Here is a 144,179-nt window from a genome sequence, read left to right on the forward strand (position 1 = left end):
GTTCATTTGTTCCTTTTTCTTACAGGACAACTTTCTAGTTCAAGGGACAACTTTTTTGTGTTATGAATTCTTCTGACAGTCTAGTGAAAACTATTGACCCCTTCTCTCATATTTAAATAAAATAAAATACATAGCATTATAAAGGGAAACTATTATATTGCAATAAGGCTAGCAAAATACTTTCTTAAAAACTCACAGAAATAAGCTATTTGGAAAAATAGGCAAAGAAGTACTAAGCAATTTGTTGTAAGATACAAATAAGGTACTGATACCTAAACCAGAAAAAGCAAAAACTTAGAAAGAAAACTGTAGACCAATTTCCCTGATGACTATTGATGCAAAAAAAAAAAAACAAGCAAGGAAATTTCAGTAATATATCATAAAAATCAGGAAAACATTATAATTGATTATATCAATAACAAAACCAAGAAATATGATTATCTCAATAGATGTTGAAAAATTTTGATTATATAACACTTATTCCTATCAAAACTCTAGGAAGCATAGGAATGGAGCTTTCCTTAAAATGCATATCTAACTGAAATCATCAGTGTGCATTATCTACAATGGAGATAAGCTAGAACAACAGGAGTGAAGCAGGGATACCCATTATCACCACTATTACATAATATTTTAGTTTTTTTTTTTGTTTTGTTTTGCAAGGCAAATGGGGTTAAGTGGCTTGCCCAAGGCCACACAGCTAGGTAAGTATTAAGTGTCTGAGACTGGATTTGAACCCAGGTACTCCTGACTCCAAGGCCCTTGCTTTATCCACTGCGCCACCTAGCCGCCCCTATTATATAATATTTTGCTAGAAATGATAGCTATAGCAATGAGTAAACAAAACTATCTTTACAGATGATATGATGGCAAACTTGAGAATTCTCAAGAATCAACTAAAAAAACTAGTTATTCCAACAAAATTTCAGGATAGAAAATAAACTCATACAAAAAAGTGAAAACCCCCTACTTTAATTTTTATTAATTTCGTATCACATGCCTCAAAGCAAAGAGTCTAGTAGAAGCCTAGTTTTGGGAGTCAGACAACCAGAATTTGAATAGGGGCTCTATTGACCAGCTGTGTGAAGTAAGGCAAATCATGGCTATCATACTAGAGGCAGTATGGTGCCAGTCAATAAAGGACAAAAAAAGTCTGTCCTCATGAAACACATTGTAATATGTTTATGTGTATGATATGCATATATTTCAAATCCAGCATCAGACAGTGTGACCCTGGGCAAGTCACTTACTACTATATGCCTCAGTTCTTAATATGTGAAATGAGCTGGAGAAATATATGGCAAACCACTCTAGTATCTTTGATCTTTGGCAGGAAAATCTCATACTGGGCAAGGCAGACACACAGTGTGTCAGGTATCTCACCTGGGTAAATACCTTAATCCTCTAGATTTAGCTTTTCTTTTTATAAAATTAAGGGTCTGGATTAAATAACCTATAGGGCACCTTCCAGTTCTAAATAAATTATTGGGTTATATTCATAACTCTATTCAGAACATTCTCCAATGATCTTAGGATCTTGCCAATTTAATTGTTTTCTTTTTAATTTGAAGATGGCATATTAATGTAAATGGTACATTACAAAAAAAAGTAGGACTTAAAAATTCTAACTGCATCATTTACTTACAAATGAAAAGGTTTTCTTGCTTTTTAATTTTACAAAAAACATTTGGACATTTCAAACTGATATAAATCAATATTTTACTTTCTCCAATATGAAATTCAAACTTTAAATATGAAACTTAAAATTTGTTTTGCATGAGGTTCCTGATTTTTCACCATTAACAAAAAAAGTGGTTACATCAATGTTTCATTCTATATGGTGCCCACTCTGAAGTGATAGTCTTTGTTGTGTATTGGCTGGAAGCTAGGTCATATGACTGTCTCAGACATTTACTTTAATAGGACAGTCTTCCTGTCAACATCCCCAGAGTTTAGGAGAGAAAGAAAAAGCACTAACAAAAACATCCAATTTAAGTATCCTTTACTATATAGAAGTCACACTGGAACTGATTTCACCTCTAAGATAAATAATCTTTCTAAGATTGAATCATAAGATTTCAAACCAAGATTTAGAAGATTACCTACTTATTACCTACTTCGAGATTGACAGGTGAAGAAATTCAAGATCAAAAAGAACAGATGCTTTTTGAAATTCATAGTGAATTTATTGGGCAGTCTAACCTAGAATATAACCCAGATCTCTTAAATCCCAGCTGTAAGCCAACTGAGCATTTCTTAGTTGTGTTACATATCTAAACCCAGTGATATAGTGGCAAAAACAAAATAGTCCCTATATTAAAGATTATTAACATGGGAGATATGTTCACAAATTTGGACATGTAAAATAGATAAAAAGGGCCTGGGTGGAAAAGTGGGGAGAGTAACAGCTAAAAGTTTTATGTGATGCTAGAGATGAGATTAGGAGGAAACTAGAGGTTCTAAGAGACAGAATTGAGCAGAGTGCATTTCAAACATTTTAGTCAGCCAGTGCAAAGATACTGTACTGAAAATTTTTCTTGTTTTCAAGCCAAAAATGACACAAAAGATTTGACTTTGGCAGAAACAAATTCTCGTTTTCACTTAATTGATAGATGTGTAACACACATATATGACATAAAATGTTATAGAAACTTGCTTTATATAGCATACACACACATATATGCACATTATGGCCCCTATGTTAATTGTTCAGATTAAAATACTTCCAAATACTATGCTAAATTAAAAACTTTGTAATCATAGAAACTATGGGGATGTCCATCAATTGAGAAATAGCCAAATAGCTTTTGGTATATGAATGTGATGGGAGTACCGTTGTACTATAAGAAACAAAGGATTTCAACAAGATATAGAAAGAACTTAGTTGAATTGATTTAATGCAGCAGAATCAGAAAAATTTTTATCATATGTGTACAGAATTTGTGTAAAGCCATTAAGTGAATGTTTTAATTACTCATATTTAGTATAAACAGTTTTTCTCAGTCAGGTGAGGGAGGTAAGGAAGTTTGTTTTTTTTAAATAAACATAGGGGGTGCTAAACATGTGAAATGTTGCTTGTTTTTCAGATGAGTTTTCTTTATTGTTTTACTTTACCGTTAAAAAGAAATTCACACTGTTGGATTAATCTGAAAATGTAATGTACAAACAAAACACATCAATAAAACTTTTAAAACATATCACTTAGTAGCTTAGACTCAATAGAGTTGGAGGTCCAGGAACTCGGGATAGGAAAAAAATTCCCTTAACTAAAATTTAGGATTTTCTTCAATTATAAATTAAAAACATTCACTTCTCCAGACTGCCAAGGAGTCTGGGACACATCCAAGCCCTCATCTCACATTAGTCTGAGGCTCCCAAAGTGGTGGTCCTCAGGTTACAGGTTATACAGGATCACTGACTATACTGATACTAGCATTGAAACCTCCTGTCTAGGGCTCTTTCCATATTATTTCTCTCTTACTGAATAGATTTTGTGTTGCTGCTTTTGAGTTGGCTATATCATGACATCAAATTTAGTGTGATTGAAACATCTGATGTTAGTGAACTGGCATGGACAACATTCAGTATATAATAGTTTATAATAATAATTTATAATAATTTATAGTAATTAATAGTAAATGTAAGTTTCCTGTTTTTGAGGAATTTTAGTGGACAAGATGCCACAGGGTTTAGAGAAGTTATACCCCTGGCCTCAGATTTTTAACTCCCCCCCTCAAAAAACACCCTGAAACATCACCAAAAAATAACAGTGTTAAGTTGTAGAGTGCATGTTATAAATACTGTTAAGTATTCAAAAGGATTTATTTACACTAGGTGAAGAGGAGACAGGGCGTTTGCTGATTCACAAAAATGTGGATTTAAAAATGGAGAAGAAACTAGGGTGGGAATTAAGGCAAAACTGATATGGCAATATAACAATCGTGCAACGTGAAGTCTTAGCATCATCTATCTATAAAATGAGTATCTAGTCTAGATGTTCCAAAACAGAGATCAACCAATTATGGCCCAAGGGACAAATCTTAGCCTAATAAGCCAGCTCAGAATGTTGCTTCCCCCCAATACTTTTAAATACAATAAAAGTATTTTAAAATGTGAATGCCATTCTAAACTCACAGGTAATGCCAGATTACCAAACCTTGATCTAAAATGCCTCCTAGCTTTAAGAATGGAATCCAAGGAGATTGTCTTGTCCAAAACATGGGATATACAGGAATAGTGGAAAATAACATTTGGATAGGTAGGGTGGAGAGCCTCAAAATTCAGGACAGTTAAGATTTAAAGACCTGGTCAATAAGGAACTGTGGTGGAAGATTTGGGAGGTTAATGCGATGAAAGCAGTGTTTATGGAAACTTAATTTAGCAATGGTTTGTACAATGGTTCTAGAGGATCCTGGAGTCAGAGACAGTGGCTTTGGGCCTTCTAAATCCACTTGATGCTTAGGCCAAATTACCCTCCAGCCCTTGGTTCAAGCTGCTTTCTTGGTGCCAATAAGACCCTCACTAATTCTTAGCTACCCCTGAAAATGCTCCACACAAGTGTTCAATACCCTCTGAGCCCTTTTCTTACCTTGACTTATCATCCTTATCTTAGCCATTCAGATCTCATGTGATTTTGCTTGCAATACACTTCTGTATTAGAGTGTATGCTCTATCTTTAAAGATTCAAACCCACAATATTGGGAAAATAATACTAGTGTCTTGACAAGAAAGTTGATGAGCAATTGATGGATGGCTGGGGGAGGCTTTAGGCACATACACTTTCAGCAGACTACAAGTGGAAATCACAAATACACAAGATGTATAAACATGTATTGCATGTACAAAAGCTGTAGTTTGGGTTTTTGTTCTTTTATAATGTGCACAGAAATAGGAGGATTTCACTACATATACTATGCAAAGGGAGAAAAATACTTGGCTATAGGATTGAAAGCCAACGAAGGACAAAATAGTTCACTCTCACTGGAACAAAATAACCTATTTAATGAACAGAAGCAATCTTCTGCCATAATAATCAATTCTCAGTCTCTTTTTCACAAGTCAATTATTTACAAGATGCTAAAACCAATTAACTAGGTAAATTCCTAGCAGATTTAAAATACTATAATTACTTTAAGCTTTGGATAATCTTCATTTCAAAAATTACTCAAACTTTTCCAGTCATTTTTCATATTTTCAAAATTAAATCTAATAAGGACTATTATATAAGTGCTTCATTAAGACAAATGCTAAAGATGGCTAGGTGACATGGTGGATTGATCACCAGCCCTGGAGTCAGGAGTGCCCGAGTTCAAATCTAGTCTCAGACACTTAATAATTACCTAGCTACACTGTGCAACCTTGGGCAAGTCACTTAACCCCATTGCCTTGCAAAAAAAAAAAAAACCTTGGAAAAAAAGACAAATACTAAGTATTTTAACATTGCGAAACCTTAGTAAAATGAGTTTTATCCTTGGTGTATTGTCCCAAGAAACTATCCAATAGATTACTTTACCAAGTCTACCTTCATTATATACAACTTTTATCACCTAAAAATTGAATCACATACAAAAACTACACCTACCTTATTTTTGCATCCACTCTGTCACAAAGTCTGTGTCAGAAAATAGACTCCAGTATTCAGGTAACTTAATGGATAGCTGCCATATCTACCTCATTTTCACATTCACTCTGCCACAAATCTGTATCAGAAAACAGACTCCAGTATTCAGGAAATTTTGCACAAGTTGTTTGAATGGCCACATAGGTAGCAGTGTACAAGTGTAAAATTACAGGATATAAGTGGGATGGCAGACCAACTCTCTTAAGTAAAGATAACTAACTACAAGATTAATAAGATTCTCCCTTCCCCTTCTTCCCACCCACACATTATTGTAAATAGAATTCAAAAATTGTGAGGGAGATTAGTAGCCAAATCCCCCATTAACTTCCATGTGCAGTATTTTTTAAAAACAAAACTTCAAAAGTGGACACACCCACACACACATATACACACTTCTACAGTAGCAGGGTATTTACAGAATATAGTACTGCACCTGTGAACTCCCAGTTCCACAATTATTTAGTCCATAATCTTCCATCATTTCAAAAAAACTCTAAGGACAGAGAGGAATGCTAAACAGTAATAGCAGGAAAATGAAACATACTTGGTGGACACTGACAAATATTTCTTCACATACTCAGAAAAGGACTTGAGATATCCAAACCTCAACAAAGCAGGACAATAAGACCTAGGTCATGCTTGCAAATTGTCTTGGACTTCAAATTCTTTTTTTTTTTAGGGTTTTTTTTTTGCAAGGCAATGGGGTAAAGTGGCTTGCCCAAGGCCACACAGCTAGGTAATTATTAAGTGTCTGAGACCGGATTTGAACCCAGGTACTCCTGACTCCAGGGCTGGTGCTTTATCCACTGAGCTACCTAGCCGCCCCTACTTCAAATTCTCTAAAAAGTTTTTGGAATGTTTGGGGAAACCATTGAAACAATGCTCAAAACTTTTGTCATTTTCTATTTACAGAAATTTCTGGCTGATGGGTTCCTTTTTTATTTTGATAGAGACAAAGGGGTAAAGTAATAAAGTATCAATATTACTGAGGTCTCCAAAACCAGGTTAACCATCTTCAACTATTGCTCATGGGAAAGGAAAAGCCATCTTTACAATCAATACAATGTTTTTGCAGTCTTGTTAGCATGTATATTATTCAAGGTGCTCAGTAAACTAGTGCTATGTTACAACTAAAATTGTGAACAAAATTTGTTTTATTTGGAAGGCAAATATTGCCACTTTTCATAAGATTCCTAAATGCCAGGACCTAGAGTATAAGGCATATAATATTTATTGACCTTAACACAACAGTATGAAAAACAAAATGAAAGCACTCAAAAAATGTGGTACAAAGAATACTGGCTCTGAAGGATTTAGGTACAAATTCACATATATGTTTTCTTAGGCAAATCAATTATTACAAGGCCTCTGAAATCCTTCCAAATCCAAATAAAGGATCCTATTATCCTTGGATTCCTGCTGCCATCTGCTGGCTTCCATACAGAACTACAAATATAAAGGTATAATTCACTGATAAGAATAATGTTCAAATAACTCTATATTTAATGTCCCTGAAAAATTGTCCAAGACGTTTTCATTGGAAACCCTCTCCTTCCAATTTTCCATTTGCAAGCTGATAAAAGTTTTTCCAATAAAATTCCCATATGGAATTAGTTAACAATTTTGGGTGGCTAAAAAAAGCAGTAGGGTTAAGTGTTTAAGAAAGGTGCTCGTTATAGCCTAGGCATGTATTTTATCAACACTGGATTAGCAAGAAACTACCTACCATTTTCAATGAATTATCTCCCAATGACATGGAGCGCAACTTTTTTGGGTCACAGATTTTTTGACTGACCTCTGGGTCAGAACTATTTTTGGTTCCCTTTAATACCTTTTTAAACTATTCCTTTGAAACTATATCAAGACCAGTTAACACCATTACTAGAAAACTAAGAGCACATTTAGCATTTTTATCAGATGGGGAGAAGGAAACCTGCTCAATTTTAGCATGAAAAGAATAGACTCCTTTGCAGGTTTCATCTTTCCTTAGCCCCCACTCACAAAGCAGTATTTCACCTCTCTTTCTATGGCACTCTTCTTTGAACCATACAAGCTAAAATAGGTGACACATTTAAGAGCTAAATATCAAAAGGCTAGGGATAGATTAAGTATACTTAATAAAGGCCTACTGATATAATAACTGGTAGTGAGTTTCCATCTATTAAATTTATTTGCATTTAAGGATATCTATATAGGTCCTTCAAATTTTGATCCTGCATATAAATATTTGAACTAACATTTGTGCTAGTTTAGTAAACATACTTCCCATTTCCCAACAAAACATATCAGTTTTTATATCAAAAAACCTCCAGGATTAATGTTATTTTTGTGCAGGAAAAAAAATCCCACAATCAACTGGATCTAACCCAAGCACCTCTATATATAAGATGTGATACTGCTTCATATCAAATTAAAGTTTGTCTGATAAAAATATCGGGTTATTCCCTCAGGATAAAATGTTAAACATAGCATCCATGCTCTCTCCTTGGTCCTATCTTTATGTCATTCTCTGCGTGATAAACATTTTCTTTGTTGAGTTTATCCTCAAAGATCAATATCATAAATCACTTTAGAATACAATTTAGTTTACTAATATCAGGACACAATTTATATAGCCAGAATAGCTATTTTTTGGGACCTTTATGACTGCCAACTAAATATACGAAGTAAGAAGTTAGGTCACTCGGTTGTCCAGGTAAAGAAAATAGAATGCAGGAATCTTTTCCTTTTCTACATTCCCATCACCCAACTAGACAATACAAGTCTGTTTCTGAATCCAAGAGGTAGATTTTAATGTATTTAGGCTGTGGTCAACATTTGACTATATGTATGAGGGGACATGTTACACTTAAGAAAGTAGGAAAACTGGTAAAGATTTCACTTCATCTATGTGTACTAGTTGCTAACAGTAGTGGAAAGAACAAGAACTTGAGTTTAAGAAAAAGCAAGGTCATTTCGAGGAGATAAAGAGGAAAACAGAAGTTTTAATACTAGTAAATTTCACCTCTCAATCCTCCTTCAGGTAGGTTTACAGTGAAAGGGAAAAGGGACAATATAAAGAGCAATCTAGGAAATAGGAGGGGAGGAGCTTTTAAGGGAAAGGTCCAGGATTAAAATTGCTATTGAGGGAGAGAAATGAATCCTTGTAAACACACACACACACACACACACACACACACACACAAACAATTAAGTCTTCAAAATGTTTGTATGTACAGGAAGAGAATGTCTTATAGTCGATGCTGACTTACTAGAACCAACAACATTAACTGCTATGTTTGTAATAGATATAAAAATAAAATTAAATACTGCCTTAATGTTTTTAATAGTTTTAGGCAACAAAGGAAACTGTGAATGAATTAAGCCCAATACATTGGTAAATGAAGTAACCTAAAATTTCTCAATTATGGGAGAGCTATTCTATTTATTTTTTAAATGTTATAAACTTTTAAAAAATCAAATCCCAGTAACTGCCAGGAAAATACTGAAAACATCCATATAGTATACAACATGAACCTTCTTCCCATTCCAGAATTTCACCATGTAACACCATGTAAATTAATAATAACCTTTTAATAAAACTATTTAAATATTGAGCATTGTTATAGTGAGAAAGATATTAGACTTCTTACCTAACCAAACTCCTTTAGTAATTTCACTTGCCTTCTATTAAGTTGTTTTAAATGGAGACTTAATTATCTAAGGAAACCATTTTACTTCATATAGAAAGGATAACTTGTACTCACTCAATGACAGCAAAATATACTCTGAACAAACATCAAATCCCTTCCCTCAAAGAAACCCCAGCAGCTCTCACAGCCCAGAGTATTTAAGACAACACAAAGTCACATTTCCCAGATGCAACATTCAGAAATCTCCAAGGAATTGAGAACTTCCACATTCTTACTGGCATTTATAACTACACAAAACAACACCCCAGGAATGAATGGAAATGTAGTTGGGGAAAACTTCCATATTATAATTAATTCTGGAAAGGAAACGGAACAACTGTTGAGCTAAAATAAAGTTAAGAATTTAAATCCTGAAATGGGTCAAGATCTAAATTATATTGCCAATTTCTTTCAGAAAATAGCTATTTTGAATCTTTATTAAAGTCCTGTAACAAAAGGTTAATGAAAATAGCAGTAAGGCAGTCTTCTTGCTCATTGATGATATGCCAATTTTATACATACATACATATATATATATATATATATATACACACACACACACACACACACACACACACACACACACACACACACACACTGCCCTTGATAAGATTTATTAGCACCATTATGTGGGGGGGGAAAGTATTTGTACCAACCCCCATCTAATGTCACCAATATGTAGCTAAAGCATAAGTATTTGAAAAGCCTGATTATGATTAGTGTTCTGAAAAATGGGAAAAGATTGAGACAGCCATTTTTTTGCATTATAAATTGGAAATCTACTTATCAGCTAAATAGAAAAGTAGCAATCTTTTACACAAGCAGAATCAGGAGTTGCTACTGGAAACCTGGTTTTTTTTTTTTAAATCAACAAATACAAAACACATTTAGAAAAGTTACTGAGACTTATTAAACATCTCAAGGACATGGAACATTATAAAGTAAGCTTCCATATGCCCCCCCAAAAGTCAAATAATTATTGTCTGAGGTTATCACTATAGTTGTGAACTTTTTCTAAACGATGAAAATTTTTGTAAGGTGCACTAAATATTTTTTTGAACAAGTAGGAAGAATATCCAAGGAATATGTAGCAATTTGTTGGGTGCTGTGGGGAATAAGCTTGATTTTCTCAGCAATGATAAAATCTACATTAGTTATCATGTTTAAACAATCACAAAGAAAAGATTTCTACTATACACATGCTACAAAGTTATTCATATATTCTACTGATTTGCAACTATCATTTTTTCTTAGTTTCCTGGAAAAGTATAATTTTAAATGAACTTCTTTCTTTTCAAAGAAAGAGTTAAAGTATAAATTGCTATGCAGAAGCACAAAACCTTTTATTGCAATCTTCTATAAGAAGCAATTTGAATTTTAAAAGATAATCTAACAGCAGATAGGATTCCCACTGAGATACACCTTAATCCTTTCTTTGTTTTCTATTAATATTTGAATTCTAGATATTAATGAGTTGTATTAAAAAGCATCCAAAGTATCAGAATTACTACCTGGGAAATTTTTGCAGTAAAAATGTGAGACAATCTTATTTACATCAACAATAGTCCATTAACTACTGCTTCTGAGGTTGTACTGCTTAAAATAACTATCCAATATAACATCTTATCAGTTATTTTTTGGTTGTGGAATAAAGGAACGCTAGATAAATTGGTAAAGTTTCAGATTATTTCAACCAATACTGCATTGTGGTTCATTTATGATGGGCAAAAAAAAGACCCTACAATAGAATGCTAAGGATATTCGGGTACTTATGGTTGATCAGTGGAAACAGAAGACAGTTACAGCAATTTCATCAGACATTTTTACAAAGTAAATGTCTTGATGAGTATGTGCTTTAAACTTATAGTCATTCTTTATATTTATTTTATTTATTGGGGCAATGCAGAAAGTCACAAATGAGGAAAGGACACTAAGGTTTTAATGAGGGGAACAAAGGGGTTGTTTTCACCAGTATAGATTCACATTACAGTACACCAATATTGACAGCATTCTTTTGTCTATTTTTGGTACATAAGATGGAATCTTTCTACATAACCTTGTAAGGCTTCAGAAACTAAAAGGTAAAAAAAAAACTATTAGTTTACAATTTATTTAAAAATTCTGAAAGACACTGCAAGTTCTAAACTTTAGTAGTGCTAACCCATACATAGCCAATGAGTTAAGAACCCAGTAAAAGAGCCTCCTTCCAAGGAAGCTTGGCGACAGTGGAGTTGTGCAATATGGATGTTACTACAAGAAAAGAAATTACACATGGCACATTCTCATTCATATTTTGTAATGTAAAAAGTTACAAACATACCTAATCAAATAAATAATAAAAAAATGAATTTGAATGTGTTTGTTAAGTATCCTAAAACCACTACATAGAATAATGGCAACTTTCACTCACAGATTATTTACATGGTAATACCCAGTGTGGGTACACTGCTACAAAACTCAAAACAAAAGGAGTAAACTTGAAATGTTTTCCATAATAAAGATCTAGCAGCATGACTATCTAATGCTGTTTTATCCCAAATGCTTCTGAAAAGTTTATTTTAATCCGTGTCTTCATCCAGTTCATAATTGTCTTTATCATAAATATCTTTTACTAAAAGAACCCGTACAAGCATATTTTCCAATGTGTTTCGGTCCAGTGAAGTAGAAGTATACCAGACAGGACTATCTGTTGAACTTGAACACTCTGGTTGCAAATAAAAAACATCCGTTCTTTGATTAAGATTCTGTGGACTATAAAAAAAAGGAGAGGGATCATTTTCATGTAATAAACATATTAATTTTCCCTATTTTCTTTTCCTATTTGAAAAACTTAACCAAGATATATTAATCTCATAATGTTGCAAAAGCTCTTTAAGTTCAGTGATAAAGGAATTATTGCTCTAATACCATTTTACAAAATGCAAGAGATAAGCATATAGTTACAAATTCAGAAAGTTCAAATCATGAAACAATAGAAATATTTTAAAATGGGAAGTTTTTTTTTTTTAGGTTTTTTTGCAAGGCAAACGGGTTTAAGTGGCTTGCCCAAGGCCACAGGGCTAGGTAATTATTAAGTGTCTGAGAGCGGATTTGAACCCAGGTACTCCTGACTCCAGGGCCGGTGCTTCAACCACTACGCCACCTAGCAGCCCCAAAATGGGAAGTCTTGTACAGATAAACAACTACTGGAAGACAACTGCTCTTTTTGCAATGCTTGCCAGGGCCTCTCCTGCCATTATATCACCACAAAACTATCAATTATTATGGTTTGACTACATGTTTCAACTATACATTTAGGGAATGGACTAATCTAATCGCCATCTATAATATCATTCCTATAAAAAATAGAATCAGGGGCGGCTAAGGTGGCGTAGTGGATAAAGCACCGGCCCTGGAGTCAGGAGTACCTGGGTTCAAATCCGGTCTCAGACACTTAATAATTACCTAGCCGTGTGGCCTTGGGCAAGCCACTTAACCCCGGTTGCCTTGCAAAAACCTGAAAAAAAAAATAAAAAATTAAAAAATTAAAAATAGAATCTTAATTTCAAAATAGTTATAAAGTGAACCCTAGAATAGAATCCGATTATAAAATAGGGATTGCCCACATTAGAAAAAGATAGGAAACAGCCTACAGGTTCTAAACCAAAAAGAAATGAAAGATAGTATTTCTTTAGCCTGATACTGGAGAAAACCCTGAACAATGAAAAAAAATATATAACTAAGCCACTATATTCATCACTTGATGTTCTAAGTGATATTGCTTAAAAACTTATTATTTGGGGCAGCTAGATGGTACAATGAATAGAGCACCTGCCCTGGAGTCAGAAGGACCTGAGTTCAAATCTGACCTCAGACACTTGATACTTATTGTGTGACCTTCAGCAAGTCACTTAACACCACTACCTCTCAAAAACCAAATATAAACAAAACAAAAAAAACACCCCACCTTATTATTGCTTAATTCCCCCTTTTGTCTTTTTAAAAGAACTCTGTAAAGATTGTATTACAGAAGTTCAAGTGAAGAAGAGAATGACAGGCATTACTAAACACTCTAATAATTTGGAGAACCATCTTAAAATTTTACTTGGCGTTCTAAATTATCACTTGAATATGTCTACTAAATGGTCTAGAAAAATGACTGAATTAGGAAACTGAAGAGGAAAGACTCAAAGGAAGAAAAACTATTTAAAAAATCCAAATCCCACTCTTCAAGAGATGGTTCAGTTGACTTCATATACCCTAATAAACATTATTACGCACTTACTATTTACCTTTTTGATAGGTAGCATTCAAACATTTTCACAGGACATCTAGAAGGATTAGCTGTGTTTTCAACTTGTTCAAATACTGGCTCATCATCTTCATGTTTTCTTTTTCCAGTAGTAATTTTATCTTCAGAAGACAATAAGAAAATAAAACTTCCTAAGCTCATTAATAAAGATAAATATCTATTTTTTCACTTTAAATTACAATAAAGATCAGAAACAGCCAAAAAAGGCAATTGGAAGCTATGGAAACCCATGAGTTTAAAAACAAGAACCACCATATAGCTAATTATGCTATCATACTACAAATGTTATTTTTGAAGTGGGCTATGAATTATTTTAAGTTTTATTAAGCATCACCCTTGGTTACTTGGCATATTATCAATGGGGTGCCTCAATTAAACAAAGTAGGGATAACCCGGTCATGAACAGTCCCAAAATGAAAATTGGCTACTCTTACCTTCACTATCAGCTCCACACAAGGAAGACACTTGGTATCGAAGACATGCTTTGTTTTCCATTGTTACAGAATTTTTTTTCCACTGCCTAAATACGGTGCCAAAGGAAAGTCTTAAGTGTTGCTCCACTGTTTTCAGGCCAAAATATTTAGTGTTAAAGTAGAACAATGTGTTCAGAAGAGCTACTGGAGAGTGGGATCCTAGCTGCTTAATCCTCCAGAGATAATCTTCTTCAACACGAGAAAAAATTGACCCTTAAAAAAGAATAAGTAATTAAAGGCAATAGACAATAGAGGCCGAAACTATATGAAATGATATAGGTATGATCTTAGAAATATTAATGTACCTTCCATCCCCCTCCCTGAACCTCATACCATGCTTCTAAGATGTTATTAATCATATAGAATACCAAAAGATTACAGGAATTTTCATCAAACTGACCCAAAAAACTTCCTGTCTGAAATTTCAGGTTAAATTAAAATTGCACAAAGAGTTAAAAGATGGCCTGTTTTTATACTCTGACCATAATTCTCTATTCCCCATCCTGTTTCATTAAAATAGATTGAAAGCAAAAAAAAAAAATTTTTTTTTCCATCAGTTGGAAAATGGATGAATGAAACTGTGGTATATGAATAATGGTGAAGTGATATTGAACCATAAAATGATGAATACAAATCGAAAGATAAAACTTAGGAAGATGTATGAAAACCAATATTGAGAAAAGCAGAAATAAGAGGAAAGATACTAGAAGGCAATGAACAATCTCAATCCTTATCCCGAGGACTGATGTGAAATAACTCCCCTCTCAGCAAAGGCCAAGTATAACAGGTGAAGTTAAGGCATAAAGTAACAGCCTTGGTGGATGTCTTAGTTTGCTAATCTTACTGTTTTTACAACAGAGGAATCTATAGGGGGTAAAAAGAGTAATGGAGAAATGTTATAGCATCATTTAAAAAAAATTAAACTTTTTTTATTAAAAATAAAAGAAAGCAGAATCAAAATATGACTATTCTTTGATTGATAAAGATATTCATATCCAATTTAGGAAAGGAAAAACAGAATAATCATTTAAAAATATGAAAAATATTTTGTTGTATGATTAAAATTAAATTATGGATTTTCTCAGAGCAGAAAAATTATTAATACTTTTAACTAACATGTCTATTTCGTTATACTATCCTTAAGTTACATACAATTTAATACTTTATACCTATTTATTTTAAATAAGCACACAATATATTAGGGAAAATATTCATAGCAAAAAGAATATTACCATCTGGAAGTATACTTGGTTGCCAACTTCTAAGAATTTTACTTAATTCTTGTTCAAATGTCTGGTAACCTGGATCAATAAATATGTTGTCTTTTCGATTACTACCACACAAGTACTACAAATTTTAAAGAAATAAGAAAAAAAGAATTAATTCTATTGGTATCAGAGTAACTACTTAGGAGCATTAAGAAATTATTATCAGGGTTTTACTTCCATTACAAAACAAGCAAAAAAAAAAATCCGTTTAACTACCTAACTGAAAAATTGAAGAGAGGTAATATAAAAATCAAATGAGTATTTGTGATGTGCATAATACAGTACCTGGACTACAGTAGGTGTTTTAAATATATACTTGTTCCTCCACTTTCCCCCCACCCCATATAAAAATGAAAAATATTGGCTTTGGGTAATTTTGGCAAAAAATGACCAGTATAATGACTCTAATCATGAATGAAGCACTATTTAAAAAGTTAAACAATCACTAAAGATAGCAAAATCATCTTCCTACTAGCAAGATAACAGTTTTAAATATCACAGATTATTAGAAATGAATCAGAAAAAGTATAAAAGGAAATACGTGGCAATGATTAAAGGTGTGAAAAACACATCCAGGATGATAATGGTCCTGCTAATTCATCTATAGACCTCTCTGTTCTGCCTTCATAACCCTAACTCAACACATACTTTACATCTCTGTGGCATAAAGTTTACATTTTGTTGAGAAACTTTCACCAAATTCAATGAAGAGTAAAATCTATGAAAAGTTCATCTCATAAGCCTAGATTAATTTTTGTCTTTAGTTACCTTATTTGAGTATGGCATAGATCTAAATGAATAATGGATTAGACTCCCACTTGGAAATAAGCTTTATATCCTTGGTTATATAAATCCAAATTATATACCTTACCCCACACCTCTCCATCTTTGCTATGACTTTAAAAATGCTTTCTTAGTTTAGTTCACAAAACTAAACCAATAAAATTCATAAAGCTCAACATCATAGCTAGTTTTCAGTATTCTTTCTTCACATTCTGTGGAACTACCAAATTACTAACCTCTTGGATGCCAAGGCAAAGATAATAGATACTATCAGGTGCATAATTCTCTCCATTTGGCCTTCGGATTTCATTGACAAAATGGGCCAACCCATAATTAAGTTCAGCTGTAGTGTGAGATAGCAGATCCTCTTTTAACTTTACTGACTTAGCTAGAAAAAAATGAGAATGTGGTGCGGTCACTTAATAGGGTCTAAAAATCTAGAAGAAAAAGGAAAGAGTATGGGAGAAAGGGGACAGGAGAGGGGAGGTATCATGGAATAGGATAATCAGATATAACATTTTCTTTTTTTACTTTTTGCAAGGGATATAGGCTTGGGCTGGTGCTCTGTCTGCTGCACCACTCGGCTGCCTCATAGCACACTTTTGAAGAGGGACAAAATATAATAAATGGTAGCAGGGAGGAATGGATAGAGGAAATTACAATCAGCCACAGAAACTATGGAAAAATATGGGAATTAACTTCTCTGATGGACTTACGATAAAGAATGTGATCCACCCCAGAGGCAGAGCTAATGGTATCAGGACACAGACTGAAGTACATTTTTTTCTCCTTTTTTCACTTTCTCTGGAGATTTTTATTTTTGTGGGGGGAGGGGGGTTATGTTTACTCTTACAACAAGACTATTATTTATATACATATATATGTATATATGTATATATAAATGTAAATTAGAAACTAAAAAAACAGATGTGGTGTGGTTAAATCTCATTCATGATTATTTTATTTAAGACTATTTCAAGTCACACTCACATTATGATTCAACCTAATTTATTTGGCTTTCTTTTTGAGTTTCTTCTTCCCCTTTCAACCTCACATATGAAAATAGCTATCAAAAGCTCAGTTAAAAAAATAAAAATTCCACAGAAACAGAATCAAAATACTTACTGGCTTTTAGCTCATCTGATACCAGGAGATCTTCATCGAGTTGCCTAGTTTTGACCCAGTGTTTCCATGCATTCACACCATATGAATATTTGAAGGGAAAACTGCACTCTGAATTATCAGAACTGTCATCATGGGACTGGTATCCTGATACAGCTTTTCTCTTTGCTCCCTGTTATTGAGACATCATTCATTGTAAAATCTTTAAAAAAAATATCTCAATCTAAATTCTTTTGCATATTATGTAACTCTTAAAAACAATTTTCAAATTGTTAAATACAATTTAAGTTTCACATTAAATTTGGCCAAATTTGGCCTGAAAGAAGAGATATAAAACATGCTCCCCCCCACCTACCCACAAAAGTGGGTGGGGTGACTAGGGAATGCTACATATAAAGTAAGAGTAAATATTTTTGTAACTTTGGAACTGTTTCCCCCTTCTTTCTATCCTTTCTTACATGACACTGTCTCCTGAGAAGGTAAAGAGAGACACTGAGAAATGTACATGAAAAAAATAAAACAAATTATATATATATATGTATACATATATGTATGTATGTGTGTGTATGTATGAAAACAAATTGCATACTTTGAATTTAGAAACATTCTGAGGCTAAGAAAACTTGAAAAATAAAGTATCATGAACAAGTCACTTAAGGAATGATAATTCTAAAACTAATTTATTTTGAGAAAATATAACACTAGCTTAAGTATGTTTGCCTTCCATGGGAAGTTAAAGTAGGATGGGAATTATTTTTTAAAAGGCATCCTTAAGCAGACCCATAACAAAAACCTACTGTTCATCAATAATGCCATGTATGTAATTGGGATGCCTCTAAACAATTACTGATATTTTGGAAACTTTTGAAATTAGTATTCAATGGCCTATAATGGAAATAAAATACCACAGAAAATCTAAATCGAGAAAATTGGTGATGAAACTTTATAATGAAATTACTGAATTGGCTAACTAAAGTTTGCTTACCCTGATGGAAAAATTATGTTTCAATATATTAGCTTAATATATCTGTACACCTCTAGTTCTAAATAGCCATTTATATTCAAAAACTACCTTGTCCAAAGAATTGATTTTATATTTTTGAGCAACTGTTTAATTTCAGCATATTATGAAAATAAGTAAAATGGTAAATGACATTATTTTTAAAAATTTTAGATGAAATTATTTAGAAATTTAGATGAAAATTTAGATGAAATAACAAGAAATGTTTAAATTTTCAATTTATGAAGATTCAATTAGTTGTACTTTTAAAAAAATTATCAGTTCATATAATTAATCAGGGTTCTTTATAAGTTTTAATTTTGAATTTGCTGTATTAAAATGTTATACATCATTTAAAAAAATCCCCAGTGAAAATTATCCTGTTGGTTTAAATAGTGCATTAATGGGGGGCAGCTAGGTGGCACAGTGGATAGAGACCAGCCTTGGAGTTAGGAGTACCTGGGTTCAAATCCGACCTCAGATACATAATAATTACCTAGCTGTGTGGCCTTGGGCAAGCCACTTAACCCCATTGCCTTGCAAAAACTAAAAAGTGCATTAATGGAAGTAATGCTAGTTGGCAGAATTTGATTGCAAGAAATCAATAAAATAAAGGAAAAAATCATAGATGAACCAGATAGAAAGCATCCTTGTAATTACAAAATAACCTCTTAAGAGATTTTATAAAATTTCAGAGAAAAAAAATCTAACACTTATTTACTTATTCTCAATGGCCAAAGAAGATAATCAATGGCCAAATAAGATAATAAAGTAGAAGACTGGAATTATATACCTTCTTTTTAGACCGAGGTCGGGGCTGCTCCTCATATTCTTCCCCAAAGACAGGTGGTAACAGAAATTCATTTTCCATATCAAGCTCCTCAGCAGCTAAAAAGTAAATTAAAGTATTTTCATATAAAAGCATAAAGTGTTTTAAGTTCCACAACTAAAAGACTGAGACAGAAGGACTGCAAATCCAAGGAACCCTGGCAGGACGATAGGAAAAAATATATCTTCATTTTGAACTTCCCAGAAGAGAACAATCATTCTCCAAAATAAGAAGTATGATCTGAGCTTTTATAAAACTAGAATTAGAGACAACTTCAGGATGAAATTCACAGAAAATTGTTTAAAATGAATAATAAAGTTAAGAAAAATGTCATAAGCTCTGAAAGACAAGTCACTTCTAGCAGAGATTAAAAGAACTGTTGATCAAAATAAGCTTTATTATTATTTTTATTATCATTGTTATATTAAGTATTATAAATGTCCTACAATTAAAAGGAACTTCTAACAAATAAATTCACACATATGAATATATTGGTTATTTTTTATTTTAACTGGATAGTAACCTTGAATTGGCTACTTCTGTCAATGGTAAGACAAATTTCTTAGGTTGGATACTAAACTAATCTTTTATTCCTTTGTTAGAAATACAGTGTAGTGTATTAATTTTCCAAAAAGTTCCCCAAGACACTCCCTACTACTTCACAACCATTGTTCTGTGATTCCAGATTACAACCTACAACTATGATCCCTAGATAGTCATTAACCAACTACTACTAGTTCCAAATCAATCTCCAAAAGGTCATTCCATAGGTAATAATTAAGAGAATGAGGCAACAAAGTCAGTGATGCTACAGTTAAAAAGGAATAAAAATAATAAAAACCAAGTAAATAAAAACATAGTCCATAATGAAAGTGTATAATGATATTTCAGTACCTCTAGGAAAATCAATTTCAATGTCGAGGTCTGGTTCATATGGAACATCAGGCATGTTTGCTTGTGTTTCTGTGTCAGAATTCTTCATGGCATCTGTATCTACTATTACATCTGTTTCAATAATTACACCTGAAATAAGTTTAGAAATATTACATGTGAAAAAAGACTGACACAAAAACACGTAACATATTCAAAATTATGAAATCCCATCTCCATTCAATTTTATAAAACAAAAACCAAGAGAAGGAACATAACAAAACACACTAAACATCAAAAGAAAAAGAACAAATCTACCAAACTCTCACAGAAAATTCCAAAAAGGGTAAAAAATTTTTCTAAAAATACAACATTTACCTTTTTATAAGCAATAATCATAACAATAGTGAAATTTAAATAAAAGTCTTTAACTTCAATCTACCTATTTCTCACAACAATCCATGATGAAGTACTAACAAAGGCTTAATATGCAAAATATTCTGGCAATGTTTTGATTAAAACATGTAATTTCATATTCCAATAAAGCACAAACACCCTCACTGAACAACATAGTCAATTATCCTATGCCCATTATTAACACTTATTTCTAAACAAACTAAAATCACTAAATCTAAAGGCTCCCAATCAAATTTTTATGGGTTATCTCTTGTCTATCACCACTGGCATATAAACCAGCCCAATGTACTAGGCTGCCTTCAATATAGCTTTCACACTTATTTTCTTTAAAGTCTATCACTTTTACATGAAACAAGAGCTTAGTTCAATCTTCTTTCTATGCAAACTCAATGACCTCAAGCTTCTACTCAATATTTTATTGTGAACATGCTAATGTTAGAATGTGAAGAATTATGGGAAATAATACTATTTGAGGCAACCATAATCCCACTGTAAATCATCATAACAACGAACATTTCTGTCCCCTCTGACCTATTCTCTATCCAGTTAATTCATGTGTACATGATGACCATGGAAAATATATGTCCTACTACTAGCAGGAGTTCTTAATCATCTATGTATAGAATGTCTAGAATGTTATCTAAATTTATTTCTTCCATTCCCAGCTATCAGGCCACAGACCCTTGGAAAGTACTCTGTACAAGATATAAATAATACAAAAAGAAAATGCATGTATTGTTCAACATCAAATAGATCATTCTTTTAATATTGAAGGTGGCAGAAAAAACACCTTTAAGCTACAAATCAAACAGTTTGGGGATAACTGAATGTTCTTTGTGGAAACTAATTTAGTACACTAAAAGTCTGATTTCAGTTAGTATATCCTATTTAAAATATTCAACATTCATGAAGTCAGCACACACTACGTATGCCATTCATGATAGCTGCCCATTCCATGATGAAGAGCATCTCCTAATTTAGCTAAAATGCAATGCTTAGCTGGCACTCTAAACCTCTCTAGATAACAGGATTTCAAGAAACTTCAATAAGGAATTGGTGAAGGATTTAAGAAGGGAAAAGTCAAATCATGTGTGCTACCTTGACTATTATTCTCTTATGTTGGCAATCTGCTGACAAAAAAAAGCCATTATTCTCTAACGGCAATTACTGAATTATTGGTGCCTCTGCTCTCCTTCTATCATTAATGACCCTGATATAAAATCCTAGAGAACAAATTCTGACAAAAAGATAAATGCTAAATCTTGTAATACAATTTCATTACTATGGACATTATTTCGAAGAGGTAAGACATCACTAACAGTAGGGGAACGTTGGTAAATATGTGTTAAAGAAAAATTAAAATTTGTGAGAGTAATAGGATGTAAATTATGAGGATTATCTGAGTATTTAATTTGGGTAAGGACAACTAGGTAGAAAAATGAATAGAATGACAAGTCTGAAATTAGGAAGACTCATTTGACTTCAGGATACCTACTAGTTTGTGGCAAGTCACTTAAATCTGTTTGCCTCAGTTTTCTCATCTGTAAAATGATCTAGAGAAGGAAAATGGCAAATGACTCTAGTATCTTTGCCAAAAAAAAAAACCCCAAAATCCACTAAATGGAATTAAAGAGTCAAACACAACTAAAACCATCAAGATAGAGTAAACTGGCCTATTTAACACACACACACATACACACTCACTTCTTACTATTATACTCACTGTTAATGTCTGTTGTTTCTGTTTTTTCTACTTCTTCAGTCATGACATCTGCTGTCATGGTAAGCAGCTCACTATCAAGGGGATCGGAAGATACTTTATTCTTTAACTCTTCAGGTGCTACAGAGATTTTTTCATTACTTTCCGGTGGAGTAGGCAAAAATATAGGAACTGGCACCTAATAAACCAAAGTATCTATTGTTATTATAAACTAAAAACTATTAGATATATATTTTACAGTGAAAATGATTTTGATATCTGTATTTGATTTACTTTTATTATGCTACAATGTGTGCAACTTTGAAAAGAACATCTATTTCCTAATTTCTTGTATTTTCCAGGTAAATATAGAAATGAATTTCAACCATCTAGAGAAAATTAGAGAAAAGAAGGTTTTTGGAGGCGGAATTAAAACAGCAGAACACTGAAAAAACATAAGTTAAAATATAAAGTTAAATTAGAAAGAAAGAAGTTCAGAATTAAAACAAAGCAGATTAATAACCTAGTATTTGACAAATCCTAAATAATAAAACCTAGGGGAAGTGAATTGAATTTAAAGACTGTTGAGGAAACCATGATAAATAGAGAAAACAGCACAATGAAGGTAAATTCGTATCTTCTAACACTTACAAAAGAAATCCCAAACATAACAATATTAAAACATGAAAATATTGGGTAAAAAGGGAATGATGATGTGGTTTGAAATTATGAAGAGGATTGATTAAATAAACAGTATCATCAACAATAAAGCAAAAAGGATCTAAAGATACTAAGATGTTTTCCTATACTTCTGTTATTCATCACACTGGATTAAAAAATTTTTTTTGTACAGGTGTCTTCCTTTTTAAACTTACCATTTCCTGCTCACCCCACCCCACCCCCACACCCTACCCTGGCCAAAGTCTTCCCATATAATAAAAATAATTTTTTAAAAAATGAGACAAAACCAAATAATATGCAAAGGCAATTCTCAGACAAAAGAAATTAAAGCTATCTACAATCTTTTTTTTCTTTTTTCTTTTTTAGGTTTTTGCTAGGCAATGGGGTTCAGTGGCTTGCCCAAGGCCACACAGCTAGGCAATTATTAAGTGTCTGAGGCCAGATTTGAACTTAGGTACTCCTGACTCCAGGGCTGGTGAGCTATCTACAATAAAATGCAAAACTGCTCTAAGTCATTACTGATTAGAGAATTGCAAATTAAAGTTACCTCTGAGGTATTACCTCACACCTCTCAGATTGACCAATATGACCAGAAAGGATAATGACCAATGTTGTAGGGGATGTGGGAAATCTGAGACATTAATACATTTGTTGGTAGAGCTGTAAACTCATACAACCTTTCCGGAGAGCAGTTTGGAATTATGCCTAAAAGGGCAATAAAAATCTGCATACCTGTTGATCCAGCAATACCACTACTGGGTCTAATACCCTGAAGAGATCATGAAAAGGGGTAAAAAAATATTCATAGCAGCTCTCTTTGTCATAGCAAAGAATTGGAAATGGAGTGAATGTCCACCAATTAGGGAATGGCTGAACAAATTGTGGTACACGTATGTTATGGAATACTATATTGTTCTATTAGAAACCAGGAGGGATGGAAATTCAGAGAAGCCTGGAAAGATTTGCATGAAATGATGCTGAGATGAACAAAACCAGAAGAACAATATACACACTAACAGCAACACAGGGTGGTGATGATCAACCATGATGGACTTGCTCATTCCATCAAAGACAATTTTAGGGTATCTACAACAGAGAATACCATCTGCATCCAGAGAAAGAACTGTGGAGTTTAAACAAAGACAAAAGATTATTATCTTAAATTTTTAAAAGTTGTCTTATGTAATATATAATTTTGTTATCTAATGTTTTCTTTTTGGATCTGATTCTCCTCTCACAACAGATTCAATCTCAATGTATGCTTATCACGGATGCAAATGTAAAGCCTGTATCAGATTGCCTTCTGTTTAGGTAAAGGTGGGAGGGAGAAAAATTCTAAAACTCAAAACCTTGCAAAAAAAAAAAAAAACACAAAAAACCCCAAATGATTAAGTGGCTAGGTGGTGCAGTGGATAGAGAACTGGCTTTGGAGTCAAGAGGACCTGGGTTCAAATCCAGCCTCAGACACTTAATAATAATGACCCAGCTGTGTGACCTTGAGCAAGCCACTGAACCCCATTTGCCTTGCAAAACCTTAAAAATTAATAGAAACTAGTATTGCATGTAATTGGAAAACAAAATATTTATAAAATAAAGAGGTTTAAAAAATTAGCAAAACTGATCAAAACACTGAAAAAATACACAATGTAACATGCTATGGATGTCCCATGTCTGCAAAGAGCACCTTTCAAGTCATTTATAATTTTGTGACATTCATTTCTATTGTTTTTAATACTTGCTTTTTTTCCATTTGCAATGTTGTAGTAATCAGAAAACTGTTTTCCTGGCTTTGATTATTTCATCTACGTTAGTTCATTAAGATCATTCCATGCTTCTCAGCATTCATTGTAATTCTGATTTCCTTCAGCACAAAAGTGCATTATATTAAAGTACCAATTAGTCACTCTCCACTATCAATAACTACTTTGTTTCTAATCCTTTTCTATCATAAAAAGTACTGATAAAAAATAATTCTCAAAGGCTTCTTTGGGTAAGTCTAGTAGTTATGGGGAAACAGACAGTTTAGTTTCATAATTTGCATATTTCCAAATTGCTTTCCAAAATTGCTATTCTGATTCACAGTTTGATCAGCAATACCATCGTGGTTCTCTTCTTCCCACAAGCCCTCTAATAATAAAATATTCCAACCATTTTCTGTCATCTTTAATAATCATTTGCAAGGTGTGAAAGCTTCATTCTGCAATACTGCTATTCAGGAACTAAGACTTGTGTAGTAGCCTTTACCTAAGTAGTTAATGTAGCATCAGTTTTGTTAACTTCCTTGAACTCAATACAAGTGATAAGGACAATGAGATACAAGTACTAAGTAGAAATATGTAGAAGCCGATGAGTCAATATATGTAATAAACATATAATCATAATCAAATTTAAAAATTGCTGCAAAATTTTAATAAAAATGTGACTCAAGTAAGATGTGAAGTGGCACCATATACCCAGATCATTTTTATACTTATATATTATAGTATATACTTTGCATTTGATGTCACTATATTATTGCATTGTATTATATTATTAATCTACATATGTTATATATATGCATATACATTAATTACTATTATTATTCTAAGAGATGGCTCTCTGGGAGGTAAAGGGATACAGTGACCAAGACAGAAAATGATAAAAGGTTGCCCCCCAAAAATCTCCAAACAGAAGTGTTTATTACCAATCTGGAGAACAATCTGGAACTATGCCCCAAGGGTTATAAAATTGTGCATAACATTTGATCTAAAAATTTCACTTCAGTCTGTATCCCAAAGAGATCTTAAAAAGACATAAAATATGCAAATTTTACAAAAGTCATAGTGCTCTTTTTGGTATGGCTAAGAATCAGAAATTGAGGGAATGCCCATCAATTATAGATTGCTAGAACAAGTTGTGGTATGTGAATGGAGTAAGATTTTATTATTCTTTACGAAATGATGAACAGGCAGATTTCAGAAAAACCTGGAAAGACTTTCAAGAACTGATGCTTAGTGGATTGAGCAGAACACACTAACAGCAACCTTTGTGTGATGATGAACTCTGAGAGACTTAGCTCTTATCAACAATACAGTGATTATAGACAATTAAAAGACTTATGATGCAAAATGTCATCCATATCTAGATAAAGAACTAAATGCAGATCAAAGTATACTATTTTCACTTTTTTTTTGTTTTTTCTTTCTCATGACTTTTTTTTTAGTTTTTTCAAGGCAATGGGGTTAAGTGGTTTGCCCAAGGCCACACAGCTAGGTAATTATTAAAATTATTAAGTGTTTGAGGCTGGATTTGAACTCAGGTACTCCTAACTCGAGGGCCAGTGCTCTATCTGCTGCGCCACCTAGCCTCCCCTTTCTCATGACTTTTCTATTTCTTTTCGATTCTTGTTTCACAGTGAGATTAATACAGAAATAAACATAACATGATTGTGCATATATAATACCTATAATAGAGGAGAGGGGAAGGAAGGGCAAGAGGGAGAAAATTTTACAAAATTGAATGTTGAAAACTATACATGTAATTGGTAAAATTTCAAAAATTTAAAAAATACAGATGTTATATGCCTCAAAGTTATGAATGAAAAATAAAAGGAAAGTATAATTTAAGAAAAAAATTCTAACCTAAGTCTTTCTAGAAGCAAAATCAAAGAACTATTATTTATGATTTATGCAATTCTCTAACAGTTGAATAATCAAAAAAAAATTCTAAACCATTCTAAAGGGAAGAGAAATTATTAATATTTTAACAAATTTAGGAATGAGTCACCAGAATGGCAAAAGGAATTTAGGAAAACATGTATGCCAAATTTTAAAAATGGAACAACCCCTGCCTATTTCAGTAGCTACACTGTGCTCAATCAAATCAGTATCTTATTTACAAAAGTCTGATCAACCTCAAAGATTTAACTTACTGGAACAGGAACAGTTGTAGGAACAGGAATGTTCTGACTATACATATGCATAGGAACTGGGATATAAACAGGTACAGGTATGGGAACCGGAACATATTCTGTCTTCCAACTGTCTTCTAAAAAGTCAAGATAAACAACTTTAGGCAATGTTATTAAATACTACTAAATATTAACTGGTAAGGGTCAAATGAAGTCAGAGTATGCTCACTTCAAATATAAGTAAACACCGATTAGAAACTCTACCATGCGAAAAAGGCCTATACAAGAATTACGAATTGGATCCTCTTGGAGTTTTCATATACCCTTCCTGAGATATATAAAAAAAAAATTGGCAATCATAACAATTTCCCCTCCCCTAAACAAATGGACATATTAAAAAACTTTTTTGAAGTATCAAGAATTCTCATCAAACTATTTGGTTGAATGAAAATAATACAATACATTGATCAATAGGTTAAAAGTGAATGAACCTAAGGTTTTTATAGTGAACATTTGCTTGCAAATATTACTGCTTATATTAATAAAGGAAATTTATTTCCAAGTTTACTTATTTCTTTTTTTTTTTTAGGTTTTTGCAAGGCAAATGGGGTTAAGTGGCTTGCCCAAGGCCACACAGCTAGGTAATTATTAAGTGTCTGAGACTGGATTTGAACCCAGGTACTCCTGACTCCAGGGCCAGTGCTTTATCCACTACGAAGCCTAGCCACCCCTTTATTTCATTTTAAGGAATGAAAAAACAGAAATAAATTTTAATAGACTTAAAAAATCAAAATGACTTGTCTACAATCATATGAATTTTATTTTAAAAATAAAAAGCAATGCAAGTGTACATTTGTAACAAGAAAAGTCAATTACAAGAATTTATTCAATTTCCATACTTTAACTTAAGCATAATAGCATTTCCGAACAACTGGCCTACAAATTCAACTAGTAGCTTCAGGGATGGATCTGTTACATTGAATGAAGTAAACCAATACTGAAACGTACATTAAGACACATATTCAAAAAACTTACCTGTCTGACAAGATTTTGTTTGCATGTGAGGTTTACAATATGTGGCCTTTGTCATTGTCAAAGGTTTACAAAGAACTGCTTTGTTCTTCATCTCTTTGTTAGGTGTTGGGGAAGGAGGTGGTGCTGAACTCTTAAGAAAGAAACAAACAAGAGTTGATATACTGGTTACTCACTTTGCAAATCCAAAAATTAGGACTCAACATATTTTAAAATAATGATTCCATAGATACCAATGTGCTTCTTTTGCCTAGCATGGAACACAATCAAATTTTACATTAGGACAACAGAGATCATATACTATGTAAAACTAAAGAATTTTATGAGTATGTGATGTGGTTCAATAAGTTCTCTACTGGAAATTCAATAGTGGATATAACAACTAAAAATGCAAGCCCTAAAATTGTAGGTCACAGGCAGTATCTTTGAAATAAATGATTATTTTGTCAAAACATGTGAAGATAGAATACTGGTTTTTAATAAAATGTGTCAGAATTGAACAAAAATTTTCTATCTTGGAAGAACAATGTAAATAGAACATTCTAACTCCCTCTACTAAATAACTACAAAGTATTTATAATGTTAGTAATTATAATAAGGCAAAGTTTTATCTACTTCAATGCTATGGAGTAGTTTCAATAGAGTATAGGAAAATATGATCAGTGGGATCAAGTTAAAAGATTAGAAACATTTTACAACCAACAAAATCACAAAAATATGGTTGAAAAATCCACAGTCTCTTACAAAACTACCCTTTTTCTCCTGTCTTCCATAAAAGTAATGGTCCTAAATTCTCATATAGCATGTATCTTTTGATCCATGAAATGCAATGAAGTTGAAGGTTTATTTCCTCTTTAACAATGTATATAAAATTCAAAAACTAACAGAAATGGTCTTTTCATTAAAACCTTTCTTAAAATAAACTTTCAAGGACAGTAATTTAGTATAGATAAAAATGTAGTTGATTTTACATCATACCCTGTTTTAGCAGAGTAAAATATAATCTTGATATTTAGTAATATCCTATGAAGAAAAGATAATTTGGCGATTTGCTGTTTGAATATGGCTGTTTTTTTTTGTAAAGGATTTGAATTGATTCTTTCCCCTTTAGGGAGCAGGGCAAAGAGGAAATAAGAATACAGTAGAAAAATCAAACATAGGGGTAAGGATGAGGCAAGGAGGGTGTTGAATCATATCCTTTTTAAAAAGTCAAATAGGACAAATTTGAAAGCAACAGATTTTGCATACACATGCACACGAGTAAGCCATACGTAAGAGACCAGAAGTTTCATGTATAAATCTTTTTTTACTTTTTCTTATACACATGCAATTTCTCATTGCATTGCTGTTAGGTTCAGAATGAAAAAATAATTTTAAATAAATTCAAGAGTAACAAAAATTTAATAAACTTACTGTCACTTTTGTCCGAGGAGTCTGGCAACCCTGGTCTAAAAACAAACAGAATGAAAATAAGACTATTTCATTTCAATTCATAAATACTTTAAACTAACTTTACATAAATAAGAACTGTGAGGAAGATAGTATGAAAACTGGCTCCGAGAATACAAATCTCAATCTTTCTGAAACTATTAAGGTCCAAAGTTGAACAAAAATCAGAGAAGTAAAGTGATTTTGTCTATCATGAGACCATTTATCAATCAACAAAAACAAACGTATCAAGGAACTGTTAATGGGATAGAAAAGAACGAAGGAAAGGAAGAAAGAAAATACAAATACTGCATTCAAGCAGTTTACATTCTTATAAAAAAAATTAAGAGTCAAAAGGGAATCTGAAGTCATCGTTCTCCTAATCCATCCACCATGGCCTAAGCATTACTTCTACTAAATTTTGGTGGATTTTAAAATTCATTTGAAGATCAATTTCCAAAATTCTGGTACACTTAAACTATAATTATCAATTAGTCAAAGTTTGTCATTTATTTATTATTATTATTTTTTTTAGTTATAAAGTTTTACAATGAAAATGTACTAGAGCTAATTTGGCATAATGTCTCCGCAAATAGATAATAAAAAGGGTTTATATAACTATATATAATGGGAATTATTGTAATTATATAATAGGAAAAAGTTTGTCTCAGCAAAAATGAATTTTCTTTTAAGCAATTATGAGTCTTCCATATGCAAGAGAGTGCCAGCTGGGTGCCTCTGGATGTATTTTAAACAGAAACATAACAAGTACCAAAAAAACTATTTCTAAGAAACTATTTACTCCTTTCACCAAATGAGATTGCAAATAGTTTTTTACCTCATTTTTTTCTCAGATAGTAATTTCCCTATATGCCTTGAAATTCTGGAAAAGGGAGTGATAAAAGACAATGAAGCAACTAGCCAAGTGGTAAAATGGTTTGTTTTCAAGCTCTGGAGTCAGGAAAATTTGAGTTCAAAACCAGTTACAGACATTTATTAGTTGTGTGACCCCCTGGGCAAGTCACTTAAGTCTGTTTATCTCCGGCTATCTCCCAGAGCTGTGAGGATCAAAAGAGACATTTGTAAAATGCTTTGTACAACTAACCTACACTACACAAATGCTAGTTATTGACTGCTTATTTAAAATAATACTAACATTTATAAGAAAGGCTATGAACATGGCTTTGGAGGTCTTTGTTATTTTCTGCATATCTAATTCTTCAGAACCTATAAACCTAGGGAGAACTTGAACACAGACAAATTCAGAAATATCAACAAGACTGCTAAAATTTTAGCAAAACAGCATTGTCATTTCAAGCTGTGGGAAAGTAATGTAAAGTCAATAACATGCACAAATAGGATTAAGTGTTAACATATTCTGCACTATTTTTATGAATGGCTGCTATTCTTTACTTGATTTCAGGTAATGAAGATTTTTTTAAATGTAAAGAATACTGAACCTCACCTCAAAGTCCATTCCAAGCAGAAAGGGCAATAGTTTGAAGATAATATTTGAACCTCAGATCCTGATTCTAAGCTACATTTAATTTGATCCTCAAAAATCTCCAAGAAATGAAATACTATATGGTTTCAAAATAGAGAAACTGAAAACATTGAAGAAATTTTCCAAATTGTTACATACCATAATGTAAATTTTCAGGTCCTTTTTGGGTTGCCATATTAGGTTCATTTTGCTGACAGTAAAAACGAAGTAAGCAGTGCTGATCACAAAAATGCTTCATTTCCCCACGCCACTGCACACGTTCTATAAGAGTTCCTTGGGATTTACAACAGTCACACCTTGCAGCCTTAATATAAAAGGAAAGTTTCAAATATTTTAAATAAAAGATCTTCAAAAGAAAAATCTAATAGTACACTTTGGCAAATTAAAAAGACTTAAGTCAACTTTTTTCATCAACATTTTTTAATTAAAAGCCAAATGAGATTTTTAGAAATAAAAATCTCTAATAATGAAAAAAAATGCCATGAATTATACTGTGTAAACATGCAGCTTTATTAATGGTCTAAAAAAATTTTTCTTCCTTAGCAAAAAATGACTGGTTAACCAAACTTTCAATAGTCTCTTATTACTTACCAAGAGTGAGAAAGACAAAAATCACAAACTACCAAACATGTGTTTTATTAACCCAAATTAATATGTAAATATCAAGTTTTGTGGAGATACAATTTTAGGTCCACTTGGATGTACTTAAGTTGCAGGTTAATGCAAAATTGCCAAATCACATATAAACAGACCAATCAAAAACATTAAAAACCATAACAATAAAAATGAAATTTGATCGAATATTTTCTTTCCAAACCTCAACAGATGTTGAGTAAAAATTTCACTGCAAAAAAAGTTTTGACTTGAAGTACATCATTACAAGCAACAGTAAGACAACTACTGAATTACATAAGAATAATATCAACTAATGTCTTAGGGTGAAAAATTTTAAATTATCAAATTATTTTTAAAAAGGTCAGTCTATATCCCTCAAGTCAAGATGTGGCTAAGTACCATTCTAAATATTTCCAGAAAGAAAAAAGTCAATTCATGATTAAAAAAAAAAGGAAATTATCACGCTTTAAAATATATGTGCATATATGTGTGTGTATGTGTATATATACACATACACACACATATACATACAGTAGTAGTTTATTAATGTGAAACTATTCAGGGATTTATTTTTTGTCTATAGCCTAGTCATGCCTGTTTTTGCCACCCTTTATCTATTTTCATTATACCCTAAACATCTACAAGAGGCCAGGCATGTGAGAGATAAAGGTTGAATTTAAAATTCAGTTCCTGTTAAATGTTTCTAAAGTAATTTCTTGAAACTGTAAAATGTTAAACAATTTTTTAAAAAATCTACCTAAATAAAGGAAAGGCTGAATAACTGCAAGACAACTGTGCTCATGTATAGGCTGTTTAATATCTTAAAGTAATTCTGGTCATGATTATCCCTGATGACCCCAAATAATGAAAAGAACTGGTATATGATTTCTATTTACTTAATTTAATTTATGGCTAAGGAGATCTTAGAAAAGCTACAACTTCAAAATTCCTGTTCAAGAATGATGACTGTTATGTTCTTAAAGTCTTAGACATACCCAAAGTTTAGAACACAGGATCTTTTTTTTCTCCAGGACAGGTTTTTCCCCTGCTAAATAAAGGTTGAATAAATGATTCTCAGTATCAATTATGTATACCAGTAATGGCAATACTGAATGACACTTCTTGTCGGCAAATTTCTGAGACCAGAATTATACTGCTATGTAGGAGTATACTCATGCTTAACAAGCCAAAGAATAACAGTAATATTTAGTTAAGACATAATATTTAGCTACAGGTAATATCTTAATACTGACCACAGATTAGAAAAGAACTATGATCTTACTAGAAATTAAACTGCCAAAAGATTCATTTCAACTATCACATGTTACAACACTCAACAAATAACACTTAAATACAGAAAAATGGTAACTTCACATCTAATCTACAAATTATAGAACATGATAAAATTAAAGATGTAGAAAATTCCTATGTTATTAACAACCTGATTATCTCCATGAATAAGGTCTCTTAAATTCCAGGGGCTCATTTTCACACAGTTAATGTTATCTACAAGCTTCACTCATTCAACACATTGCAATCCTACTAGTACTAATCAGACTGTATAACACTACATGGCTCTAAGTATATTTTTAGAGAAAGAATTTAAATTTTCAAATCAGAGGTCTAGGAAACTAAAAAAAAATGTGAGGATCTGACTAGAACTAATGATGACATGACCAATGAAAAAACAATAATTCATTTTATAATTGCTGATTTTCATAATGTACACTGAGAATTTAGTACACAATTAAAAAATATATAAACCCCCAAAATTACACCCAATTGCAGACAAGCATTTTTAGAGCACTCCAAAGAGTATTATATCGTAACCCATTCTTTCCAAATACTCCGCCCCCCAAACATTAATAGGTGTTTTTTTTAAAGGGAGTAGTTGTTTTTTTCAATATTAGAAGCACACAATAAAAAAGTCAAAGTTCAGAACTTAGTTCAATTGTATTCCAGAGTTTTCTTAAGTAGCAAACCCCTTCTTAAAAATTTAGTGTCTCATAACCCTAAAACCTTTGTTTAGGTTACTTGATAACATTTCATGAAATAAACAAAAATCACCTTTTCAAGGTACTTATAGATTAGGAATCTCTGGAATTTCATTTAACAGTTTGAAAATCACTAATCTAGACTTAAATCCAACCAAAATCCAACTGAATGATCTCTTGGGCAATACTGTCATTTAAAAATTTTAACTATTTGCCCAGTCCTCTTTATTTCTGCCCCCACACTCCCAATTTTGATGACTTTCACTATTCTCACAGAATGAGAATTCATTGTTTTCAGTAGTAAAGAAATATGTTTGTCCTCAGTTCTTGGGTAAACCCTTGTCTGCCTAGGGATTAAGCATGAACAGAATTGAAAAGATAGAATTTCATTTGAAAAGGAATTTTTAAAGATCATCTTCTCATCCACAGCAGGATCCTTTCATGTACTTCTCTGGATTGCTGTTGATTCAGCCTCTGCTTGAACATGCTCCATGACCGGAAATACCCTACTCCAGGAGGTTGTCAACTTCCGAGTTGGATAACACTAACTAAATTCAGGTCAATTTCTTCCATATTTCTAACTTGGTTGCGATTCTGATTTCTGTAGCAATAATCAAACTCTGATTTAAAAATTGCTGAGGAGATTGAGGGGAGGGGAGGATTTTTTATTGTTACAAATTAGGAAGGTTTTATTATTTTCTAATTTTCTTGACTTAAAAGCAACAAAAAGATATTTGGTAGCCAAAATGAGTGTACCAGACAAATAAATAATTTTGCACACTGCCAAGTAATGAGAAATAGAATATTTGTGATTGAGTGGCTGTTTATTAGTAAAATGACTTTCAAAATAAATATATAAAATCATATATGTAACAGACTCTTAAGAGATGATCAAATAGATGCCCCAAAACACTTGCCATTTCAGATTTTCTAATAAAACAGCTTAAATATATTTTTAAGATTTTTTTTGCAAGGCAATGGGGTTAAAGTTAAATATTTTTAATGCGGTCAAACGTCATACATGCTTTTAAAAATTATGAGAAAGCTCCAGAAAAAGAGCAGATTTCTTTAAAAACTACAAAAATAATCCAAACCAGAAAAAAAGACTTAGGAACATCCAGCAGAAACAGCAGGATTTTTTTAAAAGTTTTTTTTTTTTTTTTAGGTTTTTGCAAGGCAATGGGGTTAAGTGGCTTGCTCAAGGCCACACAGCTAGGTAATTATTAAGTGTCTGAGACCGGATTTGAACCCAGGTACTCCTGACTCCAGGGCTGGTGCTTTATCTACTGTGCCACCTAGCCCTTTATCTACTGTGCCACCTAGACGCCTCTTAAAAGAGATTTTTAACCTGTTTATATACCACCTTGATTCAAATGCTAGATGTAGAAGAGGTATAGGAAGAAAGGGGGTAAGTAAATAGAAAAAAATTCTAGATAAAGGCAAAAGGATCATCCATAATTAAATGCGTCCCTAAGACACCAAGAAATGTTTATTTCAGGAAACGACTGGAGGGCACTGCCTGTCCAGGTGTACAAATGAGGGAAAGGTTATCAAATTTGTCTCAAAACTGATCGACTGAATGCCAATACATTTGATTCCACTCACATGTACTTTTCACAAGAAGACAAGGTATCTCAATGTAAACTCCTACTATATATTGAAATAAACCACAGAAACTAGGGGACAAAAATTATGAAACCTGATGATTTAAAAGTACAGTATATAACCAAGGAATTCAGAAATCAGGAATGTAAACATTTCAAAAAACTACCCGAGACTCTTTATCATTTGTGTCACACAATTTAAGATAAGCTATACCTTATCTATCCTTAAAATTTGGGGTGACTAGTTTTGTTTATGGTTGATGTATCCAGGATTAATTTGTATGACTAAGGCCAAATTCCCAAATTGAGTTAAGATAAAACAATGGCTATAGCTAAAGAGAGTTCAGGAAGAAATTTTTGTGGAAAGCTTAAATAAAAGAATTAGAATAAAATAATAATAAAATTTACCAATTTAAAAAACAATCCTTTAAAGAAATTGAATAAAGGAGATTAAATTAAATGTATTGTCTCACTCAAAAATAATGGCTCAGCAAAAAACAAAAACCCCACTTTCTACTCTATTGGCAACCTCATCTGAGAGTAACTAAGAAAAATCATCTCAAGCTCTTTTAGATCATCCAGCACATAACTGAAAGTGTTAAGATGATAATATCTTTGGTTTACTGTGTTGGTCCTTGTCAGGTGATTTAGTATTCTTAGTACTTCACCCTTATACTTCAGAGAGCAATAAATACAAATGTTTTTGTCTGAAATAAGAGTATCAGTACCTTGAAGGAAAAATACTTTCAAATATACAAAAATAATCTGGGTTTAAAATAAGACAAAGAATACAAAACAAAAATGTGTTTAATGGATAGAATACTGGCATTAAACATGACTAGATAATTAACTGGCTATTTCACTGATTTTTTTAATATTTTGAAATAATTTGTTTTATTGAATTTCCAACATTGGACATTGAATGGAAAAGAACATTAAATACATTATCCTTTAAAACAAGTGGTAAAATGAACAATTTACAACTTGTAGATTTAGTCTGCATATTTAATGACAGGTCACTTGCTTCTCATGAAAAAAATTAACAGATTTCTCTATTAGGTTATTATATATGAAAATTAATACAAAGTAAGACCCTCAAAGAAAGCAACAAGCCAGGGACAGGCACATTCATAAAGTTGTGAACGCATTACAAAATTCTACAAGATAATCTTTATCATCTTAAAATATAAAAGGCTACAGTTCACAACATGCCAAGAAGGGACCAAATTGCAAAATAATTGTAAATTATCACAGGGTAACAATTTCTGTCTCTAGTATTAAAATGTAAGATAAAAAAATTAAATTCATAGTAGAATCAATTTTCATAGTTATGATTTTTCCAGTACTAAGCTGAGCTAAAGTTAATTTGTCCCCAGCCAACCAAAGAAAAATATAATATTAATGCAAAAATAATTTTTAAAAATATTTTTAAGGTAAACTAAACTCTTTCAAGTGTTTGCCTGGTCAATAAAAAGAAACCCTCAAAAGGGTCAAATGGTCAAAATTTGATTACAATGCAAGGTACTTAAAAAAACCCAAGCCCTTGATATATCAGAGAAGACATGCATCAACCTGTTTCTTAGAAGATATTTTATTTCCCCCATGACTTTTCAATTTAGATTTGAATTTCAATTTAGACAATACCAAACAAAAAAAGCAGTAATTTAAAAATAACTTAAAAAAAAAAACGAAATCTTTAACCCCAATTTTGCACACCTGACAATTCAGAAATTTCATTTTGTTTAATGTTCTAGAATGGCATATATAAAATTCTAATTGTTAATTTTCACCTAGAAAAATTAAAAAGTAACTATATATTTAATTGCAGATCTTCTGGAGTCATTCCAAGATATCCTTCAAGACGTCAAGAGTTAGTTCCATTTCAATGGTCAATCAATTTCATAAATGAAATGCATAATATTCGTCAAGATTTCAAACTCTTATTGTTTATTTCCTCAGGAGTAGCTCACAATTTTGTAAAGGTGGTGATGAATTCTGTCTTCTTAAAGCTTTAGAAATGTATCCATAATGTAGCTTTAGTTATTGAGATGGTTTTCCATGTTGCTGGCACAGGAACTAGAGTAAATATTTTCTCCAGGGTAATATTTGACTACCTCAGTCCAATTTTACACTTTCTCCCACCTACAAGATAACCAATGCCATGCAAAATGGACCAAAATTATTAAATTTTCCTAAGTATAAAAAACCATATTAATTGAATTAAAGCTTCAAAAGAAATGCCTTTAGTCTCTTGTTTTTCCATTGAGAGTCCTTTCACCTCGAAAACACTGAAAAAAAAAAAACAAAGTCTCCAAAATTCACAATTAAATTTAGGAGCAGAGGTGACAAAAAAAACATACATCTAACATACAAATCATATGTTCAAAGCAATAATTCCTTGCAGATATTTTTGAGTATTTGTAAATGTTCATCAAAAAGAGATTATTAAAACATTATAAAAATAACATGATTTATGAAACTAAATTGGTGAAGTTATCTATTCTATACAAGTATTTCCTAAGAAAAATGCTTCTTCAAGTTACAAATAACAACTGAAATGACAAAAACATATTTTTACTGACTGCATTGGAAAAAACTATTCTAAACTCAATCTATGGACATTTAAAAGAACTACGAATTTTAACATTTGTAAAAAAGATACTCAAAATGTAGTTCTTTGCTAGTAACCAGTTAAAAGTAGTTTCAGAAGCCACCTAAAATTCTGAGTTACTTGCCTTATAGTACCAATCCTGAAATTTTTTACAGCATTCTTCACTGCAGAAATCTCTCACCACACCATCAAGCTCTTTAGTCGCTCCCTTTTTACATAGCTGGGAACAATAGTTGCAAGTAACACATCTCAATCCTAATCGTCTTGCAAAATCTTGTTTATAAAGTAGCTTGCAGCCTAAAAGAGATACCAATATTTTATACCGAAATGAATAACCATTACATGCCATTTTCTTCAAGAGAAAAAAAACCAAGATGGGTCAAATACAGTATGCCCACAAAAACACAAGTTAATATATTAATTACAATTGAAACAATTTGTGTAAACTGTTGCATTTAAGAAACTTACAATCTAATGTGACATTTGCTATCTGATTAATGACTGCTACACTATCTCCCTTTGAAATTTTGTTTGGACCATTCCACCAGAAAGACTGTTACCACAACAATGTGAAATGATCTCTCTCCACCCAAATAGCCAAAATAATGGGAGCTCCTAAGCCAGGGTACGTGAACTCTGAATTATACCTTGAACAAAATTATACCTTGAACAAAAGTATACAATGAAATTAGGACAGCTACAAATATTAAAAGATGGAAAGGACAAAAAACTATTTTCATTTTAGAGGACAAGAAACGCCTGACCCAAATCTATCAAACTGTAATCCGTGTAGAAGACAAAAATCATTTTTTTCAATTGACCTGCTTAAAAAAAAAAAAGCTTGGCAGAGCAGCTAGGTGGCACAGTGGATAGAACACTGGCCCTGGAGTCAGGAGTACCCGAGTTCAAATCTGGCCTCAGACACTTAATAATTACCTAGTTGTGTGGCCTTGGGCGAGCCACTTAACCCCAATGCCTTGCAAAAACTAAAAAAATAAAAACCTAAAAAAAATGCTTGGCACAAACATTAACATGAAAATTAATAAAAGCACCTACCTTCACTACAAAATGGCCTTTTAACTCCAGAGAAATTTACTGTTTCATGCAGGGTCTTCTCCTCTTGGCAGTATTCACAATATGTAACAATGCAATGCAACTTTTTATAGTCATCTGAACATGTCTTGCTGCAGAACTGATATACTTTGTTCTAAACATAATAAAACAAGAGTAAATTTAAGGTAAACAGTATAGCAACAATAAGAGTTAATTTAGCTAAAAGTAGGAGTTCAGAAACCTTTTGAAAATATTTCAATTTAACACTGGATTATATGTGTTTCTGTATGGGTGTATATGCAACATACAGACACACATATTCATATACAGAGAAAGAAAAGAGAGAAGATAAATTCTAGGCACCTAAATTATCTCTCTTCACTGGTAAATCAGGAATTGTCCTCTAAATATGCTCACTCCAAGTTATCTTTGAATTACAACATAAAAAAATAAGCTAGAAACTTGGCTTTACTAATAACAATATGGAGTGGGAACAAAATGAGTAGCCACAATCCTGAAAAGTCAGTACTCTAAGTATTTAAACAATCATTTGCTGTTTCAAAATGGATTCGTAATTGTGAATCCCCAAGAGAAATATCTTAACAACAAACAGTCACAAAGGAGAGAAAATTAGAGAAAAGGAAAAAGGAAATGGAAAAGGAGAGAAGGCTGAAGAAATAGAGGCAATAGGATTAAAAGCAATATTTAACAAATTAGTTACTAATGCCTTAAAAGAAAATTTAAAAAAAAGAACCCAAACAAACCCTGGTATGACAAAGTTAGTAGAAGTTACAAATAAGAATAAATACTAATAGTAATAAGGAAGAAAAAAGTAGACATTTCTGGGGAATGTTCTTGAAACAAAAATTAATATTTCTTTCCCACAAAGTACTCAGTATAAAAAAAATAAGGCCAAGTAAACCAATGTTACTTGAAATGTGTACTTTATTTTTTTTTGTTCTTTTTTTTAGGTTTTTGCAAGGCAAATGGGGTTAAGTGGCTCGCCCAAGGCCACACAGCTAGGTAATTATTAAGTGTCTGAGACCGTATTTGAACCCAGTTACTCCTGATTCCAAGACCTGTGCTTTATCCACTACACCACCTAGCCGCCCCTATATACTTTGTTTTAAAAAGTCACATCTAGGTATTTCCTGGGAACTCCGACCCCCCCCACCCCCCAAAAAACAAAGGATGGCTTTAACCAAAATTTAGAGGTACAGAACCCACATAAAGACTAAGTAATACATTTTCCCAGTCCGAGATTCCCACGGGAAAGATGTGCTTCACCAGGATGGGGGTTGGAAAAAAAGCCGCTGGGCAACCCAGCCCAGAAATCACCAGCAACATCCTGAAGGGGCAGTGAGTGAATTCTGCTGCACCTGGGTGAGTGTGGTGAGAGAAGCCACCAGCCAAAGAAACTGCGGGAGAAAGCAGTCTGCACCCTCAGAGATGATGATGATAAGGGAAGTCTGCAGAGATTTCTTTGCTCTACCTGGGGTAGGACTCTGCTGTTTGCCTACACTCTGATATTGTAGTTTGGGCTTCCATACTAGATAATCAAGCTGGATCTCTCCTTATAGCCTCAGGGCAGATGGTAGTGCTATGGTCTTCTACATATCAAAGCACAAGCTAAAGATCCTAAGACCTTGGAGGACCCAGTGGGGTGTCCCCAAAAAAAACCAACCCCAAAGCCTAGGAAGTGCTGTAAATTAGTCTTGGGTTGAGGAAATGAGTAAACAACAGAAAAAAGGAGAATCTGACCATAGAGAATTACTTTAGTCCTATGGAAGATCAAAGCACATACTCAGATGAGGACAAAATTGAAGCTTCAGTATCCAAAACCTCCAAGAGAAACAGAGAATGGGCTCAGACTACGGATGAGCTCAAAAAAAAGACTTTGAAAAGGAGGACAAATTGGGAGGAGAAATGAGAGCCATGCAGAAAAATCATGAAAATCCAATCAAAGGCTTGGGTAAAGATATACAGAAAATATTGAAGAAAATAATATGTTAAAAACCAGTTTAGGCCTAATGGAAAAAGTAGAACAAAAGGCAAATGAGGAGAAGATGCCTTAAAAAGCACAACTGGCCAGCTGGAAAAGGAGATGAAGAAAATAACTCCTTTGAATGTAAAATGGAACTAAAGAAAGCTAATGACTTTACAAGAAAGCAGGAAGAAATAAAACTCTGCCAAAAAAAGCCAAAAAGTAAAAGAAAATGTGAAATATCTCACTGGAAAAAAAAACAAGCAACTTGAAAACGGATCCAGAAGAAATAATTTAAAAATTATCTGGCTATCTAAAAGCCATGACCAGGAGAAGAGCCTAGACTTCATTTTTCAAGAAATAATACAGCAAAATTGCCCTGAGATTCTAGAAGCTGAGGGTAAAATAGAAATCAAGAGAATTCACAGGTCACCCCCTGAAAGAGATGGCAAAAGAAAAACTTCCAGGAATATTATAGCCAAATTGCACAACTCCCAAATCAAAGAGAAAATTCTAAAAGCTGCCAGAAACAAACAATTCAACTACCAAGGTTCCATAGTCGGATTACACAGGATCTGGCAGCATCTACATTAAGGGCTCATAGGGATTAGAATATGATATTCTAGAAAGCAAAAGATCTTGGTTTACAACAGAGAATCAACGACTCAGCAAAACTGAACATCCTCTTTCAAGGGAAAAGATGGCCTTTCAATGAAACAGGGAACTTTCAAACTTTCCTATTGAGATGACCAGAGCTGAACAGAAAGTTTGATCTCCAAGTACAAAACCATAGAGGGAGTGAAGAGAGGGACTAACTATGAGGATGTTGAGCTGTTTGTATTCCTGCGCAGGGAGAAGACATTGATAACTCATATGAACTTTCTCATTTATAAAAGCTGTTAGAAGCAGTATATATAGAGAGGACATAGTAAGGAATGGAATACAATGGTATGATGTGGTAAAGGGAAGGAGTCAGTGGGTGATGGGGGAAGTACTGGGAAGAAGGAAAAGGAGAAGAAGAAGCAGCTGAGAGATTTCACATAAAAGTCAAGAAAAAGCTTTTTCAAAGGAGTGGAGAGGGGGGAAGGCAAGGGGGGATGAGTGAGCCTTCATTCTCATGAGAAATAGCTCAGAGAGGAAATGGCATACACACTTAATAGGGTGAGGAAATCTATGTTGCCCTGAAGAAGGATGGGAGGGAAAGGGGGGAATAGATGATGGAAGAGAAGGAAGATCGAGGGAGAGGGTACTCAGATTCAGCACGCTTTTGGACGGGGCCAAGATGAAAGGAGAGAGAGAATAGAATAAATGAGAGTGGGGGGAAATAGAGTGGAAGTACAGCTAGTAATCACAACTGAGGGAAAAATAGTGAAGCTACGTCTCTGGTGGACTTATGATAAAGAAAGCAACTCACCCCAGAGACAGTCATTGAAATCTGAACACAGACTGAAGTACAATATTCTCTCTCTCTTTCTTTCTTTCTCTCTCCCTCCCTCCCTCCCTCCCTCTATATATATTCTTGAGGTTTCTCATCTTCTTGGGGGGGGTTATGTTTATTCTTATGTTTATTTTTATAACATTCAATTTATATCAATGTATGGCATGGAAACAATGTAGAGACTAGACAGCCTTCTGTGGGGGGAGGGAAGGGAGGAGGGGGAAAAATTGTAGAATTCAGAGCCTTGCAAAAAATGATGGGTACTATTGTATACAATTGGAAAACAAATAAAATGGTTTTTTTTTAAAAAAAAAAAGAAAAGTCACATCCACTCCACTGATAAAACTGATCAACAATAGAGAACAAATACAGTAAACAAATTATCATTCAGTTAACATGTACTATATTATTGCACTGAAGCACTATATAAATATTAACTATTCATTATAATTACTACTATGTTTAGAGTATTGGACTAAGATCAGATAAAATTAATTGTGAGTTTGGATGTGTAGATTATATATGTATATATTTAATTAATTGAATCTAATATCCAAGTAATTTTGACAAAGAAAGAGTTCACATACCTACAAAATTACTCATTCTAAATCAACACTATCCAAAATGCAGTCTGTGGACCCCAATTTTATGTGGCCCCCTGTGGGTTTTCTAAATGCTTTAGTAAACTAAGTGAAGGTAATGCACAGCTCTCACTAAAATGACAAATCAAAATATGTCTATTGTCACAATAAAACCTTTTAAAAGTAAAATTGAATGGCCCCTGTTCTAACTCATAAGGCTAACTCTAAAATGATGATGATGAGGACAATAACAACAACTTGCCTCCCATTCCAGTATTTCAGGTTTTGAACAGAAGGAATTTTTGCAGTAACTGCATTTCAATTGAATATCACTTGGAGCTGCAAATTGACCATTTGGGGATGACTGCATACTAAGAGCCTGAAACACAAATGTGATAAAAAATAATTTTAAATTTTAATTAAGTTAATGATTTGAAATAATGTGAAAATTATAAAACAAAAAAGAACATGAAATTTATTTTTAAAACCTCTGATATATTGAAAATATAAAAAGTTTTTTATTTAAAATTGGAAACCTTAGTAATTCAGAATCCAAAGGTCATTTAAGAATAAACTCCTAAAATTCTCTCATGATAAACATTCAGAAACTAAAATAAATAACAGTTACATAAATTTTTCGAAGTACCTGTACCAGGAACAGCAGTGCTAGAATTAGATGAGGCCTAGACTCTTTTCGCCAATAAATCCATCTACCTCCCTTCCAATCAGGAAATGCTTCTTTACAAGACTATTTTAACTTTAAAAACTCTAAATGAATGAGTCAAAAATGTAAAGAATTTCTTTTATGATTAATTATTCTTAGTCCTGAACTTTAATTTTAACTATATTATCAAGTTATTAAAAGCAACAAATGCTGTCCCAGAATGGACCTGCAACTGGGTTGCCAATTAGATTGGGAAGCCACATACTATACAATAAGGCCAAATCATGCAACAGCAACTTCAGAACTCTATAGCGCACTAAAATGACTGCCATTGGCAGACAAAATTAGTTCTTTTTCATAAAATATAGCTTATCAACTCATTTATATATAATTTTTATGCAAGTATTTGTTATATTTCATCTCTTGACTGTCAGAGGTTTGAAAAAACATAATACAATTGTATTCTGTATTTTTTGGCTGTGATTTTATGCATTACATTAAACCAAATTTCTAAGGTTGACATGAATAAAACTGGTTTATGAAAGTAAAAATTTTATTTATTTAATCTAAGGAAATAACATATCCACATGGATAAAGATTGCACAAAACAAATGTCAAACCTGAAATTTAGCCACACAACTGGAATTGCAAAAGTTGTACAGTTTTCCATCAGGCATTGTGGCTTGGTACTGAGGTAAAGAATTTCGCTTACAAAAGTGACAAATGATTCCCAAACCTGAGGGAGAAAAGGCCACATATGATTTCCTTGAAGACTAAGTAATAAATAAAGTAACTAGTTTTAATGACCTATAAAAACTCATCTACTTAGCTCTCAATAGTTTCCAAGGGCACTCCTCACAACAGCACTATAAAGAAGGCATTACAAGAAGTATTATTATCTTCATTTCAAAAATGGAAAAAAAAAAAACCAACTTAAGTCTCAAACAGGTCAAGGGACCCTTTAAATTTCTCAAGATGAGAATCTGAATTCAGTTCTCATTATTCCCATTCTTCCCTATCTAAGATGCCACACTGAGCTAGCTTCATTAATGTTAAAGGCAATCCAGTCTGGAAATTATTAGTTTACAAGAATACAGTAACTTATATAGCACACTCTAGAATCACAGAATAATTGATTATGGGGTTGGAAGTATCCTTAAGAGAAATCATCTATTCCAAATCCCTCATTTTTTATGGATGAGGAAAAGGAAAAGCTATGCTTTTCCCAGTCATGAAACTATTAAGACAGGATCTGAATGCAACCTTCTTCTATCCTCAATTCTTAATACAGTATCATGCTGTCAATTAATTTTGTAAGGCTAGATTCCTGTATGTTATCTAAAAGAGCAAAAAGTAAGATATAAATAGTTCAAAAGTCTCTCTTATATTTTTAGCCATAAGTTTAAAGAGGAAATAATTTTTTAAACAATATTTACTAAGCTAGAATTGGTTAGAACTATGAAGATTTTAACTCAAAATTTTATAATTTTATTGATATGGATATGGTTACTCTGAATCCTCTAAAATTTAAACAGAGTCTGCTATAATTTGGCAGGTAATTTTTATTTTGGTTTCTGCTACGCAATGGGTTAAAGTTACTTGCCCAGGCAACACAGCTAGTAAGTATCAAGTGTCTGAAGCCAGATTTTAAACTTAATTCTTTCTTTCTTCAGGGTGAGTACTCTATCCATTGTGTCACACTACCCTGCAAGATAATTCTTGAGAATTACTATAACTGAATATTTCATCATCCTGCACTAAACATGACGAAGAATATTTTTTATTATAAATAATATGGGGCCTCAAAGACAAGAGTGAAAGCTCTGACGGGTTCTATAGAATGCTGGTTGGGCTCTGAATACTGACCCTCAAATATCAGTCCAAGGAGATTTCAATAGGAACATTTAAAGATAGGAATTGTTTTAGTGGGGGTATTGAATTAGTATTTTCTCATTAACTAATAATGTAACTACCTTGAAAAATATCAAAAACTAAAGATAAGAAGTCCAAGGGAAAGGAAAAATACACAGATATAGTTATTTGGAAATTTTAAAAACCTTTAAACTTACTTGTTGATTTTGCATATTTTGTCTTGTGCGTGTTCATACAAGCAGTTGAACAGTATGGCTCCATATACCCATTTGGACCTATGCACTGAGTCATATCAAAAAACCGACACTGAGTTCTACAACCAGTACAAGTTGTCAATTTACCATATTTCTAAAAAAAAAAAAAAAAAGAGTGTATTACTTAAAGAAGTTATCAATTCAACTAGAAGGTAAGCAAAGATGATTTGATATTTAGATGAATAAATCAAAAAACATTAAAATTACTAAATCTGATCAAAACAATCTACATAATTATGAAGACATTTGGGAATGAGAAGTTTCTTCAAAATTATGGGTATAGATTAATAAAATGTCAACAGCTTACAGTTATTTAAATAAAGATACTAACTTTCAAAAAATACTTAAATCTAAAAAGAGTTTGCTTCTCTACCAAAAAAAACTATTACATGCAATCTGGGTTATAGATTGGAATTGAACCATTCAACTTTGTGCTCATTTAGAGAAAAGGGATTCACATTTCTGTGTCTAAAGGACACAAGGAAGTGAAACTAAAAAAAAAAAAAAAACAGAAAAACTTTGTTAGGGGTTTGAATTCAACATATACAAACAGGTAAATGTATAACTGCAATCAAGGTCAATTCTCAAATGCTGAAAATCAATTAACAGAAACATGCAAATTAAAACAATTCTTAAAGTTGTCTCTTACACCCTTCAGAGTGCTAAGACAGGAATTGTGGGAAAATAGGCACATTAATGAAAATAAGACCAAAACCAATTATATAATCCATTTTTTCATTGTAGAGTGGAAGCTAGGTGGTACTTCTGTGGGAAAATGGGCAGAGCACTGCACCAAGAGTTAGGAAGATATGAGTTCCATTTTGGCTTCCATTTGAGAGTGACCTGAAATTACTTAACAATAATTCTGTTTGACTCAGTTTCTCCATCTATAAAATAGGAGTAAAAATACTAACTATTTTTCAGGGTTTTGTGAGGATCAAATAAGTCAACTGTAAAAGCAGTGCCTGGCTCTATATAAAAGCTGGCTATTGGGGTTGCTAGGTGGCGTAGTGGATAAAACACCGGCCTTGGAGTCAGGAGTACCTGGGTTCAAATCCGGTCTCAGACACTTAATAATTACCTAGCTGTGTGGCTTTGGGCAAGTCATTTAACCCCATTTGCCTTGCCAAATCCTGAAAAAAAAAAGCTGGCTATTAATACTAAAACAAAGAATAATAGATTATGATTCTGGAGAGAACTTTAGAATACCTATCTATTGATGTAGCTATGATTTGTTCCAGTCATTCTGGAAAGCAACTTCCGAGCAATATTACAACTAAATATTAAGAAAATGATCACTGATTAGGGAATAATATATAATAATATAATAAAATATTACTGCATCATAGGAAAAAGTGAAGTTTTTAAATGTCACATAACATTTGCTTGTCTATTAGCCACTCAGGGTTTTGTTAGACGTTTGTATAGCAAAAGGTAAACTACAAGAAAAATTGTTTAGATCAGTCAATGATTCAGGAGTGGGTAGTGTTCTCCCCACCCAGGACAAATGAATGGTTTTTCTACAAATCTACTTGAAACAGAGCTTCCAAAAAAAGTGATATTGGAAAATGGGAAATATATTTCTTTTGATAAAGCAGTGTTTAGGGAAATAGTGTCATAAATAATATTTCATTTATTTTCTTAGTAAATAAAGAATGTTTCATATGAAACAGAAATTGGACAAGGAGAAAGAAAGCAAGGCCACGTAGAAACAGTGAGTCAGATACATAGACTCTTAACAAGCATGCCCTAGGATGAAGAAGTAATAATACTTATTTCTTGCATATCTATAAACTTATCAAGCAAAGTATAACTATTAAAATTAATCTTTAGCACAGAGTAATTTTAATCAAGCATTGCCAAAGATTTGGAGGAATGTGACACAATTGGAAAAACAATGAAGGTCATACTAAGTACATAGTAGTTTAGTAAGTGAAATTCAAAATTTTATCAAGAACTTTAAAAAAGATAGGGTGAAACCAGTTTTTTAAGCTCAAGACAACTTGGAGAATCAGTATAAAATTTCTGTCTTACTGGCTAAGAGTGAAGTGTAAGTAAACAAAGGCCTGTCCTAGCAATGTGAAGAATGTGAATGTGAAGGCTGAAAAACTGGTCATAAGGAAATGATAGGGTATCCTTGGCACTCAGAGCAGGACTTTGTACTACAGATCACAAGGAGCTCTAGCACAACTAGAGCATGAAGTCACAGGAAAGGAGAGCAAAAAGGAGGCCTTGTGGTCACTCACAGACTAGAGTACAGGCCAAGAAAGAAGTGACCACAATTCCCTTAGAGCATATTACCTTGGAAGAATTGAAAATTTGTTTAACACCCCCTCTACCCCCCAAAACTAACTCTGGAAACAGCAGTATGAAAAACCTGAAGCTTGCGACAATGTTCAACTTTTAAACCTTAAGTCAAGAAATAGCCTGGAAATGAGCAAAGAACAAAGGAAAAAGTAGCACAAGGGAAGAACAAAAACAAAGTCAGAAGACGATAAAGTGAGAAGAACTACATCCAAAGCCTCAAAGAAACGTGAATTGGACTCAGACCCAAAAAGAATTTCTAGAAGAACCCAAAAAGGATTTTAAAAATCAATTAAGAAAAGACAAGAGAAAAAACTAGAAAAAGAAATGAGAATGGACTTCCAGCCAAGATGGCGGAGAAGACAAGCACAGTTCTGAAGTCTCCTGATCTCTTCTCCATCTATCACATGAAACAAACCTCTTAAAAGAAATCCTACCCACAAAACCCAGAAAGAAAAGCCAGGAGAAAGAACATCTACCTCAGGATTTGTCACCTGCAGCAGCTTTGGCCGAATTCGGGCGGGTGAGTCTGGGCTCAGAGTGAGGATCAGCCCCAGATCAGCCAGATTAACAGCTGAATTGGAACCGGGAGTCTGAGGGCCAGAGAGCTGGACCTGCTGGATCAGCAGTGGGGCTGGACGAAGGGGGCTTGGGTCCGCGGGGAAGCAGTGGCGCTGGTGTTGGTGCTGTCCCCCCTGGAGCTCAGGGACCGGGCTGGGGGAAGAGTTCTGGTGCAAGAGAGCTGCAGACGCCATCCCTAGGCTCCTCGGGTCTGAGAAACTCTTGAGCCCAAGCCTCCATTGCACAGAGGCCTCCTCCCAAAGGCAAACTACTTCTGCCTCAGGCCCAGGTGTGTGAGCAGAAGAACCAGCCCAGCTGAGGAATGACCTCAGGCCAGGGGAAAGCCCACCACTGATTGAAGGCAAGAGAATTCAATAGCTCCAACTCCTCCCTTCCAGCAAAGGCAGAAGGCCTCCCAACCAAGGTCACAGACACTCCAGAGAGGGCAACCAGTAAAGCCTTTAATGATCCCAAGCCCAGGTGAACCAGCCCTCCCAACTCAAGGTCTTAGCATAACGAAGAAGGGTCAGCGGAAAGGTGGATCCATAGAAAAATTCCTGGAAGGGAAAGACCCCAACTCAGAGAGACCTGGAACCTCTGAGGAGAATACAATCTGGTCTCCAGCCCAGAAAGACTTCCTTGAAGAAATAAGGAGCTTAAAAATTTGAGAGAGACAATTAACACCTTAGAAAGTACAACTGGACAAACATGAAAGGAGAAAAAATCTCTCAGATCATCAATTGGACAATTACAAAATGAGAATAATTCTCAAAGATCCTCAAAGGAGCAAATGCAAAAAGAAATTAATTCTCTCAAAACCTCAATTGGTCAAATGGAAAACTCTTTCAAAAGTAGAATTGACCAATTGGAAAAGGAGTTGCAAAAGGTTAATGAAGAAAATGCCTCCCCCCCCAAAATAATGGAGTCTACAGAAACTAGTGACTCCACGAAGACAGCAAGTCAATTAAATAAAATAAAAAAAATAGAAAAAAATAGAAGCAAATGGAAAATACCTCATCAACAAAACCACTGACCTTGAGAACAGATCGAGGAGGGGCAACCTAAAAATTACAGGACTTCCTGAAAACATCGAAGAGAAAAAAAGCCTGGACTTAATATTACAGGATCTAGTGATGGAAAACTGGAATCGGAGGGCAAAGTAATTACTGAAAGAGTACATCGATCCCCACCAGAAAAAGATCCTAAAATGAAAACACCAAGGAATGTTGTGGCCAAACTGCAGAACTATCAGATAAAAGAGAAAATCCTGCAAGCAGCCAGAAAGAAACAATTTAAATATCAAGGAGCCACAGTAAGGATCACGCAGGATCTGGCTGCATCAACTTTAAGGGATCAAAGGGCCTGGAAGGAGATATTGCGAAGAACACAGGAGTTTGGAATGCAGCCAAGAATCTACTTTCCTGCAAAGCTGAGCCTTCTCTTCCAGGCAAAAAGATGGACATTTAACGAAATGGAAGAATTCCAAAATTTTGGATAAAAAGACCAGAGCTAAATGGAAAATTTGGAAGTCAAACAGGAGGTTCAAGAGACACATGAAAAGGTAAAAAAAAAGGGGGGGCATAAAAGAAAAAAAATGCCCCCAGAATGGGGGTAAAAGAAAAAGATTCTCATAAACCTTGAGAAATGTAACTCTAACAGAGAGAATACACCTAAGCCAGAAATGATGGACATTCATGACCTATCCACGAGACTGCTATCTAATGGGATGTAACTGGCTTTAACCCCACTTGGGAGAAAAACTCTAATAACTCTAAGGAATTTTGACTCTATTCGATAGAATATACAGAACTAGAAGGGACAGACACTCAGAATTTTCTATGACTTAGAATGATCTAAAAAAAAAACACTATCGCCCTAAAAAGGGGGACAGGAAAGAGATGGGAGGAGGGAGGGGATTGAATGGGGGTAAATCTCATTACACTAAGAGGTACAAAAAACCTATGGTAATAGTGGGGAAGAAGGGAGCAGAGGAGAAACACCTGAATCTTCTCATCAGACTTGGCTTAAAGTCAACCTACACATACTCAGTTAACTTATAAAACATCTAACCTTTCAAGTATTAAAAGGAGAAAAGAAAGGGGAGTGGGGGAAAAGGGAAAAAGGGAAAGGGGTTAAGAAAGGGGAGGGTGTGATATAGGAGGGCAAACACAGTGAAGGGGGTGGTTTTCAGAAACAAAAGACTGGGGAATATGGATAAAAGGGGGGAGGGGGAAAAGGGGAAAAATACAGAGGGAAGATAGCACAGAGGGCAATAAAAAATTAGTAATCATAACCTTGAGAGTGAATGGGATGAACTCTCCCTTAAAACGTAAGCAAATAGCAGAGTGGATTAAAAACCAGAATCCTACAATATGCTGCTTACAAGAAACTCATTTGAAGCAGAGAAATACATAGAGTAAAGGTAAAAGGTTGGAGCAAAATATATTTTGCTTCAGCTGAAGTAAAAAAAGCAGGGGTAGCAATCCTTATCTCAGACAAAGCAGCAGCAAAAATAGATAGTGTTAAAAGAGATAAGGAAGGAAACTTTATCCTCCTAAAAGGTACCATAGACAATAAAGTCATTTCAATATTGAATATATATGCACCCAGTGGGACAGCACCCAAATTCTTAGAAGCTGAAAGAATTACAGGAAGACATAGACAGCAAAACTCTACTAGTGGGAGACCTCAACCTCCCGCTATCAGATCTAGATAAATCGAATCATAAAAACAAGAAAGAAATTAGGGAGGTAAATAGACTGTTAGAAAAATTAGATATGGTAGACTTATGGAGGAAACTGAACGGGGATAGAAAGGAATATACCTTTTTCTCTGCAGTATATGGAACTTATACAAAAATTGACCATGAACTAGGACATAAAAACCTAATGATCAACTTCAGAAAGGCAGAAATAGTGAATACATCTTTCTCAGATCACAATGCAATAAAAGTCATATGCAATACTGGGCCAAGGAGATATAGACCCAGAACAAATTGGAAACTGAATAACCTCATTTTAAAAAATGAGTGGACCAAAAAACAAATTATAGAAAGAATTAACCATTTTATCCTAGATAATGATAATAATGAAACAACATACCAAAACCTATAGGATTCATTCAAAGCAATTCTCAGGGGATATATTATAGCTCTAAATGCTTATATGAATAAATTGGGGAAAAAAGGAAATCAATGAACTAAACATGCAACTAAAAAAAATTAAAGATCAAAAATCCCCAATTAAGTACCAAACTAGAAATTCTAAAAATTAAAAGGAGAAATTAATAAAATTGAAAGCAAAAAAACTATTGAATTAATAAATAAAACCAAAAGTTGGTATTATGAAAAAAACCAATAAAATTGATAAAATTATAGACCTATTTCCCTGATGAATATAGATGCAAAAATCCTAAATAAAATCTTAGCAAAACGATTACAACAAGTCATCACTAGGATAATACATTATGATCAAGTAGGATTTATTCCAGGAATGCAGGGTTGGTTCAATATTAGGAAAACTGTTAGTATACTCAATTATATCAACAACAAACCTATCAGAAATCATATCAATAGATGCTGAAAAAGCTTTTGACAAAATACAGCATCCATTCATATTAAAAAACACTAGAGTGTAGGAATAAATGGACTGTTCCTTAAAATAATTAGCAGTATCTATCTGAAACCATCAACAAGCATTATATTCAATGGGGAGAGGCTAGAGGCATTTCCCAATAAAATCAGGGGGGAAACAAGGTTGCCCACTATCACCACTACTATTCAATATTGTATTAGAAATGTTAGCACCAGCAATTAGAGAAGAAAAAGAAATTGAAGGAATTAGAAATGGGAAGGAAGAGACAAAACTCTCACTCTTTGCAGATGACATGATGGTCTACCTAGAGAATACCAAGAAATCATCTAAAAAACTACTGGAAACAATTAGCAATTTTAGCAAAGTTGCAGGTTATAAAATAAACCCTCATAAATCCTCAACTTTTCTATACATGTCTAGCAAGAAACAGCAGGAAGAGCTAGAAAGAGAAATCTCATTCAAAGTAACCTCAGACAATATGAAATATTTGGGAGTCTATTTGCCAAGACAGACTCAGAATCTTTTTGAAAACAATTATAAAACACTTCTCACACAAATTAAATCAGATTTAAATAACTGGGCAAATATCAATTGCTCATGGATAGAGAGAGCTACTATAATAAAAATGACAATTCTACCAAAACTAAACTATCTGTTTAGTGCCCTACCAATCAAAATTCCAAAAAATTACTTTTAATGAGTTAGAAAAAATTGTTAAGTAAATTCATATGGAGAAATAAAAAGTCAAGAATTGCCAGGACCTTAATGAAAAAAAGTGCAAACGAAGGTGGCTTAGCCCTACCCGATCTAAAATTATATTATAAACCATCAGTCATCAAAACTGTTTGGTATTGGCTAAGAAACAGAGTGCTGGACCAGTGGAATAGACTAGGTGTAAAAGCAGAAGATGATTATAAGTAATTTGCTGTTTGATAAACCCAAAGAGTCCGGCCATTGGGATAAAAACTCCCTCTTTGATAAAAACTGCTGGGATAATTGGAAGTTAGTATGGAAGAAACTTAGATTAGACCAACACCTCACACCCTTTACCAAGATAAGATACAATTGGTTACAGGACTTTAGACATAAAAAACAATACTATAAGCAAATTAGAAGATCAAGGACTAGTCTACCTGTCAGATCTATGAAAAGGGGAACAGTTTATGACTAAGGAAGAGTTGGAGAACATCACCAAAAACCAATTAGATGATTTCAATTACATTAAATTAAAAAGCTTTTGCACAGATAAAACCACTGTAACCAAGATCAAAAGAAAAGTAGTAAATTGGGAAACAATCTTTACAACTAATGATTCTGACAAAGGGCTCATTTCTAAAATATACAGAGAACTGAATCATATTTTTGAAACAAAAAGCCATTCCCCAATTGACAAATGGTCAAAGGATATGCAAAGGCAATTTACAGATGAGGAGATCAAAGTAATCCATAGCCATATGAAAAAAATGCTCTAAATCATTATTAGAGAAATGCAAATTAAAGCTTCTCTGAGGTACCACCTCACACCTCTCAGATTGGCCAGTATGACCAGGAAGGATAATGATCATTGTTGGAAGGGATATGGGAAATCTGGGACACTATTACACTGTTGGTGGAGCTGTGAACTCATCCAACCCTTCTGGAGAGCTATTTGGAACTATACCCAAAGGGCAACAAAAATGTGCATACCCTTTGACCCAGCAATACCACTACTGGGTCTATATCCTGAAGAGATGATGAAAAAGGGTAAAACCATCACTTATACAAAAATATTTATAGCAGTTGTTTGTGGAGGCAAAGAATTGGAAATCAAGTAAATGTCCTTCAATTGGGGAATAGCTTAGCAAACTGTCGTATATGTATGTCATGGAATACTATTGTTTTATTAGAAACCAGGAGGGACAGGGTTTCAGGGAAGCCTGGAGGGATTTGCATAAATTGATGCTGAGTGAGATGAGCAGAACCAGAAAAACACTGTATACCCTATTAGCAACCTGGAGTGATGATCAACCTTGAAGGACTCACTCATTCCCTCAGTGCAACAATTGGGAACAAATTTGGGCTGTCCGCAAAGGAGAGTGCCATCTGTATCCAGATAAGGAGCTGTGGAGTTTGAACAAAGTTCAAGGACTATTCCCTTTAATTTAGGGGGAAAAAAACAGCTTGTTGTCTGATCTTGTTACCTCTTAGACTTCTTGTCTCTTCTTTAAGGATATGATTTGGATCAATGTACAACATGGAAACAAAGTTAAAGACTGACAGATTGCTTTCCGTGGGGGGGGGGGGGGGCAGCAGCGGGAAGTAAGATTGGGGGAAAAATGTAAAACTCAAATAATATCTTTAATAAAAATAAATAAAAAAAAGAAAAAGTAGGATTGGTGAAGAAGAAAAAAAAAGAATAGTGACAATGATCTGTTTATAGAACTTTAAGGATTGCAAAACACTTGTATGTATTATCTAATTTGATGTCTTTACATCTTTATTCTTTGACCTTACCACAATGTCTCATCCCTTATCTGGAATGTACCCTTGCTTTCTTATCTTTGTTTTCCTTAAATTCTTAATTTCTGGTGCTTTTTCCACTTCGAATTCTTCCTTAATCTCCCTAGTTGTTACTGCTGTTTTTCTTCTTAAATCACTTAATATAGATTTACCTGTTTATATATTTTTCTACTTTTGTCTTTCTTTTGCTTAGTTACTTGTGTATTAAAAAAAAATGAGTCATGCAGGAAAATCTCGGGGAACAAAATTCAACATATTGTAAAAGAGGCAAAAAAAGGGCACTTAAACAGAACTTAAACAAAAAGAGGCACAAAGTCTACTGAAGAAAGCAACTCCTTAAAAAGTACAATTAGCCAAGATGTACAATAATTCACTAAAGAGAAAAACCTCCTTAAAAAGTAAAATTAATCAAATGGAAAAGAAAATATAAAATATAAAAGCTCAATTATATTTTGTCAAGTGAAATCTATTGACTATACAAGACACTAATAAACAATAAAAAAATCAAAAGAATGAAAAAGTAGAAGAAAATGTGAAATATCTCATTGGAAAAAAAAACACTGCTGGACAATAGTTTGAGGAAGACATCATCAAAAAAAGAAAAAAAGCCTGGACATCATATTAAAAGAAATTTTCAAGAAAAACTGCTCTGATAATCTGGAACCAGAATAAAAAAAGACACTGAAAAAACTCTCCCATCATCTGCTGAAAAAGATCCCAAAATGAAAATTCCCAGACATGTTGTAACCAAATTCCAGAGCTTTCAAGTCAAGGAGAAAATATTACAAGCTATCAGAAACAAGCAATTTAAATACTGTGAAGTCACAGTCATGGGAGCACAATATTTAGCAGCTTCTACATTAAAGAACTGAAGGAACTGAAATATGATATTCCAGAGGGTAAAGGAATTAGAATTACAACTAAGAATCACATACTCAATAAAACATATCCCTCAGAGGAAAAAAAATACGTATTTAAGGAAATTGAGAACTTTCAAGCATTTCTGATGAGAAGAAATGAGCTGAAGAGAAAACCTGACTTTCAAATACAAGACTCAAGAAGTATAAAAAGTAGACAGGCAAGAGAAATCATAATGGATGCAATAAGGTTAAAGGGTTTACATTTTCTACATGGAAAGAGAATATATTTAACTCTTAAGAAAATTTTATCATTTTAAGAATAGTTAGAAGAAATATACCTAGACAGAGGGCATTAGTATAAGTCAACTATGAGACAATATTTAAAAAAAAAAATTAAAAGTAGGAGAAGAGGGAAGGGAGTGACAATGGGGTAAATTATCTTACATTTATAAAAGGGATATGAAACAATTTTTACAATAAAACATAAAAAGAGGTAGAGGCAAATAGACAATGCTTGAACCTTACTCTCATCAAATTGATTCAGAGGAAATAACATACACATTCATCTGGGTACAGAAATCTATCTTATTCTGCAAGGGATAAGGGAAGAATTTAAGAAAAGGGGAGAAGGGAGGATTGAGAGAGGCAGTTTTGGTCAGAAGAAAAACACTTGAGGAGGGACAGACTGAAAGATGGGGGGGGAGAAGAGATAGAAGACAGAATAAATGAGGACAAATAGGATGGCAAAAAACACAGTAATCATGTGACCTAATTATAAATTTAAATATTTAGTTTTAAAATCCCTAATCTAGTCCCAAACTTCATTTTCAACCTAAACTCTATAATTCAACCAAACTGGCCTCCTCTCTCTAGTCCTTTGAATAAGTCTCATGTAAGCTCTCTTATATTATCAGGGCCTCAGTGTATCTTTCTGGTCCCTCTGGATATCACCAGCTTTCCCATACTGTGCATGTGCTCCAGTTAAAACAACCTTCTCTCCATTCATCACAAAAAAAATTCTAGACCCTCTCTCCATGTCTTTTTTTTTTTAAGGTTTCTGCAAGGCAAATGGGGTTAAGTGGCCCAAGGCCACACAGCTAGGTAATTATTAAATGTCTGAGACGGCATTTGAACCCAGGTAACTCCTGACTCCTGGACCGGTGCTTTATCTACTACGCCACCTAGCCACCCCCCTCCGTATCTTTTCACTGGCTATACTAGATGACTAGAATATACTCTCTAATGTCCCAATCTCTCTCATATTAGGTAGTTAAGACAATACAGTTCAGATACTAACCTCAGCACAAAATCTTCCCTGATTTTACCATCTGCTGGTAACATACCTCCCAAAATATCTTCAATTCAAAACTACTTTGTTGTCTTTTTTCACTTCCTATTTATGCTGTTTTTTGACAGATAATTCTTGTCTCCCTCAATTTGAATGTGAAATATCTGTGAAGAGGAAATTAGTCTTGTATCTGTACACACTATAGTCTAGCCCATACATACTAGGTAGGTACTTGGTATACTTGAAGATTCATTGGCTGTTCCATTGGTGAAAAAAGGACAAATGAAGCTGCTTTCTGGGCAGAGCAGAATTGGTGGGTGCGAAGGTAAAATGAAATAAAATTATCACATTGCTTTAAAGTTCATAACAGAAGAAGTTTAGTATAGTATGATATAAAATTGACACCCAAGAATTTTAAATTAGAATCCTCATTATCACACTTATTTTCATCTTTTCTTTTTTCACTGCCTAAGGATATAAAATTCCCCTATTGTAGGAAGAAAAAAACATAACTATTGTCCTATATTGGGCATTCTCTTCACCAATAAATTCCTATAAAGTTTAATACACTATATAATAATCCATCCCATCATTTGACTGTTCACATAAAACTGAAACTGAATTATAACTGTTTTCTGAAAAATAACGTAACTCTCACTACCTAAATCTCCTGTCCTCTCTTCCTTAATCTCTTGAGCAGAATGTCACCTTCATCCTTCAGCACTAGATTATTGATTACCTCACTCTCACATCCTATTTGTGCTCTCGACTAAGTCCAATTCTCACTTCTATGAATAATACACAGACCTATCTTAACTCTCATTTCCTATCTCTAGTGTAGATTTTCTCTAACTAGAAGTCCTGTCAAAAAAAAAACTAAATATATCAAAAATTACTCCCATCAATCATCTTTGCCTTCAAAATACACCCTTTATGTCTCCAAACTCTCTTGTCTGTACTGAGAACAATACTACTAGTTCCCTAAATTTTTAAACTATAAATCCTCTTTGCTTCTTCTACCTATCATGTTACCCCTTCCACAAACAGCTGTCAATTCCTGCTCAATCAATATCTACTTCTCTTGTACATCTTTTCCGTTCTTTTAATTTATTCTCGACTAACCAATTAAAATGTTCTCTAATCTGTTCCTCTATTGGTCTCATTGCCTCCAGTCTTTAGTTTCTCAGAACAATAGTTCACATGTTTTAATATAAAAAGTTCTTCTAAAAATACCATACAGATATGGAGCATGGATGTTTGAGTTAGAGGAACACGAAAGATTTATATAAGGATAAATGCTAAACTATCAAACAAAAGTTAAACTCTGGGGACATTGCATTAAGTTAATTTTTGGAGTTGAATAGTCTAACAGAATGAATTAAGAAAGATAAAACAGAACCATAGATAAAGAAGAAACTGAGAATATAATATTAAGTACAAGTGGAATACAATGTTTAAAACTATAGAGAAAAATAAGTACAGTCACCCAATGTATCAAAGGAAGATGGTAATTCTAGACATTCTAAGGACAGAGAAATAAACAAAAAAAAGCATCTCCTGACCCCCCCCACTCTTAATTGTTTGAACATGGAAGAGTATATGAAAAATTAATGGGGTTCAATAAATAATAGATATTAAAAACGAAGTACAGTTTTCTTGAAGAAAAAGTTCAGGAAAGAGCTTTATTAGATAGGTAGGAAAAACCATTAGTAGCTGATATATTAAGACAGCTTAAAAAAAGGTGGTAAAACTTTTTAATCTTTTATGTCAGCAAGCCTTCACCCAAGGTTTGTAAAGGAAAAAACCAGATTGGCTGGCTGGATTCAATAATTAAGGAGACTCTTTCACTTGCCATAAATGTATCCCATATTCCTTTAGAGTATCATAACTTTTGCATAAAGATGGAATATGATGCTTGTATTAAAACATCAAACGACAGAGATGGATCCTACTCTATGTTTACTATATCATTACCTAATGCAAATTGAATTAATTTATCTTAGGCAGGATGTGAGGCAATCAGGCTTAAGTGACTTGCCCAGGGTCACACAGCTAGTTGGAGTCAGTTTTCTGAGGTCACATTCAAACTGTAGTCCTCCTGACTCCAAGAACAGTGTTCTATCGACCAAGAGAAGGTCAAAATGGGTGCAGGATTTAGGCAGAAAAGATAATATTTTGAGTCAGGAGAATAAGGAATAGCTTACCTGTCAAATTTATGGAAAGGGGAGCAGTTATAATCAAAGATGAGTTAGAGAACGTTATAAAAAACAAATTGGATAATTTTGATTACATTAAATTAAAAAGGTTTTGCACAACAAAACCACTGCAGCCAAGGTTAAAAAGAATGTAGTAAATTGGGAAACAATTTTAATAACTAATCTTTCTGAGAAAGGACTTATTTCTAAAATATATAAAGAACTGAATGGTCCTGATTCATATCTGGATCCAGAAGACCCCGGAAGAGAAAGTTAGCACAGCACTGCTTCATTCAATTGAATTCATGTGCTTTTCGTGGCATCATCTCTCTGATGTCATGGTCTTCTTCAAGAAGGAAGAACAAAACATAATAATAATAACAACAACAATAATAATAATTATTATTATTATCATTGTTATCATTATTATCTGGGCAGGATACCATTTATGGCAAGTCAAAGTCTCCATATTTATTGAATCCAGTCAGCCAATCAGCTTTTTCCCCCCTTTAAAAAACCTTGGATGAGATAGACCTTTGGAGAAAATGAATGAGGATAGGAAGGAATATACTTTATTTTCTGCAGTACATGGCACTTAGACAAAAATTGGCCATGTATTAGGGCATAAAAACCTTATAATCAAATTCTCAGATCATAATGCAAAACAAATTACATGTAATAATGGGCCAATGGAGAGAGACTTAATAACTGGGAACTAAATAATCTCATTTTAAAGATTGAGTGGATCAAACAACAAATTATAGAAAGAATTAATGATTTCCTCCTAGATAAAGACAATAAGGAGACAACAAAACTTTCAGAATACAGCCAATGGACTTATCAGGGGATATATTATATATCTTTAAATGCTTACATGAATAAATTAGAGAAAGAAGAAATCAATAAACTAAAAATACAACTTAAAAAATTAGAGATAACAAATTAAACCCCCTCAATTAAATACCAAATTAGAAATTCTAATTATTAAAGGGGAAATTAATAAAATTGAAAGCAAGAAAACTATTGAACTAATAAATAAAACCAAGAGTTGGTTTTATGAAAAAAAACCATTAAAATTGATAAATCTCTGGTTAATTTGATTAAAAAAAGAAAATCAAATTGCTAGTATTATAAATAAAAAAAGTGAATTCATCATCAATGAGAAGGAAATTAAAGTAATAATTCAAAATTATTTTCCCCAACTGTTTGCCGATAAAATTGATAAATCTAAGTGAAACGGATGTTTACAAAAATATAAGTTGCCCAGGTTAAATGACGAGAAAATTAAATACCTAAATAACCCTATCTCAGAAAAGGAAATTCAACAAGCTATTATTGAACTCCCTAGGAAATAACCTGGAGAGCCAGATGAATTCACAAACAAATTCTATCAAAATTTAGGAACAATTGGTTCCAATTCTATATAAACTCTTTGGAAAAATAGGTGAAGACAGAATTTTGTCTAATTCTTTCTACAAATATGGTGCTGATACCTAAACCAGAAGAGTCAAAACAGAGAAAGAAAATTATAGATCTTTCTCCCTGATGAATATAGATGTAAAAATCTTAAATAAAATCTCAGCAAAATGATTACAGCAAGTTATCACTAGAATAATACAGTATGACTAAGCAGGATTTATCCCAGGAAATGTAGGGGCTGGTTCAATATTAGGAAAACTGTTACTATAATTGACTATATCAATAACAAATCTATCAGAAATCATGATTACATCAATAGATGCTGAAAAGTCTTTGACAAAATTACTACTACCACCACCACCACCACTACTACTACACTTTGACAAAATTAATAATACTAGAGAACATACGAATAAATGGATTGTTCCTTAGAATGATAAGCAGTATCTAACTGAAACCATCAAGAAGCATTATATAAAATAGGGATAAGTTACAGACATTTCCAATAAGATCAGGTGAAACAAAGATGCCCATTATCACCACCACCAAAGAATTTGAAGGAATTATAATTGGGAAGGAAAAAACAAAACTCTCACTCTTTAGATGACATGATATAGTATACTTAAGAGAATTCTAAAAAACTACTAGAAACAATTAGCAACCGCAGGAAATAAAGTAAACTCCAAAAAATCCTCATCATTTCTATATATGACTAGCAAGATAAAGTAGCAAGAGGGGTGGCTAGGTGGTGTAGTGGATAAAGCACCAGCCCTGGAGTCAGGAGTACCTGGGTTCAAATCCGGTCTCAGACACTTAATAATTACCTAACCGTGTGGCCTTGGGCAAGCCACTTAACCCCATTTGTCTTGCAAAAAAACCTAAAAAAAAAAAAAAAAAGATAAAGTAGCAAGAGCTAGAAAGAGAAATCCCATTCAAAGTTAACTTCAGACAATATAAAATACTTGGGAGTCCACCTGTCAAGGCAGACTCAAAAACTCTATGGAAAACAATTACATAACACTTCTCACTCAAATAAAATCAAATTTAAATAATGGGCCAAATATCAACTGCTCATGAATAGGCCAAGCTAATATAATAAAAAAATGACAATTCTACCTAAATTAAACTAAATTATTTAATGCCCTACCAATCAAAATCCCAAACTTTAATGAGTTAGAAAAAATTCTAAGTAAATTCATATGGTGAAATAAGAAGGCAAGAATTTCCAGGGATTTAATGAAATAAAAAGCGCAAAAGAAGGTGGCTTAGTCCTATCAGATCCAAAATTATTTTATAAAGTATCAGTCATCAAAACTGTCTGGTATTGGTTAAGAAATGAGTGGTGGATCAATGGAATGGACTAGGTACAAAAGAGAAAGCAGGAAATGTAATCTGCTGTTTTAAAATGGGTACAAGATTTAGACATAAAAGATAGTATCATAAGCAAACTAAGAAATCAAGGAGTAGTTCACCTGTCAGATCTATGGAAAGGGAAGCAGTTTATGACCAAAGAAGAGATGAAGAACATCATTAAAAACAAACTAGATAGTTTTGATTACATTAAATTAAAAAGCTTTTGCACAGACAAAACAACTGTAACCAAGATCAAAAGAAATGCGGAAAATTAGGAAACAATTTTTAAAACTAGTATTTCTGACAAAGGACTCACTTCTAAAATATATAGAGAATTGAGTTAAATTTATAGAAAAACAAGCCATTCCCCAATTGACAAATGGTCAAAGGATAGGCAGAGACAATTTACAGATGAGGAAATCAAAGCAATCCACAGTCATATGAAAAAACTGCTCTAAATCTTTACTGACTGAACAAATGCAAATTAAAGCTTCTCTGAGGTACCACCTCACACCACTCAGACTGGCGAATATGACCAGAAAGGACAATGATCAATGTTGGAAGGGATGTGGGAAAACTGGAACATTGTTGATGGAGCTATGACTCATTCATCCTTTCTGGAGAGCAATTTGGAATTATGTCCAAAGGGCAATAAAAATGTGCATATCCTTTGATCCAGCAATACCATTACTGGTATACCCTGAAGAGATCATGAAAAAAGGATAAAAACATCACTTCATAGCAGCTCTCTTTGTGGTAGCAAAGAATTGGAAATGGGAGTGAATGTCCATCAATTGGGGAATGGCTAAACAAATTGTGGTATATGTGCGTGATGTAACACTACTGTTCTATTAGAAACCAAGAAGGATGGGAATTCAGAGAAGTCTGGAAGGATTTGCATGAACTGATGCTGAGTGAGATGAGCAGAACCACAAGAACATTGTACACCATAAAAGCAACATGGGGGGTGATGATCAATCTAAATGGATTTGCTCATTTCATCAGTGCAACTATCAGGGACAATTTTAGGGCGTCTGTGATGGAAAATATCATCTGTATCCAAAGAAAAGAATCATAGTTTAAACAAAGATTATTACCTTTAATTTAAAACTTATAATTTTGCTATCTCTTATGTTTTATTTTTTCCTGAAGGATATATTTTCTCTCTCAACACACTCAAATTTTGATCAATTGTATAGTATGGAAACAACATAAAGACTATCAGACTGCATGGGGGGAAATGGGAGGAGGGAAGCAAGATTAAGGAAAAATTGTAAAATTTCAAAAAAGAAAAACAAAAAAATGTAATTAAATGTAATTAACAAGTTACGGAGAAACAAGCATGTAGGCAAACCTAAAAGAATAAACTAAACATTAGGCATTTCCAGTCTCATATAAATTTCTAGTTTCTTATAAACCTATGAAGACTAACCTCATTATTTGAGAAGGAATGGAGATATCAAACTCAAAATTTAACACACTATATTTATGCTTATTTCCCTGAAGTTAATTACAAGATCAATGTCTACATTATTAACTTTTGCATTCACTCCATTTCAGAAATGCTAAAATCTCAAAATTTAAGTTTAGTAAATCTAATTTATTCAACTAACTTTTTTGCTAAATGAAATCAAGGTAAGGGATGTAAGGACTATTATTACTAAGCTTTATAGTGCACCGGAAAAATTAAGACAATACTTTTTGAAGCTTTATTAAAGTGGCTATTTTTATTTTATTTTATTAGAGTGGATAACTAAATCAAAATAATTAAACAACAAAATTCAGTAATAATTGTCAATCAGTTTACAATAATTTTGGCAAAGAATGTTGTGCTGCATGGGTGAAGGGAAAAAACTTTGATTCACATCACTGAAAACTCAAGAATTGGGATACACACACACACACACACACACACACACACACACACACAATTTAGGTTTTTGCAAGGCAAATGGGGTTAAATGGCTTGCCCAAGGCCACACAGCTAGGTGACTATTAAGTGTGAGGCCGGATTTGAACTCAGGTACTCCTGACTCCAGGACCTGTGCTCAATGCACCCACCTAGCCGCCCCTGGGTAATATTTTTTAAGAAATTAAATAAACTTGTGAAAAGCAAATTAAGCAATTTTTACAATAGGCTAAATTATAACAATCTTTACTAAAGGATGTTTAGGTAATATTAAAGATTAAGATAAAACTGATTTATAATTACCACTGTTCATTATGGAACATTTTAAAAAGGATCGGTAATTTCCTTAGCAAATCTTAATAATTAGCAAATATTAAGAATCTATTTTGTGTTAACACACTGCTAACAATGAAGTTATGCAAGTACAAAAAAAATGAAACAAGTCTTCTTAGGTAGGCAAAGAGAAAGAACCATTCACTCAAAAGCAAAATTATCAAGGGAACCCACAAGTATGTGAAAGGTAAAGGGTTAGGCCCTTTCTGTTCAGTCATCTATTTGGATAAGACATTCATTCTGGAACTAAAAAGTTCAGAGTCTAAGTATTAAAAATTCTTTAACACTTCTACTACCTCTAGATACTCTGAAACTCTGCTATACTTGGGAAAATTTTTTACCAAATGCCTTAATGTCTTTACTGCCATTCAATTTAGGCCTGGTCATTAGCATTCTATTAAAAGCGCTCTAAAAATTTTCCATCACTAAATCTAAAAGGCATTTTAGTACCCATATTTACTCCTCTGCAATATGATGCTATTGAATACTCCCCCCCTACTAAGAAAAGTTCTTTATTCCTTTAACTTCAAATAGATCATAGATTCCTGGTTCTCCAAATTTCTAATTTCCCTTATTTCAATTCTCGTTCTTGGCCAAACACTTATTGCAGGTGCTCTCAAGTCTTTTGTGTTTGTCTAAACACATTTCATTCCCACCTCTTCAGCTATCTTGTCTAAAATAGCTAATTGTCAAATATTTAACCCCAGGTCTTACTTTTAAGGCTAATCACACTCCTGAGCACTGGACTGGGATTACCAGTCACCCGATAACTTTCTCCAACGGAATCATGCATCATCATCTCAACATGTCAAAATGGAGCTTGATGGTAGCTATTATGTCATTGTTTAGCTATGACTATGTAGCTACATGACCCCATTTGGGATTTTCTTGATAAAGATACTGGCATGGTTTGTCATTTCCTATGCTAGCTCATTTTATTGAGGCAAACAGTCACACAACCAGTAGGTGCCTGAGGCAGAATTGGAACTTAGAAAAAAAGAGTCTTGCTGACTCCAGGTTCAGAACTCAATTCACTATGCCACCTAACTACCCCCAATGAAGTAAACCTTGTGGTCATTTTTTCATCTCATTTCTTATTCATTTACAAAATCTACCTATGAAATATTTCTCAAATCCACCCCCATTATCAAAATTCTATCACCCAGAAACAGGCCATTATTATTAAATCTGAAATAAATAGTCTAGTATACTCTACTCTCTACCTACTCCATATAATGTTAACAAAATACAATTTTTACAAAGAGATAAACTGCAAGAGTATCTTCATTGGCTTCCTAAGGCATACCTATTGAAATATCTTATCTTTTAGTCAAGGTTCATCTAAAAACTAGTCATTTGCCCCACTCTCTTTCCAAGGTAAGCAGTCTACAGAATTCTCTTTAAACTTTCTATTCTCAATAAGCTTAAAATGTACTCTTTCTACTCCCTTCCCAGTTAAATTCCTGAACAATATAAATGCAGCTTCTTCTGTGTACTTCTTTCAATTAATTTGTTACAATTTACTATATAATATGTATATTTAAACACCAAGAAGGCAGAATTACTTAAAATTCTTTGTTTCCTATGTCTGACACAATGTTCTGTATGGAGCAGACACTTATTTTAAATATTTAAGTTAATATGGAATATGAATAAATTTCAAACAAAAAAAAACTGAAGACTACAGAATTGTAATGACAAAGAGTGAGGTTAAAGTAGACTTGAGTAATTATACTTTGAGCCTCCTTTCCTTGGAGAGGTAAGGCATAACAAAGATGAGAACATGTGAAAATACTACAAGATAAGGTTGATGTGTTTAGTTATTTTTGCTAAGCTGCTTTTTTTCCACTCCTTTAAATTAAATTTTTATCATAATTGATGGTTTCCTGGAAAAAAGAAGTAAGAATTTAATCAAAACCAAAAAGTAGTAATTTTTTAAAAGATATTTTAAAAACATCTTAAATTTCAAGGATTTTGACATCATACAGAAAAGGTAGTAGCAGAATTCTTTACCTCTGACTGCATGAGGAAGGAGTCCTGCATGTGATCTCTAACCTCCTTCAGGAAGCTGGGATGGCTACCTACCTGGAAAAAGATTAAGAAATTAAATTTGGCCAGAATTCAGACCACTCAAATTTGGATAATTCTCCCCTACCTAATAAAGAAATAAAGCCGGAACAAAACAAATAAAACAGGAAGGAAATGGAGCAGTTAACTCTTAAATCTTAAACCGCTTTTTTAGAGCTTAGAAGTATTAATATTCCCATATGAAACAGAGAAGGAGAATTTCAAACTAAAAGTTATCCCTAAACACAGAAAACTAGCTACCAAGGGAAAATTTTTTGTTAAGACTAACAACTTTATTTCATTTAACTAGCTAACTAGAAATTGTTTTTAAGCTGCAAGAAGCCCTATATCAAGAGTATTTATTGAAATTTTGGAGTTTTATACTGAGACTATCTTCCATACATGTATTCCCTAAGACTATTAAAACAATGTTTTACATGGCCAAGTCATATTATGGTAATGCTCAAGAAAAAAAACCAATCCAGGGCAGCTAGGTGGAACAGTGGATCGAGCACCGGCCCTGAGTCAGGAAGACCAGAGTTCAAATCTGTCCTCAGACACTTAATAACTGCCCAACTGTGTGACCTTGGGCAAGTCACTTAACCCTATTGCCTTGGCAAAAAACTAAAAAAAAAAGAAAGAAAAAAACTAACCAAGTTATAAGTCAAAAATAAATTTTGCATTTAAATTCTAATTAACATTAAATTTAATATCAGCAGAAATTCATTTTCTTTAGCCAAGATTCTACACATACTTTTTCAAAAGTTGCATATAGTAAGATTAGGGACTTTTAACATTACAACAGGAAGCATGGGGTTGTAAAGTAGAATATTAAATTTTTTAACACCTTTAAATAAAATAAATTTTATCTAATTTACATAATCCATGATTATAATCTTTAATAAAATTCTTGTTATCAAAGTCTGTGGAACTGACAAATGGTTTAAAATCAGAAATTGATACAATTCTATCAACAGAAATAACATTAAAGAGGTCATCTATTTTACACTACGCCACAAATACCAGGGAACTGTTTCATTTGACTTGAAACTGAAACTTTCCAAATTAGCTTCAAATATGCTCAATGTTTTGTTCATACTATGCATTTAATACAGATTTTGTTCTTTCATTCATACAGACACAGGCACAGGCACACACATGCACACCCCTACCTACTATATGTCTAGCACTACACTAAGCACATTACAAATGTGTATCTCATTTGATCCTCACAGTAACACTGAAAGGTAGGTGCTGTTATTACTGAGGGAGCCAAGGCGAAAACAGGTAAATGACTCACCCAGGTTCTTATAGCTAACATTTGAATTCAAATCTTCCTGTCTCTAGGAACAGTGCTATAGACACTAAACCACCTAGCTGCCTCAGATAACTGCCCAATGGGTATTTTTTCGGCATAACCAAAAAAATGGAGATTAAAAACATTTTGTTTGAATTACTAAAAGAACTGGAATCATCAAAAATTACAGTTATTATCCATTGGATAATTGGACATAAATTTACATCTTACAAAAGCAGGATTTAAATTCACAGCAATTAAAGTAAACAAAAAGACAATTAAAAGAATTAAAACTGCTATATAAAGACAAAAACTTTGGAACATTTAAGAAAGGTGATCAATGCAGGAATTAACCAGGATTCTGGAGGACTAATAAAGTATCCTGAGTTCAATATGTATTAAAGAGGTAGGTAGACCACTAGATAAGTTATGATTTAGAATCAGAGAACAAGGGTTGAATCCTAGGATCTACAGATACAATCTGTTAAAAAAGATAATTTTGTACCTACAAGGTGGCAAGCTGAATGCACAAAAAAAGCAATAATGAAGTACCTAAGACCTTACCTTATAAGGGGGGAAAGCAAGTATAGACAAGGTAAAAGCAGTTTTGGGGACTGTGAATAGATCTTGCCTGTGCAGCTGTGTTAACAAAGTAGTAAAAGTTGAGAGAGATCCATTCCAGGTATTTAATCACAGCTAAGTGATAAGGCAAAGGGGTGGAGGTGGTAGGAAGGACAGAAAGAAAAAGAGAAAGGGAAAGGGGCATTTTGGAGTAGAAATAATATATAAGCAAAGAAAGGTTGGAGCCAGATCACAATGGTCTATAAATGCTGCCAAATCAAAGAGTTTTATTTGATCCAACAGGTAATGGCGATATTGTAGCTTACTGAACAAGGGAAGAATGTTATTTTGGAGTGTCCCATTGGCAACTGTGGAGGATAAAATGAAAGAAAAAAAAACTGAATTAAATAGGTAAGAAGCCAGCCTCTAGAATAGTGCAGGCAAGAGATAATAAGGGGCTGAATTGGGATGATAGCTGTGTAACTGACTGAGAAAATAAAAAAAAAACAACACGCGCGCACGTATGTGTGTGTGTGTGTGTGTGTGTGTGTGTGTAGGGGGAGGGCATTTCTAAAATGACTTATATGAATGTATCATTTCGTACTACTAAAAATAAGAAAATCTCTATACTTAAAAAGGTCAGAAAAAGGGTAAGGCTTAATGTTAAATCTCCTATTGATTTCTACTACGTTATACTTTCAATTATCTACAGGGAAAGGATATGAATTTAAAGAGATTTACTAAAAATCAGTGATGGGAAAACTGCTAATGATTTTTGTCTATTACTTCTAATCCTAAATTTCTTCTAAAAGAAACTTCTCTGCTTTTATACTCCCATCTTATAAATTACAAAGTTAGAGTATTTTATAGAACTCTCTGCTCTTGAAAAATTATACTAATTTAATTCAGCTTTATATAATTACAGTGTTATAAACACCTACTTACCCTATCACATCATGGATAAACTATCTCATTAATCAATCATTTGTTGTTCTATATAATGGAGGACTAAAGAAAAGGCAAAGTTCATAATAAGGAATTAACAATTTTTTTTCAGTAAAAACCATCTCAGTGATAACAGCTCAAATATTACCCTTAAAGATTCATGTTTGAAATAACCTAAGTCTTTATAATCCATTTTCCCTACCATTTTTAATCAGACTGTCTCTTAATTTCACTTCATTAAGCTATAAAGGTGCTTACAAACTAAATTAAATACAAATTAAAATAGAAAGTTGGTAGAAAATATCTTCTTCCACGGATGCCTTCCTAAAGTAATTACAGTTAAATCAGTAAGTTGAAACCAGGTTTTTATATTTTTCAGAACCTAAGACATGGTCTTTGTTTTCACCTAGAACTTGGAGGCAAGGGCTATTATTCTACCAAGGTCATTGGAGGGTTTAAGCAAAGTCTTATTATAAGAGAAAACCCTTCAGGAACTGCCACTGAAAGTACTCTTAACATTGAGATTTGTGATCTCTCTCTCTCAATACACACATACACACACACATACACACACACACACATATGCGCATCTTTTAGGTCTATTACACAGAACTTTTTCCAATAAGATTTTGTGTTTAAGGAAAAAAACCCTAATTATTAAGGACTCACTTTGGATAGTCACCTAAAATTTGTACTAAATGGTAGGCAAAAATTAAACTAAAATCAAAATGGTCTCAAAGAGTGAGTTTCTAAAATAAGTCTAATGAACAGAAATAAAAGATGTCACTTTATTTCACACACATTTTTCAAAATTAAATCTTTTTTTTTTTACTTAAAAAAATTACCTGCTTGTATTCGGTGACACAGCTTTGGCAGCAAAATCTTTTCTGCTGGCCATCAACAATAAGGACATTGTTTCCAGCACCTTTGCTAGGCAAGTACTCGCCACACTGTTCACAGCAATTCATTATTAAGCCATTTGCCATTCTGTATCTATTAAAGCAGTGGTCACTGCAGAGCTTATGAGTCATGTTTTTAAAGCTTACTTCATGGCGAATCTAAAAGAAAAATGAAATACAATTTCGTATGGGAAAGAAGATCTGTGACTCCTCTGAAGACATGTTTACAGAAAGACAATCAATGTAATTAGACCTAGAAGGACATTTTTGAGGTAATTTAACTGTACCTCCCCCATTTCAGAGATAAGGGGAGTTGCACCCCAATAAAGTTAATACGCTTATAATCACATGACTACCTCATTTCACTTTCACAAATAGAAACTAAAAACTGACTGATAACCAAACTAGCTTTGTTAAGTATGGTGGTCTACCATGTAAAAAGAATGGACCAAAAAATTTTTTAAATAAACATTTCAAACATTTCTTTTGAAAACAAAAAACAAATACAATAAATTAGAAACAAGGAGAACTGCAAGAAGCAAATATTTTAAAATTTATTTTAACTTTTTTCCAATACATGTAAAGATAAGTTTTCAACATTCATTTCCTTTAAGAGTTTTAGTTTCACATTTTTCTACCTCCTTCCCTTCCTTGACCCCTCTCCCCATGTCAGTCATCTGACAGAGATTACACATGTACAATCATGTTGAACATATTTCCACATTAGTCAAACTGTGATAGAATTAGAACAAAAGGAGAAAAAGCCATGAGGGGAAAAAAGTCAAAACATAAAACCAATTATGAAAAAGTAAAAATAGTATGCTTTAGGGACAGCTAGGTGGCACAGTGGACACAGCACTGGCCCTGAGGACTCGGGAGGACCTCAGTTCAAATCCGGCCTCAGACATTTAATAATTTCCTAGCTGTGTGACCTTGGGCAAATCACCTAAAACGAAAATAGTATGCTTTGGTTTGCTTTCATTTTTTCTCTGGATATGAATGGCATTTTCCATCACTAGGCTTTTAGAATTGCCTTCAATCATTGATGAGAGGAGCTAAATCTATCACAGTTGATCATACCACAATGTTGCTGCCAATATTGTACCATATATTTTTAAAGAATGAAAAGACCATTATTTAATGCTTAATTATGCCCTTCTACCTGAATTCTGAGCAAGATCATTACTTAATTTTCCTGTGACCCCACCCTGGTGCCAAACTCTTCTCTATTTACCTTTACAAATGGAGAGGGAAGAATAAAAGAAAAGTGTGTGTGGGGGGGTGGAATCTGTGGAGATATAACTAAGGAAACTTTTAATGAATCCACCCCTCTTCAGAAATTATCCAAATAAAAATGTTAAAGACATATATTTAACTAGAAAAAAGTACTACCCATTTCAGTCAAGGGGATTACATTACTAATCAAATCTACCTTAATCTCTTCCTTCAGACTAACAAAATCTATCTTCAATTCATCCTTCTAAGTCTACTAGAGTACCTTGCAAATCAAATTTTAAAAATATATTATAATAAATTAAAAAATAAAGCTTAGATAACTTTTTATCACAAATCCATTTTAATCAGGCAGAATACAAACCTCTGTTAGTTTGCCACAGATTGTACATCTTGATTTATTTAAGAGTCCTTTTGAAGGATTCTGCTTGTCTTCATAGAGTGATAAGCATGAAGTACTACAGAATTCCTGAAAGGATTCACTTGAATCCACTTGGGCAACAATGGTTCCTTTCATTGTTGTTATATCTCTAAAAAAAAGGTAGAAAAAGTATATATTATATTTTAACAATATAATATTATCTTTTAAAAATAATTAAAATGCTTACTACCCTCGAATATATATTTATACAAAAATCAACCAAATTCTACCAGATGGGGGAATTCCAATAGAAGACCATGTAGGAGGAAGCAGTCAAAAGACTAAGATGTTAAAAAGTACTAAGAAGACAGATTAGGTCAGCTATAAAAAGTAAAATGAAAAACAGCCAGTAGGTTCAAATCAGTTAAAATTATCCAAAAAGCAAATAAAAATCAATACACCTCTGACTTGAATCAGAAAATTTTATAAAAATATATCCAAAAACTATTCATTTTTAGGTTTCACCTCAGTCATATGTACAATATAGTACATTATAGCATTCAACTTGCAAATAATAATAGAGAACATTTATAGAAAGTTTACTGTGTGCTAAATTTGGTCCTCACAATAACTGTGGGAGGTGGGTACTATTATTATCATCCCATTTTACAGGTGAGGAAACTGAGGCAAACTGAGTAAGTCACTTGTCCAGAGACATAAAAACAGTAGGGCTTAGAGGTCAAATTTGAACTCTTCCTTACTCCTATTGTGATTAAAACCAAAACCTGCTGAGAGTTATAAGATTTATAACCATAAAGGAACTTTGAGACCAACTTTGCATCCAAGCTCCCACATTTTAAAGGTGAGAAAATTGCACCTCCAGGTTAGTTGACTTGCCTAAGGTCACAAAGACTGTAACCAGCAGAATTTTTCATATTCTTTGTGCTATACCACATCCGACTTTATAATACAATTTATTTAAATACAATAAATCTTTACAGAAATCAGCAATTAAATGTATTCTAAACTATGAAGGTCTAAAAATAAAAAATTCTACTCACCTAGAAATGGACAGGAAGACCCCACCCTGATCTGACTGGTTATTATACACTCTCTTCTACCTAAGCGACATTTAACTTCTGAGTTGAGTTAAATTGGCAGGGCAAGCTAGATCCTGACTCAGAAGAAAACTTATAGGAACAGAAAGAGAACATCATTTAAGTCAAATGGTTCTCAAAATAAAACTAAATTCTATTTATGGCGTATTCAATGTTTTAAAATAAATAATATCCAAGTATATATTCCTCTAATGTGGTTTTTAAAATATACAAGACCAAAATTTTATCAAGTTTATAAAAATGTGTAACCAAGAAAGCTATAAAATTTCATTTGCCATTAAGAATCCACTTCACTCAACTAAAAACACAGAACCTCCAACTATCATAAAAGGACTCCCATACCAAAATTCCAAAAACCTCTCTCTAAAGCAACTTAAATCACTGAACTCCAAAGCCTTCTGACTGTAATTCCCCAAATATCACCTATGTAAGACTTAAAGAGATAATAAACAAGATAGAGCTTGATTACATTAAATTCAAAAGGTTTTGTATAAATAAAATACTAACATAGCCAAGATTAGAAGGTAATCATAAAATTAGGAAAAAATTTTTCTCAGTTTCTCAGATAAAAATTTGATATCTCAAATATAAGAATTGTCAAATGTATTAGAATGAGTTATCTCTCACTTGTTAAATGGTCAAAGTATATGATTAAGTTTTTCAACAAGGAAATCAAAGCTATATGTATGATGATAAAAAAATGCTCTAAAATGAAGGCTGCCCAACCTTAATTTTAAAAGTTTATATTGAAACAATACACAAGATATTTAGACTTGTCATTTTAGTGAGAGCTCTGTGGTAGCTTATAAACCCCCAGGCCACATATTGGACAGTACTAAATCATTACTGATCAAACAAATGCTGATAAAAACAACTCTGAGATAATCATCTTATACCTATAATAAAGTGGGTTAAAATGATGGAAAGAGAAAATGACAAATGTTGGAAAGGGATGTGGAAAAATTGGGACACTAATATACTGTTGGTGCAATTGTGAACTGATCCAACCATTCATTAGAGCAATTTGGAATTATGTCCAAAGAATTACATATACACACTATTAGGTCTGTTTCCCAAAGTGAGGAAATGTCAATTCACTGGAGAATGGTTAAACAAGTTGTGATTTATGATTGTGATGGACTACTACTGTGTTGTAAAGAAATGTAGAACACACTGATGTTTAAAAAAAAAAAACACTAAAGACTTGCATGAAATAAAGAGTGAAATGAGCAGAATTCAGAGAACACTGGATACAATTAATAGTAATATTGTTTAAAAAACTAATTCTAGATATTCTTAGTATTAAAAATATTCAAATCACGTACAAAAGACTAATAAAAAAAGGATGCTATCAATTTACAGAGAAGATCTGATAAATAACAGTATGCATAGCATAATTACTTATCTGTGTCAAATGATGGCCTTCTCCAATGAGAGGTGAGATAAAGGAAGACAATATGGAGCTTACAAAAATTAAATTTTAAAAAAACTTGAGGAGAAAGAACTTGGCCAGCAATAGACACACATGTACAGTAATGCACTTCATTTCTGTTATACAGCATACTTTTCCCCAAAAAATGTCCTTCTCAACCTATATGGTTCAGTAAAAAATGAAGTTAAAGATATCCCTTACTTTTTGCACATGACGCAGAGTTTCTTTGGAGCAGGCTTGTGTGAGAATGAGGAAAGACAAGAAGTAGAACAAAACAGGTGAGCAGATCCTTTTCGTTGATAGGCAGTTTGTCCCTTCTGCAAAGGTTTTTTGCAATTTGCACAAGTAACTTTAACTGGTTTAGTAGGTTGCTGTTGTGAAGGAGGCTGGAAAATCTGCTTAGGAAGTGAGGCCACTGGTGACAATGAATCCACCCCAGGTTGCTTCTGATTTCGGGGAAATGAAGCTGACTGGGAGATCCAGGAATCTTAAAGACATAATACATACACAAGAATAACTAAAGTAATTTCCAATCAAATCTGAATACCATGAAAATATTTTAAGCTCTCACCAAATTGCAAGATTTAGGTTAGGAAGATTCTACTTCATAAAATGATTCTTTTATGAATAGCTTAAAGTGGGAATATACATGTTAATAAAAATTTACATGCAATCCTTAAGAAATGCTTTCTGTGAAGAATCAAGATTGGGTATTAAAATGAGAATTCACATAACAGCCAGATAATAATCATAAAAATTAGAACTGAAAGGGATCTCCGGAATCATCTAATCCAAATCCTTTAATGTTAAAATTTAGGAAATAAGGGTCAAGACACCCGATCTTGTGGAGTTTCTCTTATGCAAATCTTTAGAAAATACACTTTCCAGACTTCTAAAGTTATTCTGTGCTAAAACCACAGTAAATAATGTGAAACATGGCAACTATATTGGCAACTATAACACAGTAGCAATAAATTCTCTCATTGCCTCCCAAATAAAAAAACATTCTAACTGTATGAGAGTAACTTCAACATGAAACACTGTCACTAAGACTACAGTATTGAGTTATCAGTGGGTGTCCTCTCTTCCTTGACTCCAAAACTTTAGAATTATTTTATCTTTTGCCTAATTCATTAGCTCTCACCAATGTTAAACTTTGCTAGCAGCTTCCTTCCTTCCTCCATCTCTCTTTAAATCTAATGTTCACTAACTATTGTTGCTGCCAATACATCCAGCATCTGTCAGTACTTCTATTTATGTTCCTCCTCTTATTCATAATTCTGTGTTAACACCTTTTCTTCTATAGTTTCTCCAGTACATCTAAATAGGATTTGTTTGGTTTTTAAAGGGCTGTCTTTTTACAGGGACCACTAAACAAGAAGACTCCTTTCTAGCAAGCCAACTGTCACATCTTAATAGGCAGCTTTCTAGTCTTCTTGATTGCATCACTAATGGTTGTTCAAATATTGCTTCTTTGTTATACACATAATCATGCACACAAACACATACACACGTACCACACATAAAGTTGAGGTTTAGGGAAGGAAGGGAAGACTCAAAGTAGAACAGGGAAAAAAAAAGATAATTTTTGAATTCTGGGATGTTCTGAAGGTCCAAGGAGCCGAGAAGGCTGACATCAATGACTGACACAATTTTACTAGCATTTTGAGAACAAAAATTATAAATACTAACTGTAAGGTAAAAATAGCATGTAATCCAGAACTAAAATTAAAGTCTTCCTTATCACCAGAATAATTTTTCATTCAACAAAAAACTAGTTATTAAAAGTGCTATTGCAGTTTTACGGGAAGAGAGGAGAGGGTCTTTCAGAAAAAATTGAAAGTAATATACTACAAAGATTAAAAGAATCTACGAAATTTTCTCTTTTAATAAAATTTATTTTGTCCTAATTCATAGGAATAATTACAATACCATTTGACACTGAACAGAAGCATTCTTAATATTTTTAATTAAATTCAGCAGCTCATTTTCTCTGTACATAAACTATTTTCAGCTCAAATTCTACCTGACCAAAAGAAAATTTTACACTCTAAAAAAACTAAGTGATTAAACAAATCTTTAAATTTATTGACTCAGGGGCTGCAAAGGGGCACAGTAGATAAAAGTTCTAGCCATGGAGTCAGGAAGACCTGAGTTCAAATCCAGATCTAAGATGATTAATAATTATTTAGCTGTATGACAAGTCACTTAACCCCACTGGCCTTGCAAAAACCAAATGAATGAATGAATTAGTGAACGAATAAATAAATAAATAAATTTATAGACTCAGGATAGATTAGAACTATAAGGGGCCTTGGAAATCATTAAGTATAGATCCTTCACCTTATAGCTGAGGAAACAGCCAGAAATCTAAGTAATATGCCAAACATCACAAAAATATTTTATAACATTAGAAATAAGAACACACTCAGGTCAGTTGGCTAAGTTCAATTTTTCCTTCTACTATGCAGCAGTGTTACGGACTCAGAAAATCAGAATCTTATATGATAATGAATTTCTAGAGATGGGTACTTTAGTAGTACTTTATGGAGAAAGCAGAAACAATGAAAGACTGAGTAATATATACTTAGTTTTAATACTATTTATAAAGTAAGAAAAAAAGAAATATAACCTCAGTCATATTCTAAATCCTACAATTCCATAAACTATCTCCTTATGCACAACTGAAAAAGACATGTTTTTTCTTTGTGTATCACAGCACAATTCAAGATATAATAATTACAATATTACTTCTGTGCTGCCTATGTGAACAATAACTTGACATCTGAAATGACTTAAAACTTTCTTCACCAGTAATATCTCAGAGAATCTTTGCAATATAGCACCCCAAAAGGGTATCATGCAATTGCTACAGAAGTGATTATCTGAAGGTACAAATAATTCTTTAATTTTAAAACTCAACATATTAAAAAATATTAGTAACATAATGCTAAAAATTCATAAAACCAAAACTTAATTTTTGGTTAATCCTTAAAATATACAGACTTTGCTGTTTTTTAAACTGATGTATGCTGCTTGCCTTGTAATTTCATCAAGATATTAAATTTTCTAATAAGAAAAACCACTCTAAATCACAGGTTAGCACCTCTATGCAATATCTGTTCTTAAAGAGTTGCTTGGGGTGGTACTCAAAGTTAGAAAGCCTTAGAAGATACATTCAATTTGTGACAAAGTATTTGAACCCTTGTCTTCCTGCATGTAAGTAGATTTTACATATTACATCATGATAAAAAAAAATAAACAAATCCAAATTCATATTACCTCCTTTACTTTACCTGACAATTAGGTAAGAGGTCTTTACTATTCTATCAACAGGATATATTATTGTGATAAGCAATTTTTCAAAAAAGTGTTTTCATGTTTTATACAACAAATTTATCATTTTTTATGAAATGATGCAAAAATAAACAGAATCAGGAAAAAAACACAACACTACAATAATGTAAATGGAAAGAACAAGTGAGTCAAAACTCAGCATTGTGAAATTACAAGACCAATTGTGGCTTAGAAAAGAATATCGGGGCAGTTAGGTGGCACAGTGGATAAAACACTGGCCCTGGAATCAGGAGTACCTGAGTTCAAATCCAGTCTCAGACACTTAATAATTACCTAGCTGTGTGGCCTTGGGCAAGCCACTTAACCCCATTTGCCTTGCAAAAACCTTTAAAAAAAAAACCCAACAGAATCTATCTCCCTTTGTTCCTTAAAAAGGAAGTATGGGGAAAGAATACTACAAATCAGACTTAGCTGATGAGTATATCATTTTCAAGGAACTGTTCCCCCCCCCCTCCAATATAAGCCAGGGTGTCTGGAAGGGGGAAAGGAGAGAATAGGAAATGAAGATGACACAAGGGGCAGCTAGGTGGTGCAGTGGATAAAGCACCAGCCCTGGAGTCAGGAGTACCTGGGTTCAAATCCAGTCACAACACTTAATAATTACCTAGCTGTGTGGCCTTGGGCAAGCCACTTAACACCATTTGCCTTGCAAAAAAAAAAAAAAGATGACACAAAAAGAAATTATTAAACCTGCATTTTCTTTTCTATTTCATTAGAAAGTGGAAAGTTTAGACCAAATTGGAAAAAAATCTTTTATGTATAATAATAATTATTGGATATGATTATAAAGTAATGAGACCCACACATCGAAAAAAAGCTCTATAATTCATAAATATAATTGAGCTGTCGGTAAAAAGTTTCTTCCCCTGTTTAATAATGTTTTTCTAAGTGGTTTCTTTTTATTTACATATATAAAATGATATAAAAAAGTTTAAATTCCCAAATTTGGTTGGTGGAAAAAAAAATTAAACATGAAACCATCGTCCCATACTAAACTCTCAAGTAGAACAGGGTCATTTTATAAATACTACTCTTTCCCCTTCAATTACCCAAATTAATGAGAAGTCACAGATATGTGGCATTTAATAAGGGTTTTTTTGTCCTAATTTAAGATGAATGTGTCCAATGATTTAAGAAATCATAAAGATGAGGAATTATTCTGCTTCTTCATACAGACTTCAACAATTCAACTTGTTTTATTTCTCTTATTTTCACTTTCATTTTATTTATCTGATTTGTATTCCATGGCCAAGATGGGCCAGTTTATCTCTCAGTTGACACAAAGTTAATACACACACTCCTTTACACTCTTCTATAGTAAAACTAACTCAAGCAAAGGAAGACAAAATAATAACAAAACACTACCCAACCATCTTAAAAAACAATACTGTTATCCCTGCTGATAATCCTCATTATAATAATTAAAAAAAAGTTAACAAAGCTATCCAAAAAGTAACAACACTGACTTAAAGTTACTATCCTTTCTTCTCATATTCCTAAAATCTAAAAAGGGTGATCATTAGTGGATACAAAGAGTATTCAAAAGAGAAGACTTCATATTTCTTCTCATCCTCTGTTATAAACTTGGGGCTGCTTGATTTGGAAGTAAATTTTCAAAAAAATATTTTCTTTCAAAAAGCAGTAGCAATAACATGACAATAAAATTTCAGTCTAATAGTATTAACAAGGGACCAAATAGAAACACAGTAGTCCAAAATAAGTACTTTTTCCTAAACAATTCTATGTAAACACTATTTTATTTGGACTTGGAAACAAAAATATGGACGAAGTATTGTGCTGAGACAAATCTATAATTTCTAAAAGTGAAACACTTTAGATGTAATTTTCGGCATATAGAGTTGATAAATTTTTTTCAAGAATAGCTAGTATTATATTTATTCTTCTTGACTAAATCACAAAAAAAATTCAAATTATTCCCATACTCTGAAAAGAACAAAAACAATGTTACTTCAAAAGTAAAGAACCTATAAAACCAAGAAAAGAGAAAGATAATGGAATTATAACTAAGCAAACTACAAATGCATGCCATTGCAGTTAAGGCTTACCAGGATTATGATGAGTTGCAGATTCTCCATTCTGAAAAACGTCTCCTGTCACATTCATTCTACCAGGATTAAAAGGTCCTACTCCAGTCTTGGTCTGTGAAGTTAAAGATGGGGTGTATGTTTGTATATTAACACCAAAATTACTTGACTGCAGTCCGTTAGAGACATCTCCCAAGTTGGTATTCTGCAGTGATGTTACATGTGTAATCATTAAGTTCATATCACGCCCATCAGTATTTTCTAATTGGCCATCATTCACTGAGCTTACACCTGTTTCTAATGTAGTAACATTAGCAATCTGAATTTCAGAGTCTGGTTCTGTGGTGATACCACTATTACCCATTCCTGCATTTACCTTACTTCTTGAAAAACTGGATGCTGAGAAATCCAAATCATTGGTTCTATTTTTAGTCTCAGGAAGTCTCCGTTCTATAAAACTGGAAGTATTTTTCTCTTGTCCTTGATTTGTTTCAATGTCCTCTTCATCATCAATGATAATTGTCTCACTTATACTTCCCTTTTGAGGAGTCAATTCTTTTGAGGAAGAAAGCTTAGAATCATTTCCTTGCTGTTCTTCGTTTTTTGATGATGGAAATGTGATGTTTCTTTGATCAGATACCACTGGGGCAACAGTTGGTGGTGGTTGTATAGGTTCAATAAAAACAACATCATCATCATCTTCTACTGATGTGTTCTGAAACTTATTAGATCTAGAAACCAAAGAATTAGCTGGACCTCCAAATGAATTTCCTACATTTGTGAGACTAGTTGCCATGGCTGTAGTCCCTAATAAAACAGGAGTCTGGTCTGTCAAATCTACTCCTCCCACTGAACTTGTGTCCATTCCAGATGACCTGTTGGGAAGAATGAGGAAGGAGAAAAAAAATAGTATACTTCAGTAAAAATGCCACAACAGTTTGTTTAAAAAAAAAATCACAAACACTGAAAATTATTAGATTAAGTTGTTTCTTAAATTAGAAGAAAAATTACAGTCCCAATATTTCACACAAATTCCTTCTATTATTATCCTGGGTCCTTCTATATAAAGTTCACCAGTTTACTTCTCAATATAATACAGAGTGACCATCACCTTGAATTATACTGGTGGCTGATTGTAGCTAGAGTGAAAGAAGCAAGAATGAAAGTTTTTGTGGAAACAGGAGACTATACACTTGTCAGATAATAGGGACAAAAGGGAAAAAAGAGGTTTGGTTTTTTAAATTTTAGAAATGAAAAAATACCGGGGCAGAGTCAAGATGGAAGAGTGATTGGAGGAAATTCCCAGAAACTCTACCCCCAGATCACTCCAAATACCTTTAAACAATGATTCTAACCAAATTCTAGAGTGATAAAACCCACAGAAAAACTAAGTAAAACAATTTTCTGGCCCAAGGAAACTTGGAAGATCTATGGGGAAAGTTCTGTTCCACCAGGGTTGGAAAGGGCTGCAGCACAGCTTGAGGTCACACCTGAGGTCACACCTGAACAAACCAGCTCAACATCCAGGATCAGCCCCCGCAGGGTTGTCTGGGATTTGCAGCAGCAATGGCAGTTTACAGCCCTCTCAGTCCAGATTGCCAAGAATAACTTAGAAGGTCAGTGGGAAAACTGCCACAGCAGAGTGAGAGGGGAGCCCAGGTCAGCCCAACCCTGGCTGACTCCAGCACTCAGTCCTCAGCACTAGAGCAGACTACAGAAGTCTCTCCACTACTCAGATTCCAGTCTCAGAAAGGGAAGCTTTACTGCCATAGCAAAGCAGGGACCCTAGCCACAGTTCCAGGGCAAATGGGAGTCCTTGTGGTTTCACAGACCAGAGCATAGGTCAAAGAGGTCAGTCTCTTATAAGATCCCAGAGGGGGAGATCCCTGAAAACAGCTATAAAAATCACCAATAGCTTTAGAGAGTATATCCCCCACCCTGAAAGCAGAGCCCCACCTTAAGAAAGAGTTAAATCAGGTCATAAGCTAGGGAAATGAGCAAACACAGAAGAAAAAGAATCTGACCAGAGACAATTACTTTGGTCCCATGGAGGACTAAAATACACACTCAAATGATAAAGTCCAAGCTTCTGGATTCAAAGTCTCCAAGAAAAATAGAATTGGTCTCAAAAAGGCTTTGAAAATCAAGTTAGGAGGGGCAGCTAGGTGGTGCAGTAGATAGAGCACCAGCCCTGGAGTCATCAAATCCAGCTTCAGACACTTAATTACCTAGCTGTGTGGCCTTGGGTAAGCCACTTAACCCCCTTTTGCCTTGTAACCCCCCCCCCCCAAATCAAGTTAGGAAGGTAGAGGAAAAATTGCAAAGAAAAATGAGAGCAATGCAAGAAAATCATGAAAACCAAGTCAGCAGCCAGGTTAAGGAAACACAAAAAAAAATTAGCAAAGAAAACAACATGGTAAAAACCAGTTTAGATCAAATGGAAAAAGCAGTCCAAAAGGTTAATGAGAAGAATACCTTAAAAAGCAGAATTGGCCAGTTGGAAAAGGAGAGAGGCTCTCTGAAGAAAATCCTTCAATTGTAGAATGGAGCTAAAGGAAGCTTATGTCTTTGCAAGAAATCAAGAAACAATAAAAACAAAACCAAAAGAATGAAAAACGAGAAGAAAAACTGAAATACCTCACTGGAAAAACAACTAACCTGGAAAACAGATCCAGGAGAGATAAATTAAAAATTATCAGACTACTTGAAAGTCATAACCAGGAAAAGAGCCTAGTCTTCATTTTTCAAGAAATTATCCAGGAAAACTACCCAGATGCCCTAGAAGAGGGCAAATTAGAAATTGAGAGAATCCACCAATCAACTCCTGAAAGAGATCCCAAAATCAAAAACTCCCAGGAATGTAACAGCCATATTTCAGAACTCCCAAGTCAGGAGAAAATATTAAAAGTCATCAGAAAGAAACAATTCAAATATTGTGAAGTTTCAGTCACTATTACACAGGATTTAGCAGTTTCGATATTAAGGGCTCATATAGCTTGGAATTTGATATTCTAAAAGGCAAAGAGTTTGGATTACAATCAAAAATCAACTACCCAACAAAACTGAACTTATTCTTTTAGGGGAAAAGATGTATATTCAAGAAATAGGAAACTTTCAAACCTTCCTGTTGAAACGATCTGAGCTAAACAGAAAGTTTGATCTTCAAGTACATGACTCAGGTGAAGCATAGAGAGGATGGAGGGAAGGGCAAATTATGACTGAATGATGTTGAACCACTTGCATTCCTGCATGGAAAGAAGACACTGATGACTCACATGAATCTTGTCATTTATTAGAGCAGTTGGAAGGAGTGTGTATAGACAAGGCACTGGAGGAAGCTGAAAATGAAGGCATAATATATAGATGGAGTAAATGGGTGAGAAAGGAATGCACACAACAAAGGGAAAGGAAGAGGCAGAAAGGGCTACAAGGAAGGACTGTGTGAAAGAAGAGAGTAGAACAAATGGGAATGGGGAAGAATAGAATGGAGGTAAATACAGCAAGCCATAACAACTGTGCAATAAACTACTGAGGCAATCTCTATGATGGATTTATGATAAAGAAAGCCATCCATCCCAAAGACAGAGCTGATGGTATCTAAATACAAACTGAAGTACATTTCCCCTCTCCTCACTTTATTTTTCTTGAGGTTTCTCTGTGTGTGTGTGTGGGGGGGGGATTATGTTTACCTTTACAACAAAGTTATTGTAATGTGAATAAATAAATAAATAAGTGTGTTTTCCAAAAGGGTTGGCACCCCCCCCCCCAAAGAAAACAAAAATAGTCAGGAAGGATCCATAATCAAGAGATACGTAGTCAGGAAGGAGATCTAACTAACCCCCAACTTTTGTAGTACTGCAAACACTTTTCAAATATATTTTCTGCTTTTTCTCATACTTTTTCAATATGCCTTTTCCTTACCCTGAATAGCAATTTTCGCCTATTTTTGGCCAGCTGAATTTGTATTTCCAATCTCCCAATTCCAAATATTCATAAATTAAATAAATCTGTCATTGATACTTTAAATGTCTGTGTTGTAAAAACCAATGCCCCCAAAACCATATACATTCAATATTAAGTCAACAAATTCACTTTTAGTATTATTTTATTTAACTTTCTACAATTAAAAATTTGGCAAAAATGCATCCAGATAAATTCATTTGGTAAGTCATAAACAAGTGGTAATTTTATTTAAAAGTGAAATTTTCTATAAAGTAACCTGATCTAATAATTTATTGCATTTATGCAAAAAAATAAGTCTATACTGCACCTAACAAAATTTTTTAAACGTTGCACATTATGTGATTTACTGCACTCAACATAAATGCAAGTTATTAAGAGGTATTGTTATAACAAAATATTAATCTTCCTCTAATAGTGAAAAACTTAGACCTATAAGTTCAAAATCTTTGATTCCAAATAAGCAACTGTTCTGAATCTTAAAAAAGAACTTGGGACTGAGAGAATTCAACTTGTCTAGCATTCTATAAACACTATAGATCAGGGGCAGGACTAAGACAAGGTCATTCTAAGGTGAGTTAGCTCTCTATCCTCTCCAAACCCGAGTATTCCAACATTTTTTTGTTCCATAAATTACTTTTAATAGCAACCACATGTGTTGTGATTCTCCCCATACTAATTTAATATGCTTTTCCTAATAATTCTTTTACATTTATTTAATGCTTAACAATACCTACAATAACATTTGCCTCCAAAATTCCAAATTAAAATTTTTCAATGCTTCAAACATGCTTTATCATCACAGAGGAAAAACATGTAAAACAATTGGACAAATTATTAACTCCTTATGCTGGCATTAAAAAATTTTAAACCCAAACTCCTTGAATCCTCATCAAGAGCATTTAAAAGGGATTCAAAACCACTCAATAAGAATCATTGCTATCGATAGTCTCCAAACATTTTTGATTGAATACATCATTGGGGGAAAAAAATTTTCTTTGGGAGGGGGACCAAGGCAATGGGGTGTTAAGTGACTTGCCCAAGGTCACACAGCTAGGCAATTGTGATATATTATTTTATTATATGTTATGTATTATAAATTATAAAGTGTCTGAGGCTGGATTTGAACTCGGGTACTCCTGACTACAGGGCCAGTGCTCTATCCACTGTGCCACCTAGTCATCCCCAGTAATATATATTTTTTTTAACAAAAACAATTCTGGGTGTTATCTGGCAGTGCTGAATATCATTCAAAAAGTTACATAAATTCAAACAGAAGAACTATATAGTTGGCTAAGGTTACTAAATCATGATACTTATTTTTCAATTCTATGGCATGTAGAAGTTTAGCTGAAATTAATTTAGCAATGTCTATCTTTGCTGATAAACATGGATGAATTGTGATCAAAGGAGGTCAACCAGCTGCTCACAGGATCTGCTGAGAAGGGCCCAGCTTCCAGGTGGGGAGGAAGAATAAAGTGTCTTGAGTACCTGGCAAGATGACTGAGAAGTACCTGGTTTTCTGATACTAAATGACTTTATTTGTTACCAAGTTACCCAATCATGGTGGGAAAAGGGGTTGCAGATTTGAGACTTACAGATTTTATTTCTTAACAGACAAAAGGTATCAAACAAAAAAATTTTTAAAGGATATATTCATTTTGAAATTGTAATTATCAAGCTTAGGCCAAAGAAAAGATGTAAGGTACCACCAACATGTTCAACTGCAGAGGTTTCGAACACAAAATGCAATGTTAAGACTTTTTTCCACAAACAGATGTCTTGCTGAAATTTTTTCCCTCTTTATCCTCTTTTTCTAAAAAATTCTGTCATTAAGGGATGGTTCTCTGGGAGGAATAGGGTACAAAAGATAAGGTATAAAAGGAAATCTAAACCAAAGATAACAAAAATTATCAATAAAAATCTATTTTTAAGAAGCAGATTAGGTGATATTGATTCTGAAGTACCTCCTCACACCTGTCAGATTATTCTTTTTTTGTCATTTTAGGCAATGTTGGAGGGAATGTGGGAAAATTAGGTCAGTAATACACTGTGGGTGTAGTTGGAGAGTAATCTCAAACTATGCCTAATGGGCCATAAAACTGTGAAAACCAGTTAATTCAGCAATACTACTAACTAGTACTGAAAAAGTGTATTGAAATGAGATCATAAAAAAGCGGGAAAAAACCCACATGTACAAAAATATTTATAGCAGCTCTTTCAAGTAGTCGCAAAGAATTGGAAATTGAGGGATTCCCATTAAGTGGGGGAATGGCTGAACAAATTGTGATATATGTATGTGAAGGAACACTATTGTTCTACAAGGAATCATGAAGAATCGGATTTCAGAAAAGCCTGGAAAGACTTGTATGAATTGTTGCTGAATGAAATGAGCAGAACCAGAAAAACATTATATACATTAACAATATCATGGGGTGATGATCAACCATGATAGACTTGTTCATATCAGTAGTACAATTAATCACAAGCAATTTTTAAAAATGTGTAATGGAAAATAACATCTATACCCGGAGAAGGAACTATAGTTTAAATGAAGACCAAGGCTTATTATCCTTAATTTCAAAAAGCTGTGTTATGTATTATGTCATTTTTCTGTTTTCTTTCTTCCACTTGAATCTGATTCTTCTCTCACAACATGATCTATAGCAATCTATGTTTACATGATTATAAATGTAGAGCATATATAAGATTGTTTTCTATCAGGGGAGGGGGAGGAAAAGGAAGGAGAAAGAAAAATTATATAACATAAAACCTTGGGAAAAAAAATTACCATTGCACATAGTTGGAAAACAAATAAATAAATATCATGAGCAGGTCAACTTCAAAAAAATCCTAGAAAGGACTTGTATGAATGTTCTCCTATTGAGTGAGGTGAGCAGAACCACATTAACAGAAAACTGTGAGATGATGAACTGTAGGATGGATGCAGTTTCTCTCAGCAGTTCAGTGATCAAGGACAATTCTAACACTCATGATGGAAAATGCCATGCACATCCAGATGAAAAACTATGGTATCCATAGAAACAATGTAAAGACTAATAGGCTGCCTTCTGGGGGGGGGGGGAGCAAGATTGGGAGAAAATTCTAAAATTCAAAATAAATAAAATCTTTCTTAAAAAAAAAGAGGGGGGGTGGCTAGGTGGCTCAGTAGATAGAGCCCCACCCTTGGAATCAGGAGTACCTGGGTTCAAATCCAACCTCAGACAGTTAATAATTACCCAGTCGCGTGGCCTTGGGCAAACCACTTTAACCCCATTGCCTTGAAAAATCTAAAAAAACCCCCAAAAAACCAAAAATCCAAAAAAAGCTATGGTATCTGAAGACCAAAGCATACTATTTAAAACTTTGTAAAACTTCTTTTATTTTTTTATGTTCTCATGGGTTTTTTCACCTTCAGTTCTGATTCTTCTTTCACAACATGAATAATACAGAAATATGATAACTATGACTGAACATGTACAATCTACATCAGGTTACTTACCCTCATGGGGAGGGAAGAAGGAAGGGGGGGGAGGGAAGGAGGGTGGTAGAAAAATGTGGAACTCAAAAGATTAAAAACAAATGTTGAAAACTATCTTTTGCAGATTATTGGGAAAAAAACAAAAAAAAAAGCTGATGTCAGTAAAGGTTACAAGTTAAAACTATTTCTTTGTAACTAATATTTCATCACTCAAAGAAGTAGTTAAAGTAGAAATAATTTGTAAGGGGCTTACTACAATCCAGTAAATTGGTTAACAATCTATGTAAAATTTATATTCTTCCATGTTTAATATCTATTTGAAATAAGCATTAATATCTTCAAGTATAAGAGAATTACTTCTGGACTGTTATTTTCATTTCAGTGTTAATTTCTTATCCATGACCCTTAAATACTCAGTGTTTAAAAACATGATTTAATATCACACTGTTTCTGTGTATTTAAAAAGGTATCATTTAGAAGTAACATGAATACCACCAAGCAATCCATAGTCATAAGAAAAATTGCTTTAAATCATTACTTATTAGAGAAATGCAAATTAAAGCTTCTCTGAGGTACAACCTCACACCTCTCAGACTGGCCAATATGACCAGAAAGGATAATGATCATTGTTGTAAGGGTTGTGGGAAATCTGGGACATTATTACATTGCTGGTGTAGCTGTGAACTCATCCAACCTTTCTGGAGAGAAATTTGGAACTCCGCCCAAAGGGCAACAAAAATGTGCATACCCTTTGATCCAGCAATACCACTACTACTGGGTCTATACCCTGAAGACATGATGAAAAAGGGCAAAAACATCACTTCTACAAAAATATTCATAGCAGCCCTGTTTGTGGTGACAAAGAATTGGAAATCAAGTAAATGTCCTTCAATTGGGGAATGGCTTAGCAAACTGTGTTGTGTGTGTGTGTGTGTGTGTGTGTAGTATGTATGTCATGGAACACTATTGTCCTATTAGAAACCAGAAGGGATGGGAATTCAGGGAAGCCTGGAGGGATTTGCATGAACTGATGCTGAGTGAGATGAGCAGAACCAGAAAAACACTGTACACCCTAACAGCAACATGGGGGCAATGAGCAACCTTGATGGACTCGTTCATTCCATCAGTGCAACAATCAGGGATAATTTGGGGCTGTCTGCAATGGAGAATACCATCTGTATCCAGAGAAAGAACTGTGGAGTTTGAACAAAGACCAAGGACTATTACCTTAAATTCAGAGAGAAAAAAAAAAACTTATCTAATTGTCTGATCTTATACTTTATGTTTCTTCCTGATTTCTCTCTCATCACACTCAATTTGGATCAATGTATACCATGGAAACAATGTAAAGACTGAAAAATTGCTTTCTGTGGGGGTGGGGGGAGGGAAGCAAGATTAGGGGGAAAAATTGTAAAACTCAAAATAAAGTCTTTAAGAAAAAAAACAGAAAAAAGAAAAGCACCTGAGGTAACACCTATCTCTACTTCATCATATATATTTTTTTAAATCATGAAAGGATAAATCAGAAAATTTTTAAAGTAATGTGATTTCCAAATGGGGGAAAATAAGATTGATCCTAGCTGAGTCTGGTGGGAGCAAAATTAAGAAAAACAAGAAAATGTGAAACAGCATACCTCTATTTCTAGAAATAATTTCTAGACCCATGGAACAGGGTCAAAGAACAACTACTAGTAATGTAAAGTAACTACGATCTTTAAAATGAAGTTCAGAGAAGCAGATGGAGGACCTGATCCATGGATGGTTCATAGATGGAATCTATGCTGAAGACATAAAAGGCAATGCATCAAAAGAATGAAAATTATCAAAACTGGACTTAATCAAAAACTCTGGAAATTGTCTTTATCACTAAAAATTTAAAAGTGATCTATACACAAAGAGGGAAGAAACCAATTTTTGAAATCTACCAAGATTCACATCTTCAGTTATTTTATTATCAAATATTTAAAAATTAAAAAAAAAAGATGTTTGTATTCTTTGGGTGATCTTTTTTAAATGTGGCCATCAAGATCCATCACAAAGTGACTCCCACCTATGCTAAAACAAATGAGATGCTGAGTTTAAAAAATAAGACTCCCTAAATATACAAACATTCTCCACATGCTCCCGTTTACATGATATATACTGATTATATCCAGTGAAGGATACTAGAAGGCCTCAATTAAATGCAATTATTTGAAAGACACCACTCTAAACACCTCTAAACCATGCAAAGTTGAGATAAACATTAATGAAAAGCACTCTGCAAGGATTTTATCTTGTTGCCAGTCATTATGACAATAACAACAAGGATTTATATGTTGATGCTTCCCTCATACTTGAAGGAGACCATGATAATCAGGGAAGTGATGCTATGCCAAGCAGATGAATTGGATTTGAGTGAGGGGTGCTATGCTAAGTTACCAGTCTCATTTTGTCCTACAGAGCCATGGGGATCCTGGGACAAGATATGGATCAAGATGACTGTAAATGGGTCTGAATGCAAGGTAATCAGGGTTAAGTGACTTGCCCAATGTCACAGCTAGTAAGTGTCTGAGGTCGGATTTGAACTCCATTTCTCAACTCCAAGGCCAGTGCTCTATTATGCCACCAAGCTGCCCTTAACAAGCATATATATATGGCTTTAAGATTTGCAAAGCACTTTACATATTGTCTCATATCTTGGACAGTCATTATAGATGAAGGGTAAGAACTAAGAAAGCAACAATTGTTAGTTAGCTCCCTTCATATCAGGGTTTTCAAATAAGTCAATTCTGTTCGGTCACAAAAGTTCACCCTAAGAAATATTCTTTATCAGTGAAGGTTTTGACATCGATAATTCACATAATACACCACATGGCTGAAGAATTACAACTTTACATGCCCAAAATCAAACTAGAGTATTAATTAATTGGACTTTAAGATTCCCTACAAGTTACTACTCAATCACCTCAATGACATCTTTCCCCCTTCTCCATTCACTTATTACCCCCGAAATATTTTAAAGTATAAATAAAACCTATGTTAGATACTGAGTACTGATCTCCACTGCAATACCAAGGCAAGGCAACTACATATCTTGCTGTAAGGTAAAATCAAGTCTCAAGTTTCTTTACTTGTCAGATGTATAAACTAGCCAAAACTCTGAAAAAAGAAAATTCAAACAGGAAACCATAAGATTTAGAAAGAGAAAGTTTAAGTTTTAAGTGTTATCTGAAAGTAAGGAGTTTGTTTATTCTAATGAAATATTAGTTCACTTTTCCAACAGTTCAGAGGTATTTCACAAGAGTTTCTTGAGCAGAAGGAAAAAACTAAACCTCAAACCTCTAATTTCATACATAAAAATGTGAATGAATAGCTTTAGAGTAGAGAAATACCAAAAAACCTGAGTCACCATGATGCTCAGATATTTACAGATCATAAAGTATAAAGCTACAGAATAGAGTTCTCCTTAGCTTTAAAAGTTTACAATGGATAAGGAATAACTATTAAGTATATGGTCATAGTTGATTTGAGCAAATCTATTATTTGATGCCTTCTTTGCAAGACATTCCATTATCTAACTATTAGAAGTATCTAAGACTACTGTGTATTCCCCTAATATAAAAAGCTAACAAATAGCTTCATTCATCCTTAACTGCTGATCACCTATAATGTGCATATGTTGAGATCTTATCTTCACCTTCCAAAAGAAAAACCTAAGTGACGCAAGATTTCCTACTCAAAAAGAATTGCATTAAAAATTATTAAAAATAGAAGCAAAAATTTCACCATTAAAAGTATTACTGAGGGGGCAGCTAGGTGGTGTAGTGGATAGAGAATTGGCCCTGGAGTGAGGAGGACCTGAGCTCAAATCCACCCTCAGACACACTTAATAAATAAATACCTAGCTGCGTGACCTTAGGCAAATCACTTAACCCCATTGCCTTAAATAAATAAAATTAAAAAAAAAAGTATTATTGAAACACTATAAAGTAACAGCAAAGCTACAACAAATATACTTTTTACTTTACTGACTCCCTACACAATTAATGGACACAATGACAAAATCCGCCTATATCCGATACATTATTGGGCACTTTTAGTTCCCCTACACTTTTCTACATAAAAGATGAAAATTGCATTTATCTCCAGGTCCAAGATTTGGTCATTATCATTATTTAACATTTTACTTCATTTCTGAGTTGTTGGGTATATAGATATATAGATACTACATATATACAATCCCCTGGCAAATTATGTTTCCTGAAAGAGTCTAAATGCTCTCATTCTTTAACTTTATATTCTCAGGGTCCAACAGAAATGTTTGGTCCATGGGTGTTCAGTAACTGCCTAATGATTAATTTCTCTACTTGTATCTTCTATTATTTATTGCTCCTTATAGCATTAATATTCCATTTCATTAATATCTCATAATTTGTTCATCCCCCCCCCCCCCAATTGGGCTCCCACATTTTTTTCTAGCATTTACTGCAAAGAGTGCTATTATAAATAGTTTGGGCAAGAGCTGTCAGAAGAATCAAGTCACACAGTCATTCCCACATATTTTAAGGCAAAACCCTTAAGATCTTACCAAACAAAAACTGATCAAGAAATACACTAACTGGGGGTAGCTAGGTGGCGCAGTGGATAAGAGGACCAACCCTGGAATCAGGAGTACCTGAGTTCAAATCCGGCCTCAGACACTTAATAATTACCTAGCTGTTTGGCCTTGTGCAAGCCATTTAACCCTGTGGCCTTGCAAAGACTAAAAAGAAATGCACTAAACTTAGTAGGTAATTTCTTGAAAACACAAATCTTGAATGGATTGGTTCTATTCTAAAGATGGAAGAATAAAAAAATAGGAACATTCTAATAGAGAAAAGGAGATGAAATATCTATTTTTTCCCCACAATTGAGATGCAAGATAATATACAGATATAGAGATGGGAGGAAGAAAAGACCTTGAATGAAACCAAAACAGGAATAAGATACACAGATTTATATATACATTCCAATTCAAAAGGGAAACAAACATCCCAAGTCAAAGATTTAGGCCAGGTATTGAGCAGGAAGATAATATCAAGAAGATAGTAGTCACAAGCAAAACAACTCTCCTGATTCTTATGACAGGGATTTTTAAAAAAGGGATAAAAGGGGATAAAAAGCAAATAACTAGATAGATTGTGACCTGGTAAATTAGGGAACATAGGATGTATAAACCTAAGGTAATGTTATAACAAAAGGATCCTGGGTAGTATTAAATAATGCAAAGTGAACTGAACTGAACCAAGAACAACATTTTAATGAAAAACAAATGAAAACAATAAGAACTCTGATCAAGAGTCAATGACCAACCATCCATTGTCTGGAGGACTTAATACATTACTCACCGTTTTAAGAGGTGCTAAGTCCAACAAGATGCAGACATGCATTTTTGGATGTGGTCAACTGCATGAATTTATTTAGCTTGACTAACCATATTTATTACAAGGATGCTTTTTCATCCCTTTCCTAGTTAATGGGGAAAGAAGGAATGAAATGAGAGTTTAGCAAGGGCTTACCAAGAATGATGCTTAATTAAAAAAAAGAGAATCATTTTTACCCTTAAAAATGCACAGAAGAGAATCAAATCAGTAAGAAGAAAGCAAAGACAAGAAGGACAATTTTAAAAGTCAAATGTGGAATTTATTATACAGTAAAAATGAGATTTAGTTTCATGTGGAATTTTCTTTTCATGTTCTGCTAGAGATAGAAATGCTCCAATTTTTGGTGTTTCAAATCAGAATTTAAATTTTTTTAATAGTTTAGAATATGTGGCACTGACATTTATTCTTAAGTGTTTAACTTAAGCCACCACAATCTCCAACTCTGTTACATGACCAAGAGAATATTTCCAGAAATAACCTATTTAAAAATAAAAGGTTATCTTTCAGAAAAAAAAAATTAAAAGGGGCAGCTAGGTGTTAAAAGTGGATATAGAGCACTGGCCCTGGAGTCAGGAGGACATGAGTTCTAATCCCGCTTCAGACACTTAATAATTCCGTAGCTATGTGACCTTGGATAAGTCACTTAACTCTGTTGCCTTGCAAAAAGAACAAAAAAAAATAAAAAATGTTTCATTTTTTCAAACAATCCATCAACAAGAACTCATAAGCTACTTTTCTTTTCAGGCACAAGACTAGGCATTAATGATACAACTAAAATTAGAGTAATTCTTACTTAAAATAAGCTCATGTTCAAGGACCTATAAAAACATTTATGTGATAAATTGTAAGTTCATATGTACATATATGTACATGTGTAAAATTTAAATACTAGATAGAAGAGAACTAATACTAACAGTTGGAAGGATCAAGAAAAGATTCATAAAGAAAATTGGAGATGAGCCTCTTAAAGGAAGAGAATAGAAAGTGAATTCATTCAAGATATGGAGGGTAGCCAGTAAAAAGGACAACTGGTATGGATTGAAGATTTCAGGAGGGAAAGTGATGACATGTGAACCCTGAAAGGTAGGTTGAAGAGCAAAAAAAAGGGTTTATATTTTATTCTAGAGAAATTAGGAAGTCAATGATGTTGGTTGAGGAATAATCATATGGTCAGATCTACATTAAAGGAAAACTTAATTTTCACTGCTACTATTTAATATAGTTCTTCTACAAATGCTAACTATCAAAACAACAAAAATAGCTGGGTAGAATTTACAAAGAAGCAGCAAATGTTTCAATACTGAGGTAACATTTTAACTTAAAAAATTTAGAGAATGAATTCATAAAGTAACTTAATAATAAATTCAGTAAGGCAACAAGATGTAAAATAAACACATCATTCTTTCTAAACATAACAAACAAGATAGAAAAGAAACTATTGTCTTTAACTGGAGAGACACTAACTGCTCATGACTAACCATGTTAACATAAAAACAATTACAATAACTAGCTAAACCAATCTAAATTTAGTGTCATACCGTAATATTTTATGGACCTAAAAGAAAATAAAATTCATTTGAGGAAGTAGAAGTCAAAAATGTCAGGGACAAGATGAAAACAAAAGGGAAAAGAAGGGAATCTCATATACATCATTATCCATCATCAAAACTATTCAAAATTGGTTAAAAAATAGAAGTGAATCAATACAACAGATTAGATACATAACACCCAGAAACAATGAGTAAACTAGCATCTGATAAACCTAAGAACAGAATTATTGGTTGTATGACTCCTTATTTGACAAAATACATTGCAAATAATAGAAAGCAGTCTACCAGAAAATAGATTTAGATCAAAATCACACATTCTAGGCCACAACAAATTTCAAAGGGATATATCTATCACCCTAACATTAAAAGAGTAGAGAAGGAAGAACTCTCTAAATTATAATGGGGGACAATTCTTTGACTAAACCAAGGATAGAGATGCTCGTCAGAGACAAATGAGGAAACAGATCAACTTTTTTGCATAAACAAAATCAGTAACGTGAGAATTAAAAAGCAAATACTGAAATGGGGGGGGATCTTTTAAAGTATTAGAAGAGTCACACTATTTTTTTGTCATTGTTGTCAAATGTTAACTTATTGCAAATAGTCTCCTTTTCAGCTTTTAATTTGCTGGGCATTCCACAGCACCATTGTTGATGTCATCAATGACATCATGAGGATGTCTGCTATCAATGTTGCAGCCCACAGACTGGGGGTTGTTCCAACTATCTCTTTAATAGTTCCAGAGAGTTCTCCTGCCAAGGATCAGTGCCTCATCTGTCGAGCAATGTTGACAATCTCATCGAAAGTGATGTTTCCACTGTGTTTAATATTTTTCTGCTTCTTTCTGTCTCAAGGAGGTTCCTTCAGAGCTCTGATGATCAAGGAGGTTGGGTCTGTCTGTTCTGAATGGTAAATTTCACTGTAATCCTAAGCCCTTTCCAGTCACCAGTTGCCCTGGCAATGTCATCACCAACCTTTTGTGGGAGACAAACTCAAGGGATCTATTTTGGGGGCCAGAGCTGATGTGGCACCAACTTCACCACCAGTGCACCTTAAAAACACAACTTTGATTTCATTAGGATCAAACTCAGAAGGCATGGTGGCAAGGCAGGTGGAAGCTTGGTCTTGATGCTGCAGGGTGGCTGCCGGTATTGGATAAACCCGGATTCAGATTGACCAAAAGAAGTAGTACCTTCACCCAAAAGAAGTAGTACCTTCACCCAAGAGTCATGCTATTAACACCTATACAGAAAACATTCCAAATCATTAACAATCAGAAAATAAAAAATTATAGTAACTTTGAAGTTCCACAATAGTAGCCCTTTTGGTTGTGACAAAAAACTGAGGGAAAGTGGTTTGCCATCACAGTTGGGGAAGATTGAATATGACAAGATTTGGGAAAATTTGGAAGATTTATATGAACTGACGCAGAGAGAAATGTTCAGATATAGAAGAATATAGGATCACAATGAGGGAAAGAAATTCAACTCTGAAAGACTTGAGGGCAGCTAGGTGGCATAGTGGATAGGGCACTGGCCCAGGAGTCAGGAATACCTGAGTTCAAATCCAGCCTCAGTCACTTAATAATTGCTTAGTGTGACCTTGAGCAAGCCATTTAACCCCACTGCCTTAAATAAAAATTTTTTTAAAAAATTAAAGACTTGAGACATTATCATTGTAACTCATGACTTCAGAAGACTAGTGCAGAGACATACTTCTCACCTAATGGTAAAGGAATAATAGATTAGTCATTTTTAGGAACAAAGTAAAAATTTTTTTTCTTAACTATGCTTGTTTTATAAAAGAGGACTTCTTTTATGGTAGAGGGGAGGATGAAGCTGCTGTCAATAAAATACTTAAAATACATAGACTATTTACAGATAAAATTCAGAAGATAACATAGAAAAGCAATGCAATTTTGCTTCTAAAATCTTCGATTTAATCTAAAATAAACTGCATAAATTCAGTTTCATACACATTTGACTCAGTATTATTGATTTGAAAATTTAACATATATGTTGAATGATAAAGTAGCTAACCATCTTTTTGTCCCTGAAAAACTTAAAAGGAAATGAAAATCCAGAACATTTAAAATTGATTAACTGGGGGTGGGGGGGGAGAGACTGTTTGCTATACAAAGCAAACACTAGGAAATCTTTCCGAACTTTTAAAACATTATATTAAAATTCCATCTTCACAAACTTAACATGCAACTCCTTAACAACACTTGGGGCAGCTAGGTGGCTCAGTGGATAGAGCACTGACCCTGGAGTCAGAAGGACCTGAGTTCAAATATAACCTAAGATACTTAATAATTACCTAGCTGTATGACCTTGGAGCAAGTCACTTAATCCCATTGCCTTAAATAACATTAACAATTCTTAACAAAAAACGTAGAACTTCTAATATACAAAGTATAAAGTTTAGTAATAAACACTTCAAATACCACAATCAAATTAAACAGAACTTAACTGTGTCATTTTAAAATGTTACTATCTTCAGGTAGGAATGTCTTCCCTTGACTAAACTCTCATTTCATCATACTTTTATCAGTCTCAGTTTTTTTTTTATCAAAGCAACTTTTATCTGGCTTCCACAATGAAACAGAAAATGGTGTTGTAAGTATTTTTGTTTTAACATTGCCATTTACCAACAAATACTAAGGCACATGCCTTAAAGCTGTTCTCTCTCCATCCAGTCCTGGCAACATTTATGTCCTTCATTCTGATGTCTTTAATCTCAAAATTATTATGAGACACAAGTGGCAAGGCACCATTTTATTCTGAACAAATCATTTCACTTCTCTTCTCCAGTTCCCCATATAAATAACTGTAACAGTTAGCATTTATACAGTATTTATAAGAGTTTCCCAAGTAGTTTACAAATATTATCTGTTGATTCTTAACAACAACCTTGAGGAGTACTGCTATTATTACTCCATTTTATAGAAGAAACTGAATCAGGGATGTTCAAGAGATTGGTCTGTGGTCAAACCAGTGGTTAAGGCCAGATTTAAACTCAGGTCTTTCTGGATCCAGATCAAGCAATCTATTCATGAAGTCACCTAGTTGTCTAGAGGATCATATTTCTGGGATCCTCTGAAAAACAGTATCTATTAACCAAGCCCCTCCCCACCCCAGGATCCATTCAATTTTGTTTTAAGTTCTCCAGTAAAAAAAGAACTCATTGCACCTCACCAAGCAGTCCATTCCTCTTTTTGATGACTTTAGTTTGTAGAATGTTCTTGCTTAAATCAAGCTTAAATTTGCTATTCCTTTGCAACTTCCAACCACTCAATCCTAGTTCTGTCACCTGGACAATCTAAATGTTTCTCGCTTAGCACAATAGTGTGCAAAGAATTAAGTATTTAATGTTTGAGGAATTAATGGGTTTGGATGATCAAAGAAGGGAAGGGAGGAAGAAACAAAGATAACTCTTGAGATTTAAATCTAAGAAAATGAGAAAGGAAAGAAAATAAAGCATTTCAATACTTACTACAAGCCAGTAATATGTTAAGCTCACAACCTGCATCAGGTGGATGCCATTATTATCTCCATTAAAGCAGAAAAAAGGTAAGTGACCTGTCTAGGGTAAAACAGCTACACAATATCTGAGGCAGGATTTGAATTATGGCCTTCCGGACTTCAGACCCAGCTTTCTACCTACCGCACCCACCTATGATGCCACTAGCTAAGTTTTACAAAGTGATGTCAGATATATGCTCTAGTTATTTCAGTCACAGTTTTACAGGAGCATGAAAACTAAAAGGGAACTTAAAGGATATACAATGCCAAACCTTCTCCAATCAGGGACTAGGAAATTGAGGCTCACAGAATGTAACTTAAAAAGACTTGTCTAAAGTCAAAAGGACAATTGGTAAAACTGTAGACTTCAATTGGGTCTTCGAAATCCAGGGCACTGGATTCAGCTATTGAGGCAAAGTTGAGGATACAAGATACTTAATTTAAAAGTCATTTGCACAGATAATAAAAGGAGCTAAATGATAAATGATGTTAAGTGATAAAAATGGGATATCACCAATGGAGAAAAGATAAAATGCTAAGACCAGCACATATAGCAAAGCACATTCACCAAGAAAGCAAAAGAAGAAAGTTAAGGAGACTCAAGAGAGATCAGGTTTTAGAAGGAAGTAAGAATACCAAAGTGGTAGTGTCAAATGCTGTAAAAAGAACTAATTATGAGGATGAGAAGATATGAGATTTGGTCGTTAGGTTACTATTGATATTACAAATAAGTTTTCTACAAGCCAGGAGCCATGATGCATGGAATTGAGAAGTAATTTGAGAATTATTAAGAAAAAACCATAACCTGGAGAGTATCAGTTTATCACCAAAAGGAAGAGGAGATATGAGAAAACAGATGTAGACAAAAACAATCTTCAAGGAAAACTTTTTTTTTTTTTTAGTTAAGGAAGATATGTACAAATTTGTAAGTGGCGGGGAAATAAAGTATGAGAGTGAATGTAAGAGTAGAGATTAGTAATGGAATTAGGTCCCCCCAAAGGGGCAAATATATCACATTTCATTTTTAAATCTGAAGGAAGAAGATTGTTGAGTATTTTAAAAAAGCTGAAGATGAAGGAACTCATATCAGAAGTCCTCAATTTCTTCCAAGATAGGACGTGAAATCATAAAGTAGTAAAAACTAAGTTATGGTCTGATTAGAAATACAGTTAAGACATGACACATAATCCCCTCAAGAATTAAAATACAAAATATGAATATATCCAATTCTCAGCTATTAATTGGAATTCAGAATCAAAATTTTTAATTAAATCTTCATTTCAGACATTACTTTCAAACTCACCTCTTTCCCATATAAATATAATTAAAATTATTCTTTAGAACATACAACAAAACTAATTTAATTTCATAGGTAGGATATGAAAATTTTTTTTAATCAATTTTCTCAGGCAGGTGTTTGGAACTAAGATCTGTGTTCCAAAAAGTCTTAGTGCAGTTTTAAACCCCTGGAATACACTATTATAGACAAGAGGAACAGTTAATACCAAAATCCATTCCCCAATTGATAAATGACTCAAGAATATGAAAAATTTTCAAATGAAAAAATGGGTTCCAAATCAATAAAGAATTACAAATCAAAATAATGCTGGTTTGCTTTTTTTCCACAACCAGCAAATTAGCTGAGATGTCAAAACACTGGAATAATCACTGAGCAGGATTGTAGAAAAACAGTACACTAGTGCACTATTGGTGGAACTGATAATCAGCTTTTGGATAGTAATTAGGAATAATGCAAAAAAGTTACTTAAGAGTATACTTTTTGACCCAACTAAAATCCATTTTGTATAGGAAACCTTTACTAATCCCTCTTAATTCTAGTTTCTTCACACTGTTAATTTTCCTATTTATCCTGCATATAGCTTGTTTTTAACTATCTGTATGGTGTCACCTCTCTCCCCCACCCCCATCAGATTGTGTGAACTCCTTAATAGCAGGCATTGTCTTTTGCCTTTTTTTATGTACCCAAAATTTAGCACTATGCCTGGGACATAGGAGCTTGATAAATGCCTGTTGACAGATTGGGATTCTCACCAAGGAGGTCATTAGTAACACATTCATAATACCCAATAAAATATTTATAAGCAGCTTTTGTGGAAGTAAAGTCAATACCAATTGATGGAGCAACACATAAATGTAATGATTATCATGAGAAAGGAAATGAGGAACATGAAGAATACAGAGAAGCACAGAAACACTTGATAAGCAGAATCAAGAAAACAAAATACACAATGACTGCCAGCAAACAGGAAGAACTACCACAAATCAAAAATGAATGCTGCAGTATAACTGATATCACATTTCCTGTATTCATGATAAGTGGGGAAAGAATGAGAGAAAGGGAATTCCAAACTCAAAAAAATTTTTTAAATGAATGTTAAAAAAATTTGAAAGTGATAAATATTTCAAAATTGCAAAGCAAAAAAAATTACAAAGAAGCATGGCCCCAAATAAGAGATATGAAAGAATATCATTGCCCCATTCCTCTGAATATATATCATAGCTGTGATATATTATGTTTTCAGATTTTTTTTCTTATCTAAGGATGTTAGTTTTGGGAAGAGAAAAAGTAATATTTGAAGAAATTTTGGCTGTGTAAAAATAAATAAAATTTTATTTGTAAAGAAATCTTAGTGTTTTATTTCTTATATCCTATTCCTGTACTAATGAGTTAGAATATTTCTTTTTTTTTTTAAGATTTTTCAAGGCAATGGGTTTAAGTGGCTTGCCCAAGGCCACACGGCTAGGTAATTATTAAGTGTCTGAGACCGGATTTGAACCCAGGTACTCCTGACTCCAGGGCCCGTGCTTTATCCACTATGTCACCCAGCCGCATTTAATAATTACCTAGCCGTGTGGCCTTGGGCAAGCCACTTAACCCCATTTGCCTTGCAAAAAAAAGTTAAGACTATTTCTTAGAAATGTTAAAGGATAAAAAAAGGTTAGATAACTTAAGAGATGAAATCAATATACAAGTTCTATTTGGAATAGATGATATTAAAACCAAAACTACATGGAGTAATTTTATATAATACTGACTAGCTGAACTAAGCCATAGACACTTGCCCAATTCCCAAATGAGAGGTAGTAAGATATTTGTAAAATGGCTGGAAAAGGATATAAGTTCGGCACAACAGCTAAAAACTGATCAGCCCTTACAAAGGTCAAACTCCCAGAGTTAAAGTGACCTTGCAGTCCATCTTGTTAGTTACAAAGTCTCAGATTTAACAACTCCAAATAAGGACCAAAATCTGCTAACTTTTTTTCTAATTATCCTCTCTCTCCTCCCCTTTGAAGGTACTCTTAGAGCTTAGAATTTCCTAAAAAATATTTAAGTCTCAAATCAAACACTATATTCTTGATAAAAGGCTAACAGAATACAAATTGATTATTTCTCTTTATTTCTAGTATTAGAACTTAAGAACTGACCAAGAGATTTGGGCTCAATTTCAAACCTTTCTAAAAAATAGAGGCATCCAAAAAACAAAAACAAAACACTGAAGGTACCTTTAAACCAGAGTTCCTTATTACTAAATATGTTGCAGCTAGAATCAAAGCACCCACTTAAGGATGTTGAATGGGATTCATACATTAGCTAATGGGTGGTCAGACTAGATTTAAGTGCCTCTCCTATCTCTCAGAGAGTCTGATTTACTTTTAAAAAGAGAAGAATTGTTCTACTATACCACTCTGCCCAGGCACAAATGCATGCATTTTTTCATTGTTCCAAGTGAGAAATCCCAAAGAATCTACAATTTAGAAAATACATTTAAAGGAAGATAAGATAGTGGACCAAGACATGGGAGCCCTGGCAGGCTATAGTCAACATAAGGATTAAAAATAATAAGGATTTCCTCAACCCCACACATATAAAATCAATCTCATTTTATAGTTCCTCAAACTTTTCTCTTGTAAGTTAACTGGCCCACAGAGAGCGAAAAAACTTGTCTGAGATCAGTAGCTCCATGATCTCTAATTAAGATACCTGGTACCTGACCCAAATACTTAAAATACTTTTCCTAACCAATTCAATGATGATTAGAGAATACTTGACTGGGACCAATGGATTTACACTCCTATCTCTTCCACCTGCTAAAAAGAGAAAAACTAAATTAACTCAATTTACCATAACCAGTAAAATCATACTCTTGACATTCATTTTCATTCAGTCACTATTGCAGAACTTGCTTGAAATATTAGTTTTACAATTTCTTATTTTGAAGAACAAAAAAACTTCAAGCATAATTTTTTTTTTTAATGAGCACAAGTCTAAATTTCAGACAAATTTATACCTGGAATCAATTAAAAAAAAAATAAGGTCAAACTATAGACAGGGGGGTGTTCTTAATCTACTGGTCATTAATTTTTAAAAAAATATTTCAAAAGCTACATTTCAACATAATTAGTTTCCTTTGTAGTTCTTCCTATGTGTTTTATTTTATATATTTTAAACACTGTTCTGAGGAATCTATAGGTTTCACTAGTCTGCCACACAAGTCAATGTCACAAAAAGGATTAAGAACTCTTGAAAGTCTAAACAAAGTCATCCCAGATAATATCTGAAACGGGATGAAGAAAATTCTTTTAACATTTTAGCAAATCTTCAGTAAAATCTTCAGTTATATAAATATAAGGTAAAATGCTGACATGAACCCTGGTCACCTAAACAGTTTAAATAGTTTAAAATTTTGTTCAGAAATATTTTAACATGAATACTCACATAAGGAACTTTAAACCAATCCACAGAAATAGATTCCCAACAATCTTCCACTATCATTTGTAATGAACCCAGTCTTATATCTTAAGAATTTACTTTTTACTGCATTCTATTCCAATATAGATTCCTTTTGTACTTTTCATTAATTGAAATTTTAAATTCAAATCTCTATGCCTGTAAGCTTTACTTTAAATTTTCATTGAACAGTCGTTTCATGAGGCCAACTACAAGTTCTGTTTTGGTTTTTGTTTTTATTTTTTTAATAAAGCATCATTTATATTATAGGAAATAGTATAGAACTATTTACAGGTATGGACTGACCTTCAGGGTATCTAGTTTAGTCTTAACTCTGCCACTAATAATTGTCCGTGAGCACTATTTCACTGACCTGAGCCTGTTTCTTTCTCTGCAAATAGGGAGTTATGGTTTATTAACCTAAGTCTCAAATGTCTCATGCAGCTCTAAACTCCTAAGATTCCATGCCCACATAGGACTACTAAGATACACATCAACCTGAATAAGAGAATGCAAAAATTAAAGACAATAATTATATAAAAGTAATTTTCATCTAAACTGAACTGCTTTACATTAGAGCAGATTCGTTTGAATTATCAGACTTTCTGATATCATTCAACATTTATTAAATGACTAATAGAATGATGTCTAATTATAAGTTGAGGGAACTACAAAAGACAAGACAATCTCTGCCCTGAAGGTGCTGACGGTAGGGGTTCTAAGAAAAATGTGCATAAAAAAGTAATACAAATTTGAATGTTTTAAAGTACCTAATTAAAAGTACAAAAAGCTAGAGAAATCAAATGATATAAAAATGACTTCCAGGTAGGACTATCAGGAAAAAAATTTCTTTAAGAATGGACAGGCAAGGCAGCTAGGCGGCAAAGTAGATAGAGCACCTGCCCTGGAATCAGGAGTACCTGGGTTCAAATCTGGTCTCAGACACTTAATAATTACCTAGCCGTGTGGCCTTGGGCAAGCCACTTAACCCCATTTGCCTTGCAAAAACCTAAAAAAAAAAAAATTACAAAAAAAAGAAGAGATAGCTAGGTTGTACAGTGGATAGAGTACCTTGGAGCCTTGGAGTCAGGAAGACCTGAGTTCAAATTAGACCTCAGATATTTAATTATTACCTAGTTGTGTGACCTTGGGCAAGACAGCCCCATTGCCTTGCAAAAAAAAAAGAATTAAAAAAAGGGAAATTAGTAGTCATTCCCATTCTAAAAGAAAGTCAATTGGTTACTTTGTTGAATATTCAAGGCAGTTAACCTGAAATTTTTAAATGATGGAGAAAGAAAAATTTCATACTAGCTTATGTTAGATCAAAAAAACAAATGCACTACCAAAAAAAATTATTTATTCCAAATAAATAACAAAGTAGTATAGTGGAAGACTGACAGACTTGGGAGTCAGGAAGACCTGGTTTTAAATCTCACTTCAGAAATAGCTGTGTGTTTCTGGGCAAGTCACTTAACCTCTGAAGCTCAGTTTCTTCATTTGTAGAATAGGAATATCAACAGTACCTATCTCACAGGGTTCTTGTTAGGATCACATTGAGACTATATGTAAAAACTAAGCAAATCTTAAATGTTACCATAATTAACATTTAATATTATCTATGGCTACCACTTCCATTAGTAAGATAAAGTTGATTATATTGCAAAGACAATCAAAATGAAAATAAACTCTCATCCCTCTTTCCGAGATCTAGTAAAACAGAGTTCTTCATTTATGTTCAGTACATCCCATTTAAATAACATCTATCTGTCCTTCTCTTCCCCTATATTTTTAAGTAAAAGATGAAAAACACATGGGGAAAGTAGCCACCTTGAAGTAGTTATGATCCAATGTCACATCAAAAAAAGGTGCTGAAAAGGAACAAAGTGTGAAGCACACTTCTGTACCTATAATTTTTCTGTTAACAGGTTCACCTACTGAGAAGTTTATTATTATTCAATCTAATATTTTAAGAGGCATTTATAAACCTTTTGATTTCAAAGAAAGGCAAGAAAATAAAATTAGTAATTAACCTTACGTTCTTTAAAAATTGCTAGATGAGTTTGGAAACTATTGCACAAGTATAATGTTTTTCCATTTTAAATGCAATTATACATTCTTTCAGTCTCAGAAATACTCTACTCTTTAACATCCCCAATTCAGTGGCTTTGGATTGCGCGTGATTAACTTTTCTTGAGCATTTGGTGTTTACTGCATATTTATGCAATAACCTGTACAGATGCAGCGCCCCTAGCGAAAGTTAAGATTAAACAACATTTCACGGGTTTCCAAAAGACATTGTCAAGAGGCACAGGATTAACTTTTGTCGCTTAACTACTTACTTTAAAGATCTGTTCATCTTAGTTTCAAGAAAAAAAAGTTTCCTCCTTATACAACGACCAAAAAACCACCATTGAATTCTAATTCCACTTCAACTAGTGATCAATATTCAAAAATAGATCTAACGTCAAATTCCAAAGACTTTGGGAATCAAGGCAATAGGGGTCGCGAATCCGTTCAGCATTTAAGTACCCCGGGGGCGAGACGGCCGGGGCTCCGGGTGCCCAGGACCACGGAGCATCTCCGCAGGCCATGCTTCCCCTCCCCCGCCTCTCCGGTGCCTTCCCCAGAAGGTGTGGGAAAGCTGCCTGGGAGGGCTCCGCATCGCACCTCGGTGGCGTGGGGTTCCACCGGCAGACTCTAGGGGGCACCAGTCCCCCGGTGCCCCCTCCCCCCGGCCCCGCGAGCAGCTGCGGGCCGTCGTCGGGGGGCCCCGGCCCCGGCCCCGCGGCAGCCGCCTCCCGGGCCAGAAGCTCCTCCTCCCCGAGGCGCCGGAGGCCGGCGGCGAGCCCCGAGGCTCGGCCCCGGCGGGGCCCGCTCACACACGCACATAAAGGCCGGGACTCACAATGGGGGCCGCCGCGCCGTCGCTCGGCCGAGGCTGCGCCGCGGGGGGGGCTGCAGGCGGCTCCCGGGCCTGGGGACGGACACGAGCAACGTGACCGCGGGTCGAGGGGCGCGAGGAGGCCGCGGGCGGGGCGGGGGCGGCCGGGCCTCGCTCCCTCCCCGAGGGCGCCCCCCCGCCCCCGCGCCCTCCGCTCCGGGAGGGGGAGGCCAGAGCCCCGACGCCGGGCGGGCGGAGCGGGCGGCTTCCGAGGGGGGCCCGGGCCGCCCGCCCCGGCACTTGCCCCCGGCCCGGGGCCGGCCCCCCCTGCAGTCGGCGGCCGGCGGCGCGGCCTCCCCGTCCGCCATTAGAGACCCAGGCAGACAATACGGGCGACGCAGGAGCGTCGCAGGGCAGCGCCCGCCGGGCGCCCCGGGAGGACGGGGCAGCCCCCGACAACGCCGCCCGGGGCCGGGGGCGCGCCGGGCCCGGCCGCCGCCGCCCCCACCCCCCCCCGCGGAAACAGAGACGGGAAGGAAAAATACCCCCGGCCTCCGCCGAGCGCCCCGACTGCCCGGCCCGCGGGGCCGCCCCCTCCGCGGCCTCGGCCCGCCGGCCCGGCCCGGCCCTGCCCCTCGCTCCGCCTCGGCCGCCGCGCCGCGCTCCGGCGGGGGCCCCGGCCCCGAGGGGAGGCGAGGGAGCCCGGGGCAGCCCCCGCGGCCCTCCGGGGCACCGAGCCCGGGGAGGTGGGAGGCTCCTCCGGCGGCTCCGCCGTCTCCGCCTCCCCCCCCCCCAGGCGGCGCTGCCCCCCGGCCGCCCCCACCCCCGGCGGCCCGGGCGGGGGGCGATCCTCACCCGGTTCTGGCTGCGGCTCCGCGGAACGAACCTCCCCTCCCCCGCCCCACCCCCCTCCGGTGAGACGCACAACTCCACTCGGTCCAGTCCCGGGCTGAGCGCTGGCGAGGAGGAGGAGGAGGCGGCACAATCGGGCCCCGCGAGGCCCCGCCCCCCCGGGCGCGGACTGGCTGCCGGGAGACACGGGCGGGGGTGTTTAGAACGCGCCGATTGGCCGGCGGGATGATCTTTCACCGTCCCGCCTTCGCGGGGTGGTCTAAAAGGGTGTCCGTCAAAGCCTGGCCACGCCCCCGCCCCCCCCTCCGCTCTTCCCCCTCTCCCCCGCCCCCTCCCCCATCCTCCCTCCCTCTCTCCCTCCCTCCCTCCCTCCCTCCCTCCCTCCCCACCCCGACCCTCCTCCGTTGGGCCTCGCTGCTTATGGCCAATGCGAATGTGGTTGCCCACTACGGGCAGCCGGTGGGTGCCGCCCGGGGCACACAGGAGCTGTGGCAGATGGGAAAGCCATTCCCTCTGCGTCCAGGCCTGGGCACACCGGGCCTGGGGAAGCGACTGCAGCAGCCGGAGCACTCTCCCTACCGGAATGGCCGGGGAAAGGCACCCATCGCCCAGATGCCCCCAAACTCTCTTCCCCACCCCCACGCCAGGTTCCCCCCTCGCCCTCGGAGAAGGGGCAGGAAGTAGACGGGAGCTGACGGCGGGTGCCAGGCTCCGGGGCGGGCAGGGGCCAAGCTCTTCAAGCCTCTTGAGGGAAGGGGAGCTTCACTCGTGCTCACTCTCTTCCCCCTTTGGGGAATACCCTCCCTTCCCTCCCCCTCGCCATGGCTGCGGGAGGAGGAGACGGCGTCCTCCATTTTGTCGGAAGCTGCCGTGGGGAGCGGGGGGCCCATTCAGAAGCGCGCCCGGGGGCGCCGGGGGCCCCGTCCCCAGCGGAGCCCCGGCCCGGGCCCTCTGCCTGTGGGGGCGCCCTGCGCCTGGAGGTGCGAGGCGAGGGGCGCCGCGGAGGGCGGTGAGGGACGGAGGCGCTCCTCCCCGCCTCCAGCCGCCAAAATGGAGGAAGCCGCGGACTCCCCCGGAGCCCGGCGCCCCGCCTGGGCCGCCCGCGGCCTCCCCGCCCCCCGCGGCCGCCTCAACGGCCTCCGCCGCGCGGGGCGTCCGCCTGCCCGGCCCGCCCGGCCCGCCCGGCCCCGCGCCCGCCCGGCCCGGCCCGCCCGGCCCCGCGCCCGCGGGGCGTCCGTCCGAGGCCGGCCGGGCCGCGCCGCCGTGCCCGCGGGAGGAGCGTCGGCGCGGGCGGCCCGGCGCGGCCCGGGGGCTGGAAACGAAGCTTGAGCGGCCCAGGGGGGCGCGGGAGGCCGCCCCGCCTCGAGGCCGCGGAGCACGAAGATCCCCTGAGGGGCGCCCGGGCCCTCCCGATGGCTGCGGCGCCGGAGCTGGGGGCCAAACGATACGGGCCGCCCCAAAAGGCAGCCCGGCCGCCCTCCTGGGGCTTGAGGCCCTGAGCCAGAATCCTCTTTTTTTGTTCCTTAATAAAATAACCACCGGGTGTGTGACCCTGGGCAAGTCACTTCTCTCACCCTTCATTTCCTCATCTGTAAATGCCAAAGAGAATGGCGCCCACTTTACGGGATTCACTGAGCTTAGGGGTAAAAGAAGTGTGCACTCAAGACTATAGAAATGTTAACTAATACTATGACCAGCTTTTGTCTGAGCCGCTCACACCTTTCCACTCTTCCTTCTTACACCTGACTTCCCAAGACTCACTCCTCAATCCAGGAACACCGGGGCTGTTGGGCCACCGGGGCTGTTCCGCCACCAGGACAGACCTTTTGGCCACGAGCAGCTTTCTGGCGGTCCAAGGTGCCTGGAATGTTTTCCCTCCTGCTGGAAGAACTGATCTCCCTAGCTTCCTTTAGATCCCAACCAAAATGGCACTTCCTCTAGTAAAGCCTTACCCAAACCCTCAGTTTCTCTTCCCTCTCTTTATTTCCCATGTATCCTTTATATAGCTTACTTGGCATATATTTGTTTGCCTGTTCTATCACCATCCCCAAATGTTTATTGAATTTAAATGAACCATCAAATTGGACTTTTGCTAATTAGTTTATGGAAATATTCTCAATAGGATTCTTTTTTATTCCTTAGTTGCATTCAAGCCTAAAAATCTTGATGATATTAATATGATATTGAAATGTATATATTTGCTATATTCTGTTCTGATAAGCCTGCTATCACCAGTCATCACAAAAGTTCCCTTCCCCAACCCCATCCTCATTACTTGAAGTAAATGAATTAACCAAAAGTTGAAGCAAAATTATAATAAAGGTAGAAAATGACACCATCCTTCGTTGGTAATAGCCAACAATCCTCTGAATTTAGAGTGAGAGGGTCTGATAAGAAAACATTTGGAATAGAATTTCTCAAAGATCTGAATAGGTACCTTAGATACAGCTACCATATGCTGTTGGGTTTTAAGCATGTAATTTAAACTTCTCTCCTTCACAAGCTTCCTTATCACAGTCCAAGACTGGAATAGTAAAAGAAAATAATATACTATTTGAATTGAAAAGGATATGAGACATAAGGTCCAGTTCTAATTACCCATGAATACCCTTTACAGACATGGCATCAAGAAGCCTAGAAAAATATACAAATGAAAGAGGAAGTTTTCATATAATGTTGAATATCAAATTTAGTTACTTTAAATTTTATATGAGTCAATCACTGGAGGGCTTACAAAAGCATACCAAGTGTGATAGCTATGAGACAGAAACTTGAAAATTAGTATTGCTTATTACCCTTTTTCAAAGTCTTTATCCCATATTTTCTCATTAAAATAAAAGTAAACTTGTGTATACTCTCTCTCTCTCTCTCTCTCTCTCTCTCTCTCTCTCTCTCTCCATATATATATATATATATATATATATATATATATATATATATATATAGCTCATTTGAAAATGAAATGCTGGATGGATTTCAGAAAAAACTGGAAAGATTTACATGAACTGATATTAAGTGGGCAGAACCAGGGGAACACCATACACAGTAACAGCAACATTGTACGATGATCAACTATCATAGACTTAGTTCTTTTCAGCAATAGAATGATCTAAGACAATTCCAAAAGACTCATGATGGAAAATGCTGTCCACGTCCAGAGAAATAACTGATATAGAGTTTGAGTGCAGATAAAAGCATACTATTTTTCACTTGTTTTCTAATGGTTTTTCCTTTTATTCTAGTTTCATCTTTCACAATATGATTTGTCATAATAGATTTAATATTATTGCACATGTATAATCTATATTAGATTGTTTGACATCTTGAGAGGGGGAGGATAAGGAGGGTGGTAGAGAAAAGAATTTGGAATTCAAAATCTCAATGAAAATTATCTTTAGTAATAATATAAAATAAATAAATCTAGATCCTTCACTAAAAAAAGAGAAAATTATCTTTATATGAATTAGGAAAAAATACTATTTACACTAGAAAAAAAATGAAATGCTCAATACCATAAGGAAATTTTGTACCATGCATCAAAGATATATTCTTAGTGAGATGAGCAGAACCAGAAAAGCACTGTACACCCTAACAGCAACACGGGGGTGATGATCAACCTTGATGGACTTGCTCATTCCATCAGTGCAACAATCAGGGACAATTTGGGGCTCTCTGCAATGGAGAATACCATCTGTCTGTATCCAGATAAAGAACCGTAGAGTTTGAACAAAGTTCAAGGACTATTCCCTTTAATTTAGGAAAAAAACAAATATCTTATTGTCTGAACTTGTTATCTCTTATACTTTTTGTTTCTTCCTTAAGGGTATAATTTCTCTCCCATCACACTCAATTTGGATCAATGTACAACATGGAAACAATGTAAAGACTGACCAATTGCTTGGGGGGGGGGGGTAAGATTGGGGGAAAATTGTAAAACTCAAAATCTTTGAAGAAGAAAATAAAATAAAAGATATATTCTTAAAACAAGACTAAAGGAACTGTCTTCCAACTATACTGATATTCAAAAGTTTAATCTTTTGGAAAGCAGTTCATTTGTTTTTCACAATTGTCTGGATGGTATGTCTGTAAGAAGCAGTTTCTAAAATATTACAGATAGTATTTAAACCATATTTCACTTTCAAAGTCAAAATTAAAACTGAAAAGGCAAAAATAAGTCGTCTTTGCACAAGCATATAACATGTAATTCATAAGTTAGCATAGTGATTCATAAATAAGGGAGAATAATATTCCACCTAATTACCTAAGAATGCATCACTTGGAAACCCAAGAAAGAAGAAACTAGAAAAATCACCTTGGCTAGGGGCATTCTCTCCAGCTAAAATGTTTCCTTCCTCTGCTGGAACAACTGACTTCCTAGCTTCCTTCAGATCCCAACTAAAATGCCACTTCCTATAGTAAATGATAAAAAGAGTTAAACCCAGAAAATTGTTCAATCATTAAAATTAATGACATTTTGACAACAAACATTAAACATTTAGCACATATAAGACATTAGGGATGCAAAAGTTATTATTAGGCATGTAAAAATAGAAATGAAAAGTAATTTTTCCTTAGATCCAGATCTGACCACGTACTCCTCTCAACCAACTCCAGTGACTTTCTATTTCTCTAGGATCAAGTATATAAACATTTCTGTTTAGCAGTTAAAAACCCTATAAAACTTTCTAGCCTCAATGAATGTTGACTTTCCTTCCTATGGTCTAAAATCTAGTAAAATTAGCTTTTTCTTTCTGTGCCTCAATCATAACACCCTATCTCCTATCTTCCTACCTCTACCCTGGTTGCCCTCCATAGCTGGAGTACATTCCCTTCTGACTTTCCTCTTAGTTCTTTTAAATTTCCATTCAGGCACCATTTTTGCATGAATCCTTTCCTAATCACTCACTATACTTTGTATTTAAGTTCTGTGTGTGTGTGTGTTTATGTGTGTGGGGGCGTGCGTGCATGTATGTGAATTTATTAACTTTATCTGTACTATGTATATTTTATAAGTACTCATCTCCATTAGAATTTAAGCTCATTAAAGTAATAGCTAATAGCCATTTACATAGCATATTAAAGCTGGCAAAACACTTCACAAATATTTTCTCAGTTTATTCTCACAACAACCCTGTTATTACCCCAATTTAGAGATAGGAAAACTGAGTAAGATAGAAGCTAAACAGGATTTGAACTCGTATCTTCCTAACTCCAGGTCTCTCACTGTAATCCACTGCATCACAGCAGTGACCTTAACTATCTAGCTCTAAGTAGGAATGTTTGATTTTTTTTGATGTGCTAGGGCACACTGTTACATAGTAGGTACTAAATACTTATTGCTTGACAAACAAACACCCCTCATGAAAGAATGTGGAATCTAATAGGAGAGAAACATATACATGCATATATACATATCTATGTGATATATATATATATATATATATATATATATACACACACACACACACACACACACATCCATATGTGTGTGTATAAAGGCATGACCAGGGATAGCCCTAAGACATCTAATGATATAAAGTATAGACAGGCAATATGACTGAGTACTTCTCATTAAACATTCCATGATTGAGAACATCCTAGTGAAGTTGGTTCATTTGACCAAGTTGAAGAGTGGTACCTTTATTCTCTTGCCTCTGAAAAAACCTGATTTCCTCTGGCATTTACTGAGTTATGATGTGTTATTGAATTTAGACAGTGAAAATGTATGGAAACCCTTGAATATGAGTCTATAAAAGGAAGCCAAATCTGCCAGAGATCAGAGAACCAGAGGAAAGTGTATGGTAGCATATGAGTATACACTCACACACTATGTGCTGGGTTTCCTAAAATTTAAATCCCTCAACTCCAGAGGGTTGACAGTAGTCATGGATAACAGTAGAAAAATGGCCAAGGAGTTCCTGGATCCATGAGGAGCCATGTGGCCTAAGAAATGGAAACAACCCAGAGCAGCAATGAACTGATTAGAGTTCCTGGACCAGTCAGTAAAAGAGAGGAGAGAGAATTTCCTGGACAAGATAAAAGTTCTGAGTATCCAAAAGAGAAGAGAGGCAAGCTCCAGAGAGCACCAAAGACCTCAAACATTAAGTGAAAGAATCAATCAATAAGCATTTATTAGTGCCTACTAGTGACATGAATCATGGCCTGCACTTATAATCATGAAATATGCAGACTCTACAGACGCTACAAGTACAGTGGAAATGAGAGTTGATCCTAACAACACCAAATATAAAACTTCTTGGAGTGAAAAACAACAGTTGTTAAAACCAAGATAACACCATGGATCTCTAAGGGAGTACCACACAGAGAAAGACCTCTTCCATTCTGAGAGTCTGGCAAATGGGATTACCAAAGGGGAATGACAGCTGCCTTCACTATCATCTACTGTGAGTCCTGTTTTTATATGAGGTAAAATTAGTGCTATCCTATATCAAATAATAGATTGTTAGCTGAGTCTTTGCATGGTTGATAAAGGCTCTTTTAAAAATCTATAGAGATGTGAGCTGTAACCTATTTGGACCTCATTGGTGGAGAATTACTCTTATTCTCCTGAGGGGTGGAGTTGGTGAGAGGAGAGATCTTTGGGTTTCAAGCTTTCAACTTTGAGAGAGAACACACCAAATTCCAGGAAAGAATCTTAACAGATTGCCAACTCCTTGAGGGTGTGTGTGTTGTTATTGCTGTTCAGCTGTGTCTGATTCTTTGTGACCTCATCTGGGGTCTTCTTAGCAAAGATACTAGAGAGGTTTGACATTTCATTCTCCAGTCAGTTTTACAGATGAGGAAACTGGGGCAAATGGGGTTAAAAGTGACTTGTCCAGGATCACTTAGCTAAGAAGTGCTTGAGCTCGGACTTGAATTCAAGAAGATGAGCCTTACTGACCCCAGACCCTCTCTTAACAAACTTAATGGGGGCAGCTAGGTGGTACAATAGATAGAGTAGAGAAGCTGGAGTCAGGAGGACCTGACTTCAAATATGACCTCAGGCACACTAGCTTAACCCAATTGCAAAAAAAAAAATCAAAAAACCCAAACTAAATTTAATGTATGGAATGCATGGACACTTAAAAATTATTGACTAAGAGATCCCTAGAAAGATAAAGAGACTTCAGGAAGAAGCTGCCATGGAGAAGAGCTGTCCCATCTCCATTTTGCTCCACTAGAAATGTCGGGGTGTTTCCCTATGGCTGAGGTTGGGATCTCTATTTTAGTTGAGATGTCTTGTTCCCAGTGGGAAAGTGGATGCAGTGTATGTATTATCTGGTATATCCAAATACCTCCTCTGATTTCTATCTGCTATCAGCTTGAATAACTGTGTTTATTGTCTACTTATTATATATGATGGTCTTTGTCTAACTGGTTGTTGGTATTGGATTAGCCCAGTTTTCCACAGGAAACTCTGTTCTGTTGAGAGTGCAAATTGGGAAAGTAGCTTTAAGCTCTAAATTATTTGGCCAAGACTAATAATATTTATGAGGTCTAAGAAATATAATTCTGGGCTGTGACTTCTCTCTGAAAAGAGCAAAGTGACCAGTCTTAAGGTCTCAGTCTCTTGCTCCTATCTTGACAGAAAACAGTCTCCCTTGAAGAATAGGCAGAGGAGACTAAAGATATCTACTCAGGCCTCCTTGCAAACCATATCTAGACAGACTCATATGGGCAAACACCTTACAGAGTTGTATCTGCTGTTCCCTAGGGACACACTCAGTGGAAACAAAATGAACCAAATTCTGAGGTTGCCAGGGGAGATATCGTGTAAGAGCATAAGCCAGTAATGTATGTAGGCAGCCCCAGAGATTGAATTAAGTCCACAGAAGTTTAGAATTGAAGGTGGGGGGGGAGGGGCAAGCCAGGCCATGGATTACATAAGTAACTCTATGGTAAGTATAAACGACAGGTCTAAGCAAACTGCTAGTGAGGAGAGACACATCACTTTCCTTTACCACAGTGGGTGGTAGTCCTTCAGTAAAATCTTCATAGAGGAGGTAGCGCCAGAGTTAAAGATAGGGCTAAAATAGACAAAGATTGGAGGAAGGCACAAAAACAGGACAGTAAAGGAAAAGGAAAATGAGAGCCTTGAAATAGAATGTTGATGAAAAAGGTAACTGGACACTAGATTGTGCATTATAGTCTAACCTTTAATTGCTTAAAGTCTTACATTGCATCTTTATTCTACCCAGACAAACATAATTAGCTTCATATATAAGGAATACCTGACAGATGAAAGAGCAATGAAAAGGGAATAGAGACTGGAGGCATATTTCCATAAATATGGTTGGGGAAAAAAAACACAAATACCAAAAAAAATGGGTAGTGAATCTGAACTATTTTCTAGTACATTTTTTCTTTTAACAATTAATAATTACCTAGCTGTATGACCTTAGGCAAGTCACTTAACCCCATTACCTTGCAAAAAAACTGCTTGGAAAAGCACCCTTTCAGAAATTAAGTTTAAACCAGCATCTTAATCCATATTCTACAGTAAACTCCTATGAATAGATGATCTAAATAGGAAAAGTTAAATTATAAAATATTAGAGAAAACTGGAAATGCTTAACTATGGGGACAATTATTTAACTAAAGAGAGAAGTAATTACAAAAGTCAAAATGGGCAATATTGATTTCTTGAAATTGAAAAGCTAAAATCAGAAGAGAAGCAGAAGATAGAGCAGCAATTAACTAGTTGAAGAGAAAAAACTTCACATTTCCAATATCTAAGACATATGAAGAATTGATGTATGTAATTGAAGTATGTAAGACCAAGAGTCATTCTCAATAGATAAGTAGTCAAAGGAGATGATCAATTTTCATTTTTCTTTATAAATATTTATTTTGTTAAATATTTCCCAATCACATGTAAAAAACTTTAACATGCGTTTTTCAAAAATTTGTATTATGAACAAATCAAATATATGAAAAAATGTTTCAAGTACTGATATGAAAAGTACAAAATAAACAAATCTGAAGTTTTACTTCATACTCTTTAGATTGGAAATGATGATAAAAGACAAAAATAGTAAATGTTGAAAAAGCTGTCAAAAGACAGGCATATAAATGCTCTGTTGGTTGAACTGTGAATTGGCCTAATTATTTTAGAAAATCATTTGGAATTATACCAAAAAGTTTCACTAAACGGTACATAGCCCTTGACCCAGAGACTGCTCAGGCATGTACCCAAGAAGGCTAAAGATAGAAGGTTCTATATATATGTAGAAATATTAATAGCATGTTTTAATAACAAATAGCTAGAAATAAAGCAAGTGTCCACCAACTTGGGACATGGATGCATAAATTGTTCCATATGAATGTATTAGAATGGTATTACACAGGGGTGGCTAGGTGGCACAGTGGATAGAGCACCAGTCCTGGAGTCAGGAGTACCTGAGTTCAAATCTGACTTCAGACACTTAATGATTATCTAGCTGTGTGGCCTTGAGCAAGCCACTTCACCCCATTTGCCTTGCAAAAACCTTTAAAAAAAAAAAAGAATAGTGTTACACAGTAAGAAAATGGCAAATATGAACAATTCAGAGATATCTTGAGAAGAATTTGTATGACCCAATTAAGAGGGAAATACATAAAACCAAGAGAACAATTTATATGATAATCATAACAATGTGAAGAAAACAATATCAAAAGACTTAGGGGAGGTAAAAGGGAAGTAGAGAGGTAGAGAACCCAAAAGTAGAAAAGAAAAATAAATGCTTAATTGAAATGAAACAAAATAATTTTTTTTTTGCAAGGCAATGGGGTGAAGTGGCTTGCCCAAGGCCACACAGTTAGGTAATCATTAAGTGTCTGAGGCCGCATTTGAACTCAGGTACTCCTGACTCCAGGGCAGGTGCTCTAACCATTGCGCAACCTAGCCTCCCCCCAAATAAATTTTTTAAAGACTTCAGAAAAGTGATAATGAATCAGTACTCCTGACATCCTAGAGAGGTGGCAGACTAGATAGACAGAATGAGGTACTCATTTTCAGGTATAGACAATGTGTGGATTTGTTTTGCTTAATTTTACTTATTAAAGGAAGAGTTCTATGGAAGAAACCACAAATTTCTTCCCTCTATTATTATCCTATTTTAACTGGCTTTCACAAGACAATGTATTTTGAAGGGACTAAATAATGAATTATATTGAAGGTCTAAATCAAGAGAAGCAAATTGAATGACTTTATAGTGACAATACCAGAAACTAGTAGTAATCAAAAAGTATTCTCAGTTTGAAAAAGTCACTCAAACTCCATTTGTAAATGCAGCTAAGAATCAACTCTGAAACTTAGAGTTTTACAGAAAAGAGAGGGCAAGTGATTTGCCCAGGGAATCACAAGTAGTATGTATCCACTGGGATCTGAACTGCAGGACTTCTGCAGCTGAGCTTTTTCTCTCTCTATCTACTATACTTATTCACCATTACTGGTAAAAGTCCAAGTCCAAGATATACATATATATATATATATATTTATATATATATATATATATATAATACATATATATATATGCATACACACATATATGTACTACCTATACAGATATATAAACACAAATGGGATGAAATCTAAATTAAGATCTCATTTAGTTCTGTGCAAATTATCCTTGCTGTTTTATGTTCATATTTGGAACAGTATAGAAAATGTTTACCAACCCTTTGCCTTGTTTATCATCTTACTAAAGACTATATGAAATCTATGGATATATCAAAAGTATTATTGACGAAAACATTAAGCAAGAAAGCTTTTGTAGATAATTTTCTATGGCAGACCACATCTTCACAAATATCTTCAGATAGAATATGCACTGTGCCCGAACTTTAACAACTTAAATCAATACTAAAACTTTTGGAAGACCTTATACAATTTGGCTATTTGTTGATTTGTTTTTAACTGGCTCAACAGGTTTACTAAATGTCTTCCATGCATTCCATACGTTAAAGTTATAAAAATTCTTATGGCAGATGCTACAATGAAGAGAACACTGTCCAATGAGCCTCTAACTTAGTCAGACACAACAGATGGAAAACCAGGATATTTTAATATGAGCCCTAACTCAACAGGAGGGGGACATTGGGCTAAGAAATTGTCAAACCACATCTGAATTATTGTGTTGGATTCTGGGCATTCTGTTTCAGGAAGGAGATAGACAAACTGGAGCATGACAGGAAGACAGGTAACAGAATGACAATATAATTTAAAAAAACATCATATGAGGATCAGTAGAAAAACATTTGGGAGATTTAAGAAGAGAGTTATTGGTATAGAAGGTGTATAATAACTGCCCGTCATGAAAGACAAGCATTCTTCTTGACCCAGGGCAGACTGACTGGAAGCAATGGGTGGAACAGGATCTTCTAGAGCAGACGTTCTTAACATCTTTTGTGTCATCCACCTCTTGGGCAGTCTAGTGAAATCTATGAACCTGTTCTCAGAATAATGTTACTAAATTATGGAAAGAAATGCTAAATTTCAGTCAATAATGAAAATATATATAAATTTTTCCCATCCAAGTTCACAGACTTCTCTGAAATTCATGCATGAACTTGTTGGGGACCTGTAGATAGAAAATTGAGAATTCCTATTCTAGAGGTGGTATGTACTCCATACAGGAGATCTGAAGGCAGATTACTTGTCAGCAACATCATATATGGAATTATTGGTGTAGTAAGAGTTGAAAGCATTTACCAAATGTTTACCATAAGCCAAGCACAGAATTATCAATACAAGCGAAAAAGATGGTCTCCTTCAAGGAGCTGCTATTCAAATGTGGGAAGGCAGTGCACAAAACAGAGTAGAGATGGAGGGGAGGAAGGGGGAAGGGCATGTACCTGTCAGGGAGACACAGTATTGAAGTTTAGAAAATCAGAAGAACCAGGAAAAGAATTAAGGTTATCTGTATGGCACCCCTCCCCCTAAATTGAGGCCTCAGGAGAAATTCCCCAAAGGGAGCAGGGGACCAGCTTGGCTAAGGGATGTTTCTGGGTGAGACAGCAGCTGAGTCACAATGAAAAAGCCCCAAAAGTCTAAAGAAGAGTCAAGGAGGGACTAGCCAGCTTTGAGGTGCCTTCCAAATCTTAATATAAAACCAGGGGTCAATTAAACTTCAAATTACTTCCAGCCCACCTAAAGGAAGTAATAAAATGCTATGTCCATCAGCTCTAGACTAAGTGTAAAATGTTTCTAATTGATGTTAGAAATTCTATATTGGGGCCTGAATAAAATCAGGAGTCAGTACAGAACCCAGGAGAAATTGGTACAAATTTGGGGAAACACTGGCTAAATGCTAGAGAAAGAATGTAGGGGAAGGGTAGGACGGAGCCTCAGGATTCAGGTTCATTCTCTACCCCTCTCCCTAATCCTGACAAGAAAGGGGGGGGGGTGTCCGATAAACTTCAGAGTCCTGAGGATTTTTCATCTAACTGTGTCCCGGAATAATTTCCATGCAATGTTTAAATTAAGAAACAAGGACGGTCTGAATCTGAATGCAGATTCCAAACTGTCTCTACCAAGAGCCTCTCTAAGGAAGAGGCTACTCCATATCTGAAGGAAGCCTCTTGAAGACTCTAGCAAAAGGATTTCCAGGAATTGTGAGTTATCCTTTGCCATATGTGCTCATTAAGCATGAACCCCTTTCCCCTGAACTCTAGGCCTGGTGTGAAACAGTATTCCAGATTTTGGGGGAATGTGTTGTACCAAATATACTGTCATAGTAAATTATTCCTTTCTAAAAGACAATTAGGTCTGGTTAATTGATAATCAACCCAGAATCATGATGGAAAACACACCAATGGGGACCCATGAACTGTATGTATTAAAAAATACACCCTTCCAAACCTCTTAGGGTTACCCCTCCAGCCCTAAGGGGAGACACAAGAGCCAGCCCTACTCTGGGAACAGGAAGTTGGGATAGCCACAGAGTGAATGGGAGTTGGGATAGTAGCCCTAGAACAAATCCAATGATCTCTGATTGATTCCCAAGGTGGTTGTTCCAAATCTCCTTTCTGCTCATCCCCAGTCTCAGAACAGTCACCGTGACTCTCATATTTTACTGACAATCCTAAATTAATAGATTCAAAAATGAAAAGAACCTAGAAGACCCTTGATTCTAGACCCCCTAATTTTACAGTTGAGGAGCAAGTGAGAAGACTTGTCCAAGATCACACTTGTTGGCATTAATATTAAATGGCAGATCTAGGATTTAAAGTCATGTCAGATGATCACAGGAATTGGAGAGGTTCAGCATGGAATAGAGGAGGTACACAAGAGCTACCTTCAAGAATCAGAAAGATCATAGACAAAGCTAGAAGAAATCTCAAAGATCATCTAGTCCAGGCCCCCTGTTTTCAAATAAAGATACTAAGGCTCAGAGAGGTTAAATGATGCCCAACATCCCACAACAGGATTTGAACCCAGGTTCCTCTTGACTCCAGAGTCAGTACTTTCCACTTTATCAAGCCATTGCTCAAATTAGGGGCATAAATTAAGAGCTCTTTCCTCCACTCCTCCAAACTTTTTCTCTAGTCCTTCGCTCCAGTCTCAGAAGATGAGCTGCCAAGGCTGACTACTATATAAACAGAAAGCCTCAGATATTATCTTTCAATATAGAAGAAGTGAAAAATTTGGCTTCTGGGAAAGCCAGGATGAGGTAGAATGGAAGTATGTTGAAGAAAGAGTGGAGCATACATAGACATTCTGTAACTGGTTCTGCTTGGCTATTAGGCACAGATGAGGCTCTATGTTAGGCCCTTCAAATTAGCTTATCAGCCTCAGTTTATTATCAGGCTGATAAGCTTTTGGTTTTTCAGTCATTTGTTTTTTGCCTCAATGTTCTTGGGAGAGCTCACAGTAACCAGTGAAGGGAACTGACTCTAAGACCCCATGAGTTCAAAAGATCTGAGGGCTCAGCATCCCAACATTCTGGACCACATCTATAGACAGTGCTGCATCAATGATCCCAAGACATGGAGGGAGTGGAGCCTCCCTCAGTTTCCTAGCTTTCTAGAATTCTGATCTTCAGTCACCCTATCATCAATAGCCTAAAGAACTCAAAACAAATATTCATCTAGCACAGATGCTGCCTTTGGATATGAATTTGATGAGATGCTCTATAAAGGAACTGAGCTAAACTGAGTCTATTTTTTCTGGAAACCAAAGTGGTGTAGGGGAGAGAATGTCCCTGGGTAGTGGGGAAAATGTTTATACTTTATTCTTACTACATATTTGAAGTAACTATCCCTTTGCCTAAAGAGTATAGTGGGAAAATTTTATACTTTATTCTTACTACATATTTGAAGTAAATATCCCTTTGCGTGGAAAAGATTTAGTGGGCCTGGCTCAGACAGAATGAGTCAGTGTTATGTATTTGATACAATTCCTATGATCATGTCCATTCTTCTCTATACTCTATACTCAAATAATTTCATCAATTACTTCCCTATTTATTGTTGTTGTTAAGTCATTTCAGTGGTGTCCATCTCTTCTTGACCCCATTTGAGGGGTTTTCTTGGCAAAGATAATGGAGACATTTGCCATTTCCTTCTTTGGTTCATGTTAGAAATTTGGAAACTGAGGCAAATAAGGTTTAGTGATTTGCCCAAGGTTACACAGTCTCTCAGGTCAGATTTGAACTCAGGAAGATGAATCTTCCTTACTCTAGATTCAACTCTCTATCCACTGGGTCACTTTTGCCCATTTCCACTTTCTTCAGCTGTGTAGTCCCTCCCTTTCTCCTTGCTCTTTCTGTGCCATCCACAAAAAATCTCAGATCACTCTTATTCTAAAAAAAAAAATTCATTTGACTCTCTTAATTCCTCAAATTATAATAAACATAATTGGGCAAGTTATACCATAATTAATTTGGTCAGTGTGCTCATCTTTGAAATCAAAGACCTATTATTCTAGAATATTCTGGAACTACCAGAAAGAGAAAACTATATTCAGTCACTCATTTAACAGAGAGAAGTCTAGCGAGAAAATAGAATGGAATTTAACATGGATAAGTATAGAGAAGAACCATAATTTTAATGTTGTGAGCTTTACATATGCTGTCATTTCAGTATATCAACTAACTCTCTGAACTTCATGTCACTGACACATTGGGTAGATGTACCACCTGTGCCTTCAAATCACTGATATAAATGTCAAGCGCAATTCCCTGGGACACTGTACTGGAGATCTTTACCAAGTTGACATCAATAATGACTAACCATCTAGCCCAAAATATCCCCATCTTGTTCCTGAGGAGAAAATAAGAGATTTTTTTTGTGAGTCTCTTAACCCCTGAAATTTACAGGATTCCCCAATCTACCAGTCAAAAAAAAAGCGTTTCAATCTGGCATTGCTCTTCATTAAAATCATGTAGGCAGTTAATAATTACTGTTTCTCTAATGTTCACCACCTTTCCCTTTAAAAACATGTTCTATTAATTGCCAGAACTGAAATCAAGCTCACTGATCTACAAGGTTTGAATATGTCATCTCTTTTTCTTTTTTAACTAGGATAGTTGCCTTTTTCCAAGTCTTTCTTTTATGTTCTCTATGACATTTCCAAATCACTAAGCTCAGCAATGACATTTACTAGTTTACTCAATTCTTTCAATTGAAATTTATCTGGGTTTCTTGTGAAGTCATTGAAGAGTCTAGATACTTTCTTACCTCAGTTAGCTTTGGTTTTAACTTATCATTACCTATTTTTATTCTCTTTCTCAATCTGATGATCATTTTCCTTTATAGAAAAAAATTCATACCCAATTTAAGAGTGGTAAAGTATGACTTATTTCTCTAATATGTATCATCCATTTTTGTCATTTTTATCTGCTGTTGGGGGGAGGAGGGGAGGAGTTACTGTCCCTTCTTTCTTTAACTTCCTCCCCCCCCAACAAAGATGAAAAATCTTCCATTTAAATATTGCTTAGTAGCTCAAACTCAGTAACTTCAAAAGTGAGTTCACTTCCTTATCCCCAGATTTCCCTATTTCTGTTGATAGTACTACTCTCTTTCCCAGTCACTCAGGCTCAAAAGCACTTTGAGTTTTCTCTCTCACTCATCACTCACAGTAAATCAGTTGGCAAGTTCTATTGATTTTATCTTGAGACTATCTCTCATATCCATCCTCTCACTGCCACCTCTCATCTGGACCACTGTGAAAGAATCATAACTGGTCACCCAGCCTCCAGCATATCCACTGGGAATTCACATAGATGATGTCCAGAATGTACTCCCTTCTCCTTTTCCTTCAAGATCTAACTCAGATGCTACCTCCTCCATGAAATCATGCTCATTCCCCACAGATGATAATAATCCCATCCTCTTAGATTTCCTTAACAGCTGACCCAAAGGACAATGGAAAAAATGTATCTTGGGAGCAGAGCTTGTAGCAGCTGGCCAATTGCAACTTGCAAAGCTGACCCTCAAAGTCAGGAAGGCCTGGTTGTCCAATCCCCACCTCTAACACTTCCTGGCCATCTAACTCTAAGGATAGTGGGTGTACCACCTTTGTGATAACATGAATCAAGCTAAAAATAAAAGTTTATAATGATAAATCACTTTGCCTATATTATCCATTTGATATATTATTTTCCAAATTAAAAATAAGAAGCTAGAATCAAGCAGAAGTTAAGTGGTTTCCTCAAACTCACATATAACTGGTAAGACTGAAATTCAAATTATGCCAGTACATGCTGGCTCATTATATTTTTCTCTGAGGATTTTTATTATACATCCATGATCAAGTTCATTCATACTTGAACATAGACAACACATGTGTAAACAATACGAAAGCCATTTGCCAATTGATAAATTAATCAAAGGACATGAACAGACAGTTTTCAGAAGAAAAAATCAAAGCTATTTATAGTCATATGAAAAATGCTCTAAATCACAACTGACTAGACAAATGTAAATTAAATTGCTCTACAGTATCACCTCTCACCCATCAGATTGGCTAACATGACAGAAAAGGAAAATGAGAAATGTTGAAGGGCTGTTGGAAAATTTGGACGCTAGGACAGTGGTGGTGGAACTGTGAACTAGTCCAACCAATCTGGAAACAGTTTAGAATTAGACCCAAAGGACTATAAAATTCTTCATGCTCTTTGACTTAGCAATACCATCACTAAGTCTATACTTTCAAAGAGATTTGAAAAAAAAGAAAAGAATCAATATGTGCAAAAAATACTTTAGCAATTCTTTTTGTGGTGACAAAGAATTAGAAACTGAGGGGATAGCCATCAGTTGAGGAATGGTTGACAAAACTGTGATATGATTGTGAGAAAATATTATTCTGCTGTAAGAAATGTTAAACATAGGGGCGGCTAGGTGGCACAGTGGATAGAGCACCAGCCCTGGAGTCAGGAGTACCTGAATTCAAATTCAACCTCAGACACAATAATTACCTAGCTATGTGGCCTTGGGCAAGCTACTTAGCCTTACTGCCTTGCAAAAACAAAAAAAAAATGTTAAATATATAGGTACAAAGGGGCAGCTAAGTGGTGCAGTGGATAGAGCACTGGCCCTGGAGTCAGGAGTACCTGAGTTCAAATCCTACCTCAGACACTTAACAATTACCTAGCCATGTGGCCTTGGGCAAACCACTTAACCCCACTGCCTTGCAAAAACCTAAAAAAACAAAAAAACAAAAAAAAAAAACCATATATGTACAAAAAGGTAATACCATAAACAAATTAGGAGAGCAAAAAATAATTGACCTGTCAGATCATTGGAGAAGGAAAGAATTTATGATTTAACAAAAGATAGAAAGAATTACAAGATGAAAAATATTGGGATAATTTTGATTATATTAAATTTAAAAGGATTTGCACAAACAAAATCCATGAAACCAAAATTAAAGGGAAAGCATAAAGCTAGATTTCGGAGTAGGGGGTGAAATTTTACAACATTCTCGGATATATAGAAAACTGAGTCAAATTGGTAAGAAAACAAATCATTCTCCAACTGAAAAGGGGTCAAAGGATTTGAAAAGGCGGTTTTCAGATGAAGAAATCAAATCTATCTGTAGTCATATTAAAAATGCTCTAAATAACTAATAATAAGAGAAATAAAAATTAAAAGTCTGAGGTAAAACTTCAAACCTTTCAGACTGGTTAACATGACAGAAAAGGAAAACTATACATTTTGAAAGAGATGTAGGAAAACTGAGACACTAGGATACTGTTGGTGGGGTTGTCAATGAATCCAAACATTCCTGGAAAATAATTTGAAACTTCACTCAAAGAGTTATAAAACAACGCATCCCCATTTATCCAATATTACCACTACTAGCTCTGTATCTCAGAGATTTAGAAGGGTGTGGGAAGTAGGGAAGAACCTATTTGCACAAAAAATATTTATATCATCTCTTTTTTGTGGTCTATAATTGGAAAACATGAAGAAAGTCAATAATTGGGGAATGATTGAATAAGTCATAGTAGATGATTGTGATGGAATACTATTGTGCTATAAGAAATGATTTCAGAAAAACCTGGACTTACATGAAATGATGAGGTGAGTAGAACCAGTAAACCAGTATACCCAGTAATAACAATATTGTATTCAATTACAAAAGAAGCTATTCTCAGCAATATAAAGATCTAAGGTAATTACAAAGAATTCATGATGAAAATTCTATTCATCTCCTGAAAAAAATCTGATATGAATCTGAATACAGATCAAAGCACACTATTGTTCACTTTCTTTATTTTGGGTTATTTTTTAAATTTTTGGTCTCTTCTTCCTTTCACAACTGACTGATATGGAAATAAGTTTTGCATGATTGCACATGAATACCCAATATCAAACTGCTCAGGTGAAGGGAGAAGAGGGATGGAGTAAGCAAATTTGGAACTTAAAATTTTAAAAAAAAGTTAAAAATTGTTTTTACATGTAATTGGGAAAAAATAAAATGTTATTCAAAAGAAGAAATGACAAGCAGGATGGTTTCAGAAAAATCTGGGAAGATTAAATGAGCCTATATGAAGTCAAGAGAGCAGATGCAGGAAAGACTTAGTTTCTCTGATCAATACAATGAATCCATGATAATTCCAAAATACTCATATCCACCTCCAGGGTAAGAAGTGATGAATTCTGAGAGTAGTTTGAAGCATATTTTCTTTCACTTTCTTTTGAAACATGGTTAACAAAGAAATATGTTTTGTGTGACTTCATATGTATAATGGATATCATATTCCTTGCCTTCTAAATGAGTAGCGTTGGGGGGCAGGAAGGGAAAAAAATCAGAACTGAAAATAAAATTTGTTTTAAAAAAGGGAGTACATACTGAATTAAATTTATACATTAATCAATTTTCTATGATATTAAAATTTCTGGAAATATAATTGTTATGAATCAGAAAGACTACATGCTGTTTTGAAACATATACTAAATCAAATTTCCAGGCTGATATGAAAATGAATTCAATTTAAAATATCTTAACAATCAAACAATGTGAACAGTAAGCATTTTTCATATTAGCCTCTGGGTGAAGATCAAACTCTAAGTCATTTCAATATTCCAATTACCTGTGATTCCTCAAAAGATAAAATCTAGAAACTTCATTTAGTCTTAGTAATAGAAGGAAGATATTTTAGGAAACTATCAAAACTGGTAGGAATTGTTGGGGATTTAAAAAAAAAGACCTTTTTCCATATTTTTTCACTTCTTTCCGAAAGGCTGAGTAGTATCTATTTCGTTAGAAAGGAAACTCACCACTACAAAAATTCAAATTTATAAAAGTTTGTGAAGAGTATAAATTCCATGACAAAGTGAATGCTGAAAAAACAGGATCTTTTATTTTGTGCTATCTTGGGGGCCCCTGACATGAGGCCATTCTGAAAAATTAGCTTACTATAGACTATAGTCTGTAGTCAGAAAGAGATCTTGAGCAACTGAATTCTATTCAAAAGAAAAGCATTATAATTAAAGTCCAGTATCTCTATATTATATATTAGGGATAGCTATGTGGTGCAGTGAATAGAGTGCTGGGCCCAGGATCAGAAGATTCATCTTCATGAGTTCAAATCTGACCTTAAACATTTACTAGAGCTGTATGTCCCTTGGCACCTGTCTACCTAAGTTTCTTCCTCTATAACATGAGTTGGAGAAGGAAATGGTAAAGTTTTCCAATATTCTTGCCAAGAAAACCCCAAATAGGATCATAAAGAGTTAGATATTTCCCCTTGGCAGTTAAGTTAAAGCAATGCTTAAAATTTCAAAGGAATTATTTAAATTTTTTTATCTTTTTATCTCTAATACTTAAAACAAAGGGACACAGATTGAGCAAATTTGGAGTCATATAATCATTATTTTCAGCATCTTTAGTCTCTTAGTGGCCCTTAGAATTAGTTAGGTGGTATAAGTCACTTAGTTGTGTGATCCTGAGCAAATCACTTACCAACTCTGTGACCCTGAGTTTTCTCATCTGCAAAATGAGGATAAAACAGTAGTACCTATCTCACAGGGTTGTTGGAAAGATCTACTGTGATAACTTACGTACTTTATACATGGTTTATATAAATGCTAGCTAATTTTTTTAATCACCTATGCCCATGAAAGAAAGAACTATCTAGCAGGAGCAGGAGCTTTGATCTTCTAAAGAACTCAGCTGTCATTTGTGACCTTTGGAATTCAACTATGTGTTTGGTTGTTAGTCCTTTGTTCTTGAAGAGGACCATCAGGAAGGTGATGCTATGTCAAACACATAAATTGAATTTGAGTGAGAAGGTGCTGTGCTAAGTCACTAGTCTTACTTTCTCCTTCAAAACCATCTGGATCCAATGGCCAGATATTAATCAGGATGATTGGAGATGGCCCCATATGTGAGGCAATTAGAGTTAAGTTACTTGCCCAAGGTCATACAGCTAGTTGTCAAGTGTCTAAGACTAGATCTGAACTCCTTTCCTCCTGAATCCAAGGTTAGTGCTCTATCCACTGTGCCACTTAGGTGCCCATGTTTGGTTGAATTATAAAGTTGTCCCCCCTTCTTTGTTGAATGTGAAAGGGTCAGAGTTAATTTAGAAGACAAGAGGAATGTGCATCTCCCTCTATAGCTCCATGGCTGAGAATGAGCCTAAAATTGTAAAAGGGAAGGATGAACTTTTAAGAAGTAACCAATAATATACTTGAAGATCATTCTAATGAAGGTTGCTCTCTTCTGAGGATGTTTGTCCTTCCTTCTCCAAAACCATGATATCAAGGAGATGATGCCATGACAAGCAAGTGAATTGGATTTGACTGAGGGGATGCTGAGCAAAATCACCACCCTAACTTTCTCCTCTGGAGCCATTTGTGTTTAGTGGCCAGATATGAATCAGGATGACTAGAGATGGTTCTAGATGCAATGGGAGACTGGGTGACCTTTTAAAAATTAGGTCTTTTCCAGGTCACAGCTGGACTGAGGAAGTACTCATTGAATCATTAAGGTTAGGGAAGAGAGAAACAAGGAGAGGAGGTCAAGAATGACCACTTCCAAAAAATAAAATTACCCCAGGAGGATAAGACTCTCAAGGTTTCTCAGTCCTAGTCTAGGACTGGCAGGGAATGATGAAGAGAGGTAGGACTTTTATCAAAGGGCAAGCTAAACCTAGTGAACATTACTTAGGGATTTGTTAGGAAGTTTCATGTCTCCAAGCTTAGAACTGAATAGTTTTCTCCTATTCATAATTATATTGACCTTGTCCAAGTATATTATTTCTAAATGTGAATATTTTTCTTTCCAAATAAACCCAGCAAAATACTCTTCACCCTGGAATATAGGTGGTGGGCCAAAAGGAGGTAACAGTGGAAACCAAACCAAAAGTATAGTTATCAATACAGTTTTACAGAAAAGAGTGGTTGGTAATTAAAGGTATAGATATGTTAGGAATATTTAAACTCCAGGAACAATGTAAAGTTGGAAATCAATGTGATTTGAGTTGGAGGACAAGTGGCCATTAAAGGTTTAGAAAATATTGAATAGTAAAAACTATGGTCTTGAGAGGAGAAAGTAAGGGTGGTGAATTTGCTAAGCACCCCCTCACTCAAATCCAATTTACTTGCTTATTATGGCATCAACTCTTTGATATCATGGTCTTGGAGAATGAAGGGCAAACATCATCAGAAGAGAACAACTTTCTTTAGAATGATCTTCAATGGTAAAAGCTATGGTTTTGAGATACTCTAGACTTCTTCTGAGATGAGCTGGCCAGGGAAGTAGATAATCTTCAGCTGCTGGAGGCAGACAAGCAAGAATTATCCTGGGGCCTGACTGTCATATAATAGCTACCTACTGATGAGGACATCATTTAGGATTCATAGATATATTGTTGCTCTTGCAGAGAGTGTCCCAAAATTCCTAGTGAAAATTTAACTTACATGGGGGCAGCTAGGTGGTGCAGTGGATAAGAGCACTGGCCCTGGAGTCAGGAGTACCTGAATTCAAATCCAGCCTCAGACACTTAATAATTACCTAGCTGTGTGGCCTTGGGCAAGTCACTTAACCACATTTACCTTTCAAAAACCAAAAAAAAAAATCTTACATGCAAGGGACACAGAGAGGTGCCCCTAAAATCTTAAGATTTTCAGGACATCCTGTCCATATGTATATGCAACATTCTCAGGCTGCCCCCACAATTAGCAACTGCACTGCCTGGGGATGACTCTTATAGTTAAAGCTTTCCTTTGAATCTCCACTTCTAAAACTATAACTCACAAGCTCCCACTGATGTAGTTTACCTTATCTTTAGTAAGGTAGACAACACAATTCACTCAAAGCAAAGATCATTTGCTATAAAAAAACAGCATACTAAAAACAGTAAAAATTTTTTTTTAATCTCTATAGACCTTCTGCACAAACTCTCACAAATACATACCATGTCAAGAAGAAGAAAGAGAATCCACTTACTTTGAAGATGGAAAAAACATACAAGGAAGATAAAAGAATGGTGCAAGAGGGATCTTACATCAAACAGTCTCAGTTTTCTCAATAAAGTAAGAGGTAAAGGTCTTGTGTCCAAAGCATGTGTAAAGAGGAGGCAATTCATACCTGTTTCTGAAGCTGTAGGATGGCCTGATGTATTGACACTGCCCCTGATGTCCATGGTCTCAGTTTCTACTAGATGCTAATTCACTGTTTATATGTCACCAATCCAGTGGTACATAGTCTGCTCTCAAATTCTTCACCCTCTTTTCCTATCCCTTGCTAAATCTCAACCCTGAATTATTCCCACCATCTACCTCCTCCACTCCTACTCACTTTCTGTTTGACAGAGATGTAGGAAATTACATAATAGTGCCAGTATAAATTCAAGCTATACAACTTCATTCAGGCCCTCCTTGTAGCAAGGCAATCCTTTTACTTCTCCCTAATTGATTCCAAACCTTCTTTTCTTTCCTTAATCCTTCCTCACCTTTTTTTTCCGTTCTCTCAGTTAAGACCTTTACCTCTTACTTTAATGAGAAAATTGAGGTCATTTGATATAAGATCCCTCTTGTACCATTCTTTTTATCTCAAAACTTCTTGAAAACATCTCCCACTTTCTCCTATTTGCCTAATCTTTGACGAAAAGTCTTTCTCTCCCCTATCATCTTTACCAGTATATTACATCTTCATCACCCCTTCCCTTCAAAACTTTGAACTAGATTCTCCCCTATTCATTCAAACATATCCAAATTTCCCCATCTTTAAAATATGTCCTCAAGCTACCATTCCATATATCTTTTCCCTTTCTCACCCAAATTCCTAGAAAAAAATTTTTCTCCTTTCTCTATCCCTTCAATCCTTTACAATCTAGCCTCCAATTTCATCATTCAATTGAAATGACCCCAGGGTAAAATGGAAGCCGATCAAGAGGGGAAAGGAAATTGCTTTGTGTTTGCATGAGCTTAGATGCAAGAACTTCACAAGTTATATTTTCTGTTGGGTAAAATAAAGCCTGTCTTGAATTTATTTTATGTTAGTCTGAGTGCTTACATAGAAGATGAAGGCCTTTTTGCCAACTTTTCCATGGACAAAAACATAAATTATATTATATGGTGTTCCTGGGGAAATCCTGTGAAGGGGGAAGGGCTGGGGGGCAGAGAAAGAGAGCTAAAAGATCTAGCCATGTAGCAGGCTCTTCATGTGCACACATTTTTGACTGGAAGACTTTGAGAACTTTGACAATTTTCTCTTTCCCTATAAGAGAACAGGAAACACAGCCCTCCCCCCTTTCCCCCTCAAGAGTCTTCTCATTGTAATCCCAGGGATTTATTGTGGACCAAAGATTAAACAGCAAATCCGATGACCTAGAACTGAATTCTTCATTGACCCCCATTCCCGATCCCCACAAATTTGCTGCAGAGAAATAAGCCACTGCCCTGATACTATTGCTATTCTATCCACCTGGGGTGGATGCAAACAAAGGAAACTAAAGCCAAAACATTAAAAACCCCTACACTGAGAAGAGGCTTTTCATTGTGTCAGAGGTATCTTTTTCCCTAGATGAGTCAAAACTGGGCAAAGATGTCAAAAATCTGATCCAGGCTCATAACCTGGTAGCTTATAAGGTACCAGGGATTGGTTCAGAATGCTTATGCATAATCTACCTATAAGTTACCTATATCTTGCCTCCTTGACTCTAAAAATAAAAAGCATTTAATACAACTTTGTTAAGAAAACTATTAAGTTGCTTTTTCTGATCAGTTGTGTATTTTTTAATTCCAAAGCATAGAGACCTTGATATGTATATATATATATATATATATATATATATATATATATATATCCTCTCTTAATATAATTTCCCAACTATACAGTAAAACCAAATATTTGGAATACAGTACTGAGTAAATTACAATCTTTACTAAATTTTTAAAAAATTGGGTGTCAATAAACTAAGTCTTCTTATATCTCATAGAAAAAAATCTTCCAAATTCCCATTGGGTTTATTAGTTACAAAGTGACTTTTCTTCCTCCCCAATTTAATATATTTATTTTTTCTACTACTTCCCTGTTGTTCAGACATTTCAGTTGTGTCCAACTGTTTGTGACCTCATTTGAGTCACACATTTCTTGACAAAGATGCTGGAGAGATTTGCCATTTCCATCTCCAGCTCATTTTATAAATGAGGAAACTGAGACAACTGAGGCTGCATAGTGACTTTTCTAGGGTCATATGATTAGTGTCTGAGGCCACATTGAACTCAGGAAAATGAATCTTCCTAATTCCAGCATTCTATCTACTAAGTCACCTAGCTGCCCATTACCTCCCTACATTACCGCAATTAATTAATTAGAAATTATTATTATTAATTATTATTAACAAACCCCTGCTTCCAGACACTTTAAGATAGAATTCCTGCTGTGCAACACATTTATTTAAAATGAAGCTATGCAGTTTGGAATTATGCCCAAAAGGCAGCAAAAATGTGCATACCCTTTGATCCAGCAATACCACTACTGGGGCTATACCCTGAAGAGATTATGAAAAAGGGTAAAAGCATCACCTGTGTAAAAATATTTATAGCAGCCATGTTTGTGGTGGCAAAGAATTGAAAATTGAAGGGATGCCCATCAATTGGGGAATGGCTTAATAAGCTGTGGTATATGTATGTGATGGAACACTATTGTTCTATTAGAAACCAGAAGGGTTGGGAACTTGGAAGACTGGAAGGATTTGCATGAACTGATGTTGTGCAAGATGAGCAGAACCAGAAAGATATTGTACACCCTAACAACTACATGAGGGTGATGATCAACATTAATGGACTTGCTCATACCAACAGGGCACAATTTTGGGGTATCTGCAATGGAAAATGCCATCTATGCCCCTGAGAAAGAATGGTGGAATTTGAACAAAGACCAAAGGCTATTACCTTTAATTTAAAAAAATGTTACTTTATTATGTAATTCTGCTATATCTCATACTTAATATTTCTCCCTTAAGGATATGATTTCTCTCTCATTACATTCAACTTAGATCAATGTGTACCATGGAAACAATGTAAAGCCTAACAGACTACCTTCTGTGGGGGGTGGGGGGAGGTAAACAAGATGGGGGGGGAAATTGTAAAATTCAAAATAAATAAAATCTTTCAAAAAATCAAATCAAATCAAATGAAGCTATGGGTGCCACACATAGCAAGCTTTTTGCTTTAAGATAGTCATATTGATATACTTTTTCAAAATTATAACATAGTATACATATATATATATGTATATATATATATATATATATATATACATATATATATATATATCACAAGCTATGGCAGTTCTGGAAATAGGAACAGGTAACTTAAAACTGCAAATAATTTAGAGCTCATCTTGACCAGGGGTTCTTAATCTGGGATCTATAAACTTGATTTTTATCCATTTGAATTATTTATACAATGCAGTGGTTTCTTTTAGTAATCTTATGTATTCTACCTTATTCATTTAAGAATCTGATACTGAGAAGGGGTATATAAGTTTAACCAGACTACTAAAAAGATTCCTGATACAAAAAAAAAAATGTAAGAACTCCTCATCCAGGCCAATTCCCTCACAATGCTTAGGGGAAACCTAAGAACTAGAAAGGCAAGGTGATGACAACAGTAACTGACATTTATATTGTAATGTTTTAATATACAACATAACAACATTTAGCATTTAAAGCTTTAATGTTTGGGGAGCATTTTATAAATTTTATTATCTCATTTAATACTTTAAAAGAATCCTGGGAGTGAGATCCTACAGTTGCTATGCCCACCTAATAGCTGAGCAGACAGTCCACAGAGTTGCAGCAGAACGAAAATCTCAGCACAGATTTATTGTCTCCAAATACCATATTCAGTAGAGGCATATGAAATATCAGGAATTTAATTATTCTCTGATCTGTTTCAAACGATCAGTCAAACTTAGTGGATTAAAGTCATTAGGTCATACTGAAGCTAATATAATTAAAAGATCAATGAAAATTTATCTTAAAATAGAAAATTCTGTTTATCCTAGAGAGAATTTTTTTAAGTGATGTTCTCTGTAATTCTTAAAGAATTTTGTTGAAACAAAATGCACCATTATGATTGGTTTCTTGATAGGCTTTTCCAAAAATCTCATCGTCATATTTTACCTCATACTGCACAACACTTTGTAGTTTCATTCTTCATATAGCAACTCACATTTCTATAGTAACAGAGAATTTAAAAACCCCTTTCCCACCCTATATAAGGAAGGTGGCAGAAGGGAAGGAAGGAAAGTATGAAAGAAAGGAGGGAGGAAAGGATGAGGGAAGAGAGGGAGGGGAAAGGGAAGGGATTAAGGGAAGGAGGAATGGATAGAGGAAAGAAACAAGTTTGTTTTTTACTGTCACATACTGGAAATACAAATTGTAAGCAAGAAAGGAGCTTGCATTCTAGGGGAATACAACATATGGAGGTTTAATCTGCAAAGTCATATGGAAAGGTCTGTTAGTTCCTGAGGTGTAGATGATAACTGTGAACTTTACCTTTTGAAGAAACAGAGGTTCAGAGAGGTCATATAACTTGACCCTGGTCACACAACTATTAAGTATCAGAGACTTTATCAGTTCTCTTTCTGGTCTTAATATTTTAATTATGAAAACACATCTCAATTAGTCAATCATAGGCTTTAAATATGAAGAAACTATTGGGGCAATACTCCCCCAATGTAATGATGTTTTGGTCTTAAGGAAGAGCAAAAACAGAATTAGGTTGAAAGCACATCTATTGATATTATGCTAGAAACCTGCTAGCCTGCTCAAGAAAGAGCCACTGAGGAAGAAAGGGTAGGCAGTAGTGGGGAAGAGAAGTCTCACCTTCTCACAGTCAGTCTTAGACCTCTTGTTGATTTTAGAGAGAGGAAAAATTTGCATGTTTCAAAGGGTCTGAGAAAATTGAACTTCCCATCCTTCCATCAGCATCTTAGCAATATCCCTGGATCAAGTGATGGCAATGAGTGTATTAGGAACTAAGGGGTAATTAGATGGCACAGTAGATAGAGCACCCACCCTGAAGTCAGGAATTCATCTGACCTCAGATACTCCACACTTAAAACTCTGTGACCTTGGGCAAGTCACTTCATCCTGATTACCTCTCATCCAGGACCATCTCCAGTCATCCTAATCCATATCTAGCCACTGAACCCAGATGGCTCCAGAGGAGAAAGTGAGGTTGGGGACTTAGCACATCTCCCCCTCACTTTAATCCAATTCATATGCTTGTTATGGCATTACTTCCCTAATGTCATGGTCTTCTTCAAGGACATAGGACAAACTGGTTGCAGATACATCATGCTTAAAGGGAACCCCCCAAAATGGCAAAAAAAACCCAAATTCCAAGAACCAGAAGCTAGGTTACTTCTTTGTCATGTAACTTTCCTCAGCTTGAGCCTCACCTTTTCTTGGACTCTATAGGTCCTTATGGGAAAGTATAACAGAATTTTAGGGCAAGGTTTTATAACCACTGTTCTCATCTTAGTAAAGACACCTTTCTAAAAACTACTTAAGGATGCCTGAAAAAATAGATTCTCAAATATTAGTCTTGAATCAATGTCATTAGAAGACCACTCCTGACTTTGGGGGATATATCTATCACTTTGAAGGAATTCACCTGTGAGGTACAAATGAAGATAAGGATCCTCAGATGAGCTACATCTTTTCATGTGAGAAGCACATGTGTATGTACATCCTTACCTCTCATTCTTCAGAATCCATTCACCTTTCTTCTCTCATTCAAAACTCTTACATAAAGATTTTCTGCCCTATGTGGATTGAATAAGGATTATTACACATCCAATTCAACAAGGATTTATTAAAGGTCTGCCATGAGCAAGATGCCACTAGGAATTCAAAGATAAAAAAAGGAACAGTCTTGACTCAAGAAATATACATTTTACTTAAAGGGTTGGAAAATATACCTTTGATGATAAGAAAATGGGAAATCTTATACTAACTGATGCAGAATAAAATGAACAGAAATGGGAGAAAATATATACAATGACAACAACAACTAAGAAAAACTAAAGAACCCTGATGAATGCAATGACCAGTTATGATCTGGAAATCCAATGATGAAGCTTGGAAACAAACATTTTTGGATGTGGTCAATGTAGGGATTTGTTTTACTTGGCTAAGCAAATTTAATATAAGTGTTTTGTTTTTCTCTCAATTTTAGAGAGGTAAAAAGGGAAGATGGTTAACAATGGGGTTACTAAATAGAAAAGAAAAATGGATGATTTTGAAGCATCTTCAAAGCAGAAAAGATAACAAAGGAAGTCTTTGAAAATAACATGTTGTGAACTAGTGCTGAGCGAGATGAGCAGAACCAGAAAAACACTGTACATCCTATCAGCATCATGGGGGTGATGTATATGGTGTTTGTGTATGGTGTATTCTAGGAAGACTAGTAACAGTGTGAGGACTGCTGAACCCCTTTCAAGGCTGCTTTCAACCTTTGATGTCCACCTGATGATCAACCTTGATGGACTTGCTCATTCTATCAGTGTAACAATCAAGGACAATTTGGGGCTATCTGCAATGGAGAATACCATCTGTATCCAGATAAAGAACAGCGGAGTTTGAACAAAGTTCAAGGACTATTCCCTTTAATTTAGGAAAAAAACTGATATCTTATTGCCTGATCTTGTTATCTCTTATACTTTTTGTTTCTTCCTTAAGGATATGATTTCTTTCTCATCACACTCAATTTGGATCAATGTACAACATGGAAACAATGTAAAGACTAGCAAATTGCTTTCTGTGCAGGGTGGGGGAGGGGAGTAAGATGGGGAAAAATTGTAAAACTCAAAATAAATAAAATCTTTAATAAGAAAAAAAAGAAAATAACATGTTGAATTTATTATATACTTAAGAAAGGTGAGGGGTGGCTAGGTGGCTCAATGGATAGACCACTGGCCCTCAAGTCAGGAGTAACTGAGTTCAAATCCAGTCTCAGACACTTACTAATTACATATCTGTGTGGCCTTGGGCAAGCCACTTAATTTCATTTGCCTTGCAAAAGCCTTAAAAAAAAAGGTGAACTATCTATAATAGGGATTTGCAGCATTGTGTACAATCCTCCTTTTGCCATTGGTATAAGGCAATGGTCATCTTACTTGGTGTTTAAGTTTGGAATTTTAAAAAGCTTAAAAATATTCAAAAGAAAAATAAAATAGCTTTATTGAAAAAAAATTCTTCAATCTTGTAGACATAAGTCTACTTTACTATAAAGTAATTCTTCTATGAATTACAATGTAACACTACTCCCCCCCCCTTCTCCATGGCCCCCTGCAGGGATCCCTCTCCCCTCCACACCTTGCCCCTGTCACATTGTATATTGGGAACTGTATCCATTTTTGGTTGGGAGGCCCTGTGCTTCTCGTAGAAGCTAGGTGAAGGTCAGGACTTGGTGGACTGTCAATAAATGTACCTTAAACCTAATTTGGTTTTGCTTTTCCTGAGGTCCAAAATCTCCTTACTTTGGGTAAGTTTTTCCAGTAATTCTCTCACTAGTATCTCTACATCTCTAGTCCAAAAACCCTAGGCAGGAATATAGTCCACATATAGGAAACCTTGGAACAATGAATGGAAGTTGCCATGAGTTAGATTTAGGCTCAATAAAAGAAAGAACTTAATTAGAATTGCCCCAAAACATTGGAAAGACACACCTATCACAGGGAAGCTTTAAGTTGTTGTTTGGGATGTGAAAGCAGGAATTCTAGCTTCTGATAGGGGTTGGATTTGAGAACTCTTCAAGTTCTAAGATTCTGAGTCTGTGGTTCTAAAGTAGAACAAGAATTGCTTTCAAGTTGCAGAAGGGCTACAAAGAGTGAAGATGACTTGCACCTGAGACCTGAAAAATTGCCTGATGGAAGAAAAAATACAATATTTCTCTAAGGGCCCAGGTGTGGCTGATGAGCCTCCAGAGGACAAAGACAATTGAAAGAGAAACAAAGGCGGGGTAAAAAAAAGCTCCAGGGAGCAGAATGGTCCTCCTGGAAGGAGGGAAAACCTTAGGGACCAAAGAGAAGAATGCCCAGCAAGCAAGATGATGATGATGATGATGATGATGATAATAATAATAATAATAATAAACTAAAATAGACTTGAAAAAGCTCATAAGGCATTTTATATATACATTATCCCATTGGATTCTCTCTACAATCCTTTAAGGGAAATACTATGTTATATCTCCATTTTCCAATAGAGGAGATGAAGGCACCAGAGATTGGAACTTGTCCATTGTCATAAAACTAGTTGTTTTTGGAGGTGGGAATTAAACACATCTATCTTGACTCCAGACCTAAAAGTTTTTTCTACTATACTATGATTTAATCTAAAATAATGAGCTAAAACACAATGGTTCCAGAAAACAAGAGTAGAGGCAGTCAGTCCTATAAAAATTTCTCTTTGTTGTTGCTCAGTTGTGTCCTAATTTTTCAAGACCACATTTGAGGTTTTCATGGTCAAGATACGGGAAAGGTTTGTGTATGGTGTATTCGAGGAAGACTAGTAACAGTGTGAGGACTGCCACACCCTTTTCAAGTTTGCTTTCGACCTTTGACATCCACCTGAGCCACCCAACTCTCACCTATGCCTCCAAAAAGCTGTAGCATACACAGAGGCCACTCCCCAGTAAGCCGTTTTGGCAGATGGGTTAACCAGTTGAGGGGGACTGAAGGAGTCTCAAGGTCATCAGTGAGTAGTGGAGGGTGTCTACACCAAGCATGTGAAATCTTGAATGGAGGGAGGAGAACACTTGGTTCCAATAGCTATGAAGCCAGCTGAAACAGGTACTATGGAATGCTTAGAGTTTGGTTAGACATCGAAGATGCCACTGCATCCAGAGCCATCACAAGTTTCTTGACTCTGTTGTACTATGCTAGATCATGATGATTTTAGAAGACAGAGTGAGATGGATGACTTCCTGCAATTCTACTTCACTTAAATACAATTTATGCATGCAACAAAAGACATCACCCATATTTACCATTCTTCAAAGTCCTATGATAACATATAAGTGACAAAGCAGCAGGTACAGATTCACTGGGACCTATAGTCACAACCCTGCACACAGGCAGCCCAGGTCATAGGGTTGTTTCTCCACTCAAAGCAGCAGAAGCCCCTTGGGTGACTGAGCAGCCCTTTTAAGGATCACACTGTTCACCTCCTGATATGAGGATGGGTCCAGAAAAGATGCCCTAAAAATTGTCTGCTTACCCAACCCTGGCCTGATTACCATGGCAGGTTGGGAATCCCACAGTGTGGTTGAGACACACACAAAAAAAATCTACAAAATCTTCTTCAACAAAGATTCCACTCACCATCAGTGCAGTGCATGGAATGTGCACACACTCATAGACAATACAAAATCCAATAGAACTGAAATATGAACAGCTCTTGTTGCAAGAGAAATCAGCAGGCATAATATACAAAGAACATCCCTGTGCAAAACAAGGTTGGTAAATTAAGGCCAGCTTACTGAAGTGGGAGCTGGATATGTTTTTCTGGAATAGCATTAGGGGGAACACTGTGAAGCTGGTGTAGGTTTTGCAATCAAAGCTAATCTAGTCAACATTCTTGAATGCCTACCAAAAGGAGTGAACAACAGACTCATGACAATGAGATTGCCACTTCCAGGAAAAAGCTATGGCACCATCATCAATGCCTAAGCTTCCACCATGACAAACACTGATAAAGTTAAAGAAAAAGTTTTGAAGATCTGAAGACCCCTATCAATGTACCAAAAGAGTATTAACTTACCATTTTGGGTGACTAATGCTAGAGGAAGCTCAGATAACCAGACATGGCAGGGAGTCCTTAGGAAGAATGGAGTTGGAAACTACAACAGCAGTAGTCACCTACTCCTGAAGACTTGCTCATCTCATCACCTTCTTATCACAAACAAGGTCTTCCATTTACCTAAATACAATAAAACTTCCTGGATGAAACCTGGTAATAAAGATTGGCATCTAACTGACTATATGAGTGTAAGGAGGGGAGATAGACAGGATATGGAAGTGTTGCAGAGTGCTGGATTGATCACAGACTCATCCTCTTTAAGTTAAATATTCACATTCAACCAAAGTGGAGGCCCCAAGGCAAAATGAATACTAGAAGTATGAGTGTCAAGATATTAAAGTATCTCTGAGCAGAAACAGTTTGTTGCTAATTTTGAAGGAAAACTGAGTCAACACACAGTTGGCCAAAATGGAGGAGAAAAAGAGTGGGCAGCTTTCAGAGATCTGGTATATAGCTTTGCCTTTGCTCATCTGGACCAGAACACTTAGAGATATTAAGACTGGTTTGGTGAAAATAATGGGGAAATACAAAAGCTGCTAAATGAAAAACAAGAACCCCACAGGGTTTACCAGCAGAAGGGTTCATCCATTTCTAAGAAGGTATAATTTAATTCCATGAAAAGTAAAGTACAAGTGAAGCTTAGATGCAGGACCCTTGGCTCAGTAAGGAGGCAGATGAAATTCAATTTTATGCAGACAGTAACAAACCAAAATGATTTTATGATGCCCTGAAGGTTATTTGTGGACCAAAGACATATGATGCATGTCAACCACTCAGTGCTGATGGATCCACATTGATTAACAGTAGGGACATGGTCCCAGAGAGATGGACTGAACACTTCCATAGTGTTCTTAAGAGGCTATCATCAATCAAGGTAGGTAAAGAGACACTTTACCTCAAGTTGAAGTCAATCAGTCCCTAGCTGAAGTTCCAACTGAAAAGAGATTTTGAATGCCATTAGACTCCTTTCAAATGGCAAAGCACCTGGTGCTGATTCTATTCCAGCTGAGAGCTACAAGGTGGGGGGGGGGGTCTGCTGCTCTTTCAAAAACTGACTGAAATTTTCCAGGTATATAACATGAAGAGGTTATCCCCCCAAGAATTCAAGAATGCCTCCATCATTCATCTTTATAAGGGTAAAGGAAATAGATTGTCCTGTGACAATCACAGCGGTATTTCTTTTTTAGTCATTGCTGGTAAGATTCTTTCTTGCCAGAGTCCTTATCAATAGGTTGATACTCACTTGGAAGATGGTTACCTCCCTGAGAGCCAGTGTAGCTTCAGAAAGAGTCAAGGAACAGTCAATACAGTGTAGATATGGGCCCCAGAAAGTAGTAGTTTCATTGAAAGAGAAAAGGAAAGGGGGAGGGATTGGAGGGGGAGTAGAGAAGCTTAGAGTAACATAGTCTAGGAAAGAACTTAGTTATAAGCCCAGAAAGAACATAGGTCCAGGAAACGAACTTAGAGGAAAGAAGGGAGAAGGAAATGACAGGAAACCCAGGAGAAGAGAGGAGAAAAGGTTAGATCAACATAAATTCAGCCACATGGAGCTGAGGTCATATTACTCCAGCAGCATGTACTGGAGCATGTGGTTCTAGCTCAGAGAAAGAGGAAAGACAGATTCCCAGAATCCTGAGAAGAAAGAGACCTCCAGCCCAGAGAATCTTGCTTAAATGTATTTCGATGGTGAATGGGACAAGGATGGTGCTTGGGGAGTGGTTTAGTACTTGGTTCCAGGTATTCTTCAATAAATATGTCACAGGCTCATTCCCTAAGTGACTAAGACAGTACTCATTGTACATGGGTGGTGAGTTCAACTAATTAGTCTTTCCTGTCCCAAGGTCTAGCATGGCAAAAGATTACATCATTTCCTGATGTCCTGCTTCACTTCTAGATCTAAATTTATGATTCTATGATCTATGCCTTCTTTGAGTGTGTATGTGTGTGTTTTAGAGATTTCATTTATTTATTTGAGTTTTACAATTATTCCCCTAATCTTACTATCCTCCCTCCACCCCCCCAGAAAGCAATTTGCCAGTTTTACATTGTTTCCATGATATACATTGATCTAAATTGAATGTGCTGAGAAAGAAATGATATCCTTAATGAAGAAACTTAAAGTATAAGAGATAGCAAGATCAGACAATAAGATATCAGTTTTTTTCCTAAATTAAAGGGAATAGTCCTTGGTCTTTGTTCAAACTCCACAATTCTTTCTCTGGATACAGATGGTATTTTCCATTGCAGCCAGCCCCAAATTGTCCCTGATTGTTGCACTGATGGAATGAGCAAGTCCATCAAGGTTGATCATCACCCCCATGTTGCTGTTAAGGTGTACAATGTTTTTCTGGTTCTGCTCATCTCACTCAGCATCAGTTCATGAAAATTCCTCCAGGCTTCCCTGCATTCCCATCCCTCCTGGTTTCTATTAGAACGATAGTGTTCCATGACATACATTACCACAGTTTGCTAAGCCATTCCCCAACTGAAGGACATTTACTTGATTTCCAATTCTTTGCCACCACAAACAGGGCTGCTATAAATATTTTGTACAAGTGATGTTTTTACCCTTTTTATCACCTCTTCAGGGTATAGATCCAGTAGTGCTATTGCTGGATCACAAGGTATGCACATTTTTGTTGTTCTTTGGGCCATAGTTCCAGACTGCTCTCCAGAAAGTTGTATGAGTTCACAGCTCCACCAACAATGTTATAGTGTCCCAGATTTCCCACAACCCTTCCAACAATGATCATTGTCCTTTCTGGTCATATTGACCAGTCTAAAAGGTGTGGGGCGGTACCTCAGAGAAGCTTTAATTTGCATTTCTCTAAATGATTTAGAGCAATTTTTATATGACTATGGATTACTTTTATCTCCTCATCTGTAAATTGCCTTTGCTTGTCCTTTGACCATTTGTCAATTGGGGAATGGCTTTTTTTAAAATTTGACTGAGTTCTCTGTATATTTTAGAAATGAGTCCTTTGTCAGAAATACTAGTAAAGATTGTTTCCCAGTTTATTACATTTCTTTTTATCTTGGTTACAGTGGTTTTGTCTGTGCAGAAGTTTTTTAATTTAATGTAATCATAATCATTGGTTGTTTTTAGTGATATTCTCCATCTCTTCCTTAGTTATGATCTAAGCCTTCTAAGCATTTTTCTCAGGTTAAATTCCTTACCAAAATAACATTTTGGGAGGAAGTAAAGTATAGGCAAGGGTGGGACCTTTTCTCTGCCAAGGGCCATTTGTGATCAAACATATGTGATCAAACATTTCATTAAGTCACCCCTAAAAAGCTGCAAGATTTATTGAATTTTGAGTCCTCCCTCCCCTTCCCCCTGTGGTTGCCTTGGCAACACCATACCAATATGACTGCAGAAAGAAAGAGAGAGGGAGAGAGCAAGAGAGAGAGAGGAAGGAAAGAAAGAAAGAAAGAAAGAAAGAAAGAAAGAAAGAAAGAAAGAAAGAAAGAAAGAAAGAAAGAAAGAAAGAAAGAAAGAAAGAAAGAAAGAGAAAGAAAGAGAGAGAGAGAGAAAGGAAGGAAGGAAGGAAGGAAGGAAGGAAGGAAGGAAGGAAGGAAGAAAGGAAGGAAGAAAAGAAAGAAAGAAAGAAAGAAAGAAAGAAAGAAAGAAGGAAGGAAGGAAAGAAGGAAAGAAAGAAAGGAAAGAAAGAAAATTAGGAAAAAAGAAATAGATTTAGGGTTTTTTTAAAGCAGTCAAGAGGACATCAAAAATCACCGAGCCATAAGCCTGTCTGTCCCTCCTATACAAAACCTTTGTGAGAAACACACATAAAAATCAAAGCATCCTCACTAAAGGTATTATAAGGAAAGAATCAGATTATTAAAAATAATATTCAATGATGAACCACATCTTAATCATTTCAAAACTGACTGAGAGTTGTAAAGAATAGAAGATCCCATTGTGCTTGCTGTTTGTTGATCAGAAAAATGTATTTGATTCAGTGAAACAGAATACTACCTTATTGGAAGCTCTTTTTCAACAAGGTGTCTCCCATTAATACATCAAAATCATTTAAGATTCCTTGAAATATTGAACAGAAATAACACTACTCCATGAACCCCTGATCATAAGCATCAGGTGAAATATAAAACAGGAAGATATATGTTCAATTAAGATGTTTGCTGCTGTGATAGAGAAGAGCCAGCACAGACTTTATATTGAAAAGGGATTATCTATATAAATGATGAGGTTCCTCTAGATGTTTCTGTTTGTGGAAGACACTGAGTTGAATGCGTCAAGTCACTGATAATCATTGCAGAGCCTTCATGGGGGAAACTTTTTTTTAAGTAATCCTTAGTAATTTAGTAATCATTCAAAGACATCTGACCTGACTGATCCACAAAGAGAATAGAACTGACCATCCAGTTTTCAATTAATTCAAAATGTCTCTTGCACAAATTATAATATATATTTGAATGAACCTATAGAGTATGTTTATAAATATGTATACCTGGGACTAACATCAGAGACAACGTTAGTGCCACAGTAGAGTCTCGAGTTGAACAAGAAGAGGAAAGTAAAATGACAAGATGTGGAATACAAGTCTCCACATAATTAAAAATGAATATTATATAGAGGTAAATGAAAACAAATAGCCAATGAAAAACTCTAAAGAATACAAGTAAAAAATATGATCATGGGAGAGAGAGATCAATTAGTATCTGTCAAGGGATGACAAGTGGACATACAGAATGCTCCAATTGTACACTAAAATATACAGAGAAAGTGAGTTAGGCCTTTTAGCATACTGAATAAACCACTTGTATAGAACTTATGAAAAGGCATAAACCAGAGTATCACAGGAGGAGAAGGCCTAGATGGGTCATGACTGGCATCATTTAAAAAATTACAGATCCAACAGAATGTACTTAAATCAATAAGAAGACAGACTGAGATGACCGTATCATCAGATGGGCTGCTTACAGTTAAAAAGAAAAACTTGTTAATAAAAAAAAACTGAAAAGCTTATAGCAACTGAAATAACAATGAATTCAAAAAGTCAGAGGGACAGTTAAGGTTGAGAGCTATAAATTAAATCCTAGCTTTGCTACTTATAGTCTCTAAAGATGGTCACAGACTCCCTACACTTCATATGTCTCAACTAGATGGTTTCTAAATCCCTTGATTATGAATTGGATTAAGAGAAGCTCAAGTGGCATACAAGTTATTTAAATGCCCAGGCAAAAAAGAAGGAGCTGAGTTCAAGGAAAATTCTAGTAGTTAAATTCTATTTTGGGGGAGATGGAGGCAATTGGGATTAAATGACTTGCCCAGGATCAAACCACTAATAAGTATCTAAGGACTGATTTGAACTCAGAAAGTCCAAGACTTTATCTACTGGGTCATTCAGCTGGCCCTAGAAATCAAATTCCTGAAGGAAATTCAAGGGTTAGTTGGTTGAAGGAAGATGAGAGAGAGAGAGAGAGAGAGAGAGAATTCAGGGAAACAGATAAATACACTCCCCCCAAAATATTGACGATATATGCAATGTGCCACATCTGTAAGAGCAACGCTTCCTTCCAAAGTGTCTTATTAGAAGGGGTTTATTTTTTTGGTTTTTGCTAGGCAAATGGGGTTAAGTGGCTTGCCCAAGGCCACACAGCTAAGTAATTATTAAGTGTTAGAGGCCGGATTTGAACTCAGGTACTCCTGACTTCAGGGCTGGTGCTCTATCCACTGCACTACCTAGCCGCCCCAGAAGGGTATTTTTAACCTGAAATCAAGAAAAGACCAGTGACCAAACAAAAAAGAACTCAATTCTTCTGAGTATACAACAAAGATTCATTAAGGCTGAATTTGAGTAGAAGGGTAAGCCACCAAAAGAAGGAAACATAAAATTGGGAGGGATAGTTAATACAATAGATGACAGAGGCTAGATCTAAAAGGTATCTTAAGTTATGATGATGCATCAAATAAAATCAAATGAAGTTTAATAAGAATAACTAAGTCCTACATTTAGGTTTGAAAAGTCAACTGCAACAAGAATAAGGTGAAGCAAGAGAGGATAGAGGTTCCTTTAAAAATTTCCAGTGGATTTAGTTAATCTGCAAGTCCATTATAAATCTAACATCTGGCATGGCCTTTAAAAAAGGTTAATGTGAATTAAGGCTGCACAGATTCCAGTA

General features: G+C 35.2%; 1 protein-coding gene and 1 pseudogene across 2 annotated transcripts; both read right to left on the bottom strand.

Annotated features, from left to right (window-relative positions):
* Nucleotides 1–745: 745 nt before the first annotated feature.
* On the bottom strand, nt 746–104,176 carry ZMYM2 (zinc finger MYM-type containing 2). 2 transcript variants are annotated; one of them, XM_074216251.1, is made up of 25 exons: nt 103,886–104,176; nt 79,253–79,751; nt 78,898–78,991; nt 73,676–73,961; nt 70,928–71,093; nt 69,277–69,489; nt 65,575–65,646; nt 45,191–45,341; nt 43,742–43,857; nt 42,720–42,836; nt 38,458–38,608; nt 37,526–37,698; nt 30,716–30,881; nt 29,059–29,093; nt 27,649–27,778; nt 26,635–26,750; nt 22,068–22,242; nt 19,952–20,080; nt 19,022–19,116; nt 17,232–17,400; nt 16,343–16,494; nt 15,288–15,402; nt 14,017–14,268; nt 13,563–13,683; nt 746–12,042 (listed from the first exon to the last, which is right to left on the bottom strand). In XM_074216251.1, the coding sequence occupies exons 1-25, from the start codon at nt 103,900–103,902 to the stop codon at nt 11,850–11,852; spliced, it is 3,903 nt and encodes a 1,300-aa protein (XP_074072352.1). In that variant the 5' UTR covers nt 103,903–104,176; the 3' UTR covers nt 746–11,849. The 2 variants fall into 2 exon arrangements, with proteins under 2 accessions (XP_074072352.1, XP_074072351.1); XM_074216250.1 differs by having other exon boundaries at nt 747–12,042; nt 78,898–79,751.
* Nucleotides 79,753–99,576, bottom strand: LOC141508010 (large ribosomal subunit protein uL11-like; annotated as a pseudogene).
* Nucleotides 104,177–144,179: the final 40,003 nt, after the last annotated feature.

Source organism: Macrotis lagotis, chromosome 1, assembly GCF_037893015.1.
Source record: "Macrotis lagotis isolate mMagLag1 chromosome 1, bilby.v1.9.chrom.fasta, whole genome shotgun sequence".
In the NCBI taxonomy this organism is placed as follows: domain Eukaryota; kingdom Metazoa; phylum Chordata; class Mammalia; order Peramelemorphia; family Peramelidae; genus Macrotis; species Macrotis lagotis.

Bases quoted from the DNA above. Each gene is read 5' to 3' on its own strand.
- ZMYM2 (XM_074216250.1), bottom strand. The intron at 38,609-42,719 runs GCAAGTTGTTGT...TATTATGTTTAG, and splicing joins CTGAAATACTGGAATGGGAG to AACAAAGTATATCAGTTCTG. The intron at 20,081-22,067 runs GTGAGTATAATA...AACTTATTTCAG, and splicing joins AGAAACAACAGACATTAACA to GTGTAATTATTGAAACAGAT.